At 39.5% G+C, this 144,179-nt stretch overlaps 6 protein-coding genes and 2 pseudogenes across 9 annotated transcripts in view; 4 read left to right on the top strand and 4 right to left on the bottom strand.

Moving 5' to 3' along the window:
• The first annotated feature begins 12,510 nt into the window (after nt 1-12,510).
• Nucleotides 12,511-19,396, top strand: LOC140930291 (transient receptor potential cation channel subfamily M member 3-like). Its single transcript, XM_073379975.1, has 7 exons — nt 12,511-12,558; nt 13,071-13,319; nt 14,917-15,094; nt 15,418-15,550; nt 17,753-17,964; nt 18,681-18,801; nt 19,156-19,396. Exons 1-7 carry the CDS (start codon nt 12,511-12,513, stop codon nt 19,394-19,396), a joined length of 1,182 nt encoding a protein of 393 aa, XP_073236076.1.
• An 8,189-nt stretch (nt 19,397-27,585) lies between these two features.
• Nucleotides 27,586-32,161, top strand: LOC140952019 (ADP-ribose pyrophosphatase, mitochondrial-like). Its single transcript, XM_073401420.1, has 5 exons — nt 27,586-27,658; nt 27,936-28,035; nt 29,220-29,360; nt 30,045-30,158; nt 30,658-32,161. Exons 1-5 carry the CDS (start codon nt 27,654-27,656, stop codon nt 30,772-30,774), a joined length of 477 nt encoding a protein of 158 aa, XP_073257521.1. The 5' UTR covers nt 27,586-27,653; the 3' UTR covers nt 30,775-32,161.
• A 2,027-nt stretch (nt 32,162-34,188) lies between these two features.
• On the bottom strand, nt 34,189-36,732 carry LOC140930300 (uncharacterized; annotated as a pseudogene).
• Nucleotides 36,733-61,346: 24,614 nt separating this feature from the next.
• LOC140930312 (transient receptor potential cation channel subfamily M member 3-like) lies at nt 61,347-93,494 on the top strand. The gene is made up of 25 exons (XM_073379992.1): nt 61,347-61,363; nt 61,493-61,583; nt 61,859-61,969; nt 66,922-67,086; nt 69,907-70,101; nt 70,455-70,626; nt 71,178-71,225; nt 71,773-71,968; nt 72,258-72,399; nt 74,215-74,284; nt 74,533-74,633; nt 75,583-75,723; nt 77,321-77,374; nt 77,485-77,580; nt 78,824-79,035; nt 80,091-80,319; nt 82,686-82,831; nt 83,574-83,715; nt 87,174-87,302; nt 87,902-88,150; nt 88,926-89,103; nt 89,421-89,553; nt 91,915-92,126; nt 92,846-92,966; nt 93,359-93,494. The coding sequence occupies exons 1-25, from the start codon at nt 61,347-61,349 to the stop codon at nt 93,492-93,494; spliced, it is 3,486 nt and encodes a 1,161-aa protein (XP_073236093.1).
• A 3,766-nt stretch (nt 93,495-97,260) lies between these two features.
• Nucleotides 97,261-110,109, bottom strand: LOC140938776 (homogentisate 1,2-dioxygenase-like). The gene is made up of 15 exons (XM_073388308.1): nt 110,082-110,109; nt 109,929-109,994; nt 109,192-109,280; nt 107,809-107,914; nt 106,121-106,177; nt 105,658-105,749; nt 104,384-104,418; nt 104,065-104,144; nt 103,500-103,599; nt 102,994-103,118; nt 102,031-102,135; nt 101,225-101,351; nt 99,595-99,647; nt 99,002-99,130; nt 97,261-97,921 (listed from the first exon to the last, which is right to left on the bottom strand). The coding sequence occupies exons 1-15, from the start codon at nt 110,103-110,105 to the stop codon at nt 97,766-97,768; spliced, it is 1,344 nt and encodes a 447-aa protein (XP_073244409.1). The 5' UTR covers nt 110,106-110,109; the 3' UTR covers nt 97,261-97,765.
• A 6,220-nt stretch (nt 110,110-116,329) lies between these two features.
• LOC140930317 (uncharacterized) lies at nt 116,330-120,244 on the bottom strand (annotated as a pseudogene).
• Nucleotides 120,245-132,598: 12,354 nt separating this feature from the next.
• LOC140952054 (mitochondrial import inner membrane translocase subunit Tim13-like) lies at nt 132,599-139,455 on the bottom strand. Its single transcript, XM_073401468.1, has 3 exons — nt 139,270-139,455; nt 136,420-136,488; nt 132,599-133,136 (listed from the first exon to the last, which is right to left on the bottom strand). The coding sequence occupies exons 1-3, from the start codon at nt 139,399-139,401 to the stop codon at nt 133,029-133,031; spliced, it is 309 nt and encodes a 102-aa protein (XP_073257569.1). The 5' UTR covers nt 139,402-139,455; the 3' UTR covers nt 132,599-133,028.
• Nucleotides 139,456-139,518: 63 nt separating this feature from the next.
• The window catches only part of LOC140952029 (arginyl-tRNA--protein transferase 1-like), a 20,076-nt gene continuing 15,415 nt past the window's right edge, over nt 139,519-144,179 (top strand). The window contains exons 1-4 of one of the 4 annotated variants that reach the window (XM_073401432.1): nt 139,519-139,672; nt 139,951-140,014; nt 142,976-143,038; nt 143,967-144,052. In XM_073401432.1, the coding sequence (XP_073257533.1) occupies nt 139,582-139,672; nt 139,951-140,014; nt 142,976-143,038; nt 143,967-144,052 (304 nt within the window). In that variant the 5' untranslated portion in view covers nt 139,519-139,581. The remainder of the gene's footprint in view (nt 139,673-139,950; nt 140,015-142,975; nt 143,039-143,966; nt 144,053-144,179) is intronic. The other 3 variants (XM_073401449.1, XM_073401456.1, XM_073401441.1) reach the window with 3 other exon arrangements.

Genomic DNA, 144,179 nt, shown 5'->3' on the forward strand with positions numbered 1-144,179 from the left:
CATTGATCTCATCAACTACCCAAAAAATTGGACAAAAAAACTGGATGATTGGTTATGGTGTTTTCGGAAAAGTGTCATCGATTGATCCCCAAAAAACGTATGATAACCATACAGCGTTTGATATCAAACTAACAAAAGTTGTTTACAATGTTGATCTGGATATGAACAGAAAGAAAATATTAAACATTTTTCCTGATCGGACTAAAAATAATTCAGCAGCCACTGTAAAGATGGTCAAAGATTTGGAGACAAAATTGAGCCCTCATACAACAAATAATGTGTACAGGATAGTCCTCCGTATAAGTTAACCCGAGATACAACCTCTTCCTCAGGGTCTGTCGATCAATGAGTCATAGGGGCTTCCCCTACTTCCGGTCCAAATTCTGAGAAACCAGACGGCTAATATCAGCCTTGATTAAGGAATAAACTCTCTCCCACCAATTTTCATAATATTTTAGTGTATTTTTTGACTGAGTAAGAGGAATAATCTTGTTTTCTACTCCTAAAATGTCAAATAGTTGTTTTATTATATAATTTACACTAATAAGCCGTTTTCGACGAAAATTATTGACTTGCGGTGTAACTTGGCCAATCAACCGAAATATTCTCAGAATCTCCTCTCTATTATAATAGCCAACTTGTATATTATTATTTTCTGCAATATCATTGATAACATTCAAAATATGATATTTTCTGTGATATACGGACTTTCTTTTTATTCTGTATCTATTTTCATAAAAATCCACATACTCGTCTGCTGTTAAATAATCATGTACTTGGCCATAATTTTTACAAAAGAAGTTTATCGTTTACCAGTTTCATATTTTCGCAGCAAAAATATCGCTTGGGCTTACCGGGGTCCTGGATCTGTTTATTTCAAAAGGTACAATTAATATGACTTTCCTGGATCAATAACTCGTGAACTTCTTTATCACACATTACTATATACTATATTTAGATTTTTATCTTCAAATCTAATTAAAGATTATAGATTATAAATTGATGCATTTTTATCGCTGTTTCCGCAATTGTCGAGAGTACTGGAGTATGCACGGCAAGCAGCAAACGAAGAAACAAAAAGAAGAAAATTTGAAGCGCAAATTAAAAAAGCCATTAAGGAAAAAGCCATTTAAATAAAACGGTTCCATGTGGCTCAGCAAAAAAAGGCTCGAAAGACAAGTAAACGTCTTCAGCGGTTAGCAGCTCCTACTACTTCAAAGGATTACGTAGTTATTACTGACTCTTCACAAGAAATGGAGCAAACAAATTATCTCGTGAATTATTTGTTGTTTTATATCTCGCTTCAGAATATTCTATTTTACCATTAACAATAGCATCAAAATAGAATCGTCTTTGATTTTTAGCTTTTTTATCAAGTTTATCAATTCGCTTATATAGCTGGACACCAGTTTTAATAATTTTTTTTAATAAGAGTATGACCTCAGCTTTAGAGCTATTAATTTAATATTTTATAGTGACCATATGCATAACTAGTTTTACCATCTGCAAGGGTATATCTTTTATCATCAAAGCAGGACAATGAAATCTTATTTAGTTTGTAGCTTCCAATTGTGCGCATGCTATGTAATATTTGTTTCCCATTCAATAAGTAATCTTTATAATTGTCATGTGCGATATTCTTTTTGATGACATATTTTCTGACACCATAATTTCGTATTTGGAAAAACCATGGAAAACATAAGAAAGCGCGTTGACGTGAGATTAGTGACTGATCAAAAGAAATTATCCAAACTTGCAAGCAAGCCGACGTTTGTTAACAGTAAGATCTTTAGTGAGGACCTTGTGGTGGTTCATAAGATCAAAGAAACATTGACACTCGACCGGCCAGCTTATGTGGCCGGTCGAGTGTCAATGTTTCTTGTTTGCAAGTTTGGATAATTTCTTTTGATCAGTCACTAATCTCACGTCAACGCGCTTTCTTATGTTTTCCATGGTTTTTCCAAATACGAAATTATTTCATAATTTGAAGAAGTCCTTCTCAAATGCATTCTTAGCATTCATCCTCTTTTGGGTGTTAAAATTAATGTACTGTGCGAGCCAGGGAGACTGGTCAAATTCTAATACCCTGTGTACTTTCTTCAGTTTGAGACCAAGAGACAAATAGAGTTGTAGATTTCTGTAGTGTAACACGTAATTCTTTTTACTAGATAGTGTTGGAATTAGCTTAGTGCACCTGGCCAATATTTATTCCAAACTGCTCCTAAATATTTTTGCAATAAGGAGAAAGCATTTGTTTGGTAACTTCTATTTTCTCCGCGGCTAGAGGATAATCATTATGCAGCTCATGTAATTCTTTAGGATATTCCAAATCGACTTCTAAAATCATACCCTTTTTTCTGTCTTCTGCACAAGCAGCCATATTAACTTTTTGTATTTGTTTTTCAGTCATCCACCTAAAACCACCTGTTGGTAAATATCGAGACATCGCCCATCCATAAAGGTTATTCGCATCTAGATACATAATATACTTACTTGGTTTCTCTGGATTATACCCGCTCATATATTTATTATTAGCTTCGCCGTTGCGGTTAGCAATATAAGAAATACCGCCGCGTAATCCCTTTTCTATAAACTGAAACATATCAACATCCGTCATAAGCTCTAATTTTATACCGGTCATTTTCAACATAGCGTCTCAGGATAGCCTAGGAGATGTAAAATAGTGACAGGGATCTACTTTGTAATACTGATGGTAGGTCTTACGAAAGTTCTCAAAAACATCAGCTAATAGGAGAATACCAGATTTCAGATACAGATCATGATACACGCCCAGTGTCCTCATATTAAAAGTATTCCAGACTTTTTTGGCATGTTGATATTGTGCATCAGAAATACCCTCATCTGTAAGAATACTATAAAATTCCTCTTTTGGAGGTAGTTGCTGGTCACCAAACTTCTGAAAACTGTCCATGTAATTATAAGGATACACTCCTTTCTGTTTCATCAGTGCTAATTTCTCATCTTGGAACATCTGACTGGTATACTTGAACGCATTGGTAGGTAAATTGGCGGCCAATCTCTCCAAACTACTAGCCATGAACTGAAAACTATCCAGAAATACTAAGTATTTACCCAGCATGAAAGCCATATACTTTTCCATATTATTCGGGATACAATTAATGCTCAAATTGTTACTTTTTCCGATTGATCCAATTTCTTGCATTATAAAATGGGAATCATACCCACACAGATTATGAAAAATGACTGGCACCTTGAATTTATCTGCCACAATTCTCAGCTTCAAATTACAGTCCTGGTGTGCTGATCCCCTATACTGTCCAGTGATGTGACAATGATCTCTGACTCTTACTTCAGTATCTAAATATTTCTCCCCACAAATATGGCGTTCCTCGGCAGCCTTGAATAATTCTTCCTCCTCGTCTGTCATATGGAGTGGTTTTTGGAACTCAGTAGCAATTATTTTTTGGCAATATTCTACTTCCAAGAGCATATCCAATATGCAGTAGCTAATAGATTTCTCCCCTCGATAAATTTTCACTGGTTTTGAATATTTGTCATCATAACAACAGACTACTTTATAACCATAACTACAGCCAGTGTGCTTTTGGTACTTATCAGTATAAGGTTTAACACCATCTGGTTGACATCCAGATACTTTCTCTGTAATTGCCTCAAAATCTGCATAAATTTAAAAAGGTGCTGGCATCTGCTTATGATAGTTCTGAGATTGGACCGTACTGCCCTCCTCGGGCATCCTTATTGTCTGTTCGCCATTTATTATCATGCAATTGCTCCTATGTTTTGCCAGTATCTCATCAGTGCTAAAACACTGGAGACAAAACATACAAAAATGTTTACGGTGTTGGTGTTAAGTCTTATTGTACATCATCTTATTAAAATCCTTAATAAGGACATAATGTTGCTTCTCTCCCTGTGTAATCAACAGCAGGTTCAATACTTTCTCGTTTTTATGCTTTGAGACATGAATTGGATAAAATTGCTCATTCTCATAACCAAACACGCTAATATTAATGCTATTTTGCTCTTCTATTTTACCATAATGTTTAGCAGCGACAGGGAATTCCACTCCTTGGTAGTTTAATTCCTGGACCATTTTTCTGTCAGTCTTTTTGATCCGCTGGGGATCCTTTTCTTGCGGATTCAAATATTGTATATGACAGCAGCGAAAGCATTCATTATCCTTATTTTGAAGATCGATTAGCCCCTTAGCAGAATTCTGTAATTTTACCGGTAGAGGAATATAGGAATTACCTCTCATCGGCTCATACACTACTGTATTTATATAATGATAATGTTCATTAATACTACTAACAGTCCAACCACTGCCCTCAGACAACCAAACACCAATACCGTTTAATATTTGTTGCTGTGATAATTGCAAGCTTGATAAAAAATCGTTAGGATTAATTACTATTTGCGCTCTACTATTGAAATAAGCTGGCTTATAAATATGATCATCATCCTTTCTCTTCACAAATGTTACTTTTTACTTCTCCACAAATTTGAAACCTTTTGTATTATTGAGTATAGTGTTAAATAATCTACTAATTGCTAGTCTCGTACTTTGAAGCTGCACCAAAGCATCTCTATCAGTCTTCAAACCGATCTCATATGATTTAGTGAAGCCCTTAAGAGCCTTCCGTTTTTCACCAATTTTTGTCGGTGGTACTGCTATTGGCTGCTGTTTCTTTGCTCTGGGAGCTGGAATGGGTCTATATGGTGGGATGGGATTATTCTAAAAATATCGGATTAATTGTTGTACATTCCTTCTTGGCTTTGGAATTGGAGTGCTTCTAACAGATATAGGGTGTGCTTCTTCCCTCACTCGTACTAAATTCTCGAGCTCACTATCTGTAAGCCCAGATAACTATCTTCTTATAAGTTCATTACGTCGACTCATTATATTATTACTACAGATAAAATTTTTCATATCTGCGTTTATATTCTGCATACTAAAAATAAAGCATTATTTCTTTAAGTCCCTACAAACCGGATTCCTAAGGTCAAATTCCTGGAATCCAATTCGGAAAAAATGCTGACGTCATCAAAAACCCAGGGTCAAATCCATAATATATGATATGCGCCGGTGCTGCCATGTACTATACTACTGGCGTGAAAGGTCGAGTCGCTTCGAAAGTTTGTCGCAGAGTTTATCGACATGCACTTCGTAAGTTAGATCTTCATCAATGATCATACCAAGAAGTTCATGGTTTGCGACTTGTTCAATTTCTGTGTTATCCGTTTTTACTCCCATTTTTCCTGTATCTTGGACCATGCGCTTTCGTAGACGCTTCTCCGTTACCAACAAAGCTTTAGTTTTTTTGCACATTCCTATACCTTTTGTTCTCTCTAGCCTATCTCTCTACTTCACTAAGATCCTGTGACAAAGATTGATTTAGTAATGGCAGGGTTTTCCAGTTTGAACTCAACGATAAAGTGGTGGCATCTGCATAAATGTCCATGTTGACTTTTGGACGTGGAAGGGCATATCGTTGACGGACAAAAGGAAGGGCACCGGACCTAGGATTGACCCTTGGGGCACACCTTGCTTAACCGTAGTTAGACGTAGTTTTCCCTAAGGAAATAAACTGCTTCCTCTCAAACAAGTAAGATTTGAACCAGGCAACAGAAGAAAGGGTAGCACCGTAGATAGACAACTTTTTTAGAAGAAGTTCATGATCAATGACATCAAAAGCTTTTCGGAAATCTATAAAAACCAGAACCCGTCACTTCGTCATTGTCCATGTTTTTTTAGAATCTGATCCGTGAGTCTGATCAAGGCTGTTTCAGTTGAGTGTCCTGACCTGAAGGCTGATTGCAGCTCGTATAATGATTTATTATCGCGTAAGAAAAAAGATAGAGAGCTGGCCACGTTCTTTTCGAGAATTTTCGAAAGGATAGGTAAAACCGGTATGGGGCGATAATTGTTGCTATCATTTCATGCCGCTCCTTTGTGCAGTGGTGTGACTTTAGCTATTTTCCAGTGGTTAGGAAAACTGTTTGTCGATATTGAAAGATTAAGTAATTTCCATAAAGGATTTGCAAACACCGGTGCAATTTTCTTGAAAACTTACGCTTAGGCCATCGTACCCAGAGGCCTTGTAGTTGTACAGGGGCAGCAAAGAAATGTACAAACAAGCGTAATGTACGTGCAGAGTTGTTGTTTTGTTCATTAAACCTATCGCGTTTTTGACGTTCTCCTTACCGTCGCCGTCGTAATTTCGTAAGGTCCCTATTAGGGAGCTTCAGCAACTACTACGACGACGACGACAACTTCAAAAAACAATAGGTTTAATGATCAAAACAACAGCTCTGCACCTGAATCACGCTTTTTAGTAGATTTCTTTGACGTCCACTGCACGACTACGACGTGAAACCTCCTAATTTGACGTTTTATGGAGGACGTAGACGTAAGACGACGAATTTTCCTTCCTCTTTTTGATCCTGAATAAAATCCTTAAGAATTCAACTCAAGGAAAAGTCGCCCGCATTTGACATACTGAGCGGGACCAAATAAACACGATTAAGTTTTAAAAACGCAAATTCACTTTTCAATGACGTTTTCACTGCCGTCGTCGTCGTTGCCTAAGTTCCCTATTAAAACCCACGACCACGAATTTCTCTTTCCACTTTTAAACTTTGTTTGTCCCTAAGAAAAATTCACCTAATTGAACATTTTTAGCGAGTTGGAATAATTGCAACAAAGTATGAGAATAGAGAAGTCCTTTAAACGGTGACGTTTTCGCTGCCGTCGTCGTCGTCGTTGCTAAAGCTACCCAATTATTATGTGAACGCCAAGCAGAACTTCGTTTCTGGTCTCTGTAGACTGCATGAGTCCGCTCCTGAGTATTTTTTTTGCGTCTGTATTTTATCCCATTAGATCGTATTAGGGCTTCTGCTTCCCATCACAGTACTTTCACTTGAGTTTCATCAACTACCGGAAAAACAAAAGAATCTTGGAACGGACAGTCCCATCCCCAGCTCAGACGTCCCTGAAAATGGAGCGAATGAAGGAAGTGAAAAAGGGTATGTGTGCAGAATCTCTCTTAATACAATTCAAGCACTTTGCCTATTGAGAGACGTGAATAACGTTGAGGTTGTTGTTGCTTAGTATTTGATTGGAGGAAGTTTGTAAAATTATGGGATTTGTCAAGATATTCTGAAAGAACAACATCTAAAGAACAACATCTAAGAGGCCTACTTGCCAAAGACTGGCATTTCGGGGCAAACTGTCTCTGAGATATTAGCCCAGTTATGCTCCGATGACTCCATACAAATCCCTTTAAATTTGACTCAGCTCCTAATGTGGCAAACTGAGTCAAATTTAGAAGGATTTGTATGGAGTCATCGGAGCATAACTGGGCTAATATCTCAGACACAACTTGCTCCGAAATGCTAGTTTTCGGGAAGTAGGCCTCCTAGATGTTGTTCTTTTAGAATATCTTGACAAATCCCACAATTTCACAAATTCAATTTTTACGACGTCATCACTTTAGAACTCTATTGTCTATAGAAATTTAACTTCTAAAACTATATAGCAGCAGCTTTGTAAATGTTTAAACATAAAGTTTCGATTTTCCTTTAATGAGCTTCTCAAAGATAGAACATCGTACTTTCCACTCAATTTACTGTGGAACAAATAATTTCCATTAATTCTGAACCAGAGGGTGGAAAGGAGTATTAAAGGTTCAAAGGTCACTGAATATCATTCTTAAGTCTGCGTTTACAAAAAGGAATTGTAACAGCATTATGAGTAACTATAGTTTCTGTATTAATTCTCTCTTAGAAACATTTTCTCAGTGAGTAAATTCGACCCGAATATAGTATGGCGTGAAAAAGAAAAAGGATTCCTGTGGAGGAAATTGAAGTGGTGGGAAAAATTTATAGCGTTCTACCATGCTCCAGCAACTAAATTTTGGGCCAACGTGGTGAGGGACGACTTTTTTTTGTTTGATTATTTGTTTGTCTTTGAGACTTTTAGCCAGTTTAAGATTTTAAATAAAGTCCTGGATAAGTTGTAGCATTTTTCAAAAGGTTATGTAATTTATTAGATATGAACAATTAAGTTGTCCCCGACAAACAGTACAAGGGATTAAGGAACTCGGTATGTCTAGATTTATACAAGTTATGGTGAAATATTATAAATCGACCACATCTAAGGACTTTGTAGTCCGGTGCTCGTTCTACTTAAGTTGGTAGAGCTGACAAGTCTGAAAGTCGGGAGATCGTAGTCACAACCCACGGTAGGACAACTAACAAGACACGTATTTAAGAAAAAGAGACTATCATAACATAGCGCGCATGCTTGCCCTATATATGTCCTATTGAGCCGCTATGAAGAAAATCTTTATTTACACACGCCCGTGCGTAAATAAAGATTTTGTTTATGACGATGTGTTTAGTTGTGTTTTTCGTCTCTTTTACTAAGTACCGAAAAATCGAAGGCAATGTTAAAAAAACTTTCTAGACTTCTTTTGGAATTTAGCTTCGTTCTAGCCACTCAAACTCAAACCAATAGGAAAAGCGGTGCAGATGTTTCGCAAATAATAGCGTCTGAATAATTGGTTGAAAATGTCTGCCGCTAAGACTGACGTTTGAGTGGAAAAAGACCACTAATTGGTCTGTGTCGGAAAATATCCAATTTGTATTAAGTGTCCTCCGTTTTTAACGTTTGTTTTATATCCTATACAAAACAAGTTAATTATAAAATAAGCTCAACAGCGAAAATTGTGCACTTTTGCTATCGCCGAACAATCCGACTGAAGCAGGAAAACTTCTCTTTCAATAACAAGACAAATTACACAAGAAGACATAAATTTATTACTCAAAAAAAAACTTCTGCCAAGTCTTCTCAAGAAGCCGTAATGACCAGCCATTGTTCGTAAATGAAGATAAGTTTAAAGTAGGATGACAGTCGTCTTCGCTAAAAAACGGGTGTCTTGAAAACAGACCCCTAAGACCCCCTAAGACCCCCACCCGAACGACTCTGAACTTTACTGATTAGGGTTAGGAAACTGAGTGAATCGGGTTCCATTTAAGTCATTATACTGGACAAACTGACCTGAAAGTTGATTAACTCAGTTTCTTAACCCCAATCAATAAAGTTCAGAGTCATTCGGTGGGGGGTCTTAGGGGTCTTTGTCTTCAAGACACCCCTAAAAAACAAGTTTTCTGGATTTCGCCGAGCAAAAAATAAACATATTTTTCAGCAAATCCAAACCATACTCCACGACTTCTTACAAACATGTGAGTATTTTAACTTTAGGTGGACTTTAAGACTATTTTACCTTGGTTTCTTCTTAGTTTTCATTGATCGTTAACGAATAAATAAGCAAATTTTCTTTCTCAATTTTACAGAATTTTGTAGTTGATCGAAAAGCAAACATTTTTTTTCAGCTATGGTATAAAAGAATTTGCTCATGCTTTTAACTGTGCGTATATCGAGTTATGGATGCACTTGGAAAGTTTGGAGAGCACTCAAGAAGCTAGGATTGCTCGAGGTGCAACTCTTACGCATCTTTCGTGCTCTCCAAAAAATTAAGGAGGGAAAACAATAGAAATGAGGAGGAGGTGGAGGAGGAGGAGGAGGGAATAAAAACATTGAGGAAAGAGAATAATAAAAATGAGGAGGAGGTGGAGGAGCAGGAGGAGGATTCAATAAAAACATGGAGGAGGGAAAATAATAAAATTGTGGAGGAGGGAATAAAAAAATTCAGGAGGGGAAAAATGTGTTGGTAGTTGTATATAGTCCCTATTCACCAAGCTGTATTGAAAAAAGTTGATTCTAGGGTCGATGTGGGGTCGATGTAGTGTCGACATGGGGTCGATGTGAGGTCGATGTGGGGTCGATGTAGGGCTGATGTAGGGTCGATAGGAGGTCGATGTATTTGTGGATGGAAAAGTATATAGAATTAAATATAAATATATATATATATAATAAATGAGGAGGTGGATGGGGAAGGAGGGAAAAGTAAAATTGTGAAGGGGGAGGATAAAAAAGAATGAGGAGGAGGTGGGGAAAGATTAATATTGTGGAGAGGGAGGGGAATCAAGAATGAGGAGGGAAAATAATAAAATTGTGGAGGAAGGAATAAAAAAATTGAGGAGGAAAATAAAAATGAAAAGGGAGACGGGTAGGTAAAGCATTGTCTTTCGTGCTAAAAAAGGGCTAGTTTGCCTTTGCCCTCATTAATATGCACGATTTGCCCGTCAAAAATCAGTGAACCGGAACTAGGACAATCGCGGCAGTAGGAGATAGGACTTGCATAATTATGTTACGTCTCAGTGATTTAAGTCACAGACAAGTTTGACTTTACTCCTCAGACACTATGAATTAACCAATGAAAACGTTTCTTATTTTCTGACTAACCAATCGAAAACGAAGACGTTTATCGACCTTAAAGTAACTAGAAAACCTAAACCAACTAAAAATAGCACACGACCTTATCTTAATGAGATTCCTGTGCATTTTATTCATGAGATAAAGACAAAAGGTTATGACGTTATTGGCGGTTAATGTATTCCTGCCCAAGTTAATGAAATTCCTGCGCAAAAAAGTGGAGTAAACGGTCCCTCCTATACTACTAAGTTTCTTTTAAGGAAGCCAAGCGTGCGGTTTGTCTTGGCTGTTATCTCGTCAATGTGTTGATTCCACTTGAAATCTTTTGAGAACCACACACCTAGGTATTTCGCGTGATCAACCTCCTTTAGTGGAGTGCCATGCAGGTAATAAGTATATTGGATTGGGGTTTTAGACGGCGAAATCCGGAACACCTCCCACTTAGTGTCATTAAACTCCATCCTCCAAGTTGCCTGCTATTTCTGTAGCGCTTCAAGGTCATCCTGGAGCTGTCTGCGGTGATCTTCACTTGTGATAGTCAAATAGAGAATGGTATCGTCGGCGAATAGGTGAACCCTTGATCTTATGTTCTGCTGGGGGATCGTTTATGTCTGCCAGAAAGAGAACTGGACCCATGACGGAACCTTGAGGCACACCAGAAAGGACAGCTACAAAATTAGACCTCTCGCCATCGACCACTACGCATTGTTGCCGATTTTCAAGGAAGGCTTTAATCCACTTCAGAGTCAAATTGTCAGTTGTCCAGTCGTTCTATGGTTCTTAGTTTTGCTTAATTCCGTCAATAAGTCGTTTGCACGGTGCTGGTAACTGTTGACTGCGATTCAAAGCTACTTGTTCTAAGTTAGTAAACCAGCTTTCTTAAGTGAGTCGTTGATAGTAGTCTGTAGAATATGTTATACATGTCACAGAGTCCTAGTGGGTTTGATGTTTCGTCTGTTAATGGCATGTTGCTCAGCAAGGTGATTGTTGACAGGTTTTGCAACTGATTTTGAGTTCATTGTTTTTATTGTTGTTGACTTTTCAGTTTGATTATATGTTATTCCTGGCCCTGTTCAGCTACGTTGTTCTCGTTCGTCAAGACAAAATTCCTTCCATCGCCGAAATTGTGGTTATCATCTTCGTTTGTACTTTGTGCGCTGAGGAAATCAGACAGGTAACACAATCTTGTATATAACGACCTCTAGCCTAGCTGGTGACTCTTTGACAGTTAAAAAAGAGATCACTTATGTACTACATACATTGAACTTCACCTGCTTTGAGAAGAGAGTATAATTTTGCTGATTTTAGTGCCCCGCGTTCGGTACTCGTTGGGCGCTGACAGATTTTAACACACACTTTTTTAAATTAAAGTACCGAGTGCTAGGGATCGATGGATGAATGGACGGATAGGTACTTTATTGGTATGGACATCGCAGCCAGAGGCTGCACTACGTATATACATACAAACGACAAAAACTACTAAATTATAGAGAACGCATAAATTACAATCGATTTAAGAAATTCAAAAGCTTTAACTACAAAGGATATCTAAATATACAAAAAATTTATAAACCACGAACAAAGTTTTATTTTAAAAGAACTGGTGGCTATTAGAATGAGTTCACCCGAAGGCATTGGAAATTAATAAAACAACTCTTGGCCCTACAAGTTTTAGACTTGACACCAAGTCCTGGCATGTCTGAAGGGGTTTGACCGTGTATATTGAGTAAAACTGCGGAACAATGCAGTTTGCGATTTATATGAAAGATTACTCTTTTTAACTCGTGGGGACACGCGAGCGTACCACGAGTTATTGCAGGGACAAGGATATGCAAATTAGTCACTCGCACACTCGTAGTAGACGGACATTGGGTCGAGGCTAGTCCGAATTCTTATGAGAACGTGCTCGTTCGCTGCTCAGACTCAGAGTTTTCTTTGTGGCAAATTTTCTACACCACGGTTAGAGGTCTTACCAAATTTAAGACACGCAGGAGTCTTTCAGATGAGTACGATGGTTAACTTCGGGATTGGGTTGACGAGAAGATGAGCATTTGCTCTTCGACTCCGCAAGATCACTGGGGATATACAAATTCCAGCTTGCTGGAAAGTGATCTTAAAATGAGAAAATATCATGTCATGCTATTCTTAAGAACCTGCATGAGCCGGAAATGGATGTGACTTTGACCATTAGCTTCAAAATAACAGAGGAAATCGGGGTAAGAAAACATATGTTTTGCGTCGTACTTCGCAGACGAGGTGTATCGGCTCAGTAAAGCATACAATGTATGTTCTTTCGTTCATTCATTGCCTTCAAATGCGTTTACACAGGCATTAAATAAAATACTTTTCACCAGAATGACACAATCAGTTTTAGTGGTGTAGCGGTTAGGTAAAGTCGCAACGAGGCGAAGGTGCCGGGTTCGAGTCCTGCTCATGACCTTTCTTTCTTTCTTCCTTCCTTCTTTCTTTTTTTTCCCCGTTTTTGTTTTCTGGTTTTTCTATAAATATATACCTTAATACATAACTGTTATTTAATAAAGTGCAATAAACAGTAAGAAAAGTATTGTGTTTCCAGAGAAAAGATAGTATATTAAATATATGGATAAACAATCTGAACTTCTATCATTATTCACAATTTACTGTGGGAAAACCAGAGTTGTTAACCATTTGATTATTTTCCAAACAACTTTCCCACGAGTTGACGATAGTCTTTCTTTGATTTTGGTAGATTCTTCACTCCGAATCACCAACACTGAAAAACAAATTCAAAACTTGGGCCTCCAGTTACTGGAACCGTCTCGACGGCCTCGCAGTGGTATCGTTTTTCATTGGCCTTGGACTAAGACTATATCCACCAACGCGTGATGCAGGTCATGTGGTTTACTGCTTTGATGTGGCTATGTGGATTATGCGTTTGATGCACTTTTTTTATGTTAGCAAACACATGGGACCTTACGTGGTGATGATTGGCAGGATGGTAAGGGACGACAGTTATTGAAGATCATTTAAATATTTAGCTTCAAAGTTACACGCCCGGTTACCTAGTAATTTCTCTATTTGGAGTTCAAATTTACTACATTGCATTATTTGTAGGCACGCATGATTCATATCCTTTACATAATTGTGATCGTTACAGTATACAAGTGTCACATGTTGACATAAATAGTCAAAGTAAAAAAGGAAAGTGGCCAATTGAAAGTGGGCAAAACATAACGGGGATTCAGTCCAACCTGGTTGGAATGCTTTGAGCGCAAGGCATGGTAAACTTGTCGGGCTTCATAACTACTAGATTATACAGGCCCGTAGCAAGCATAAAATGACTGGGGGGGGGGGAGGCTGAGCGAGTGGCCCACATTAACTCCCCCCCCCCTACACACACACACACACACACACACACACTTTGGACCCTCGGTTAAAGCATGTACTTCTTGGTACATGTCAGATCACTACATTTGTCTACAATACCTTTTGTTCTTGTCTCTAATTTTCCGTTTGTGTTGACTTTGACGAAATAGAGAACTTGTTTGGGATATCGTTCGTGGAAAATTTGCCAAACAATTGCTTTTGGGTTGTTCTTTGATTCGGATTGTTTCTTAGACTACACCAAGCTCTGTGTCACTAGTGCATGGTTTTACCCACGATAAAAGTGTTCCCTGCTTATTTTCGACTTGTTTGGATTTCTTTTTCGGCGGCTGTTGCGAAGACATTGCAAGACTTTCAATATAAACGCGCAAAAACCTGAATTTTACTCTAGTACAGTATATTTTACACTGGCGGACCTCTTAGGAAACCAATAAAGTTCAAGAAGTCAAGTTCGAGGATTGTCATTGGTTCATTTCGATCCGTTTTGCTTCTGACTATTTTGATGCTTAATAAGCAGATATTTTAACGCTGTTGGTTGTTTTTGGCAGAGCAAAAATACGATTTCGTTCATTTACACAATTCCAAATTGCACAGAAGAACAACAGTACATAATCTTACTATGACTGACAATACTTTGAAACTTTAGCTTCCATTGACAGCTGTCCATTTCAGTAGAAAAATTCCACTTTTGTAGCGGAATTTAATTCAAGTCTGAAAATTTCTGGGGGTGCTCGAGCCCCCCCTGCCCCTGCCCCTGCTACGGGCCTGTTATATTAAATACGACCCAGTGAACAGCGTATAGCTCTCGCATTTTAGTAACCAAATTGAACTTACAGGGTAATGAGTAAAAGCAATGCTATTTCTAGGTTATATATATTCTCATCATAAAAATGCTAACCGGCTCTGTTTGAAAGTCAAGTAACTGAATAAAAAATTACTTTTACATCAGAAATTTCACATTTTGAAAAGAAACTTGAGGCAATTAAAGAAAACACATTCAGGAAAATTTACCTTCACATTCTTTTATTTTTGAGTCATAAAAATATTTAGGAAGTGCGGGAAACACACCATTGCAGCTTTTTCGTATTTCTTTAGCAACTTTTTTATTGTTGCTGTTTGCTTATTTGCTTGATGGTGTGTAATGCGTGTCAGGGCATTGACCATTCTGGCCTTGCAAAACATTCTTTATTTAATATCTTTTGACTCCTTAGGCTGTGGATTTAATGTATTTTCTTCTGATCATGGTGGTTTTTTTCCTGGCCTATGGAATTCCTCAACAAGCTATCCTGTACCCAAACGAAGGTCCTTCCTGGTCCATGGCATCTCGGGTCTTCTTCAGACCATACTTTCAGGCCCATGGAGAACTCTTTTTGGATGCTCCAGATATAAGTAAGTATATCGTTTTGATAATCGCGGAATACCAGGTGATGGCTACCATTTTGTGAATATGTATTCGAAAATAGAAGTTTTGTCGAGCGCAATATATATAGTCCGCGGTTACAATCATACTTCCACAGAAAACTTTCGTTATTCAGCTCGTTTTTTCCTTTGCCTTAATTTGATCTTCGATAAAGATATCCTTTACGCTCGAAATGTGCTCCATTTGTGATTGGGGCTCTATGAGCCCATGGGTCTGTGGTCCCACGGTTTCTGGTTTTATGTGTATGTGGGTCTGGCTTTGGTCGATAATTGTCTCGTATATTTTATTCCAGTTGAAAACACAACGACCGTTTTTGGCACTGCAAGAAAAGATAGCTACGGGGACACAGTGGTGTCATTCATGACTGCGATTTACTTGCTTGTCGTCAACATTCTTCTGTTAAATCTTCTTATTGCTATTTTCAAGTAAGTCTCCAAGAGTAAATTGCTCTACTAAAAAGTTGCCTAGGGCTCGTTCAAATGACCATATTCCGAAATAAGAAAACATGGAATAGAGTCAGAAATATCACTTGTTTTACACTAAGAAAATCTAGAAATCTGGAAGATATTAACAAATGAGATGAAAGTGGTCTTCTAATGGTCCAAAAAGTGGGGATTGAACGGATTGGTCACAAATTTCTGCGTATTTTTATTCTAGAATTCCATATGCATACAGAAAGATCGTCATAAACAGTGGACTGATTCGTTACGCTATCACCGTACTATTATTTACATGTAGACCTAGCGTAGATAATCGAACTTTAGTTTTACAATAACTGAGTGATTTCTCGCACGCTCTTTTGCCGAGAGCTATGGTCGATAAGAGTGCAGACCATGGAAATGATGTGATGGTGGAACAATTTGGTTTTCTCTTTTCTCTCGCGCGCGAATTTTCGAGAAGCTTCAACCTAAATTTATTTCAACAACTGCCAATGTTATTGTAAAAATATCGACGACAATTTTCCATGGTCTGTTCTATAACCGACCATAGAAATGACGTCAAAATGTTCAAAAGTCAAGTGTAACCACGAGTCGCAGGCGAGTGGTTTTACTGCAAACTTTTTAACATGTTGACGTCATTTCTACAGTCGATAAGACTACAGACCATGGAAAATTGTCGTCGATTTGTTAGTTCTTAAAATGATAATAATAATCGAACGCTAGTTCTATCGACCTCAACTCTGTGCCTGTCACTGATTGAGTTCAACTAAATTCGGTAATCGAGCAAAATAGAAAAATATTACGGAACCAATCGAACTTTTTCCACGCAGGGTGTCAGAGACCTGTCCTTACGCTACGAAACTTATCGAACACAATGGAACCTAATTCGATTGTTTGTAATAGACCTTTGGGTTGCAAGTCCATCGCTCTTACCACTTGGCCACGCTGTCTCTACGATTGAAAAACTGAACGATTAGGTCCGATTGCCTTCGACGGGGATGGAGACCGTCGATTATTAGGGTGCAATCTCCGTGACACTTAAAGTTAGACTACTGTAACCGGGGCCAGTTAGACAAAGTTGACCAATTGGAATACAGGAAAATAACAATTACATTCCAAGAAAGTTGGTCCTGAGCCAATCAGCAGCTCGTAAAAAAATGGCAATAAGTTACTCAAAGCACAGAATTAAATATTGATAGCAAACGTTTATCAAGAAAAATGTTTCCCCTGACAATGTTTTTCTATTCGAAACTTTACACTTACATATTTACAGCCGGGACACATATTTGTTTGACACACGCTATTATTTTGTCATCTACCAGCAACTTTTTTTCGCTTCCATTGCCGCGCTTTGCACCCGGGCTTTGCAAAAACATCACGACCTCAAGTCAAAAATTTAACTAACCAGAATAACGTTTATGCTTTTTTGCCTCCGTCATTCACTCTAACAGACCTCTCAGGAAAGACGGGCTTTCTTCAGCGGTTTCATAGGTCACTTCTATAGGTTGTAACTGGTTGATTTCGATCCATTTTGTTTATCTCGATTATGATTGACAACTAACTTTCCCGGAAAGTATTGTCATTTTCCTGTAATCTGATTGGTCAAATTTGTCTAGGTGGCCCGGTTATAGTAGTCGCACTGTAAAGACACCTAAAAATATTGAAACGCATGAAAATCTCTTGAAAAACCTTAACTATTAATGGTGTCCAAAGCTCATTCTTAATGAGAAAATCAAATATCAATCAAATATCACTGAATTAATTGTAAAAGATAAGGTGAAAATGGCTTGAGAATCCGCAGCGTGCGCCTTTTATGCCATAATTCTTACATCATTCTTTATCTACATGTAGCTATTTAACTTTCACCCTTTACACCTGTGGAGGCGGTTGTGGTCGAGCGGTTAACACCTCGAACTCTGGATCTGGACAAGGAACTTTAATCCACTTTGTCTCTATCCCCCCGAGTGTATGAATGGGTAGCGGCGACATACTGCTGGGGGGTAACCCTGCGCTGGACTAGCATCCCGTCCAGGGGGGAGTAGCAATACTCCTAGGCATGCTTCATGCTAAGGAAACCGGGATAATATAATCTCCGGCCGTTTGAGCCTTTAGCTCCTGTGGGCCTTTACCGTTACCCTTAATTTACATATTATTATAGCTATTTAACTTTCATCCTTTGCATCTCAGTAATACGTACGAGAAAGTGCAGACCAACGCAAAACAGATCTGGAAGTTTGAGCGTTACAATCTGGTTATGGAATACAAGAAGAGACCTGTCTTAGTACCACCGTTCATTATCTTGAATCATGTGATCTACGCTATAAGATTCTTGTACCGCTGCTGTTTCAAGAAATCTAGCAATCGAAATGGAAGTCAACATGCTGCTTCTAAAATGACAAGTAAGACGTCTAGTTTTTAAAACCAAAGCAACGTTCGCCAAAACTTCCTGGTCTGAACTATTCAGATCGAAAAAGGGAGAACAGAAGGTAATTTTTAGACAACTGTGTCTTGATTCGATCCTGATATATATGAAAGAAGAATGCCCAATTACTTTATCTTAGTTTGTTTACTAACCTTCAGTGTTAGGTTTTCATGGTTTTTGATGACAGAGAAGATGGGAGATCACATTCTAATGACACACCAGTTAATCGGGTCAACATTAGATTCCATCGTCCAGAACCACATTAGACACGTCATGATTGTTACACAAAGCAGTTCATCATATTGAAGCAAGCGCACTGACTATAGTGATTAGAGTTGAGAACTGACTATAATAATGCGGTTAAACACTGACAATAGTGATTAGGGCTAAGCACTGACTCGAAATGGTTAGCTTTCATTTACTGTTAGGTCTGTCACCATAAACATGTAAAACGAAGCTGATCTCGCAGTCGAACCCACCGTGGTAAAGGTGGTGGAGACAATAGGATTCGGTGCCTCGGTGACCCGGGATCGATAGGACTTAGATTAAGAAAAGAGATTAGAAGAGCAGACATTTGAGTGACTTAAAAATTTCATGAAAGTGTAGCTAAGAGGGGAAGGTGGTTCTCAAAAATGGACTCGATTGCTGACCAGTTAATCGCCATGTAAGCAGCTGTATGTTATCTTTCTCTAGGGAATTCCTATGACAATAGCATGAAAATTTTCGAAGAGCGATGCGTGGATGAATACCTTAGAGAGAAAAACGCACTGCTTCGTGCCACCCAACAAGAACAAATCAGAGTGATAAATGATAGGTATAAACAGCCGGAATTACGCTTCTATTTACATTTTTTGTCAGTTAGATCAATCAATTCGTGACTATTTTTACAAAATTTTATTGGGAGGAGCGTGGAGCAAAAAAAAAAAACAAATGCTTTTCATTGGCTGCACTTTGATAAATTTTGAAAATATGGCTCTTGATACTAAGAATAAGTTAAGTAGCCAGTGGTGAACGATTGCTTTTTTCTTCGTTTCGTTTTGTTTATGTTTGTTTGTTTTTGTTGCTTTTTTTGTCCTTTCTCGACATATTTATTTGCTAAAAGAGTTTCAAACCTCACAAAAAATGTTCACAAGTATTTAAAAATATAACCATTATTCCGATATGATAGATATGCTTTTATCCTTTGCAAATCTGACAGCATGGGTTCAGTTTCTAGCCAGCTCCAAGATATGTGTCGATTTGTTAAGCAGCGGTTCGAGAAAGGTGATGAAGAATTCTCTAGACTGGGAAAACTCGATTCGAAATCAAGGCGTCCATCTATCGCCGACGTATTGACAGGTAAAATTATAGTGTGGGACTGTTATTGTTCTCCAGTTATAGAAAGTGTTTGTATTATATTAGGTGTATAATTAGTGTGCACAATCACTCTAAGGCCCGGCTGTCTACACTTAGCAGGATAAAATTTATAATAAACGCAACTATATTTAAATGGTTTGGCTTACCATGCACATTTATCCAGACCGAAATTATGAAACGCCCCCGTTTTCAATATAATGAACAACAGTTTCGTGGCAAGACGAGTAAGTTGGGTATATAAAGTTGTGTTTTCAAATATATGGGGCCTGGTGAACCAGGCCTTAGGTACAAAAGTGAAAAAACGGACTTTAAAGGGGAACCACAATTAATGGTAATCCATTAGTTTTCATTGTGGCCCACAAGTTTTAATTAGAATCCCAACTGGCCGGAGGAAAACCAGTTGGCTCAATATTAGGAAGCTTAAGCAACGACGACGGCAACGGCAATGATGCACGTTTCCAAAGAGTGAATTCTGGCTGTTTCATACTTCATCGCTCTTATTCCAACTCTTTTAATTTGTCAAATGTTGGCGATTTTTTTCAGAAGTTGAATTCTAAAGGACCTTGTCATTTTTCAGAAAAAGAAATAGAAAGTCGTTGTCTTGTGTTCACGTCCTCGGTAAGACGTGAAATTGGGCAGTTTCAAGTCGTAGTCGTACAGAGACGGCAAGGAAATGTACAAAAAAGCGTGATCACTTGCAAAGTTGTTGTTTTGCTAATCTAAACTTATTGCTTTTTGCGTTCGCATTGCCGTCGCCGTCGTTGTAGTCCAGTTCCGCCCCCCCCCACCCCCCCTATGTCACGCAACACAGGGAGAGAGAGAGGGTCCCTCTCTCTCCCACTCTCTCCCGGCGTTGCGTGACATAGAGAGACGGGACGGACCAGGACTACCGTCGTCGTTGCTTAAGCTCCCTATTTGCGAGCGTGACCGGGAAGATCAGCTCGGGACTGCCGAGAACAAATCCAGCTAGCTGTTAGGGTGGGGATTGAACTCGGGACCTCGGGATTGCAATTTCAGCGCTCTTATACTACTACATTAGAAATTTCTGTAATTTGATTGGCTTAGAGCAGTGGTATTTCAGCTTAATTTGAAAATTACAAACCATTTGTGGGTAGTAGTATAAACATATATAAGCATGATTTGTACCTGATATTTGGGTGTAAATGCCACTCGTGATATTTCAAAATGTGTCAATTCTCACTCGCCTAACGGCGCGTGAAATTGTGTATAACAATTTTGAAATACCACTCGTGGTATTTATGCCAAACATCACCACAAATCATGCTATTACCTATACTAACCACTCAGCCACGCTGCCTCATGAATACAGTGATGAAATTCTGAGGTCACATTTAATTTCTAATAATTTATCAGTTATTATTATCATTTTAATATTTGTCAGGTTTTCATAGTAAGATAGTCCACAACGGTTTTATCCTTGAAATATGGAATATTATAACTTAAATTCATGTTTGTTACGTGTTGTTAAGGTGGCTCGATGTAGTTTCGGGTCAATACCTCTCAAGTTTGAGCATAAACTACGTCGCCATAAAGATTTAGAAAAATTGCCACCACAGTAGAATCAGGTGAAGATGAAAATTTGTTGTGATCAAGGTTGCAATGATATCGGAGTTGTCATAGCACCGAAATGACGCTATTACCTATTTTACTTGCAGCAGTATTTCTCGGCACTGGGAACTGTTCTTCCAAAATCGTTTACGGGAGTTTTTTCTCCAGTGGCGGCCTCGATGTTCGTGAAGTTTAAGCGAAATTTTTAAGAGCGTTATTGATATATTTTGGGATAAAGGTTTTATGGTTAGAAACACCGTAAAAAATGGACAAACTTGAACATCGAGGCCGCTATTGGAGGAAAAAGCTCCCGTAAAAGATTTTGGAAGAACAGGTGGCAGTGCCGAGAAATACTGCTGCAAGTAAAATAGGTAATAGCGTCATTCCGTTGCTATGACAACTCTCATGTCGTTGCAACCCTAATCATAACAAATTTCCATCTTTATCTAACACAACTGTGGTGGCAATTTTCCAAATCTTTGTTTATTGCGACGTAGTTATGCTCAAACTTGAGAGGTATTGACCCTGAAAAACTGTATCGAGCCACCTTAAACCTTTTGGTGTTGCCACACGTGGATCTCATAATTAAAGTAATTAATATCAAGCGGTCTTCAGGTGGCTCGACTTAATTTTTACTGGGATTAATATCTCTCAAGTTTGAACATATACTACGTCGCTGGTTTAAAAAAACGGATACCGAATCGTTTTCTGATAAGGATGAAAATTTTTCATGACCAGTGTTAAATTGACATTGGAGCTATCCCCTCGAGTTTACCAGACACGTTTTCACAAAAACAAAATCGCTAGGAGGTGATATGGCATTATTAATAAGTTTCGTTTCTCATAGATATAAGCCAGTCATTTCGACTGATTAGTATTTGCCGTATTTCTAACCTTCAAAAACGCATCCCAAAATATCTTGATAACGCTCTCATAGACTTTTTCCAAAGTTTATAAACATTGGGGCAGCTCAAGTGGCGAGAAATGCGACTAGTAAAGTAGGCACAACTGTGATATCAATATAACACTAGTCATATCAAGTTTCCATCATATGATAATACGGATGTAGTTGCCGTTTTTCGATTTGTATAACATTGTTAATGGCGGTGTAGCTGATGAGGAAACTTGGGAGGAATTGTCAGAAAAGCAAGCCGAGCCACTTTAATCTTTATTATTATTGTTTTGAATTATTATTATTTTGCCATACGCACTAAACGTACATATAAAATTTAAAAAAAAAAGATGAGGCAAGGGAGCCCAAGGAAGCCAATAGGGCTTCTGTATAGGACCACTACCTTCAGAATTATGTTATGTAATTAATAATTAGAATACTGACATCGGCAATTTAACTCTATGTACGCACAATTTGTTTGGAACATAGGGAATAATCATTAAATAGGATAAAAATAGAAAAGGCTGAACGTGTAAGTGTAAGTGCAAAAACGAGAAAGAAAAGGTAAGAAAAATAATGCAAGAATAATCTCAGACATTGGTAAAGAAAGAAATAACAAACACGTTTCTTTCTTCTTCTTTTTTTTTTTTTGAAGGCTCCCTTCCTCCTGGACCGGCCTCTCAAATGCTGGATAATCAATTTATGAAGAGGGACGTGTTGATGCCTGTGCCGGAGGCCAAGGAAAGTTCTTCCTCAACTCGCCCAGGTTTGTTTGTTCTTTTGTTCTTTTTTTGGACAGTCTTGGCACAGTTTGCCGTGTCTCGTCCTCCATCTTGCATAGATGCTGGTGCATATCTATAGAAAAAACAGCAATCGTAACGTTCTTTCCAAAATTCTACGACGTTTTGAACAGATGCTTAGAAGGGATTTCATCGAATTCCAGATGTGATAGTATATACGGCAACGGCTCACGCTGATACTTCGTGAAAGCTATGGACTCGTGCGAGGGATAGGGCGGCGGGGAGGGAGAAAGGTGGAGTTTGGCAGTTGGAGTGACTATGAGGCTTAATAAACATCGGCTTTCCCTCGCGTAATACCATCGTCTTTAATTTTGTTGCTCCTAACAGAGAGACGTCTCTCTCCTCTCGCCACAAGACCAGTGAAGACCGCTAGCAAGGATAGTTCAAAGAAATCATCTGAAGAACACATAACAGATGTGCGAGCGAGGCAGTCGCCTGATCTAAAGAGTAATCAACAGGGTGCTTTCGTTCCGGACTTCCTTGTTGCTTGGCAGGTAACTAGGCATATCACACGGTAATAAACTAAGATTTACAGCCTAACGTTCACGTGTTTCCTAGGACATGATGTATGGGTAAGAAGAGTCAAAATATAACTTGCGGTCACAAAATATCGGTTCTTTGAGATGAAATAACAAATTAAAGGGTTCCCCTTGTTGCATCCAAAATTGATTTGCGAAAAACATAGCCTCATTTAGCATAGTGTAAAACTGCCTTCAGTGGTAGTAGGTAATTACTTGTTTAATACTTACGGACATGATTAGTGACCAGACAAAATGTAGGTGTATACTTTCTTTGCACTGTTGTGCAGCGTGGCCGAGTGGTCAGCGCGTCGGACTTGCAATCCGGCTATCCCGGGTTCGAGTCCCGCTCTGGCCACTTGCTGGATTTGTTCTCGGTCGTCGCGAGTTCAAATCCTCGGCCACGCTTTTAAATAGCCAACTGGCTGCCTCCTGTCAGTTGGGGTTTTAAATCCTGTTATGACGTTATATTTGAATTAATCGTTTCCTAAGTATTTACTGATTGTAAAGCGCTTTGGATCACTAAGAGAAAGGCGCTATATAAGTGTATATTATTATTGTTATTATTATTATTATTATTATTATTATTATTATTATTGTGAAGTATTTGAAATGAAAGGTTGATTAATATTTTATTATTAGGATTTTTTTAATCTTCTAGAAATATTTAACTGAAAAGTATGAAACATTATTATATTATCGATTGTGCAAAACAAAATTTGAGAGTACAGGAATTATGATATTGAACCGCCTCGTCCTCTCTCTCACGATGCACAAGGGACGGTGGAACGGTGAAAATGGGCAAGGCGCACTTCAACCCCCTTTCTGCCCCTTCCAATAATGCCTGGCGCTTGATGTCGCTTGATGTCAATCACTTGTCTCGTCTAGCGCGAGAGGGTTGGAGTAGGTTAGGATTAGGGACATGACATGAAAAGGGCATGAAAAACAAAAATTAAGAACTACTTTTTTTCTTGGATGATCCTCCTTAGTCGAAGTTTAGTCAATTTAACAGTGGCCAAATTGCAACTGATTTTTTGCACAGTTTTGTTAGTCATCATTATTGTAACCATATAATTGTAGTATGATTTTTAACAAACCCTTCATGGATAATTGAACGTTAAATCTGTTCAGTTTTTTAATTAAATAGCCTTTATATAGAAGTAAACAGGAGAGAAGCTGCTTTATTAGGTTGCTGTACAATGTTTTGGGATTCCATTAACAATAAATACTATAATTTATTCTCCAAAGGAGTCCTTCCCAGGTTACGATCCGCAATCATACACCGCACAAGGAATTCAAGCATCGCCGACCAGGGCAGACCCTGACTTTATGGAGTAAGCATCTGTTGTTTTGGAAGTCAAGTTTTTTCGTTGATTTTACTATGGTCACTTTGATGAAGATCGCGGGATTTCTCATCATGAAACAAATCTCAACGTGAATAATGAACATACATTTCTTCTGACCACAAGCGAGGTTCGACATGTAGCATGCAATCATAAATTCCCGCACCCGGGAACGAGTTTGTCGGCACCGTTGCGTGAGCTTTACTTTTTAAGTCTATTTGAAAAGCTTTCGGAAATCAACAGCTACAAGCAACATGGTGGTTTAAACTTTGAACAGAAAAATAACAACCTTAGTTTTGACGGGCATTGCTCAGTTCTTGAAAATTTCTCAACTGAGCAAAGCAATTGAAAGCTAATTAGTTCTGGAAAGGCTTTCGATCGCTGTCAATCAGCCTATGTCACAGAGGTAACTTAAAGCCGGTACGATATTAACTATGTCTTGTCTTCACTTTCAGCCCCAGTAACTCAAGTTTGGTCATCAAATTTAATTGCGACGAAAATGGGATAAACAGACGAAGCTATTGTGGGGAGATTGAAGTAGTCGATCGGTTGCCTAGGTAAAAACCTGCGCGCCAAGTTTTTTTTTATCTTACAACTTTCAGTGAGGTAGATAGGTAACGTGGTTTGTAGCACATTTTACAAAGCAAATATCGATCGGTCGATAAGGATAGGGCAAAATGAGTACAATCACAGTGATGCATTTGTCCTGCCCTTTCCCATGTGTGCAAGTTAAACGAACAGCGTTTTGCAGTGTTAAATAACGATTACATCAAAACGCAGCCTCTCATTGACAATGGCAGAAAATATCATCTCATCAATCAGTACCAAAAACAGAGCAATACACAGACGGAATGGTGTAGATGGTTGATGTCTGCGCTAGTATACTGCGGCACGTCTCTCACTTCTTTGGTTAAAGAGCAGGCTTCATTCTAGGTTCCTTCTCACCCATGGAGAGTCTGTTCTACTTAACACAACGTGTTGCACACAATCAGATTGTTGAAAAGACCCTTCTTTATTATCGGGCGAGAGTTTGCCATCACTTTTTCACTGTTGCGTGGAAGGGTAAATTGAAGGCATGATTTCTAGCTGGAGCAAGACCACTATTATAGCACATTGAAACGTATCAACGGCGGAGAATTGGAATGTATCAAAAGGGTGGGGTAGTGGTAAAAGCACTCCCCCACTACCTGCAACGCGGCCTGAGTTCGAATTCCAACTGCGCCATATTATTAAAAGCTGTGCGGTAGTTCTCTCCGAGTATTCCCCTTTTCCCATCTCCTTAAAAACCATTCCAATTTCTAACTCGATCCGGATGATAGACGAAGAACCTCATTGTGGATGTGCTAAATATACCACTAATTCGTTAATTAAAAATTGCCTAGATAACAGTCTAGAGTGAATGATTGTTCCACTTCAGAAAGAATTTTTTCGAGTTTCCGTTTTGTCGATGAAATTATACCATCAGTCATTAGGAGAAATCTTACACACAAAGTTGGTTTGAAGATCAGTGGGTTGTCTGAATTGAATCAAACCAGTTTTGATTGTATGTAAGCTTTTTCGGGTATTTCACAAGAGACGAACTGTCGCTGCTGTCGGTTACCGCAGCGCTTTGCCTAGTGCGTTGCGAGCTTAATGATCCAGGAGCACTGGGATGTAAAACTTAAAAATAAGCAAGGAACAATGCACAGTCCAAATGGAATGCAATTAGCTAAATGAAGCAGGAGTATACAATCTAAGTCATGTAACTTCAGCCTATTGAGAAGAACATGGTAAACTGTACAACCCAAAATGGCAAACTATGTTGCTGGTGGTTCCTGGGATCCAGTATAAATTACACAGCAGAATCATACTTGAAGCACTACAAAGGTCAACTTTGCAAGTATGAAACACCTGACCCCATAACTAGTCAGATAGTTACTCATCATGAAACCTAGCTTTCTCCTAAAACCCGCTTCAGTACGTTTTCCTAGTACAAATCATTAGCACAGAAGGTTGGGAAAATTGTTTTCTCCATTAGATCCTAAAAAAGATACAAACTTGTTGCACTAGATCATCTAAGCAACTGGAAGGATACTAAGATATGATCTTGCTTTCTTGGTTTCAGAAACCCAGTTGGCAGAACTGGTCTCTCGGGACGTGGTTTGTTTAGTCGATGGGGACCCAATCACGCCGCTTACCTTATCATCACAAGGTCGGGTCTTTTGTAATAAGTAGATTTAGCAAAGACAAGGGAACTGCAAATGAAAACCCTACGGCACGCAGATAGGGCTGAACGCGACTTTCGGTGCTCAATTTGCCGTCAAGTCGGTTTTTAGATCTGCGCGCACTGTCGTCGCGACGTCTTTGCTAAACCTGCTTAGTTTACAAGGGAAGATATTATATAGCTTCTTCAATGCAGGATGAAACGACTCCTGTGTTCTGATGAGCTACCCGAGCGGGTAAGACGGGCCTTTATTATATGCCTGAATCCGCGCGCGGGCAAGATGAAGCGAATCCTGCGTTCTGATTGGCTACTCGAGCGGGCGAGATGGGCCCATCTTGCCCGCTCGGAATTTTACGCGTTGGTCCTGCATGAAAAGCATCTCTTTTTGGCCATATAATAAATCCTTCATTTACCAAGCTTGTTCGGGCTTTATTTGCGTTTCTATCGACCTCGACTTCGCCTCAGTCCATAAATACTCAAAGAATGAACTCGACTAATATCCAGCCATCTTGACCTCACACTTAAAGTTTTATATCAAGAGCAAAATATTTTCTGTTTTGCAAGTTATAGATTCAGCTACTTTATGTTCTCTTAAGGTGCGTTGTTCTTTTCAGTTTCTCCGGAAACGTGTGCAATGGACCTTACTTTACGAGCCACGACTCCTGCGCTTAATGATTTTCCACCTTTTCTAATGCTGTGATCCCGAAGATGGACGTGCTTTTGCAAACTTTGCTACCACTACAACATGATTTTGATTTTATGGACATCTTTCATACATTCATCCAATTATTAAATCATCATTATTAAATTATCCATTAATTCTTTTTAATTCGTTGCTCGTTTAAATAAGTAATCCTTCTTTCCTAATAAGTAATCCTTCTTTCCTAGGTGGAGGATGGACGAAAATAAAACGATTGTGCAAAAGAAGGGCAAACAAGTTCTGGAATTTTTGGCTATTAAAAGTCTAAAGGATGAGAAATGGGCAATGGGGTAGGTCCGGGTTGAAGTATGTTCTTCATGTCCTCCTTTGATAAATGTACAAATTGAGTTACTAGAAGCTAGAGGGAACTTTGATTAGTAAGCCTAGATTTTTTCGGGTGGTAATTCTTTCTCTGACTGTGAGTCTTCAACGGAGCTCAAGGATACGAAAACGGTATATTCCTTATCTTTCCATTGCTACAAAGACAAACTGCTTTTGCTCCTTGTAAAAAGTTAAATAGTGGGATATAATTGTTTAGTACATTCCTGTTATGTTGTTTTGACACAGATGGAAGTCCAGCAAAGATGGAAACAAGCAAGGCAAGAATTATCTGGAGTTAATGCCCGTTGTAAATCCGGAGGCAAACTTGGAGTGGGAGATTCCTGGGGTGAGGTGCATCATTATGATATCTGTGGCACTAGCGCAGTGCTTCAGCAGGTCATAATAAAGTAGAGCTCGCGAGCGAAGGTTACAAAAGGTTACGCGGAAGAGGGGCTTTTAAGCATAAAAAAACGTTTGATAAAATGCAATTTAGAACGGTTTGCTTTTATCAATGATCCTGAAAATTGGATTACAAATGTAGATTAATGGTCTTAGCAATATTTGACATTTTAGAAGTTCAAATTTTCGTCGCGTGACTGATAATTGCGAATTAACGGGCAAAAATATTTGCTCTGAAATGGGGAAAGGATAATGAAAGAGCAACAAGTTCGTTCGCCCTGTATGTGTGTTTACGATATATAGGCATCGGTAAATAAAAGGAAAAGGGTCACGTGACTTGTTAATTAGTGAAATAGCTTATAGGAAAAATAACATTTCCAATCATACAAGGCGAATTTACGATTTTCACTGTTTATGTAACGTTTTGGTGGTGAAAATTCCTAAGATTAAGATTTGCTACCCTCCCCGTTTAGGAAAACGTTTTTTTGTGACGTCATTGACGAAGCAATGTCATGTGTTATTGAAATCACGTTTTATTCCTTTTTTTTTCATTCAGCCACATTTGTAGTTCACTTTTCAGGATCACTGATGGAAGCAAACCGGTTTAAATAGCATTTAACAAAATATGCATATTTCATTAGGTAGTCATGCCTTAAGTGGCCTGAGCAGCTCACAATTTGCTGTGTTTCATAAAGGAACTATGTTACGAAATTTAGAATTATTAAGACACCAAACTAAGAGAAACATAAAAATAAACCGTTAAAACACCAAAGGAAGTTTTAAGTAACAAAGCAAATACAAAAGAAGACACGGTTGGACAAAAGTGAAGAAGACCAAAACGGATTGTAATCGGGGTTTTTTAATAGTTGTTAGCCTAACATACTGTTTTTAAAAGTCATCTCTATCGTTTGTAGCTTGAAATTTAATGCTAGAAACGCATATTTGTTTGTCACGAAAATGAATTAACTAGTGATTCTTTCGCAAGCGTTAATTATGATACTGGGCGATCGAGTAAGGGCGAGTAATGGGCAATTCAAAACAAAATGGACTGGAAGAAGTTGCCATTTGTAAGCTTTAACCTCAAAGTTTGTTCTACGAAAAAGAGATTAATGGAATTTTTTCCTTTTTCAGGGTATGATCATGGTTGGGGATTCAGTGCCGGAAGCATTGACAACGTCATTGAGGAACACCGTTGTCCCATCTCTTAAACCCATGATCGCCAAAGATACTTTGGAAGGTCATCTCCATACAATAATCCAAAGTGCCAACGAGGTAGTTTTAGAAAAAATAACAATTTTTGTTTGCTATTCTTTGATGATTTGGCTGTAATGAGTCCTTTAAAAACTCAGAGGAAAGGAAGGCTTTTAATTTTGGGTTCCAATTGTGTAGGGGTTTGACTGGATGTATCAGCACCTCTTACCCATGTTAATGTTTTCTGCGGCGTTAGTGCTATACTTTTGAGCCCTAACTTGGGGTTAATTTACGATGTAAGGGTAACGGGAAGTTTCATGAGATAAGGACAAAAGGCTGTGACGTCAGCAGCGCTCCTGTATTACACCGCAAGATAATTAATTCCGCCTCAATTTATTCATGAGATATCAGACAAAAGGCCATGACGTCACAGAATTTTAAAATGTATTCCACAGGAAATTAATGAGATTCCACTGAATTTCATCGGTGCTATACTACTCGAACATTCTTTTTACTGAACAACGTCGTAACCATAGCCATCGATCATCAGCAGTTTTAATACTGCGTTTTCATAAGCTACATTACGCTGTTTTCGCTTTCAACATTGCTTACGAAATCTTGTGTCACTTTCTCGACAATCAGAAATAAAGCTTATATATGCCAATCTTGATTTCACCCGTTCGTGTAAGACTCTAGGTGTGTTGTATTAGAGTGATTAGCTCTGCCTCTGAATTCGCTCCATAAAATAAAATATCCGGATTGCAGGTTTACAAAGGATACGTGGATGACCCCAGAAATACAGACAATGCCTGGCTAGAAGCAGTGGTGCTCAACTTCCATGATGATACAAGAACAGCACTTGGCGATTTCGAGTTTGAGGTACGATGACCGTCACTAATAGATGTGAAATGAAGAGTCATAATATGAATTTAGAAAACGATATGTACAGTTCAAAAGCCCCGTGCAAACGGGCGCAACATTGTTGGCCAAAAACTCCCAAAATTGTTGGATGCTACATGTTGCGTCCGTTTGCACACCCTGTTGCATATTGTTGCATGTTATTGCGTGTTGTTATGAATTCTTGCATCCGTTTGCACGCCACCGCCCACACGGACGGGACAACTCCCAACATTGTTGGCCCAACAATGTCAGGAGTTGTTGCGTCCGTTTGCACGTAGCTTAAAGTCATCTAGACTCGAATAAAATTTGTGACAAATAAGTACGGTATAAACCGCTAAGTGCGGTGTATGTTTTGAAGGCAATGTTTGACAAAGAAGTAGACATTTCGTCCCGTGAATGTCGTGAAAATTTTTCGCAGGAAGACTATGCTGCTTAACTCTACTCATTAGAATCTGAACTGCATTTTCTTTCCTCTTAGGACAAAGTGGGTGACTGCAGTGTTAACTGGCAAGAAGTCAGCGTTCAAATCAACGTGCAACCCAAACTCTCATTTATCTTGCACAAGGTGGCCACGTTAAATAACGCATTCTTTTGAATGGAGTCCCGGGCTTAAGTCACATTTCATTTACTTCTTCCCCTGTCTGAAGTTACCTTCCGGTGACAGGGATATATTGTGTGTGTGTTGAATTTTTTTTCTTTTCATTTCTTTCTTCGTGAATATCTTATTCGTACAAAAGTCATACAATTGGGTAGTTTCTTGTTGGTGTTGTAATCACAAACTGGACCCTGGCGGGGGTACTCCTGGGAATTCTTGGTGGGGGTGTACCGCCCGGTTCTCCAGACCAGAAAGACTAAAATCTGTCACTTTCACATCCTTTTCCACACCTGGGGCCTGTTTCTCGAAAGTCCTGGTAACTTTTCGGGCCCGAAATCAAATATTCAAATCGAAATATAAAGAGTAAGAGTGCTAGTCCCGCCAAGCAAACTACTCCATTTTGTTTCATTAACTGATAGTTTCATCATGTTAGATCCAAAACTATTGAAACTTCGATCATTAATGTAAAGGCAACAGCTTACCAGGCCGGATAATTATCGGGACTTTCGAGAAACGGGCCCCTGACCCCAAAAATCCATGCCCGTTTTCAGACCTCGCCTCTAAGAAATTGCGTCATCATTACTTAGATTAGAACAGCATCAAAAAGGATTTCTTAACATCTATCTCTAATTCGCATATTTCTTTTTCTTACTTGCTCATTTGGAATTGAAACAATAAATACGTTCATACACTCTCGTAGTTCCATCGAAAACCATACCCGATTCCAGACCAAAATGGGTAAAGTTTATACCCGTTTTCAGACCAAAACTGCGCAAAAACTCTACCCGATGCGGCGGCACATATATATATAAGGGAGTCCCCCTCCCCCCTCCCCTCCCGGGAACTGAACGACACTGAACAATACCCACACCACAATAACACACAAGCGAACCGACAATGGTTTCCGCAACACTGAGAAACACTTCACAATTCTTTCAACTTCATTAGCCAATATATAAACAGAAGGATAGGTTTTAAAAGTGTGTTGAGATGAATGAATGAGCTCAATTACGGGCCTCTATTCGGCAAATGCAACCTCGTTTCTTCTGAAAATGGAGGAAATGAGGGGCAATGGCATTTTCGAATTCCATGACGTTTTGCCGATTAAGCTATATTTTTTGGAATGATTTTGCAGTGTTGCTCTCGAAAAATAGCTTTCTTGGCTTAAGTACACTTAGCGGTTGTTAGTTTTTTCCTTTTGTTAGCGTTTGGTTTTCAGTTTTAATCAAAAGGAAAACTGTTTTTCGCAGTGTGTTTCCACAACTGTTTTTTAGCCGTTTCCTGGGGTGGCCCACTTCTGAAATGCCGTCTGAATCAGCTGCTGGGCCTTTCAGTATTTCTTTACACCATGTAACTGAAAATTAGATTGAGATTTGCAGCTCTTAATTTATACCCACTGTTTTGGTTGAAACTCACATCAGAGTTACGTTGATTTTGTTTATTATAATTTCTGAGAGTGCTCGTTCTAAGCGCCTATATCGTCTAGTTAATTAAGTTTCAGTTTGATTAGTCAGCGTTGTTAGAGTGTTGTGTTGTTTTCAAGACTCTTGCCATGTTTGAAAAATGGAAGTTGAATTAAAATTGATATTCTGAGTGCCTATTCGTTTGTGACTTATTTTGTATGAAGGTCCATTTTTATAACGCAGTTGAACATACAGTGGGCCGAAACCCGAGATTCCCGCACCTACATTGTAGCCCGGGAGAGATTTCCCAAAGGGAACAATCTATCCAGTCCAAGAAGGGGGCTGTGGGGAAGTATCCTCTTTTAATCTGACCCATACCCATGACTTTACTGCGCCTGGTCTGGCAAAATTTTACTGTTGACTATAAACAGAGTTCGCTTATTCAACCCACTTCTTGTTAAGAGATGAAACACTACAACTAGTGTTTGATAAATTGAATCAAGTCATGAATATTATGCTAGACAATCCAAAGTAACCGTTTACCAACTTTTATGGTCTGAGGAAACTGCCAGAAAGCTTTCACTCGCACAGCATTTTTAGTTGCGTTGAAAGAGTGCTTCACGTTATGCTTCATATTCAACAGAGGTAGTCTCGGGCATTATCACCTTGCGTATTATCAGTTCAGCGCTCGACAGGACAGTAAATAAAGGCGGAGTGTTATTTCTCTCATATTTTCTGCTAAAAGGGAGACTAAAAAAGAAAATTACAAATTTCGAAAATAAGCTGGTTTATTTATCAGGAGGCTACCTTGGGGAAACAGAAGCTTGCGGGAGCTGAGGACCAACCCACGCACGAAATTCAGATGGAGAGGGGTGGGAAGAGACGACCTAGGGCAGCGACTGTCAGTAAAAGAACCGAGGGAGAGCTTGCTCGCAAGACCGCTTTTTCCCCCAACAGATTGCCATTATAGCTGCACTTCGATCAACATTTGAGTTTTAAAATATCCGTTGTTTATTCTCCATATAAACATATTTATGTTCCCTGATTTGTCCTAAGAGGCATTAAACCGTGTAAGAATCTTAATTCAGGTGTCACCCTGCATGCAGACATCTCCTAGTTTCGAGTATATCGCCCGGCCCCACTAACTTTATGCTGCGTAGCAGGCGCTCGGAAGTAATAAGGCAGAAAAAACGGGGCGCGCGACAAAGACACACGAGAGAAGAGTGTCTCCTTCGCGCGTTTTGTTCTTTCTTGCGCCTTTCCAAGCGCCTGCGACGTAGAATATACTAAAAGCGCCAGTCGTGTTCGGCTTCAGGCGCACTGTATGCTTTCCACGAGAACAGCATTTGTAGTGACAGGAGGCCATAACACGGGACTTTCACCTGCCATTTATTCGAGTCAAGACTCTTTACTGATGAGAATGCGTTCGACGCGAGTTTAGAGTACCACAGGATCACCAAAAAATAAGGTCGCAAACATCGGACTTTTAGTGGTTTTGGATGACCTGTAGAATTGTTTGTTTTTGTTTTAGTTTTGTTGCAGTTATTTTTGCTTTCACTCTTTCGTATGTCATACAACAGAGGCGCAACTGACAGACAGAGCAGAGTTTCTTGTTTCTACGGGGAAAGTAATCTAAGATGTCCAAAACCTGATAGGCTTATGAATAAACCGTGAGAGTTCTTTTGGGCTCCTGGCAATGGCTATAATTTCCCAACTTTCTTATTCCGTGTAAAGGAGTAGGAGGTGTCCGCATTGTAGGTAAAATGCGCTCTGGGGTAAAAAAAAAAAAAGACTTCAACCAAGCAGCCTAAGCACAAACAACGGTTACTTAGGAGCTAAGTTTGACTCAGAATTTCCTTTGTTTCTTAGCCCTAGTTATTCACAGAAGACAAATGAAATCCTGGATTAACCTGAGAACGAATTTTAACCACAAAATCTTCACTCAGGCCGCCAAACATTGTTCTTCCTCCTTCCTTCCTCCCTGAACCCTATCTTTTTTAAGTTCTCAACGCTAGCTTGCTTTATTTTCCTCATCTGGTTTCCAGTTTGGATTGAAGTGTTTCTCTAACTGCTCCCATACTTTGTAGTAATCATGGTCCACTTTCAGACATGTTTCATTTCCCCATTTTGTGATGGCCATACTGAGACTGCTTTCAAACATAAATGCCTACAACGAGAAAAAAAAATGAATAGGGAAATTCTAAAACCAGCTAAGGCTATGTTCGCAATATAGGAGATAGCTTTTGCGCCGGCGCGAAAACCATACCAGATAGGGCTTCTGTTCACACATAAGGAACGGCGATTTCGGCGCGATTTCTGTAACGGAGCGAAGCTGCGCGGCGCCGATCTCTAAGGGGGAGAGTCACATAATTTTCTTTTTATCGGATAGGTGTTCATACTATACCCAATAGCTTTGTCACGAAAAGCTTTCCAGTATAGTCTGAACATAGCTTAAGAAATGATGATAGATGTGGAAAAGATCAAGGTAAGCCACGGAGTTCTACATAACCAGATCTCGTCCTACGACCCTAAGCTGAAGTAACCATTTGACTAGAGTAAGGCCAATATGCGAGTTCTATTGGTTCCGACAAACCTGAAAATCACGCCAAAGCAGAAAATGGAAAGGAAAAGGAGAGAACGAAGAAAAAACAAAGGGTACACTTTTGGTTTTTATTACGGTTACTACGGAGACAATGATTTTTTTAATAATAAAGATTGAACACGGGCTGAATAGTGGTCTTGATTTTTAAGCTAAGGTCTGTGAGACGTTTTTTCACTATATTAGCAGAGACCTGATCTTTAAATGGTATGACAACTCGGATGGGGGCTGGAGTCGTGTCGGTTGATGGACTTTGCTGCTGGTCTACTACCTTGGAATCTACGAATTGTTTGACAGCCAGATTGAATAGGTGACTCGGGTGCTTAAGCTTTAGGAATAAAGTCTCAAGCCGATCGCATTCTTGTGAGAAGTACGACCAGTCGGAAGATATGCGGTAAGCTCGATCTAACATGGTGGTAATTAGACTGCGCTTGTACCGATTATCCACGTGGCTCTGGTAGTGGAGTAAAAGGCCCGTATTAGTTGGTTTTACGCAGACCTTGGTCTTGATTCTGGGAGCTAAGTTTAACAGTTCAACACCGATGAAAGGAAGCGAGGCATTCCGTTCAACCTCCATAGTAAACTTTGCTCATGGGTGGCAGTGGTTTAGGGTATCAAGAAAAATTTTGGCTGATGCTATATCAGGCATGATGGTAAATGTGTCATCCACATATCGTCGATAATAGGAGGGCAATTTGCCATCTTGATCGAGTTTATCTTCAATGGAGCACATAAAGCAGGGGAACCCAACGAGAATATAGTTCAAAACCACTTAAACATAGCATTGTTAAACGTATTTTAGTATTTAAACGGTAGATATAGGCATATTTTTATCCCCTAAAAATTTTTCATCTGTTCGGATTTCCTAGCTGAAAGTCTAGTGATCCGAAAATTGTAGGGATCAAAACTTACCTTTTCGAAAATTTCAGCCAGAAAAAAGGCTTCCGAAAATTCTAGATGACCTTTTTAGGGTAAAAATCCGTTAAAAATAGGCAAATATACCATTTTTTGGATGTTCGAAAATCCTAGGAGAGGCAGGCAAGCAAGAAATTTTACAACAAATGTTTCGAAAATTCTAGCTCTCAAATCGTCTTCCGAACAGATATTCTTCCGAAAATTGTCGTTGGGTGCCCCTGATAAAGACATTGCGACGCCATCTGTTTGCTCACAGAGATTTCCATTAAACTGAAAAAGTTGGTTCTTAGTGGCTGCGTGGAGTAGTTCAATTAGCTGGTCCCTGGATAGGTTCAGTTCATGGGTCTTGTTAAACCAGTCATCAGTGAAAGCTTTGTCAGCTAAAATCTGGATAGTTTCATGTAGTGGTACATTGGTAAATAAAGAGGTGACATCATAGGATACTAGAATATCGCCTCTGTTAATCTCTAGGTTTTGTACTTCGTTGACAAACTCAAATGTGTCTGTTACCGTGTAATGATTGCATGAGAGTGGTTTCAGTTTTTCATCTAGCCACTTAGCCAACGCATAGTTATAAGTATGCGTAGCGGAGAGAATTGGGCACATAGCAAGTTGTTCCTTATGCGCCTTCGGTAGGCCATATAGGTGTGCAAGTCTACAACCTTTAAGAAGGATGCAGTCAGCAATGGGCTTGGGTAGTACTTTGGATATGACAGCACTAATTTACTTTTCCCGTTGTAAAAGCGGATGATAACATTTCGCTGGCCTTCCTCTTGTTTTAGGTCTCTCTGTACCAACTGGTCTAAATTTGCTGGTGTCATTGATGGAGGCTTCAGATAGCAGGCGCAGATATTCGGATTTGTCCATTACAACAACTCCGGAACCCTTGTCTGGCTTTGTAATAACTATGTCATCTCGATTTTTCAGCTCCTCGATAGCCTTCAAAAGGGTTTCTGGAGGTTTAAGGCCCTTCTGGTTGATGAAGTCCAGTGCCACAGATCGTAGTGTCGTAGCAGTTAGCTCTTTCATGTCGTCATTTGCAAGATGGGGCTCGATATTCCAGTATGCTTTTTCAAAGGTCACCATGACATCGATAGGAGATACTTTCTGGGGAAGTGCAAACTTTAAACCTCGACAAAGGAATGATTTCTGGAAGAAAGATAGTCGGTACGAGGAGATGTTCATGATATGTTCCTCGATACCCGTTTCTCTGTATAATAACCTTGCGATCTTGCGGGTATGGGTGTCAATAACTTCTTGTTGAAATTTCCTACGAAGGGTCGTCATTACGCGTAAGATGCTGATGTAAAGCACAAGGGAGCAAGTCGCTCGGATTTCACAGTAGATGGCGTTGATCTCACATCTGAGGGCAGAACTCTCTTTGGTTCGTAACTTAAGTTCCTCAACGACGACATCTTTAACAAAGGTAGCAGACGATTTCTTCCACTTAGAGCTACTTAGATTTCCTTCCTTTGTCGACTTGTGTCCCGAAGGTCGGTGTGAGATCAAAATTTTGGCAGAGGCGTAGAAACTCAATAGATCCATCGCAATTAATTTGCTTTTTGCTTATCTGCTCGAGTCTTCGAAACAGGAAAAGCTGATTATCTCGTTTTAAAGTCTTGATCAAAAACGATTTCTTAAAACATAAGCAAGCGAATATTAACGTTAAAAGCCGACGTTTCGTTATCATGACACCATTCTCAAGGCAAAATGAATAAATAATGCGAAGATTTGATTTCTATAGTCTCTACAAATTAGCATAATAACAAAGGATCACAAGTTCTTCAAGTGAATACCGTTGCACGAATCGAGTCCGCCTACACGTTTAGGGATGGTTTGAGTTTTCTTATAAAGAGCATCTCCTCAATTAGGCAATCAAATTTGTTAGAACCTTTAGTGAGCACGTGAAATTGTTCTGAAAGGAAAGGTGGTATGTCCGAGTTATGTTCGCTAAGATAATGTTTACAAGCCAGGAAAAAGAGAAATCTTTAAATTCCTTCTTAACTTTAGGAGCCTTCAGCATCAGTTTACCTTTAGAGGGATGGGTTTAATGATTAAGAAAGAATATCCCGCAAACACACCTGAAATAAAATAACTCTCTCAGCCAGCTAAAAGACGTATATATTTACAGAATAAGAATCACTATGTATCAAGTCCGATCACAGAAGTAGAATTCTTCCAAACTACGTATACATCATGGAACCACCCCCACTACACCCCTTTGCGAAGTTATTGGTCTCTCCAGTAGCAGCAATTTAAAGGTTATGATCTCTGATGGAAAGTTTTACCATAAGGTGTTTATTTTCTTTGAGGATAGACACAGGAAAACAAACAATTACCAACAACAACAACAATAATGTATCTATTTAAAGAAATATAAAGTTTACAATACTTTATGTCCTGCAAATAGCTATAATGCTAATCTGGGCAGGACAAGACTTTAAATAAAGACGTTATTAAATTACATAAGAAAAAAGAAAAGAAAAGAAATACAAAAACATACAGAAAGAAACACCTTACATATAAATTCAAGTACAGGGGATTTTGTTATTTGAAAAAGACTAATATATAGATTTAGCCAGGGCTAAAAGCGAGGCTCCCATTAATAAATTTATAATTTAAATCCAACAATAAATTTGTATTCCACAATTCAGTTAACTTTAGAGCACATTCATGTGACTTTTGAGGGAAAGGTTACGTGATTTTAGAGAAAAATAATTTGCAAATAGCCCAAGAGTGAACCAAATGTTACATCGAGTTGATAGACTCATATGTACGCCCCAAAACTGGTAATCATCTTCGATTACATCTAAGAGCCATAATGGCTCTTGATCACCGTAGATTAATTAGGCCTGGAAAAAAAATCGGGCCAAATTTTTTGCGTTCGACAAGTTTACTTTGCAAAATCTTGCCAACAAATCTGGGTGCGTGTAAACCAACCTTTTATACCATTTATACATCACATCTGAGGTGAAACAGTACTATGAGGTACTGCTTTTATCATACAGACCTCGGACAGAAAGCAGTATTTCGCAATTTTGCAATACAAATTGCACTCATTCAATATTCAGGACGATGGAAGTACGCGTGGGCTTTTATACGTAGTGCGAGCTGTGCCGAGTGTTTGAATGAACATTAACAGAGTTACGCTCCAACATAATAAAGAATTTATTATGTTTATTTTTTATTCAATGGCTAACGCGCGGCATTTTGAGTACTCCTGTAAGCGATGTTCACTGAACGACTGAAAACAATCGGCACAGCGATTAAAATTACAAGAGAGACTACTAACAATCAATAAAAGAAATAGAATTGGGTGAAACATATACAAAGACAACAATTTTCATTCAGGAAGACAAGTATTAAAGTGTCTCTAAAAATCCTGAGTCTTCAAGCTCAAAGCTTAAGTTTGTGTTTGTTTATGCCTTTGATTGACTTCAGGCTTCAATATCTAGCTATTTCACCACGTTATTACCTATCAGGCGGCAGTCTTTCCCCTCGCATATGCAAGTTCCATTGTTTTGGATAACAGTTTTTGTAAACATTCTGCAATTATCTTTCAGTATATATTTTTTTGTAATCTGAACATGGTTATTCGATCGTCAAACTCTTGTTTCTGTTTATATACAGAGGAACCCTGCCTTGCAACCACCCCGTTTATAAGACCACCTCTTGCCTCAGCTCACCTCCCATAGTCTTTCCACCCAGACGTGAAAATCTCCGAGTCATTTTATTATTTTGAACACCTCTTTAATGCGACCACCTCCCTATTACGCATCAACGGGTTCCACTGTATTTTTTAATTTCAGTTTTCCACATTGTAGAACAAAAAACAAAAAAAAAATGAGCGTCAGCTGGACTATGGAAATTAATGTAAAGTAATAAAATTTAGGCCCCGCTTATATGAAAATATTTTTCTAGAGCAGAAGGGTCACCCGCATACCCGAGCTTTCCTGGAAGAGGCAACGTTTCACGCATTTCTTTACAAAACATGGCGAACCGTTGGGCCAAAGTCTCTCCGTAGGCACTTTACGCGCTTTCCATTCAACAAAAATTCCTGTTTGAAATTTCGCGAGTTTGGTTATCGTGCTTGTAAGCAGGATACAGATCAGTGGTCCTGGGAAAAATAATTTTGTAAAATGGAAGAGGACATTTCGGTCTGACCGGCAAATCCGATCTGTATCGGTAAAGGGCTGGCATATATATAGCCAAGGCGCGGACAATTAGAGCATGCGCGAAGGCCGGTTGGGGTCAATGTTTTTTTTTCTCTCGGCTGGGAGGGTGACTCTCCTACACGAGACAGGTTTTCTCCACATAAAAGGAAATTAAAATTCCCGGATACGAAATTGTAATAGAGAAGGAATCAGAAAAAATTTCAAAATTCTCGAAAAAATAGTATTGAAGCCCTCGTAATTTCGATCGAAAAGACCACTCAAGTTGCCCTGTGGATGACCGAACAGTTGTTATAATTATATGGCGCCGCAAAGAACTTAGTAATTGAGATAACCTAAAAGAGTTTTTAATGTATTTAGGAGGAAACTGTCGTTGGGTTCCCCTGTCAACTATCGCCTAACGCTTCCACTACTTTCTTTACCCACATAGTTTTTTTTTTAGTTTTACTCTCGGTAGGCTCTCGGTCATTTTGCCATTTTCTGAGTGTGCGCTTTGGTACCGGCCTTGAGACTGAGACTTGGTGACTCGTCAGAATTTCATGGTCAGAACTCTTGAAAACAAAGTCTCCGACCATACTTTTCTCTGGCAGTCATCAATGAAGCGGATATTGAGGCTGCATCCGCTTCTGGGCCCGTTCAATTCTCGAAAGTCCCGATAACTAACGGGCCCCTAAAGCTGTCGTTGTTCACATGCAAGATAGTTTTGCATCTAACATGATAAAACTATCCGTTAATGAAAAAAATGAGGTATTTTGCTGGCCAGAACCCGCGCTCCTCTTAATCCTTTTATTTCGATTTGAATATTTGATTTCGGGCCCGAAAAGTTATAGGGACTTTGGACAAACGCGCCCTTGGTCCGTTGTCTAAGGACGCAAGACGGAATTTACTGGAAAAATGAACTTAATGCTTTTGCCTAAACAGTGTCCTTTTAACGTGAATTTGAAGACGCCAGGGCCTAACCCACTGGTAAACACCGGTTTGATACCAGCTTTCTAACTTGCTGTATCTGCGGTATATCATCTTAGTGTCAGATTTTAAAGCTTGTTTGAGTAGCCGGGGTTGTGCTGTAAGGAGGAAATTGTATGATATACTTTGACGTATCCTTTGGTAAAGGAATGAGAGAGGAACAGGTCAGCGTTCTAGACCCCAGGTTTCCCTCTTTGTATATATTCGATACTAAAAACTGAAACTCATGCCTTAAGTCTTCTCACTTAAGGAGAGGTTTGTAGACTTGAAAATAGCGCTACCTCATCTACCACTCCACAAGGCCGCTCTGCCTGGATAGCATTTCCCCAATTACTTTGCGATATTTCTTAGTTGCGTTTGCTAATGTAAGTTTTTTAATGCTGGTTAGCCTGTGTAAGCATTTGAAAAGGGGGAGACAGGGTTTAGAGCGAATTGCGTACATAGCATCCTCGACCAAGAGTTACAGCGTAACCCTTTCCACAGATTCTTCTATCCCCTCAACGACCTTTCCATTGGAGTCTTACTAGGTAGTACCCAAGTAAGATTCAGAGCCACCCTTCACCAAAATATGTTTATGAAATAACATGATTTTTTTTATTGTGATTCTTCACTCAAAACAAAAAACGCTTCCGAGATCACTTATCGAGGTTGTCCAAAGTTTAAAACCTACTCAGTGTTCGTGTTAACTGGCAGGGTGTATGATTTTGATGTTTTCCAAATTTTGATTTTGATGTTTTCCAATTCACGCGCAGGTGTCTGAAAAACTGACCACCACTTTACACTTTTAAATCAAGTATTGGTGGCAGCCAGACTATGCAGCCTTTCAGTTGTTGTATAATTGAACAAACAACTTTGAAGACATCAAAGAAATGTACAAACAATTGTGTTTTAGACTGCTCATTCATTAAGTTCGAAGGATGGTGTTCGTGGTCACGCAACACCACTCCTTGTCTTCTCACTCTTCCTCGCTGTATGTTGTAACTGATATGATTCTATGAATTGGTAAGAACACCTTTCAAATCGCCGAAAATGTCTTAAAAACATATTTTTCTCGTGATATATTTTGTTCAACCACCTTAAGAATTTAGATCATAACGCCCATTCGGTTTGAGTGACATTTTAATAACCTGGCCCATCTCCAATGACCTCTCGTTAGAGGTCAAATTACAAAATGAGTAAGCGCCAGCAGAATTTTGGAGCTCGAGAGTAGAAAAAGTAAAAAGGGCCCAAACTATAAAGGTAAGTTAATTTCTATTGCATGTTAGCGAATTAATCATCGTACTATAGAAGTACATCATATTTCTTCTCAGGAAACGCCAATGATCCTGTAACGTTCCTAAGAGACCAGTCTAGCCTCGCCCCAGGACTTCAGGGCAGGAATCACGTGCGGTTCGTTGAGAGAGTGTAGACGGCCATTTTGGCTGTGCAGTTGTTGCAGTTGTTTCAAGACGTTATTAAAGAAGAGTTTAATCACTGTTACACTGGTGGCAGCGGTGGGATCAGAAGAAATGGCCTCGAGGGAAATTCTGGAGGATGTAATCGAGCGGCTTACCGTGCAGTTGAAACTGACGAAAGCTACTTTGAAATCGACTAGCGAAGAATTTCAGCAAACACAAAAGAACCTTGAAACCCTGGAAAAGGAACACAAACGAGTCATTCACGAAATCGGCGAGCTGAAAAAACGAGAGTCCGAGCTAATCAAAGAGAGGAACGAAGCGAAGGAATCGGCGAGGAAAGCGTTGGAGAGTCTATCGGAGTTTGAAAACAAACAGTACGTGAAACCGTCAGTGGCGGCGACGAGAGTGAAGCCTGAAAAATTCTCGGAAAGCAGCAATGACACAGATTTTCAGGCGTTCTTGGACCAGTTTGAGGCTTGTGCGAGAATGAACGGCTGGAAAGAAGAGGAAAAAGCAAATCAACTGATCCAGTGCATGAAAGAAAAAGCTCGTGTGGTAATGTCTCAACTCTCGGCGAGTGACAAGAGCTCTTACAAATGTATGGTGGAGGCTCTTCGCAAGAAAATCGACATGCGTCAGGTTCCCGAAGCCGCTAAAGCTGCGCTCAAAGCGCGACGAAGAAAGGTGGGATAAAGTTTGTTAGATTTAAGTATTGATATTAAACGCTTGTGCGGGGAGGCTTACCCGAGTTTGAGCTCGGCTAGTTTGGAGCAAGCTTGTGTAGATCATTTCACTGATGCAATTGGGGCGACACTTGCAAAGGACGTAATTCGCTCTAAACCCTCGACCCAAGATAAAGCCCTGTCAGAAGCTCTAGAACTCGAAGCATTAGAACTCAGAGCAGTCAGAATGAGAGAAAGGGTTGTGAGTGAAGTGTCAACCCACGAGAAAGAAGCTTGCCAAGTGCTAAATCCACCTCTACCAGGTTGGGCCCCAGAGCTTTCGACTATGATTGCGTCAGCCACCGCAAAGGCAGCAGCCGAAGCAGTAGTTAATGCCATCCCTTCAAGCGGCACTCGAGGAAACTACGTTCCCCCTCAGTTTGGACTCGCTAATAGCAGGGGCAGGGGGTGTTGGACATGTGGGTCAGTGTATCATTTCCAGAGAGACTGCCCGCAGGGAAACTTCCGCAGGGCGGGGGACAGGTCGTAAAACCGAGTCGCTCCCCGCCCGAAGACCAAGTACCAGTGATACGCATTAGTTCCATTCAGTCTAACGTGTTGTTACTTGACTGCAAGATGAAAGGGGTCCCTGTGACTGCCGTGGTGGACTGTGGTAGCCCAATCTGTATTTTGAGTGACAAAGTTTTTAAGTGCATTGCTTTTAACGGGGCCCTAGGGAAGGTCGGATCCAAGGTCGTGGGCGCCGAGGGCTCCCAGCTGAACATCTTGGGAACAGTGGAACTAGACATGGCCTTCAAAGGGATCAGAGCTAAACAGCTATTCTATATTTGTGACGACCTCAAGCAGAGTGCCCTTCTTGGGGTAGACTTTTTAAGGGACAATGGGTGTGTTGTCGACTTTAACAAGGGAACCCTTCGCGCTGGAAACACAGAGGTGTACTTGAGAGATGAATCAAGTTGGCAGGTGCACAGAGTCTCCCTGGTAGAAACTGTTACCATTCAGCCAGACCAAAAAGTTGATCTCATTTGCCAGGTCAATGGGGCAAATTTAGAGGGAATTCAGGGAGTCCTTGAACCCATGGATAAATTCTTTGAGAGGTTTTCAATTGCAGTGCCCAGTACTCTATCCTTGGTCATTGAAGGGTCGGTTCCAGTCCGTTTCTACAACTATTCTGGGCAGCCGGTTACAATCTACAAGGACACAAGTGTGGGGGAGTTCTGTCCAGCCGTAGAGGGTGGCCAAGCAATACCGACAGCGCGAAACTATAGGGTTGAGTCCGCCACCGATGATAGCGATGTAAGAACAGTGAATTGCAATGCACTGTCGGTCGAATCGGAGCCGAGTTGGGATATAGTTGACGAGATGAGGCAGCTATTCCCTATAAATAATGATCAGATAACGGACGATCAAAAGCTGAGCGTGTGGAAAATCATGGCCAAGCACTCTAACGCAGTATCCAGGGGACCACACGATATTGGCCACTGTACTAAGGCACAGCTTAGAATTAACACTGGGACTGCACCCCCTTCAAGACTTCCACTGCGCCGCTTTTCACCTCAGCAGGAGAAGTACATAAGAAAGGAGACCACCTAAAGAAGAAATGAGCGGGGCAGATCGGCATATGTGGGCTTTATGGGGTCAATACGATAGGTTGCTTTTGCAGAATGAGGTGTTGCACCGGCGATGGTTTGATGAAAAGACTGGACATGAAAGTCTGCAGGTGTGTGTCCCACAGCAGTTAAAGGGTGCTGTGTTGCAGGAGTTACATGACCAGTGTGGACACTTGTCAGTGCGCAAAACTACAGACAATGTGCGGAAACGCTTTTACTGGATTGGCTACACTGCGGATATTGAACTGTACTGTCGTACTTGTCACACGACAAATTTGTTCAAGTTCAGAAGGTTTGTCTGAAGCCCAAATTAAATTAGCCAAGCCAGTTCTTACATATGTTTTAGTACAATGTTTAAATAACTAATAGCTTGAGTTTCAGGAAAAACCAAGGTGTAGCACATGCCTGCAAATTAAATCGCGACTTAAGGTCTAAATTTAAACTTCGTTAACTTGAAAAAGAACCTAAACTGAAATAAAACTGTTTACCTTCCACATTATCGTTAAGTTAAGAATTAACCGCCATACTAGGGCTAAAACCTTTACAAATTGATTTATTGGGGAATATTTTACCACGCTTTCTTCCTTTTTGCGTGCGAGCGAAGTTTTGAGACCCCCTCATTTTGCCTCAAATTTGATTGTTTTCAAGTCGCCGACCATGAAAATTGATTTTGTCGATTTTCTCCAAATCCAAGCGGCCTTTTGTGAAACAAACTACACCATGTTTAGTTTGAGTTTGAGTTTGAGTTTATTATTTCCCATAATATTATACAGTACATACGGTGTGTTACAATGTAATGAATTTGGGAGGAAGACTAAAGAAACCCTTACGGGCTTTTACAAGTAGTCTCCCTGAAGGTAACAAAAGATCTATTGAAATTCATTGAAATGGTATCAGTGAAATAGATTATAATTAACGGACAGAGATACAATAACTGATCTTACACATATATTACAAATACTTCACTCTGTACTGAGTACTTATTTACAGTACTATCACTACATGGGATAGGAGAAAGGGTTGAAAGATCTACTTGAATTACTGAAATCGAGTCGGTGAAATAGGTAATTAATAGAGAGACCAATAATTACAATAATAATATAATACATTTATTAAAAATATTTCACTATGAATATATTTGAGTACTTTTTTACTCTACTATAACCACATGGGATAAGAGAAAAAGTTTTAATTTCCTTTTGAATATTTTTATAGATGCCGAGCATTTTATGTTCAGAGGTATTCTATTCCAGATATCAATTATTTTGTTTTTAGTAGAGTATTTTCCATAATTTGTTCTGCTAAAAATCTTATGTAGATGCCCTTTTGCTCTAGTATTATGGCCATGGACTTGTGCATTTCCTATACAGAAGTCGTTGAAATAAGACGGAAGTACTTTACTATTAAGGCTGAAACTGAAAGAGCCAATTAAAAAATCATTTATTTGATAAATGTTTAGAAGACTTAACTTAATAAAGAGCGGAAGAGATGGTGCTGTATACGGCGAAAAGGTTATAATTCTCAATACTTTTTTTTGTAGTTTGAACAATGTATCAAGCCTTGTGGGATAGTTATTTGCCCAAACAATATTCCCATAATGGAGATATGGGTAAATTAGGCTATTATACAACATTTTTAGATGCGTTTGATTGACGTAAAAACGAATCCTACAAAGCAGACCTGTAATTCTTAAAATCTTTTTAGTTATATAGTCAATATGGTTCTTCCATGTTAAGTGTTGATCAATTACAATTCCTAAAAATTTACTATCTTCTACTCTCTGCAATACAGTCCCATTTAATGTGAGACGCAAATCTCTTCTTAATCGTTTTTTGTTGGATTTGAAAATGATGAAATTTGTTTTTTTTATATTGAGAGTCAGTTGATTAAGTGTTAGCCATTCTTGGACTTGAGCTAATTCCGAATTTACTGTAGTTTCAAGTTCATGCATATCTTTCCCTGAACAGAACATATTTGTGTCATCTGCAAATAAGATAGTAGACAATTTAGTGGTTGAGTTAATAAGGTCATTAATATAAATTAAAAATAGTAAGGGCCCAAGAACAGATCCCTGAGGAACCCCACAAGAAATCAATCTTTCAGATGATCTTATTTGATTATATTTCACTATTTGCTTTCTATTAGAGAGGTAATCTTTTATCCATGCATGGCAACTCCCACGTATACCATAGAAATAAAGTTTACTTAAGAGAATATCATGATTTACGGTGTCAAACGCCTTTGATAAGTCAAGAAATATCCCAACAGTGAATTCATTGTTTTCAATGGCTTTTGTTATTTTATCAACAAGCTCAATTATAGCGTAATTTGTTGAAACGTTACTTCGAAATCCATATTGACAGTCATTTAATATTCCATTTTTATGTATATAGTCAATGAGTCTTTTATACATAAGCTTTTCAAGTATTTTAGAAAAACACGGAAGGACCGAGATAGGTCTATAGTTAGAATAAATATTTTCTTCAGATGCTTTATAAACAGGTGTTACTTACTAATAAGTATGTATGGACAAGATATGAGCGAAATTTAATTTTTGACCGTGGCCGCCGGTTGCTCGATATTTACAGACATTCGCTCTTAAAGTTCTGTAAGCTTATATCAAACTTGATACTCGGTCAGATCATTGTCTCAAATCTTGCAAACATGCATAAACTAAATACCCGCATAAACTACGCTCGACTTCATTAAATTAAATACAAAAAACAAACATCAAATACAATAATTACTCTGGCTTACCATTCGAGATGCAGCTCCTGAAAAGTATCAAGTAAGGCCAGTATCGCTTCAGACTTTGCAACCCTCTTACGCATCGAGCAAGGTGAAAACGAAAACGATGCCATCCGAAATCGGATTTCCGACTTTGACAAGCGACGTATTTATCAACTTAAAACCCAATAAATAAACTAGCCATTGATAACAGAAGACTCCTGATAGCAGCTGAATTTCATTTTGTATATCCAGTGGAAAAAGACAATTAAAAACATCACAAGTTGACACAAAACGCTGTCAGCTTCAGCTGTCAAAGTAAACAAGATTCAAGAAGCTGCATAAGTTTTCCGCATGAACTCACCTGTCAAATTTTGACCATTCAGGGCATAAAAAATTGGACGTAGAGCATGACCAACGCGTGAACATGGCGAGAAAAGTCAAAAGTAACTGTCTTCCCTGCCTGTAACAGCTGGCTGAATTTTCGCGTCCGAGGTCAGTTTGAAATCAAAATTTCAATTGTGCGGCACATAATCACAACATATTTCATATAAATTTAAAAAAAAATTGATCTTGAGCCTGCGATCACTTGAAAACTAGTAACTTGTCAGCGGATCACTTTAAAAAATACTTGACCTCGATGGGTCGACGTCTGAGCCAGCGATACGGCCAAGTAATACTGGTCGGCGAGTACCCTGTTTTGACAGCTGTCAATTGATCAAAACATTGATGTCCAATATGTGTGCATTAGCAGTTTTCCTGTGCTCCCAAAACTAGCTAAAAAGTATAAGATTGAACTTTGTTCGCGATCTAGTGAAACAATTCACTGGTCAGCGGACAGCTTCCAAATAAATGACGTCACCTCGATGAGTTGACACATGAGCCCGCGATATGGTCATGGGATACTGGTCAGTTGCTATCCTGTTTTGACAGATGTCAATTGACCATATTTTGAATGTCCTATATAAAAGATGTGGACTTGCCAAGACACGCCAGAGACACCCCTCCCTTCCTTTTCATAGTCTCCCCTACCCCACCCGTACAATCTGTAGACGCGTACGTACGTACGTACGTACGTTCGGTCAATCAAGTGACAACCAAACGAAAAGAGGTTGACCATATTCCATGAGTATGGGGCTCTGTCCCACGCGCTCTTCGCGCGCCTGGGAGCCCCGCTAAAATTACAACTGGAGGTATATACAACATGTCAGGTTAACCTTCACAAAATATTGTATTAAATAATTAACATTCAAATAATTATCTTCATTACCTACTACCTTCGATACTAATAACTATAATTCTTTAACCTACACAAACTGTGCGGTACGTGTTCAGGTGTTGTCCAGGTGTTGTCCAAATTATAAACATTACAACTACCAACCACTATACAGTCGACTCCTGATAACTCGAACCTTCAAACCGGGGAAATCGTTAAAAGTTCGAGTTATAGGGAGTTTGAGTTTCCGGGAGTTCGAAGCAAATAGCCGGAAGTAAGGGAAAAACCAGCTTTTACTGTAAAGTGAACATTTTTATCATATTTAATTGTAAAAATGTTAAGTGAAAATTGAAAGATACTTCTAGATTTTAAATCAGAATGTTACGTAAAAAACATAGCTTAAATAGAGCATGCGTTTTACTGTTTTGAGTAGTAAAGCTGTTTCACGTTAGATTTGCGACAAACAACATCAGCCTCCTCTAGTAAACTATATGCCTACAACACGTCAATGGAAAGGTGGAATTCCTAGAGGAACAATTTCGTAACGAAAAGCTTTCGTTTGTCCACAAAAGGGAAACTGAGTATTCTTTTGAACTTTCCCTTTTTATTTTTGTCTTTCGTCGGTGTATTTTCAAAAACTTTGATCTTGAAAACCACCGCATGGTAAGCGCACGCCAGCCTTTGCTTTTTGTTGAAAATGTATGTCCTTCACTAAGGTGTCACATCTGTTTCATCTTCCATCCCTTAAAAACTACCATAAATATGCTCACTAGACAGATTCTGATTGGTCATCAGTTTCTAAAGCCTTTTGGAACAATAGGGACAAAACTCTCTAGGGGAGTGGGGGAATTCGTACCTACTTAGACCTACCCTGAAAGAACGTACGGTAACGTCAAAACCAAATTTCCTCGCATCGATAGGTTCCCATATTTCGTTAGGAATGAGGCTCCACCGCGCGCTTTGCGAGCGGAGGCTCCACTATTATACACTGTTTTGTGGAAAATAACGAGAAAAATAAAACGCGACGCGCCCAACACAGTTTATTGAAAGGACCAGGGGGAAGGAGAAAATGTACAACTGACATTGCCCTTGGAAACCATGTATTGCGGGCGCAACCTTCAGATTAGTCCTGGAGTTTACGCTGATTTCGAAAATTAGACAAGGAGAAAACAGATAGTGAGTACGACGCAGCAGTACAGTTTCTTTTGAAACTCAAAAACCGTTTTCATCGCAATTTCTCTGGTAAAATATGCAAGAGCACCTTTATTGAGCATTATTTCTGTTTAACAAAACTTAACTTTACTTAAAATGTAAATGTAAGTCTTTTATTGTCAATTATTTTTGCATTGTTTCACTAAATCATAGACAACCCGTTTATATTGATGAAAGTTCAAGGATTCCCATGCCAAAAGGTTTGTGGTGCACGTAAAGGAGAATGGTCGATCAGAACCCTGAGCGTTAGATGACCAATTGGCTAAGGAATCAGTTATTAACGGCACCATCAAACCAGCTTGAAGTACTTCTCGTCAGGCGGTGCAGCTACGTTTCTGCTGTTATACGAAAATGGAAAGCGCTTTGTACCTACCAAATGTTTTTGAAAATAAGCAATGATCAAAGATAACGGAGTGCGTTCGAGCGATCTCCATATCAGCTGTCTCTCCTTTTCGTCTCCTTGAAGCAAGTTGGCATCATTAATGTCATTCGCCCCTGCAAAATCTGCGGGAAAGCCAGATTAATTAAATCAACGACCGTTGTCCCATACAGTCTTACTCCAATCTATTGCAGGAGTTCGTTTTGTTATATTACAATCAAACCTCTATTAAGCGGCCAACATCGGGGTAGAGACGTGACTTGCATTAAAAGTTGTATCACAATACATGCTGCACGGTGTCAAAACCTATTTTAGTAATTTTTTAAACACCTTTACAAATAGAAAAGTTCACTGCACTTCCTTTCTGTCCCTTATCCTTTTGCAGCTAAATTCTTGAAGCTTGTGTTTGTTTAGACTCGTGTGAAGGCGAGTACCGCTGAAAGAGAATGTCAAAGTAAAGGAGGTCATCTAGCTAGCATCCACAGTCAGGAAGAAAATCAAAAAATCAAACAGATGGTCGCATCAGCATCAATGACCTGGATTGGCTTGAAGAGGAGAACCGTGCAAAACAGACCGTGGATCTGGAAATATGGCACTGAGCTAGACTTCGGGGAGTGGAAGCCCGACGTTACTGACGATGAAAATTTTGTTTCCATTAGTGGAGACGATGGCTCATCAGAGGCAAAGACTAAAGATCCTAAGCTTCCTTTCGTATGCAAAGTGATGAACTCTTGTCCAGATGAGAATGAGTGAGTTTGAAGGCCAAAATACACGCTTTTCAGCAAATGTAATAAAACTCGAAAAGAAGAGGCAGAACCTGAAGTTATTGATGTGTTACATAACTGAATATCGCATCAACATACGAGAAATAGGTTTGAGTTGGGGCTGATAGACCCTTGAGGGGACAGTGATTACGTGGGCTAAACTTATTGTATGTTCAGCCCTGTAGGGTGAAATTGGTCAAATCAGGTTTCTGAGTATGGGGACGCCATATGTTTTACCTTCCAAACGATACTTACTACTCACTCACTGACTTACTGATTTACTTTATGACACTTACTCACTCACTTACTTACTTGCTTGCTTACTTAATCACTTACTTAATACGAAGGAGATGTTGAATGCCATGCCCTCCCTGTGTCTTCATAAGCTGACACTAGAGACGGTCTAGAGCTGTAAGGTTGGTTGGCCTGTTGGTTAGGGTTTTCTTTTTGTCAGATGCCTGAACCCGACTATATCCTGGTCTATCCAGTGTTGGATTCATTGTTCCTACCGTTTCCATCTCTGGTTTCTCATTTCTGAGATTATCTAGCCCTGTTTTGTTGACAACAGGCCTTACGCAGGCATCGTATTTTCGCGACCCTAGTCTTTTGGAATGTCCATGTTTGAGGAACAAATATGATGACAGTCGACAGAAATGATGATGATGATGATGATACCTTTATTAAAGTGTCAAAACTGTAATAGCGGTATATAACCACTAAGTGGGGACACTAAAATAAATTTTAAAAAAATAAATCAATTAATAAATTAATTAAAAATTAAGAAAAACTATGTACAGTATAAGCAAGTGAGAAATTCGAGAGAACTATATACAATATGTACAAATGTATCCATCACTTATATAAAAATTAAAAAAACAATAAGAAATAAAAGATTAAGAAGTGCAAAGAGAGCAGTTAGAGCAGTTATTGTCATCTAATAGCATGCTAAGATCCACTTTTCTGATGTTATATTTGAAGGAGGACAACGTGGAAGCTTTTTTCACATTACTAGGAACAGATCTCCAAACCCTTGGGCCCATATACCTGAGCGAGTGCTTTCCAAAGGAGACTGTGTTAAATCTGGGTATAGTGAAGTCATGATTGCGCAGTTCATACTTAAATATAAATATCTGGTGTTTATAAGTTTCGTCAAGAATGTGACTATAATTAAGTTATCCACTGCGCAAAAGAGCAAATTCTCCCAAAACACATTTTCTCATACCTCGAATGTGCAGAGGGCAAATGTCATACAATAAAATAGCTTTTTCCATCCCAAGCTTTTTCGGCCGCCATTTTTAAATTGCACGGACTTAACTTGTGCGTGTTTATAGCAAGGACTCATGACAACGGAGGACTCCAGTAGGCTGAAAATTTTGCAGAAGGGTTGATTTTTACAGGGTATTTTGCCGGAGGGAATAGAGTCTTAAAAGTTGATTGGGATTATAGATTTTATAATTTTTATTAAGTCACCTGAAAATCGAGAATACAATGTAATGAAATACTGTTATCGCTACCCCATTATAGTCAATCCAGTCGTGAAAATGCTACCCCATCCAGTAGCACATCCCAATTAGCCTCTTATAAGGAAGTATTACCTCGGTTATAATCAGAACCTTCCATCAGGTAAGAAGTGTGGATAGTTTTGTGGAATAATTCAAGTAATAATCATACAATTAGTTGAATGTTTTCGAGGCTGACATAGGATTTTTCTTTAATTGGTTTTAGTATTTCTGATTGAGCTATCATCAACAGGCCAGTTTGTGCTGGTCCACACAGTCACCACATTCTGTCTGTGCAGAATCGATGTGGTTGACTTGTTTGAATCCTTTCTCCAATAGCAGTGAAGCCAGTGTGCTTGCACGAACTAATATAACAGATTGTAATTCCTGTGTTTGAATTTGTCTTATTCGAGGTTAAACTCATCGTCAGTTGATGAGCTTGGGAACTGGTGCCCTAAAAGTTAGCGGGGAAGGGCCCGAGGTAATCGAGGCACTGAAAGGAGGTCTCCATGGCTACCCGGCAAGCGGGAACCACCCCAGTAGCAGCCGCTAACAGGCACCGTCACACTGAAACTAGTCCCGTGGAAATACTTACCTAACCTGATACTTACCTCTGAAGTCAAGTAGCCCTCTGGGAAGGGAGGGCGGGGCTAATGAATCCGCAAAGATTCGCTCACAAAAGCACTGATCGCAACGATCGCTAGAGAGCAAGGCTGTATGTGGTTTGCCCCTGCAAGCTCCAAAGGGGCGCCCCCACAGATCATGTGCAAACTGGGCGAGACCGCTGGCAGCATAAGCTCGAGGTTAACCTTGCCTAGATTACATTTAGCCAGATTTAAAACGTCTGATTCGCCCGGGGGCTATTGTCGGGTACGACATTAGTTCCCTAGGAGCTCTATGGTCCTCCCTGTTTTTCCTCCCCTGAAACTTTATTAACTTTATTGTCTTCAGCGACGCACATCAACCGGAAGTAGACGTTTTGCATTCTTGAACTGCGGTTTGCCCAAATTTTAGGACAGATCGTCTCTATAAGAGTAAAGACACTTTGAAATACATATTTGGTGGTGTCAAAGCATAATAAAAGAGAAAAAAATCTCACTTCCGGTTGGTGTGCGTTGCTCATTCACGCCTTTGCTTGTTATGTTCCCTAATAACTTATCATATACTTCTAAACAACATGCTCTTAAAACCGTGAAGGCTTAGTGCATATGGTTCGGTGGAACTTATCCTCGTTTGGAAGAAAAAAATTCGTTTTAGCTATGTTGGTAAACGTTTTTGATCCTGTCGTCGATGTTCGCTGATTGACTGACAGTATAGCCTTACCAGGAACCGTACGTTCCACACCGAATCTAAATTTACATCAGTTTTAGGTGATTTGAAACTCCAAGGTAGTGAGATATATAATAGAACTCTTTGACCCTGAGGTCCATATCTTAGTCCTTTCAAAGAACATTTGGTTTTAGCCTTCAGTTTACAAAGTCATGTTTACAAACATCTCAACGCAGTTACTTGAAAAAACTTGAACACTCTTTGACATCTGTTGGTTCAGCTGCCTGAATGCGAATAAAACTAAAACCTTCAGGTCAGTCTTTCTGAGTAACCTCGGCTTCAACTCGGGAGTTTTTTTATCCACTGGATATCGCAGGAGCGGATCCAGGGGGAGGGGGGAGGTGGATTGGGTGGCTACTTAACCCCCTTTAGAACAGCCACTAAAAAATATCATGCGTAGGAAAAAACGGAAATACATGGGTCACAAAAACCTTGTCAAGCCAACCAGCCTCACAAATGCAGCTGCCATCGATCGAAGTGTGGTTTGTCAGAAATTTGTGGCGCTGCACCCTAGTCGAATGACGGCGTTTTCACTTCTGGCCGACTAGGGTTAGTAAGATATTTCTATTAGCTCCTATTTCTTCTTTTTTGTGGCGTTTCAAGAGTTTGCAGTGTTACTGTTCCTTAATCGCCATGTTCTGGGACAAACCTAAGACAACTTGAAATAAATTAACGTATGTTTTGGTGGCCTGTTGTTATCAGCCACCCTCCTTAAAAAAAATCCTTGATCCGCCCCTGTATATCGCCCCTCACTTCAGTGAAAGTGCAGGTTCTCCAGTTCGAATTCGCCATTGTCTTAGAAAACAACTGGCTAGTCATTCTAGCTTTCAGTATAGCATAAACTGCCCCAGCTCCCCCAGTTATTGGCCGGTCCATCTACCTGTAAAGCAGAAATACATCTGACCGTACTATGGTGGCCCACAACTGTCACGGCAAAACCAAAAGCCTCACGGCAAAAACAAAAACATCACGGCAAAACCAAAAACCTCACGGCAAAAACAAAATACCTCACGGCAAAACCAAAAACCTCACGGCAAAAACAAAATACCTCACGGCAAAACCAAAAACCTCACGGCAAAATCAAATACTTCACAGCAAAAACAAAATAGCTTTGGTTTTGCCGTGGGTATTTGCTTTTGCCGTGAGGTATTTGGTTTTTGCTGTGAAGTATTTGGTTTCGCCGTGAGGTCTTTGGTTTTGCCGTGAGGTTTTTGGTTTTGTCGTGAAGTATTTTGTTTTTGACGTGAGGTTTTTCCGAGTTTCGGGTCTATAAATAGTAACTGCGCGCAGTTACTTCCTTGATTCCAATAAACTTTTCCGCGTTCGTACATGAGAGGCCAACTTATAAAACTCATCACCTACCTTCTATCACTTCAGTTACCGTCAGTCTCTAAGAGGAAGAAACGCTTTCTAAGACCTCTCCAATTTCCAAACCGACGTTTAAATGTACTTTGAGCGACACAAAAGTTTGACTTGTCCAATTTAAATAGTGACATCCAGCCATGGCGAAACAATCGGGACACGCCAAGGAGTACACCCGAAGTTCACATTCTAGGCAGGATGTAATTGAGGTAAAACAAAAATCCTTGTTTTTTTTTACTGTCAAACGTGGCTACAATGATTTTTGTATGAAGTTGTTGCCCTGAATGTTAGAAGTTATCAACTTAGATGGAACCGCCACTATGAGTTTTTTTAGCGACTTTGGCTCGACGCCCATGGCTGTCTATATCCTTGCGGTATTAATCAGTATGAAACATTTTCAGTGTTTAGCTCTTCATCAATTTTTAATATTAACATTAACAAAAACATTTTTTCATTAAACTGCTACTTTTTCTTAGTCTATTGATGAAACTACTTTTAAGGTGGCTCCCTACAGTTTTTCAGGGCCAATATCTCCCAAGTTTGAGCATAAACTACGTCGCCATAAACAAAGTTTTGGAAAAATTGCCACCACAGTTATATTAGATAAAGATGAAAATTTGTTATGATCAGGGTTGCATCGGCATCGGAGTTGTCATAGAACGAAATGACGCTATTACCTATTTTACTTGCAGCAGTATATCTCGGCACTGAGAACTGTTCTTCCAAAATCGTTCACGGGATCTTTTTCCTCCGATGGCGGCCTCGATGTTCGTGAAGTTTAAGCGAAATCTGTAAGAGCGTTATCGAGACATTTTGGGATGAAGTTTTTATGGTTAGAAACACAGTAACTAAAATGGACAATATTGTTGTTTGGCCGTTATCTGTAGAAAATGAAGCGCTTATTACATGCAATTTCACCTCATAGTAGTTTTAATCTTCTTAAAAACGTGTGTGAAAGATCATGGAGATAGTTGCCGCCGATTGCTAGAAAGAAGGGTTTTATTAGTATGTATCGAAGCGCTCTTGTTAGCGGTTTTGTAAACATTTTGGTCTTCTCTAACAAATTAGCGAATAATTTTTAAACCGCTCGATATATTTTTTTTAAAAACTTAAGATTCTTGAGATTAACCTTTCTTTTATATGACCTTTTAGTTTCAAGATTATTAATACATTGTAAGGCAGTAGAATAAGGTCTACAATTCGTTACTTTTTTATCGGAAGTTTCGTTATTACAACTGAAAGCCTCTGATTATTCAAGGCATTGTCTCCAAGTTTCATTTTCACGTGAACAACAGTAACTAATAATGCATTTGACATATGCAAAAATGCTAGCTATTGTTATGCGCAAAAATATGAAAGTTAGAGACAATACCCTGAATAATGAGAGGCTCACATTTGTAAACACAAAATTTCTGCCAAAATTTGGCGAATTGTAGCCCTTATTTATTAAAGTAAATTTGTTAAAGTATACCAAAATGTTCAAAACCGCTAACAAAAGCGCCTCGATACATACTAATCAATTCCTTCTTTCTAGCAATCGGCTGGAGCTATCTCCACGGTCTTTCACACACGTTTTTAAAAAGATGGAAACTACTATGAGGTGAAATTGCATGTCAAAAGCGCTTCATTTTCTACAGATGACAGCCGAACATCAAGATTATCCATTTTTTACCGTATTTCTAACCACAAAAGACACAAAATCTTTATCCCAAAATATCTCGATAACGCTCTTACAGATTTCGCTTAAACTTCACGGACATCGAGGCGGCTATGGGAGGAAAAAGCTCCTGCGAATGATTTTGGAAGAACAGTTCCCAGTGCCGAGAAATACTTGTGTAAGTAAAATAGGTAATAGCGTCATTTCGTTGTCATTTCATTTCCCAACCCTGATCATAAAAAAATTTTATCTTTATCTATTATAACTGTGGGGCTAATTTTTCGCAAACTTTGTTTATGGCGACGTAGATTATGCTCAAACTTGGGAGGTACTGGCTCTGAAAAACTGTATCGAGCCACCTTAAAGCGCTGGGTGTATAAATTACCATCTTCTTGAGATGTGTATTTCATTTAATATACATTAGGGAGTTTAAGATACGGCGACTACGGACTACGACTACGATTAAACATGCTACTGAGCATGATCAAAACCACGTGACTGTTCATTTTTCCCGCGTAGTCCTGCGGCTACGGTGAGTTGTTGAGCTGTTTCGCGTAGTCGGGACTACGGAGAACATTTTGCTCGTATTTTGCCGTCTCGGTAATTCAAGAATCTCGTCTTTTCGTAAAAAAGTTTTCAATTCACCTGCTTTAAGTGAGAGGGAAGCGAAATTTGTAAGTTGTGTCTAATTTCTTCTCAGATTTACGCTTTTAATCCACTGTTGTGACTACATTTTTATCTAGCTAAGCTCACATTCAAATAAGCTTAGCTGTTTATACGCAGAATTAAGATTGACGGCCGAGGAGAAGAGAAATCATGCAGGTAATTTTCTTTCTCTTCGCTCTTGAAAAGTTTCAATGTTTGTTCGAACTGATTAGTGTGTCTTTCTACTTGTGTAACCTTTGTTTATGCGAGTTTTTGTATCGCATTTGCTGAATGAAGATGATGTAAACATCTTCGAGACAATCGAAACTCGGCATTTTAATACTTCAAACTACACCAGATCAGTAGCGGGAGAAATCCATCTTCTAAATCTAATAAATGAGCTATTACTATTTCTGTCTATTTCTTTAATATTTGACATAAGTATTCATGGGCGAAAAAAATAAAACCTGTGTAACCAAAACTTTGTTCACCAATTTCACCCGACGTAATTGTTTCCTTCAAATATGGAAGAATTTGTTCATTGTTCTCAAGATAAGATCACATGTAAAACTGACTTGCATTTTTGTGAACTGTGATGAAAACAAGAAAATCTTTGCGTGTTGTTTCCCTCTCCACCTCTTCTCTCGTAGTTTACTGTCTGTAGTGCAATCTTAACGTTCTATATTTGCACGACTCAACCCAATGCTACAAACAAAGGATAACGCTCGTCCAGCCGTAGTTCGTAGTCCGTAGTCTTAAACTCCCTAATAGCCTGTTTACAGACCCTCTATTTCTCTTCAGAGTCCGTCGAGCAAGGGTGATAAAATATAGACCGCAAGGGATTTATTGACCGCCAGCGCAAGGGGGTAGTGGTAAGAAGAATCGCGCTCCTCGCTCGTTCTCGCGCCCTCGCTTCGCTCCCGAGTTCGCCGATGTTTTTGAAAAGAACGAAAAGAAAAATAAAGCAACTTCTGTTTACAGGCTAAATAGACATGAACGTTTTTTCTCTCTTCTCAAGGATGAGCAGCAATTGTCAGTGAATGATATTGAACTTTACCAGCTTAGGAAAAGCAAAATCGATTTTACCTCACAAGGTAAAGCCTAAACAAAGAGACGTATATCAGACGTATATCTGCATGCAACATCTAGCTGGAAAAAAGTATTAATTATGATGTTGTGCACTTTGCCAGAAATATATCTATGAACCCAGTCTTCAGGACAGGCAACCTGATTAACTTATACAAATGTTTAAAGAGATAACAGCAAGATTAAAGCACATTTATTGTTCCTTCTGTCATCCAAAGACCTTTGCATTTTGTGGCGTTTACACATTGTTTGTTGAACAAAGGTACATCAGAAGGGCCGAATGATAGTAGGCTTAAACATTCCGTTAGAGGTAATGCAATGTTATCAAAACGATGCATATAGATTAAAAATAGTTCTCCCACTTCATACTGCTTTTATCGCCAGTTGTTAATGTTTAACCACTGACTAACAGATTCTGAGAACATCAGTGGAGTGCTAAATTATGGGTGTCCTTGTGCTAAGAAAATCAGCTTTTTCTAACGCCTCTCAGTACAAGTTGTACCCTGCCAGCAGAGTCGCTTCGATCGCAGCGACTCTGCTAGCAAGGTATAGCAGTTGCTACTCTAACGAGACATTTTGAAAGGCAGCTTTTAAAGCGCACGGCACCTTTGCTCACTCTCAAACAGTCCGGAAACAATTTTTGTTAACTCCTTCATTTTTCAACGGTTGCGCCAGTTTCGGTGATCTAGTCAGGCCTGGGGTTACTTTTTCCCTCGGACTGAACAAGCTTATGCTACGATTCGAATCAAGGGATTTTGTCCTTTATGCTTCCTTTTTTTGTGACTGCTGTTACCATTGCTAAATGGACCATGATTCCTTTTTATTTGTCATTTGTTTCATACATCAAAAGTCGGTTAAAACTTCCGAAGGAGAATCACTTTAGTCGTAGTGAAACTCATTATCGGGAATGAAACACTGTGGGTCGGTTTTTTGAACGAAATCTCTTTCTTAGTGGGTTATTTTAAGAAAATATGTGCCTTTCTAGTCTACTCCATATGTTTCATGAAACTGTTCACGATAAATGCGGGAGGTTAGATAAAAGCCCTGGACAAAATGAAAATGTCTTAGAACGCGGTTTTGTTAAACTCTGTTTAAAATCCCTTAAAATGAAATAACCGGCCCTTTGAGACTTGAATCCTGAAACCATGTCCTCGAGTGACGGGAACTCAAGTAAAACCACAAACAAAAAACTCTCGTAAGGCTTATTTTAAAAACCTTAAGCAAGTAGCTAAAATACAGGGGTACAGTGGTATATGTGGACAAATATTGTGGGTTCTTTTTCTTGTATGAGAGCGTACCATTCGAAAGAGTTTGAAGAGAGTTCCACGGTCCTGAAGAGTTTGGGTAAATTTTAAATCTTTCTGTCAAGAGATTCCAAGTCTTCTTTTTCATCGAAGGAAGTGTTCTGTTAGGAAGAAAGGATTAATTCTGTATGTATATAATTTTTCAAAACTGGTTAATTTTTTTTTTTAATAAACGTTCAATGTCGAACTTAGGCTACCTGTGTTCATTTTCCCGGTGCATGTATATAGTCAAATACCGAGTTATCATGGAGAAATATTTTTCCAGAATGTATTCAAAATTTATAGTTATGAGACTTTGTTCTCATTTAATTATAACTCCTATAAAGAAAAAAAGGCAACATGCATGGTTTGGAAAGGCATATTTTGAGAAATACTTATCAAAACCTCCTGTCATTACATGGGTTTCTAGTTCAGTTGCTCCCTTCACTCCTTACTGTATGAAAATGTTCAATAACTCTGAATAACTCCCAGTACATTAAGACAAAATAACTTTCCTTTATGATTAGCCGAACGGAAGTCTAACGAACTGTAATTCCTATTCGTAATGATTCCTTGCAATATAAGACAGGTACTTCATTCAAAACCTCCTTCTCTAATCATTCGGACGTTAAATTTCACCGTTTGAGTGGAGAGAACAGTTTTTAATACTTCAAGTGAATCATTCAACTGATAGTACATGATAGTACTGAGGGCCTGTAACGATAAAAGGAACCCTTTCTTGGCTACTGCTTTTCTTCATAATTCTTTCTTTTGTTGAATGAACGTAGTTTCAGAGGCACAAAGGTTTGACTTGGTTAGTCAGTAAATGTTGTCATTTAGCCATGCATCACAGAATCACAGCGCTTCAAGGAGCTTGCTTCGCAAGTCGTACGAAGTAATCTCTTCTACTAATCAAATAAAAGTAAACCTTTGACTCACTTCACTGTTCAATTAACTGTTTTACGCACGAAAACAGGACTACAATGATTTTCTTAGTTTAGTTCAGTGTTGCCCTTATTTATGTGAAGAGACTTACAATAGAGCTGTATCGATATGCAAACGTCAGTTCTGCTAACACACTGGACATTTATTCCTAAAACAGGTCGAATCTTCATGGGTATACCAAACCTTTAAGAAGAAAAGGTGTAGTCATTATATTCCTTGTAAAGAGGAACCAAACCGGTGGGTAATTAATGATAAAAAACCATACTTTGTAGATTCTATTGTTGTTTACAAGGATTACACATGAGTCAGTTCGCTGCGGCAGAAATTTAATAGCCTTGTTGCCAAAGAGCAACAAATGGACCAAGAAAACAGACTTTCATAGGCTGCCCCATTTATGTATCAGTGGATTATTCTGAATTAGGAATAACTCTTAGGAATAGCCAAATTCAGAAAAACAATTGATATTATGCAATGATTGTTATAAATGGTCCGCACGCCATAGTATTTTTTTCGCCGATTAAAAAGCCACATACCAATTAAAAAGAACTATTAATTATACAAGGTACGATGTGAAAGTACCGCTGAAAAGGTTTGGTTTGAATAACTGAGACTCAAAAGTTAGGACCGTGTGTAATAAATAAATAGTACATTCTGGAATTACTTCTCAAAAGATTTCATTTCAATGGTACCATAGGATTATGACCAATATTCATGTCCGTAAATATGCTGAAAGAGAATAGGTGAAACATTTGACTTCTAAATGTTAAAAACAAGTTAAGCAGGCTAGAAGAAACTGAAACATAATAAGCAAAAATTTGCATTTCTAATGATATCATGATTTAACGATGATCATTTTTTAATATTTTTAGTTGCGGTTGTGGTCGTTTAAAGGCCTCCCATGATAACACAACAAAAGATGGACCAACGAATAGAGAACATGAATTAACAGAACCTGGACAGGCAAGTAGAACTGAGTTAAATGTCGCTTATACGAGGCTACCAGTCTCTCTACTCCGCAGAGGTTTCCCAAGTAAAAATATAAGCGCGCCGAGGACGATCTCTCTTTCCGCCTCCCAACGTCCCTTACGCGCTTTCTTTTTCCCTCTCTCCAGCCTCGCCGCGACACAAAGAGGACTATGCGGAGGAGGGAGGGTCACGAGTTCAATTTTAGCAATTTTTTGGGTTTACAGTCTTAGTTATGATGTGTTTCATGGGTTGTTCTAACAATCAATCAGGAAACCATCGCCGTCGAATGGAAAGAATCAGAGCACACAGAAACAGATGGACCGACGGATGCTTTCGGCGAACTTGAATTTACAGGAGCTGGACAAGCAAGTAGAGCTAAGGTAAGCCTAGACTTAATTCCATGTCTATCACGCTAACAAAAGGCAAATATAATTATGAAGGCTTTTTTTATTTCTACACTGATCATTGACTGATTCTGGACTTAAATTTATACCCTACCGTAGTAAAATGGAGGATAAGTTGTTCACTTTAAGGTTTGGGCTCGACTCTACGTCTTCCCCATATTATTTTAATGTATTTTGACATGTAACTTTAAAAAAATCATATCTCCGGTGTTATTTACAGTTCAATATCAAGCTATACCTCATTGGAAAGGGAAAAGAATACCCTTTCGAAAAAAAAATATTTTGGTCGTAGGAAACCCATAATATTCCGCCACAAAAAAATTTAAAAAGCATATTTTGCATAAAAATTTTTAAAAATTTTAAAGAATGTCATTCAGCTAGGAAACTTCTTTATTTTGGGTGATATGGTAGTAAGAAATTTTTTTCATCAATATCTAAGCAAAAAAAAACTAAAATCGTTCTAAAACATGGAGCGACTAGAAATTTTCTACAAATTTTTTTCTGCACTCGCTCATGATTATGCTAATTAGATTATCATAATTAGCATAATCCTTTGGCGTCACCTCGTGACCACATGTTTACTTCACTTAGACGCTTTGTTTCCTCGATTCCCAAAGAAATATCGAGTTGGAGACAAGCAGACATGAATTTGCTGATAGAATTCATCAAAACAAGCAAGAATTTGACGGCGAAAAGCGAAGCGAAGGCAAAACGGGAAGGAAATCGTCGCCGTTTCAAGAACATGTGGCACAGAGTTCGGCGATCGGCGATTTGCATGCACAGATTCTAAGTGTTTCCTTACTTCAATTTTCGCGTTTATTTTACTTGTTATCCTCCAAAATCTTTCAGAATAGTTTGCTTGACTTGTATTTGGTTGACATTCGTCGATACAAGCTTGCATTCTTCGCAAAACCGGCTCACAAAAATTCCCCACGACTCGCCATAAAATTCAAAATTTTCAAAAGCTCGGTGTGTCACGGTCAAAAGTCCACAGGGGCTGGAACTAGGCAGGTGATTGGCTAAATCTATTAACTTCCTTTGTGCCAAATTTGGGAGCAATCGGAAGTAACGCAATTTTTTGCGAATATCTTTCCGGTTTAGGTCTTGGGAGACCTATTTTGCCAGGGGCGGAAGACGTTAGCAACAACGTTTTTGAGTGACGGATGTCAACCGGAAGTGGACTTTTTGCATCATTGGGCAGTGGTTTGGTTGAAACTCTTGGGTAAATCGTCTTTATAAGAGAAAAGAAACTTAGCAATACAAATTTGTTAGAGTTAAGGAATGTAAAAGAGGAGAAGGCCTCACTTCCGGTTGACGTGCGTTGCTCAAAGACGGCTTTATGCACTGAGACAACTCAAGAAGTGCAAAGCTCCGTCGGCTGACATTGTTCATATCTACTGAGCTCTAATTCGCTCTATACTAGAGTACGCCTCCCCTTTCTTTGCTGACTTGCCCAAGTATCTTGCTTGCTATCTTGAGAACGTGCAAAAAGGGCCCTTTCCGTCATTTGGCCTGGTATTTCGTATGAAACAGCACTTGACAAAGCTGCATTATCCACTCTTTCTGATCGTCGGGCGGTCTCATGTATTAAATTTATAGGTACGGTTCGGCCAGGTAACCCATTATACTCACTAATACACAACAGAGTGGTACCTATATCTACCAGTGTGTGTCTAAGATCAGGGAGTTCCAGCAGGCCCATGGCCACAAGGACTGAACGTTTCTCAAATTTTGTTAGTATTAAATATTAATCTTATCAATAAAAGCGTATTAGTATATATATATCACAGCTTGTAAGGAATCCTACAATTTAATATTCCGACTGCAAAAGGGACAATAAAGCAGTGATTTTTGATTTGACTGATTTGATTTGATTTGATTCAAAAATGTCTTTGCTGAAGCTCCCTAATATATAGATTTAGCCAGGGCTAAAAGCGAAGCTCCTATTAACAAATTTATAATTTAAATCAAACAATAAACTTGTAATCCACAAATCAGTTAACTTAAGGGCACATTCATGTGACTTTTGAGGGAAAGGCTAACTGATTTTAAAGTGAAACATCTTACATCGAGTTGATAGCCTAAATATATGTACACCCAAAAAATAGCAAACATCTTCCATCACATTCAAGAGCCATAATGGCACTTGATCACAGTAGATTAGGCTTCGAAAACAAATTCTAGGAAAACAAATCAGGCCGAATTTTTTTGCGTTCGACAGGTTTACTTTACAAATTCTTGCCAACAAATCTGGGATTGTGTAAATCAACCTTTAAATACTTTTTATACATCACATCGGAGGTGAAACAGTACTATTTATCATACAGACCTCGGACAGAACGCAGTATTTCACAATTTTTCAAGACTAATTGCACTCAGTCAATATTCAGGACGATCAATCGCGGTCTTTTAGCGAAACCATTCAAAAAATTTCCAAAATCACCCATACGGCCAGCCGGTTCTCATTTCTAGTGCAAGATGCCAGTTTGGTCGGGTGTTTGAATGATCCTGCAAGCGATGTTCATGAACGATGAAAACAAACGGCACGGACAAGCGATTAAAATTGCAAGAGAAACTACTAACAATCAACAAAAGAAATATAATTCGGTGAAACATTTACAGAGACAATAATTTTCATTCACGTAGACAAGTATTAAAGTGTCTCTAAAAATCCTGAGTCTTTAAGCTTAAAGCTTAAGCTTAAGTTAATTAAGCTTAATATTCATTCAAAATATTTCCCCAATTCTGATTGGCTAAAAGCACACGCATAATTCACCATAACCAGTTACTGATGACTAAATTTGGAAGAATTTTGTGTTTAACAAGGAAATGACGTCAAAAGTGCAGCCCGTTACAGAATAAGGCACCGTTACCGAGAGGACCTGGGGACGAGCTGAGTTGTTTTGGTTGTAAAAAAAATGGCGGACATTTCACTCTTTTCAAGAGTAAGAACTACAGCTAGAACTAGGCGAAATAATAGCTAAAAGCATGGCAAAAACAGCAAGAAGACAACTCGGAGGGCAACATCTGCTATTTGGAGAATACTTGCGGAGCTGGACAAACCTAAACGTACACTATCAAAGATGAATTTAACATCGATGCAGGTAAGCATGTTTCAGCTATGTTTTTAAGCAAAGCAATTAACGAATTCGGCTTTCGTAAGATATGAAGAATTGAGCAGATCTCGGAGGGTGTTATCCACCTCGGCCGATAACACCCTCCTCGATCTGCTTAATTCTTCATGTCCTACTCAGCCTCATTCATTAACTGCTAATTATGTTTTACTTTAAGCTGGCCTTTCGGTTTTGGCTTTTTTCAAATTAAAGATGAACTCCTCGAAGCAAGAAAATCGCTCAAAGTTTCCTTTCTACAGCCAAATTTATAACTAAATATTCTTCGGAACGTTTTCTTTCTATTTGCGGTGAGAAATATATCTGAAGGCCTTTAAAGTTCTGTAAGCTTATATCAAACTTGATACTAGGTCAGATCATTGACTCAAATCTTACAAACGTGCATAAGCTTGCCGCATAAACTGTGCTCCACTTAGAGATCAAACAAACACCAAATACAATAATTACTCAGGCTTACCATTCGAGATTCAGTTCCTGAAAGCTATCAAGGAAGGTCACAGTTGCTTGAGACTTTTAAACCCTCTTACGCATTAAGCAAGGTGAAAAAGCGAAAACGATGCAATCCGGAATCGGATTAACGAATTTTGACAAGCGACGCATTTCTCAACCAAAACCTAATTAACAAACCAGCCATGAATAACAGAAGGCTCTTGATAGCAGCTGTATTTCATTTTGCACATCCAGAGAAAAAAGACAGTTAAAACATCACTGAAGTTGACACAAAACTCTGTCAGCTTCAGCTGCCAAAGTAAACAATTTTCAAGATGCTGAGTAAATTTTCCGTATGAACTCACCTGTCAATATTGACCAATCAGAGCATAAAAATTGGACGTAGAGCGTGACCAACGCGTGGCCATGGTAAGAAAAGGTCTTCCCCGCCTGAAATTTTTAAAAAAACTGGCTGAATTTTCGCTTCTGAGGTCAGTTTGAAATCAAAATCTTAATAGTGCAGGGCCTTAGTGACATAAACACAACGTATTTCAAATGAATCATTGGATTAAATAAACTTGAGCCTGCGATCATTTGAAACTGGTAATTTGTCAGCGGATAACTTCAAAAAATACTCGACCTCAATGGGACGACACTTGAGCCCGCGGTACGGTCAGGTGATACTGATCAGCGGATACCCTGTTTGACAGCTGTCAATTGATCATAACACTGATGTGCAATTAGTTTTCTCTTGGGCTCCCAAACTAGCGAGAGTAAACATTGGTTTGCCTGTGGTGATGACGGACGGTCGCTCGCTCGGTCGATGTACGGTCACGTGATTACCAATTTTTCTGGGATGGGTAGATTTACTTAGCTATGGGGCTCGCCTACGAAGCGCGGCGCGTGGAGCTCCGCTATTAAAGAGTGGAACCCCGCTCTATGGACACCCCCCTTAAAACAAACACCCACATATAAGAGTTTCTTTTTATGACTTTCATGGGTTAATACAGTGTTTAACCCTTGTACTGAAGCCCTTTAATAGAGTTTCGGCCTCACTAAATAAGTTTCACGTCCTTGGCTTTTTTGTTGAAGTCACTTCTTCCTCTTTGTCTGCTTTAGTATTTACGTCAATACAAGATTTGTCCGTGACGTTTTACTGTTGAGCCCGATAAATATGGACGACGCCATGGTATGTCCCCTTGGCGGTCTGTATTAACCAGGTTCCCGGGTGACTGTTTTTAAGGACGATCCGATATTTTTTAGTGACTGCAAATGTAACTCTGTAAAGCTTCAACAAACTCGCTTCAGATTGATGAAATCTTATGTTTGCTAGTTCTTATCATGGTTTTGTTTTTTTTTTTTCGGTAGTTCATTCGTATTTCTGATGACACTGATCCTGAGGATGTTCTGCGCCTTTTACAAAAGGAATGGAAGTTAGAATTACCCAAACTTGTCATCTCTGTTGCCGGTGGAGGAAAAAACTTTTTCATGCATCCAAAATTAAAGGATTTGTTTCGACAGGGATTGTTGAAGGTGCTTAATTGTGTAAAGTCAATCATTGACACAGAAAATCAGAAATGTCATCATAAAATAGTCTTTAGATTCAGACTGCAATTCATTTCTGAACCTAAGGCAATGTTTAAACTACAGCTAGGGTTCTATCTAGGGTATTTGAGGGGTAGAAGGTTCCCCCCCCCCCAAAAAAAAATGCCCAGCTTCCCCTCCAAAATATTGTTATCATTACAGTATATAAGTAATTATATCCGAAAAATCATCCAGAAGCGACAAGGTCGGTGCACACACTGTAACATTTCTCAAAATTGTGTCTCAAAATGCACCTGCATCTCAGCGCATATTCATTTCAAAACATTTCCGGGGGGCATGCACTCGGACCCCCCTAGGACGCTCGTTGCCTTCGGCCACTTTGGACGTCTCCCCCAAAGGATAAATCCTAGAAAGAACCCTGATAGTGGATTGATGGCGGATAGCTTTTCCTGGCGCAACGAAAAGCTATCCGCTATAGTGTGAACACAGCTTTAACGATATCAGTCCAAAAAGTGCCTGAAGTAAAAACAGAGAAAAAAGAAGAAGAGATTTCTTTTCGAAACTACCAAAAATTGAACTCTGAAATATTAGAAAAAGAAACAAATAGAAAAGGATCACTTAAGAGGATTTCTTTTGAATGAGCCATAGGATTTCATCTTAAGACTCAAAAGGTATAACTTAACGTGCTAAACAAATAGTACCAGACTCCAAAATTATAACTACAAATACATACTAGATAAGCAATACTATGTGTAAGTACTACTGAAAAAGTATCATTTGAATGGTCACTGCACAGGATCTGGTTCACAGACCCAAAGTTAGAGCTACATACTAAGTGAATAGCACCATGTGAAAGTGCTGCTAAAGAAGTTGCATTTGAACGGTAACACCATAGGGTTTCATTTAAGCAGGATAAGCTCAGTCGGTAGAGCGCTTGACTGCAGAGCGGAAGGTCGCGGGTTCAATTCCCGGAGCTGGACCAATACTCAGGGTCTTAGAATAACTGAGAAATGAAGGTACCTCCTTTGCCCTGCAGGCTGCTTGACTTTCGCGTGGCTCGGATGACCACGTAAAATGGCGGTCCTGTCTCCAATAGGAGACATAAAATATAGTGTCCCCAGTTAGCCCTTTCGTGCCAAATAGATTGACACTCAAATAAAGTGCTTTTTTTTTCTTTTTTTTTTAGAACTTCATACTAAATAAATAGTACCATGTGAAAGAACTGCTGAAGAGGTTTCATTTGAATGGTCACACCATAAGATTTTATCCACAGACTCAAAACTTAGAATTACAGTCTAAGATAATACAAACTTCATCTTATAAAATTGAACTGCTAAACTGCGGGGTGAAGAAATGAATGCAGAGATCATTACAGTAAATACGCAACTTACGTAGTTGCGAAAAGAAAGCGTAATTAAATTCAGGCTTGACCTGTGGTAGTCTTGTTTTCATATATTTTTTCACCGGGCAGTTGAATTATGGGAAACTTAATATTTTTATCATATAACCAGCTCCAGTTGGTTTTATAGCTTAATTGGTTAGAGTGCTACACCGGTAACGCATCCCGGGTTCCAATCCCGGCAAGCCTGAATTTTTTCACCGTTTCTTCTCGCAACTACATAAGTTGCGTATTTTACTGTGATGATCTTCTCTGAATTAATTTAATATACTCGAACCTCCCCTAGCCTGTTCCAGGCTCTCCGTTAGTGGGGATGACGCATAAGTAAAAGGCAAGGGAAATTGTGAGCGCGTGATCTGGGAAAAGGGGGCGATGGCGGAAAAAAGAATGAAGAGAGAGGAAGGGAGACGACCTTCTTCTCCCAAATTTCCTCTCGTTTTACTTTTGTGTTTCTCAAATTCTTTCTCAACTTCTTGGACCCGACTACCTCGGAACCTGGAACAGGCTAAACCTCCCCGAGCAACCATTCAAAATTAGAGGATTTCTTGGTCTTTTATGAATAAGGCAGAGAATTTATCGCAAACAATTTACTTTTCAAAGTTGTCACAGAAAGTTCTTCGTGTACTCTAGGTGGCGTAGTACATACAGTGGGCCAAAAAACGCCACAATATTCACCAAGTGGTCGCTTACAAGAGCTGAAAAACAATGGAAAACTATAAGACCGTCAGGCCAAAAAGTGGTCGAGGTGGCTTATAGGAGGTGATCGTTTACGAAGGTTCTAACTATAGAGCTTTCACGCGGGGAAAACTTCGGTATTTGAATAGATGCATATGGTCGCTTATGGGAGGTGGGCACTTACGTCACGAGAGGTGGTCGCATATGGAGGTTCGGCTGTAGCACAAAGAGGTTCTAGATGAAACTGAAAAACATCATTATTAAAATCATGTAAACATCCCAAGCCTTAAGTGTATGGAGCCTTAGTGCCTTTGTCCTCAGCCTAATAAGATTTTAGCCTTTAAAACGATGCTGTAAAAATTGAGCAAGTTCAAGATCATCTAGGGAATACTCTCACAATCTTTTATGTGCAGAGCCCGGATAGATTATGGCGCTTTTCGAAACTTATCGAAAGCAGCTCAATATACACGTGATTCACTCCATGACTATACAATGTCCCTTTCCTTAGCACCTGAAAGGATCAGTCTACCTTTATCGTCACAAGACACCACAGTAAAAGGGTACCCATTGAAGGTCTCCTGCTTAACATTAGAAAGAACGAATTGAAGGTTTTGAAAAAGTTCGTGACTTCGAATACATGTATCCAAAGTAAAGTAAAATAAGCGTAGAAAGGCTGCATCCATAATAACTTCTTAAACTTAACTGTTAACCTCTCTTCAAAATTTTTTGCACAGGCAGCCAAGACCACTGGTGCATGGATTATAACAGGGGGAACAAACACTGGCGTAATGCGTCACGTAGGAGAAGCAGTAAAGGGTCATACTGTAATGTCACGAGGGGCAATGCTCACAGATAAAACTTCTCAGGTGCACTTGATCGGAATCGCTCCATGGGGCATTGTGGAGCACAGGTCTGAGTTGATTGGAGAGGTAAGAAGATTAATTCTCGCAGGAACAGCGGTCGTCGGTCAACATTCGCGGGTAACGGTGCACTGTTACTCTCTGACGTCATAGATTTTGCAATGTTACCCGCTCAGAGATTTTGGCGGGAAACTGTTTTAGTATTAGATTTCATGTGACCTCGAAGTAACCAATGAGAGTGCGCGCGGTTGCGAAAACATTTGCAGCTATATAACAATTATATTTTGTGGATTCATTTCGTTTGTGGCTTGTTTTCTTGATTTTTCCTGCAAACGACCATCTCCCGTTAGCGAAAACGTTCTCCTGAACCAAAGGTGGTCAACAGAGAGTTGACAGTACACTCATTATCTTTTTAAACACAGGATGTTGTTACATATCACATGACGTCAAGCTTACAGATCCAGGGATCGTGTATCGACAACAATCATTCACATTTTTTGCTGGTGGACGATGGCACTGAAGGCAAATACGGAGGAGAGATCGCATTCCGTGCAAGACTTCAAAACTGCTTATCAAAAAAAGAGATTTCCAAAAGTAATTATCTAAGAGGTTCAGTTTTTTTTTTCTAATAGTCTTTAACGTAATCGATGTACGAGGTATTACAGCACCTAAACACCTTTATATAAACAAATTTTTGGTTCGAAAGGGTTCTTCGCTTTGCGAGAGAGGACGCTTGAATTTCCAGGCTTTTGCGTGACGCAGCATTTAGCTGACGGCCAGGAAAGCTCTTATGTGGGTTAAAAACATTACCGATTTTGGGAGATTTTCCTATCTAAACATTCCTTGTCTCAGAATAAGTATTACTTAATATTTATGAGTTCCTCAAGCGAAGAATTCAAGCATTAGTTGGAAAACTCGAAAACATACATGATGTATGTTTCTGTTAGTTTCCGGCGGCCATATAAATATAACGTTTCCATACAAAGCTTTATAAATTTGGGTAAAACGTTTTTCCGAATATCTTGCGTCTAACATATTGCACAGACCTGATTCTTGGCAAAGCCTATATTTATCTTCTTTCATTTCCCAGAATCTTGACTTTCTGTATTGAATGGTTTGCATTTTTATTTTTCATGGCATGACAGTGCAAACCGAGAATTTAGATGAAAATTCCCAGAAAAGCAAGTCAAATGGTAAGAGGTTCAGTTTTTTGTAATAGTCTTTAACGTAATCGATGTGCAACGTCACCCCAAAACGGTCGTTTGGATAGGTTTTTTATAATACCTTCGGGGTCGTTTTCTTTTTGTTCAATATAGCACTCTCTGACAAGCCCATGATAGCAATTGAGAGCTCTACCACATTCATCAATATTTGACATTCATTTTGGGATTATTGTTTTTAACTATCGTCAGCTCAATGAAACGAGGCCCATTCCCTCCTTCAAAAGTCTGTCAAGAGTTCGTGTTTTGCTGCATCGACCCACGTTACTTGTTGCCAGCTGAGGTGGATTGCTTCCTGCCATATTACAAGGGTTTTGAATACATCGTTGTAAACATCTAAGTTGCTAAAAAGGTGAATCTGTGTTTGGAATAGCTCCCCCACTGATAGGCGAATTTTGCAAAAGGAAGGAGGGAAAGGCCTGAAGTGAACGACTACTACTACTACCACTACCACTTTTTTTATATCCTTTTTTTTTTTTTTTAGAAGAATAACGTCCTTTCTCTTTTTAAAACTATTTAGATGAAAATTCTCAGCAGAACAAGTCAAATGGTATTCCTGTGGTACTGGTTGTCCTTGAGGGAGGTCCGAACGCTATTCGCACAGTGTTAGAGTCAGTTACAAGGACCCCTGCCGTGCCTGTCGTCATTGCGGATGGTAGCGGCAGAGCCGCTGATATTTTAGCGTATGCGTACTCGCTGTATAAAGCAAATGAAGGGTTCGTATTCCTTCTTATAATGTTTTTTCTTTTTATGTCCAGAAGGCATGGCAGTTGCGTTAACCGGTCATTGTTCGACTGTACATTTACTCAAACCAGATTCAGTGTGTTATCAAAATTTTTCTAAAACTTGGATATACCTTGAAATCATGCCACTAAAGATTTGGTGGCGATCATGTTTTCAGAATCTTACCACTATGAATTTCTTTGAAGGAGGAATCATCTAAAAGCTCTTGCTAAAAGGCAAAACACATTTTAACACTTTACACGGTTTTTGCTATGTTGACAGGTTTGATATGAAGCACTTTCCTGAGGTTGCAGAGCACGAGATACTTAAACTGAGAATCGAAAAAGCCTTCCCAAAGAGCTCTGAAAAGGAATGGTCTGAGTGTTACTCTAATGTACTTGAATGCGTGGAGAAAAGTCAGTATGTAAGTTGAGAAAACGAGTAATTTTAGGTTTTTTTAGCCTTTTTTGTGAATCTCAAATACATGTCATGATCTGTGCTGGGTATCTCATCCCAGATTCGTCTTACAGTATGTTGCCCAGTATCCGGCCACTTCAGTTTAACATTACAATTACTTTCCTTTCTTGATCGCACGAATTTTGAAATTTGCCCCAGAGACAACCTATTTAGTCGATCCTTAATATGACGAAAGACAGTTTATTTTTTTTCCTTTGTTTCCATCAAGAAATTAATATTTTTGCAGAGCTCCTATGTTGCCAAGTATCCGGCCACAACAATAACAACGTAGTTACAATATATACATGTAATTTCGACAGGCAAGTGACTTATAAGCTCCTCTTGCACTTGCAAAGTAGTCTAGCATTCGATTTCAAAGATATAAATCGATCTGGGAACCTAGCATCGTGAAACAAAATGACTATGGTGTGTGGGAAAAACTACGCGAGCGGCTGATCAAGGTTGGAGATGCGAAGTCTGACCAAGAGCCATAAGAGATCAGAGCTCTTCGTCTGACCTGCAGTGTTGATTTCTTCAAGTTCAGTTCCCACACTTGGGCTGCTTTTCTAGCACTAATTTCTCCTTCTTTCACACCTCTCAATCCCTTTGGGGAATTTTTCAGACCCGTTGCAACCCCATTCTACCACAGGTAGCCTAAGCTCGAAATATGAGGGTCGGCGAGCATCGGCATTGTTGCGTAACATTCAAAATATAAAGATTTGTTTGGGAAAAAACCTATCGTTTCTGTAACCTACGAAAATGAAAGGATTTCAATAAAAAAACAGCTTACCTCAACCTTTATATGGACAGAAAACCGTTTACATTAAAACCCATAAAACGGCCATACATCGGCTCGTGGACCACACAGGCGAGACGTAACACACATTTTAAGTAAGCTAAGCTGTTTTTTATTGAAATCCTTTCATTTTCGTAGGTTACAGAAACGATAGGTTCTTTTTCCCATACAAATCCTTATATTTTGAATGTTACGCAACAATGCCGATGCTCATATTTCGAGCTTGGGCTACCTGTGATTCTACCAGTCACAACTGGGGGATTTCTATGAGCATTCCGGGTACAATTTCGGCACTTCCGGTTAAAGAAAATGCAGCAACGCGAAACAAGCCGTGCACACGAAATTAGTTCGCCTCTGAATGAGTGAAGAAAATTTCCAAAGGGTTGAGTACCGAGAATTACATTATACAGATTATATTATATATCCTAAGCTTTAATTATAGTTATAGGTATGAAAAAAATCTTGTTCGGATATTATACGCAGCTAATTCACCGACTCTGCACTGCAAAGGAAATCAATACTTAGTGAATGCTTCTCAATCTGGCCTCCGTTATTCCAAACAAATTGAATTTCAAAAAGAATTAATGAATTTTCTGACAACCTGACTTCTTTAAGTATCTTTACGTTAAATACAAAACAGTTTCTTTGAAAATATAACATATTACCAACCCTTATTTGAACAGCACTAGTTTTACTGCGCAGGAAAAAGTGTCCATGCAAAGTTTACTCACCTGAACAGAACAGCGCCTTATGCAACTGTTTCTCAAGAAGTAAACCAACTTGTGTTCAGCTTCCATTCGAAATACTTCGTTTACCGAAAACTAAAAAGGGCGCTGCAAAATTGAGTCTTTTTTAAGTGGCCGGATACTGGGCAACATACTGTAGTCAAGCTTTTTCAGAGAAAGTTGACATTTAAGAGAAAAATATAACAAGAAGAATTTTGTCAGTGCCACTTGTTTACTTAGCTGTTCAACGTCCTTCCTACAGATCACAATATTCCATATGGACGACGATGGTATCGACATCGACAAGTCGATTTTAAAAGCTATTTTGAAAGGTTTGAAAGCAATTTTTAAGCAGTTATTTACAGTGTATGACAGTATGAGGCAGGCCATTTCATTTTCGTAAAGGATGCGGTAATAACAATGGCAATAATTGCTATCATGCAGTGTATTCTTTGTTCCTTTTAAATTTTAGTAAGGCCGAAACGATATTTAATTCTGCTGGACCTGGAAAATAAATTGATTAGTCATTTCATTATTGAAAGAAAAAATAGATGAGGCTATTATACGTTTGCTTTTGCAGCGCAAAGTGCTTCGCCTTCTTACCAGCTTGATTTGGCCTTGACGTGGAACCGAGCTGATATTGCTAGAACTGAGATCTTTACTAAAGACCAAAAGTGGAAGGTATGGGTGTAATCGTGCAAGTTTATATTGTTGTTGCATTACATTTTTGTACTTGACCAGGTGAGGGCCAAGTAATTACACTTGATAGGAAACCGAAAAGCACATTGGGAGGCTTAGACACAAATGTAAGCTCGGTATGAAAATTCTTGTCTCAGCGGAGCTCCGCGGAGCTCCACGGCGGAGCTCCGCGGAGCTCCACGGCGGAGCCCCATAGCTAAGGAAATGTGGTAATCTACCCATCCGAGAGAATTTGGTAATCACGTGACCATACACCGAGCGACCGACCGACCGACCGACCGTCCGTCCGCACCACAGGCATACCAATGTAAAATAACTCAATCAACAGGTATGGCAACCCAAATGCAACTCAAGGTTTTAATTGGAACGAAACCACATGGCCGCCCCGACTTTTAGAAAGAAAGAACAACAACAAAGTCGTGTATTTTTCGGCGTTATCTTTTATGTTTACACTAACGTGGATAACAGAGAAAGAGCTAGTGCGAGTTATTGAAAACAAAGGAGACGAATTTCGTAGGGAGAAAAATAGAAAATTTAAAGCAGCGGTGAGAAAATGAGAAATGCTAGCGGCCAGCAAGGTGAAAATGAGCGGCGGTGAAAAATAAAGGCGAACATGAAAGTGCGAAATACTCTCGGTGACATCTTCAATAGTGGCGTGTTATTTATCTTTAGTTACTAATTTACATATAATGGCATTTGACAGGTTTGTTTTGCCAAATATTTGCTCCGATAGCTGGACAAATTGTTAAATGCTACAGATCCATCTTCAGACTAATTCATTAAAATGGAAGCCCAGTCTTTCAGCGGGTGGAATACAAATGACGTCCAGTTTTGATGGAACAGAGTTAAATCATATCGATCTCTTAGTTAAATTAAGGTTGCATTCAGTAGTTTATCTTGATCATTTGTTTTGTGCTGGCTTATCCAACAGATGGAGACCTTGGAAGATAAGATGGAGGACGCTTTAATCAACGATCATGTGGAATTTGTAGATCTTCTTTTAGAAAAAGGTGTCTGTATGAAGAAGTTCCTGACTACAGATCGGTTAAATAACCTTTTCGAGGCAGTGACCGTAAGTACAACACATAACGACGTTCATTAATTCCAAATCATTGCTGTTCAGACATATCACTCTCCCGTTTTTACGTTACTTCTGGCCAGTGCTTATGTCAGTGGTACAGGGATGGGTTGGTGGTTGCCACTAATGGAAGTGGAATAGAGGAAACTTGGGAAGAGAAGCGTTTGAATCTGCTTTCGGAAACGCTCTATCACAACACTTCAATACAGCCGTACTATACAATAGGTCATGAAGGAGAGGACTCAGTCCGTTCTCGTCAAATGCAAAACCCTTGGTTGTGCTGCCGTTTCGTGAAGGCATATTGATACTGATATTATACACCTCCACAAATGACATAATTAGAAAAAATGCTCCTAAGAGCCTTGGACTCATAAACCTAGTCTAAATGGAAGATGCCACTTTTTCCTTAGAGGCGGATCCACGGCCACTTGCCAGTAACCAGAAGCTAGATCTATTGCAGAAAATCATATCGAGCCACTAAACGTTTCATTAGCTTGAAAAAGGGTAAAGGATCCTTCACTGTTGCTGCCATAGGGTTAACGGAAATAAAGACATAAGTTTTGACTACTGACCACTGACGAAGACCAAGAGCCTTTGTATTTTTTCACCCTTCCCTGCAGGAGTTGTTATACTTACGTCCCTTTCATTTCATCCTGCTTTTATGTAAAGCTGCGACGGAGCCGCTGTCCGGTCGAGGAGCCATTACTCGTCTTAATTTAGTAGGGACCTTAAAAAACTACGATTGCGACGGCGACAGCGACGGCAAGGTCAAAAAGCAATAGGTTTAGCATCAACTCTGCACGTGCATCACGCTTTTTTGTTCATTTCTTTGCCGTCCCTGCACGACTACGACGTAAAATGACTAAATTTAAAGTTGTTTTGAGGACGGGACAGGCAAGGCGATAAATTCTACCATCCCTTTCTGAACTCGGGCGCGGCCCCGTTTCTTCAGCTCCAACATAAATTCCCTTCTTTTAATTAACTGGGCGACTTGGGATAATCTTGAAATGGTTTGAAACTTATATGCGGAGTCCATTTTTCATGGACGTCGCCGTTGTCTGATCGTAAGGTCCCTTGTTTCACCGCTGTACCGTGGTCCTTATCTTGAGGAGAGAAGACATGTTAGCAATTATAGAGCAACTCCCTAGCTATTAGCTCTAACTTTGACAGGAGGACTATCACTATCCGCCTCACAAAGCTCAACAGAAACAACACTAAAACGGGTTTAAACAAATCAACCACAGAGTCGGTGGCTGAGTTACAAGTTTAAAACATGTAGGGGACTACTCTAAAGAATCCACTTAAACAACCACTAGCGTCCTTCCGACTAAAATGCCTTTCTTTCCAAATGTTAATTGAGTCAGGTTTGGTGAACATAAGCTGACCAAATACGGAAGAAATTACTAAATTTTATTTAAATGCAGTAGTGGGAGTAATTGAGCTCTTCTAATAATTCATCTCTAATAATTCCAAATAGTTTAGCGTTTCGTTCCGACGCAGCAACACAGCCTCTGTAAAAATTAGACCCTCTGTTATTTTAAAAATTGAATTCCCTGAACATTCCAATCGTATTTCTGTGTTTCCGCTCTAGAGGCAGGGATTACCATCGAGGGTCGTTCTTGAAGAACTCATTGGAAAAGAGAAGGTAACAGACTTAGTGTTTCAACATAGACCCTCACATATATTTAAGATTAACTCTGGCATTAATTAATATAATAAACTGTCACTTGTATAAGAGAATGCTATTCGTTGCAGATTGACGACGAAGGCTTCAACTTTTTAGATGTAATAAAAGCGTTATGGCCACATTTATGGGGTACTCACCAGGGAGACGACAACATGTGTCTTGTGGTAGGAACTCAACTCCTGCAATGATTCGTTCAATAGACAATAAAATTCAATTCTCTAAATCTTAGTGCGAATAAAGTATACGTAGGTTCTGTAATTACATAAACTGTACAATAAAATTACAAAGCGGAAACAACGAATTCCAGTCAAAGTTACGAGCCTTTCCGTAAACTCCAGGTCATTATCATAAGGTTTTTCTCCCGTCTTTCGGCCATTAAGGAGCTTAAGCAACGACGACGGCGACGTTTACGAGAATGTCAAAAAACCAGTAGGTTTAACCAAAACTTTGCACGTGCATCACGCTTTTTGATAATTGTTTGCCGTCACTGAACAACTAAGACGTGAAAGTTCCCACTTCCACGTTTTTAGGAGGGCGAAACTGCACAACATAACGACTTTCTTTTCCGTTTCCTGAATTTCTATGCGGGCTTTAGGATGCAACTTAAGAAAAAGTTACTAACACTTGACGAAGTGAGCGAGATGGAATAAGCGTGATAAATTTTGAAGCAGCGCGAATGCACTCTTAAAGTGACGTTTTCGTAGCCCTCGTCGTCATTGTTGCCTGAGCTCCTAATTTTTTCAGAGGGCGCAGGAATTTGACGGGCAGTAAAATTTCGTCACGTCGTTTACAAAGTTTGATCAGTCAGTTAGCTTTTCTTCTCGTTCCAAATATAGTACTTGAGAACTATGAATATTCACGAGCACATGTTAGAGTTACATGTTTCAAGCCCTTATGAGTTTCTAGTTTCTCTTAGCTATCTAGAGCAGCACAGGATCCCCATCCTCTGTGCAATGAAACTAAAAGCACTTTCCCCGACCCCGAGTGGGTGTTTTACTACCTCCCGAGAGAAAGGCCCCTAACCACCTCTCCCATAACCATCCCGTTACAACTAACTGCCCATGGCTCTCCAAGATGTCGTAATACTTGTAAAACTGTGCATGGAACATCCCACGCCTCTTCCTTCATAGAGACGAAACACTACCCTCAAGAGTACAACGAGAAATAATTTCAATATTTCCCGAAAAAGCCAACAAGGGAAAATCATTGTATGTTCTATTTACCGTATACTCAGTCTAAATTAAAAAAGGGCTTCAATGTTTTGCCATTTTGCAAATCATTGATATGTACGGTTCAGTTTATAACAAAGTTCAAATACTAGGATGCTTCTCAAATGAACCTTGTTTAATTTTCGAGTCTTCTAAGTTCTGTGGTAGAGAAGAAGGTAATTAATTCGCCTCTTTTTAGAAAAAACGAATAGAAGACGACCCTTACGAGGCATTGCTTCTGTGGTCCGTACTCAGCAACATGCAGAAAATGGCGCTTTTCATGTGGGAGCGAGGGGAAAAGAATCTGGCGCGTGCACTCATAGCAGGAAAGGTGTACAAGCTGATGGTGAGGTTGACACTCCGCGATGACGCAAAGGCGGATGTCACTGACGAGCTCACAGCGAATTTCGAGTAAGTGTTGCGAATATAACCTCGACATTAAGAGTCCGCTGATAACTTGTTTTACTGTATAGCTGAATCCTCCAAGGGAAAAATGAAGTGAATCCTGCGTTCCGATTAGCTATCCGAGGCTGGGTCATCTATAATAATAATAAGAAGAAGAAGAAGAAGAAGAAGAAGAAGAAGAAGAAGAAGAAATAATAATAATAATAATAATAATAATAATAATAACAATAATAATAACAACATTATTTGAGGCAGGCTCTAATGTTTTCGATCTGTAAATCTGTGTCAACAAGGTCTAGCTGTCTTCTTCTGGATCTTGAGACTCTCAAGGATAGTATCGCAGAGCGTACTATGGCGAAAGAGACTTAAGGTCTTATCTAGGAAATTGCGGTTTAGTAACTTTCTCCCTTCTTATTTGCGATCAGCTCCGCAGGTCTGTTGTGGTACTTAACACACTCATCCACCTTTGGTCGTGACAACTAAAGGAGTGAACGTTCCCTGTTTGATCTCCATTACTTTTTCCGCATACTGCCTTTTCTTCTCCTTCTCATGCTTCTTGTAGATCTGCTTAGGAGTCAAGTCTCTGTAAGAGTCTGCATTAGGGTGACACACCCGAACATCGAAGAAAATTTGCATGTGTGACCCTTCTGGGCCACCGTGGATTTCAGATCCATCTCTACATTCTTGCATGCGTAATGAACCGTGAATTCACACGCGAGTCAGTTACGAAATTTCTAACAACTCAGTTTCACTAAATTTGATGCAAATGTCTTCCAAGAATTTCAATTAATTCAAAGATTTTCAATCTGACCAAATACAGACAAGTTCTCGTAAATTATTCACTGCTCATTACGCATGCAGTAGTTCCGATTTGAATTTGACACTAGTTACGGGAACTACTAACGGATTCATTTTTCAAATAATCAATTCATTAATAGAATCTTGGGGGTACGCTTGACCTGTTTTGACTGTAAGATATTCTTTTCACTTTGGAAGCAAATAAATATCTGCCTCCGGTTAAAAGTTTCCTAGTAACTAAGAGCTGCTTGTCTCCTTGTCAGGGAGTTTAAGCGACTGTCTGTGGCCTTCTTAGATCAGTGCTTTCGAACTAATAAAGATCGCACCAAGCAATTGCTCATTTACAACTTGAGGAACTGGGGCGGGCAGAGCTGCCTATCACTCGCGTACGCCATCGAACACGAGGAATTTATGGCTCATGTTAGTTGCCAGGGTGTTCTCACCGAAATATGGACGGGATATTTGAGGACTTCACAGAATTCCAGCCTCAAGGTTAGAAATTTCCTTTTTACAACGTTCTTGACAGCGTTTACAACGGCTCAAGGTGGATAAGCTTGTTGTGTTTTTACATAGAAAGGCTAATCGCTTCCGACGCAGCGAATACAACTTGAAATGTAGCCTTCCTTTTCGTTTGGATTAAATCAATACGGAGCTTTAGCAACGGCGACGGTGACGGCAACAAGAACATAAAAAAAAAATCAATAATAAGCTTAGATAAGCAAACCAACAACACAACATCATGCTTTTTGTACACTTCTTTGACGTCACTGCTCGACTATAACGTCATATCACCTTTGTCACGTTTTACTGAGGACGTATTAAGGACCTTACGATCCGACAACGGCGACGTCTATGACAACGTCGCTGGAAAATAGACTTTGCATCCTTTCACTTTTTTTACCGATTATTCCAAGAGGCTCACTTACTTAAAAGAAGGGAATTTAGGTTGGAGCTGAGGAGAAGGGACCGCGCCCAAGTTCTGACAGAAATTGTAGAATTTACCGCCTTGCCGTTCCGGCTCCCAAGTAAACTTAAAATTTGGTCATAGTTATGCAGGAACTGCAAAGAAATGTACACTAAAAGCGTGATGCACGTGCAGAGTTGTTGTTTTACTCATTAAACCTATTGCTTTTTTGACGTTCCCGTTGCCGTAGCCTGTGTACAGACGTCCCCCCTCCCTCAGACAAAAATCGGGAGAAGAGACGTCTGTGAATCGCCTTCGTTAATCGTGTTCCGGTTACATTTGCATAAATTATTTTTTTGTTGTATTTTCCTCTGACAGTTGAAAAGGTGTTGACAGACCAACACGACTCTGGACTTTTTTAGAGCACGTACGCAGTTATTCCCTCGAATGTTCTCAACCTTTATAGCTAAGCTAGTAAGCTCTAACTAATATAAGGTGGTGTCATCTGCATAAATGTCCATAGTTGACTTTTGAACGAGGAGGGGCATATCGTTGACGAACAAACGGAAGAACACCGGACCTAGGATTGACCCTTGGGGCACACCTTGCTTTACCGTCAACTGTTTAGACGTAGTTTTCCCTAACGAAATAAACTGCTTCCTCTCAGACAAGTAAAATTTGAACCAGGCAACAGAAGAAGGGGTAGCACCGTAGATAGACAACTTTTTTAGAAGAAGTTCATGATCAATTACATCAAAAGCTTTTCGGAAATCTATAAAAACCAGAACCCGTCACTTCGTCATTGTCCATGTTTTTTAGAATCTGATCCGTGAGTCTGATCAAGGCTGTTTCAGTTGAGTGTCCTGACCTAAAGGGCTGATTGCAGCTCCTATAAAAAGTTATTATCGCGTAAGAAAACAGATAGAGAGCTGGCCACGTTCTTTTCGAGAATTTTCGAAAGTATAGGTAAAATCGATATGGGGCGATAATTGTTGATGTCATTTCGTGCTCCTCCTTTGTGCAGTGGTGTGACTTTAGCTATTTTCCAGTGGTTAGGAAAAATGTTTGTCTATATTGAAAGATTAAGTGCATAAACACCGGTGCAATTTTCTTGAGTACACGTACGCTTAGGCCATCGTACCCAGAGGCCTTGTAGTTGTGCAAGGACAGCAAAGAAATGTACAGAAAAGCGTAATGCACGCGCAGAGTTGTTGTTTTGCTCATTAAACCTACTGCTTTTTTGACGTTCTCCTGGCCGTCGCCGTCGTAGTTTCGTAAGGTCCCTATTAGGGAGCTTAAGCAACTACGACGATTACGACGACAACTTAAAAAAACAATAGGTTTAATGATCAAAACAACAGCTCTGCACGTGCATCACGCTTTTTAGTACATTTCTTTGACGTCCACTGCACGACTACGACGTGAAACCTCCAAATTTGACGTTTTATGGGGGACGTGGACATACGACGACGAATTTTCCTTCCTCTTTTTGATCCTGAATAAAATCCTTAAGAATTCAACTCAATTCAAGTCGCCCGCATTTTAAATAATGAGCGGGTCCAAATAGACACGATTAAGTTTTAAAGAGCGCAAATTCATTTTTTAGTGACGTTTTCACTGCCGTCGTCGTCGTCGTCGTCGTTGCTTAAGGTCCCTCTTAAAACACATGACGACGAATTTCTCTTTCCACTTTTAAACTTTGTTTGTTCCTAAGAAAAATTCACCTACTTGAACATTTTTAGCGAGTTGGAATAAATGCAACAAAGTATGAAAACAGAGAAGTCCTTTAAACGGTGACGTTTTCGCTGCCGTCGCCGTCGTCGTTGCTAAAGCTACCTAATTCTTATAGGAACTCCACGACAGCAGATACAAGTAGAACTTCGGTTCTGGTCTCTGTAGACTGCATGAGTTCGCTCCTGAGTATTTTTTTTGCGTCTGTATTTTATCCCATTAGATCGTATTAGGGCTTCTGATTCCCACCACAGTACTTTCACTTGAGTTTCATCAACTACCAGAAAAACAAAAGAATCTTGGAACAGACAATCCCATCTTCAGCTCAGACGTTCCTGAAAATGGAGGGAATGAAGGAAGTGAAAAAGGGTATGTGTGCAGAATCTCTCTTAAAACAATTCAAGCACTTTGCATGTTGAGAGACGTGAATAATGTTGAGGTTGTTGCTGCTTAGTATTTGATTGGAGGAAGTTTGTGAAATTATGGGATTTGTCAAGATATTCTAAAAGAACAACATCTAAGAGGCCTACTTGCCAAAAACTAGCGTTTCGGGGCAAATTGTCTTTGAGATATTAGCCCAGTGATCAATGACTCGATACAAATCCTTCTAAATTTGACTCGGTTCCTAGTGTGGCAAACTGAGTCAAATTTAGAAGGATTTGTATGGAGTCATCGGAGCATCACTGGGCTAATATCTCAGAAACAATATGCCCCGAAATGCTAGCTTTTGGCAAGTAGGCCTCTTAGATGTTGTTCTTTCAGAATATCTTGACAAATGCCACAATTTCACAAACTTAATTTTTATGACGTTATCATTTTAGAACTCTATTTTCCATAGAAATTTGACTGCTAAAACTGTATGACAGCAGCTTTATCAATGTTTAAACACAGAGTTTCCATTTTCCTTTACTTAGCTTCTCAAAGAGACAACATCGTACTTTCCAGTCAATTTACTGTGGAACAAATGTTTCCCATTAATTCCGAACCAGAGGGTGGAATGGGGTATTAAAGGTTCAAAGGTCACTGAATATCATTCTCAAGTCTGCGTTTACAAAAAGGAATTATAGCATTATTATGAGTAACTATAGCTTCTGTATTAATTGTCTCTTAGAAACATTTTCTCAGCGAGTAAATTCGACCTGAACATAGTATGGCGGGAAAAAGAAAAAGGATCCCTGTGGAGGAAATTAACGTGGAGCGAAACGTTTATAGCGTTCTACCATGCTCCAGCAACTAAATTTTGGGCCAACGTGGTGAGGGACGAGTTTTTTTGTTTGATTTTTAATAATAATAATAATAATATTTATATAGCGCCGATATCATCAGCGCTTAAAAATAAAAATATTAAAAAAAAATACTAAGACTGCATAAAGTATCTAAGACAAGATTAATAAGATTTTGGATGTCACATGGTTTACTGCATAATTAAATAACGGTGAACTAAAAATAACCTCTATCTTGGTGATCAAAATTAACCCTAGGTAGGGTTAATTTTGATCACCAAGATAGAGGTTATCTTCCTTAAGAGGATTATTGGCTGCGTAGGTCAGCAAAAAAAGTTAACTTTATAGGCTAATAAACGGGAAGATGATTTAGGCAGCTTACATGGGCTTTGAAAGTATCTAAAGAGTAGTGTTCGCCAAAGACAGAAGCAGGCGGCAAATTGTTTCACTGAATAATTGTTCTTGAAAAATAGGATAAATACTCAGAGGACAGGCTAGTTTGAAGCCTTTCCGAGTGCGAGCAACGTGTCCTGCGCGTGACAGGGCGCAGTAGGTCGTGAGAGTTAAAAATCCGACTATGCTCAAGGGTACGCCATGTAGGATCTTCAAGCATGTTGGTGACGCTAGATGTGTTGTTGTACCGGCGCAGGCACCATCGAGCCGCGCGGCGCTGTATCTTTTCCATCTTATATGAACCGTTATTCTCAACGCCTGGACGGGGGTCCCAAACACTTGAGCAGTACTCAACCTGGGGGCAGACTAAGCCTTTATAAGCTTTGGCTTTTAAAGCTGACGAATTTGGCCGTACGTTTAGTAGTATAGGGGGGACCGTTTACTCCACTTTTTTGCGCAGGAATTTCATTAACTTGCGCAGGAATGCATTAATGCCAATGACGTCATAACCCTTCGTCTTTATCGCATGAATAAAATGCGCACGAATCTCATTAAGATAAGGTCGTGTGTTAGCACGAAAGACAATTCTTTCCTACCCGTCTCCCTTTTTATTTTTATTTCTTTCCTCCTCCACAATTTTATTAATTTCCCTCCTCAATTTTTTTATTCCCTCCTCCACAATTTTATTATTTTCTCTTGATTAACCCTTCATTAACTTGCGCAGGAATGCATTAATGCCAATGACGTCATAACCTTTCGTCTTTATCGCATGAATAAAATGCGCAGGAATCTCATTAAGATAAGGTCGTGTGTTAGCAAGAAAGACAATTCTTTCCAACCCGTCTCCCTTTTTATTTTTATTCCCTTCCTCCTCCACAATTTTATTAATTTCCCTCCTCAATGTTTTTATTCCCTCCTCCACAATTTTATTATTTTCCCTCCTCAATGTTTTCATTCCCTCCTCCAAAATTTTATTATTCTCCTTCCCCATTCTTGAATTCCCTCCCTTTCCACAATATTAATCTTTCCCCACCTCCTCCTCGTACTTTTGTTAATCTCTTTGTTAATACATCGACCTTCTATCGACCCTACATCAACCCTACATCGACTGCAAATCGACGCCACATCGACCCCACATCGACCCTACATCGATCCCACATCGACCCTACATCGCCACTACATCGACCCCAGATCGGCCCTAGACTCACCTTTTTTGAACACAGCTTGGTCAATAGTGAATATATACAACCACCACCATATTTTTCCCTCTCAATTTTTTTATTCCCTCCTCTACAATTTTATTATTTTTCCTCTTCAATGTTTTTATTCCCTCCTCTACATTTTTATTAGCGACCTTAAGTTTAGGTGGACGGTGCCATAGAGGACGATGACTTTGGCCGCGGCGGCTTGGGGAGGGACGACGTTGACTTGGCGAGAGAAACAAACTTTAATTTTCAGTAGAGGGGTGACGGTCGAAGACGTTTTTTTCACTTTATTGAAGGTTCGAGAGAATGAGTTCCCTGAAAGAGATCCGAGAGATTTTGGTCTACTTTTATATGATGGTGTCATATCAGATGAGGAATTCGTTCTCTTGTACAATGAAAACTAGTTGAACACTTTGTTACTCTAAAGAGAATGTTTGTCGCTTCATTGAGCCCATTTGCGATCTACGTATCGGCCACATTTTCCCACGCTCCACAGTTCTTAGAGTAACAACGGCTGGTAATAGAGCTTACACAGTTCTGGGCTTGAAGCGGTAGGGTTCACTTACAAGAATCTCTTTAGCAAGCTGAATATCGTGAACTTTAGTCCACTCCACATTCTTAAAATAAGAACAAATTATACGATGGACAATGCGCGCGACAAACAAGCCGAGTTCCTTCATCTTATCAAGGGGTTTACTTTGTGGAATAAATGAACCTATGAACACGTAATTTTATTTTGGCCTATAACTTAAGCAGAAAAATGAACTAAATACTTCGTGAATAAAGAAAAGAGAAGAATCCGATGTCCACATGATGCGAGAGTATTAAATGTGATAATTTTATCGCTGGGAATTCTAATCCTGCAGTTGTACCATTTGGACAAGTTCAGTGAGTTATATTCGATCATAAAATAGTGTTATAACAAGTAATTGAGAAAGGTTTACCATTTGAAGTAAACTAGACATTACAGAAACAGATTAAAGCGGTATTCTGTTAAAATAAAGATATTTTGAAGACAAAAACACGAAGAGAAAACTCACGTTCTCGAGACACCGCCGCACTAAGCCTTCTCACCGTCGCGACTTGCAGTCGACGTAGGCTGGACGGCTGAGATATATGCAAATTATGCCCAAATCAGGGATGTGCTCTAGCAATTTACTGCAGATACATGTCGGGGAAATTGGTCTGTAGTTTGCCGGAGTCTCCTTATCGCCTTTCTTAAAGATGAGTATTACCAAGACTTTTTTCCAGTCCTCTGGTACTTGGTGAGGTGATAGGGACTTACTGAAGATCTTCTGAAGGACTGTTGCTATTACTGAAAGCTACTGAAGAGAGCTCCCCGAGGACCATGGTAGAAAGACCATCATGCCCAGCGGCCTTGTGTGGCTTTAGGTTATCTAATAGCTTAGCTTAGCAAAGTGAGTTGTATCACGTCAGTTGATGGTATTAAACTCTGGTTATTGACCTGATTGGTCAATTAACTCGCGATGTTATTGGTCGTCTCTCAGTTAAGCGATGATGCTTTTGGCTATGAAGACTCGTAATATCATTGGTACGTTTCGATCCGTCTTTTGTCACAGTGAAACAGTCGTTTATTGTCAGTCAAATTGTCAGTTGTCCACTTAGTTTTGCTCGATTCCGTCAATAAGTCGTTTGTAAGGTGCCGGTAACTGTTGACTGCGATTCAAAGGTGTTTGTTATAAGTTAGTAAACCAGCTTTCTAAAGTGAGTCGTTGATATGAGTAGTCTGTAGAATATGTAATACATGTCGCAGAGTCCCAGTCGATTTGATGTTTCGTCTGTTAATGGCATGGTGCTCAGCAGTGTGATTGTTGACAGGTTTTACAACTGATTTTGAGTTCATTGTTGTTATTGTTGTTGACTTTTCAGTTTGATTATATGTTATTCCTGGCCCTGTTCAGCTACGTTGTTCTTGTTCGTCAAGACAAAATTCCTTCCATCGGCGAAATTGTGCTTATCATCTTCGTTTGTACTTTGTGCGCTGAGGAAATCAGACAGGTAACACAATCTTGTATATAACGACCTCTAGCCTAGCTGTTTACTCTTTGACACTTAAAAAAGAGATCACTCTTATACTACATACATTGAACTTCACTTGCTTTAAGAAGAGAGTATAATCTTGCTGATTTTGGTGCCCCGCGTACGGTACTCGTTGGGCGCTGACAGATTTTAACACACACTTTTTTCAAGTACCGAGTACTAGAGATCGATGGATGGATGGAAGGATAGATACTTTATTGGTATGGACATCGCAGTCAGAGGCTGAATTACGTTTATACATACAAAAGACAAAAACTACTAAATTAAGACGCATAAATTACAATCGATTTAAGAAATTCAAAAGTTATAACTGTAAAGGATATCTACAAAAAATATATAAAATACGAACAAAGATTTATTTGAAAAAAAACTGGTGGCTGTTAGAATGAGTTTACCCGAAGGCATTGGGAGTTAATAGAACAACTCTTGGCCCTACAAGTTTTAAACTTGACACCAAAAGTCCTGGCATGCCTGAAAGGGTTTGACTGTGTATAATGAGTAAAATTGCGGAACAATTCGGTTTGCGATTTAAATAAAAGATTACTCTTTTTTGGTAGATTCTTCACTCCGAACCACCAACACTGAAAAACAAATTCAAAGCATGGGCCTCCAGTAACTGGAACCGTCTCGACGGCCTCGCAGTGGTATCGTTTTTCATTGGCCTTGGACTCAGACTATACCCACCAACGCGTGATGCAGGTCACGTGGTTTACTGCTTTGATGTGGCTATGTGGATTATGCGTCTGATGCACTTTTTTTATGTTAGCAAACACATGGGACCTTACGTGGTCATGATTGGCAGGATGGTAAGGGACGACAAATATTGAAGATCATTTAAATATTTAGCTTCAAAGTAACACGCCTGGTTACATAGTAATTTCTCTATTTGGAGTTCAAATTTACTACATTGCATTATTTATAAGCACGCATGATTCATATCCTTTACATAATTGTGATCTTCACAGTGTACAAGTGTCACATGTTGACATAAATAGTCAAAGTAAAAAAGGAAATTGGCCAATTGAAAGTGGGCAAAAAATAACGGGGATTCAGTCCAACCTGGTTGGAATGCTTTGAGCGCAAGGCATGGTAAACTTGTCGGGCTTTATAGCTATTAGATTATACTAACTACGACCCAGTGAACAGCGTATAGCTCTCTGATTTTAGTAACCAACTTGAACTTACAGGGTAATGAGTAAAAACAATGCTATTTCTAGGTTATATATATTCTCATCATAAAAATGCAGGGCAAGTGCTAATCGGTTCTGCTTGAATGTCAAGTAAGTGAATGAAAAATTACTTTTACGTCAGAGATTTCACATTTTGAAAAGAAACATGAGGCAATTAAAGAAAACACATTCAGAAAAATTTACCTTGATATTCTTTTATTTTTGAGTCATAAAAATATTTAGGAAGTGCGAGAAACACACTATTGCAGCTTCTTCGTATTTCTTTAGCATATTTGTTGTTGTTGCTGTTTGCTTATTTGTTTGATGGTGTTTATTCGTGTAATGCTTGTCAGGGCATTGAACATTCTAACCTTGCAAAACATTTTTTGTTTAATATCTTTTGACTCCTTAGACTCTGGATTTAATGTATTTTCTTCTGATCATGGTGGTTTTTTTCCTGGCCTATGGAATTCCTCAACAAGCTATCCTCTACCCAAACGAAGGTCCTTCCTGGTCCATGGCATCTCGGATCTTCTTCAGGCCGTACTTTCAGGCCCATGGAGAGCTCTTTTTGGATGCTCCAGATAAAAGTAAGTATTTCATTTTGATAATCGCAGAATACCAGGTGATGGCTACCATTTCGTGAACATGTATTCGAAAATAGAAGTTTTGTCGAGCGCAATAATCCGCGGTTACAATTATACTTCCACAGAAAACTTTCGTTATTCAGCTCGCTTGTTCCTTTGTCTTAATTTGATCTACGATGAAGATATCCTTTACGCTCGAAATGTGCTACACTTGTGATTGGGGCTCTATGAGCCTATGGGTCTGTAGTCCCACGGTTTCTGGGTTTATGTATATGTAGCTCTGACTGTGATAGCTAATTGTCTCGTATATTTTATTCCAGTTGAAAACACGACAACCGTTTTTGGCACTGCAAGAAAAGATAGCTACGGGGACACAGTGGTGTTGTTCATGACTGCGATTTACTTGCTTGTCGTCAACATTCTTCTGCTAAATCTTCTTATTGCTATTTTCAAGTAAGTCTCCAACAGTAAATTGCTCTATTAAAAAGTTGCCTAGGGCTCGTTCGAATGACCATATTCTGGAGTAAGAAACATGGAATACAGTCAAAAATCACTTGTTTTACAATAGTAAAATCTAGAAATCTGGAGGATATTAACAAATGAGATGAATGTGGTCCTCTAATGGTCCAAAAAGTGGGGATTGAACGGATTTGTCACAAATTTCTGCGTATTTTTATTCCAGAATTCGATATGCATACAGAGAGATCGTCATAAACAGTGGACTAATTCGTTACGCTATCACCGTACTATTATTTACATGTAGACCTAGCCCATAAAATCGAACTCTAGTTTTACAATAACTGAGTGATTTCTCGCGCGCTCTTTTGCCGAGAGCTACGGTCGATAAGATTGCAGACCATGGAAATGATGTGATGGTCGCACAATTTGTTTTTCTCTTTTCTCTCGCGCGCGAATTTTCGAGAAGCTTCAACCTAAATGGATTTCAACAACTGCCCATGTTATTGCAAAAATATCGACGACTATTTTCCATGGTCTGTTTTCTTACAGACCATAGAAATGACGTCAAAATGTTCAAAAGTTAAGTGCAACCACTAGTCGCAGGCGAGTGGTTTTACTGCAAACATTTTAACATGTTGACATCATTTCTATAGTCGATAAGAGTACAGACCATGGAAATTTATCGTGGATTTGTTAGTTCTTAAAATGATAACAATAATCGAACGCTAGTTCTATCGACCTCAACTCTGTGCCTGTCACTGATTGAGTTCAACTGAATTCGGTAATCGAACAAAATAGAACAATTACCGAACCAATCAAACTTTTTCCACGCAGGGTGTCAGAGGCCTGTCCTTACGCTACGAAGCTTAACGAACACAATGGAACTTAATTCGATTGTTTTGTAATAGACCTTTGGGTTGCAAGTCCATCGCTCTCACCACTTGGCCACGCTGTCTCCACAATTGAAAAACTGAACGATTAGGTCCGATTGCCTTCGACGGGGATGGAGACCGTCGATTATTGAGGTGCAGTCTCCATGACACTTAAAGTTAGACTACTGTAACCGGGGCCAGTTAGACAAAGTTGACCAACTGGATTACAGGAAAATAACAATTACATTCCAAGAAAGTTGGTCCTGAGCCAATCAGCAGCTCGTAAAAAAAAAATGGCAATAAGTTACTCAAAGCACAGATTTAAATATTGATAGCAAACGTTTATCAAGAAAAATGTTTCCCCAGACAATGTTTTCCTATTCGAAACTTTACACTGATATAACACCCAGGAGACATATTTGTTTGACACACGCTGTTATTTTGTCATCTACCAGCAATTTTTTTTCGCTTCCATTGCCGCGCTTTGCACCCGGGCTTTGCAAAAACATCACGAGCTCAAGTCAAAAATTTAACTAACCAGACTAACTTGTACGCTTTTTTTGCCTCCGTCATTCACTCTAACAGACTTCTCAGGAAAGACGGGCTTTCTTCAGCGGTTCCATAGGTCACTTCTATAGGTTGTAACTGGTTGCTTTCGATCCATTTTGTTTATTTCGATTATGATTGACAACTAATTTTCCCGGAACATGTTGTCATTTTCCTGTAATCTGATTGGTCAAGTTCGTCTAGGTGGCCCCTGTTATAGTAGTAGCACTGTAAAGACACCTAAAAATATTGAAACGCATGAAAATCGCTTGAAAAACCTTAACTATTAATGGTGTCCAAAGCTCATTCTTAATGAGAAAATCAACTATCAATGAAATATCACTGAATTGATTGTAAAAGATAAGGTGAAAATGGCTTGAGAGTCGGCAGCGTGCGCCGTTTATGCCATCATTCTTACATCTTTATCTACATGTAGCTATTTAACTTTCATCCTTTACACCTGTGGAGGCGGTTGTGGTCGAGCGGTTAACACCTCGAGCTCTGGATCGGGACAAGGAACTTTACTCCACTTTGTCTCTCCTCACTCAGGTGTATAAATGGGTACCGGCGACGTACTGCTGGGGGGTAACCCTGCGATGGACTAGCATCCCGTCCATAGGGGAGTAGCAATACTCCTAGGCATGCCTCATGCTAAGGAAACCGGGATAATATAGGGCGCGATCCATTCAACCAAAATTTCCGGAAATTTCGGTCCAAAACTCAATGGATCGGTTCGGTCCAACCGGAAAAGTTTCGGAAAAACAGGTCCACCTTTTGAGGTGTTTCTCTTTTCCCGGTCGGACCGGTCTGAATTTTGGTTGAATGGATCGCGCCCATAAGCTCCGGCCGTTTGAGCCTTTGGCTCCAGTGAGCCTTTGCCGTTACCCTTAATTTACATATTATTATAGCTATTTAAATTTCATCCTTTGCATCTCAGTAATACGTACGAGAAGGTGCAGGCCAACGCAAAACAGATCTGGATGTTTGAGCGTTACTACCTGGTTAAGGAATACAAGCAGAGACCTGTCTTAGTACCACCGTTCATTATCTTGAATCATGTGATCTACGTTATAAGATTCTTGTACCGCTGCTGTTTCAAGAAATCTGGCAATCGAAATGGAAATCAAGACGCTGCTTCTACAGTGACAAGTAAGACGTCTAGTTTTTAAAACCAAAGCAAAGTTCGCCAGAACTTCCTGGTCTGAACTATTCAGATCGAAAAAGGGAGAGCAGAAGGTAATTTTTAAACAATTGTGTCTTAATTTGATCCTGATATATATGAAAGAAGAATGCGCAATTACTTCATCCTTGTTTGTTTGCTAACCTTCAGTGTTAGGCTTTTATGGTTTTTGATGGCAGAAAAGATGGGAGATCACATTCTAATCACACACCAGTTAATCGGGTCAACATTAGATTCCATCGTCCAGAACCACATTAGACACGTCATGATTGTTACACAAAGCAGTTCATCGTATAGAAGCAAGCGCACTGACTATAGTGATCAGGGTTGAAAACTGACTATAATAATTAGGGTTAAACACTGACAATAATGATTAGGACTAAGCACCGACTCGAAATGGTTAACTTTCATTTACTGTTAGGTCTGTCACCATAAACATGTAAAACAAAGCTGATCTCGCAGTCGAATCCACCGTGGTAAAGGTGGTGGAGACGATAGGATTCGGTGCCTCGGTCCCAGGATCGATAGGACTTAGATTAAGAAAAGAGATTAGAAGGGCAGACGTTTGAGTGACTTAGAAATTTCTTGTAGGTGTAGCTAAGAGGGGAAGGTACGTGGTTCTGAAGAATGGAATCGAATGCTGACCGGTTAATCGCCATGTAAGCAGCTGTATTTTATCTTTCCCTAGGGAATTCGTATGACAATAGCATGAAAATTTTCGAAGAGCGATGCGTGGATGAATACCTGAGAGAGAAAAACGCACTGCTTCGTGCCACCCAAGAAGAACAAATCAGAGTGATCAATGATAGGTATAACCAGCCGGAATTATGCTTCTAGTTACATTTTTTGTCAGTTAGATCAATCAATTCGTGACTATTTTTTACAAAATTTTATTGGGAGGAGCGTGGAGCAAAAAAAAAAACAAATGCTTTTCATTGGCTGCACTTTAATAAATTTTGAAAGTATGGCTTTTGATACTAAGAATAAGTAAAGTAGCCAGTGGTGAACGATTGCTTTTTTCTTTGTTTCGTTTTGTTTATATTTGTTTGTTTGTTTGTTTTTGTTGCTTCTTTTGTCCTTTCTAGATATATTTATTTACCAAGCGAGTTTCAAACCTCACAAAAAATGCTTAAAAGTAGTTAAAAAGATAACCATTATTCCAATGTGATAGATATGCTTTTATCCTTTGCAAATCTGACAGCATGGGTTCAGTTTGTAGCCAGCTCCAAGATATGTTTCGATTTGTTAACCAGCGGTTCAAGAACGTTGATGAAGAGCTCTATAGACTGGGAAAAGTCGATCGAAATCAAGGCGTCAATCTATTGCAGACGTATTAACAGGTAAAATTGTAGTGTGGGACTGTTTTTGTTCTCCAGATATAGAAAGTGTTTGTTTTATATTAGCTGTATAATTAGTTTGCACAATCACTCTTAGGCCCGGCTGTCTACACTTCGCAGGATAAAATTTATAATAAACGCAACTATATTAAATGGTTCGGCTTACCATGCACATTTATCCAGACCCAAATTATGAAACGCCCCCGTTTTCAATATAATGAATAATGGTTTCGTAGTAAGACCAGTAAGTGGGGTATATAAAGTTGTGTTTTCAAATATATGGGGCCTGGTGAACCAGGCCTTAGGTAAGTGAAAAAACGGACTTAAAAGGGGAACCACAATTAATGGTAATCCATTAGTTTTCATTGTGCCCCACAAGTTTTAATTAGAATCCCAACTGGCCGGAGGAAAACCAGTCGGCTCAATAATAGGGAGCTAATAAGCAACGACGACGGCAACGGCTATGATGACGTTTCCAAAGAGTGAATTCTGGCTGTCTCAAACTTCATCGCTCTTATTCCATCTCTTTTAATTTGTCAAATGTCGGCGATTTTTTTCAGAAGTTGAATTCTAAAGGACTTTGTCATAGTTCAGAAAAAGAAATAGAAAGTCGTTGTCTTGTGTTCACGTCCTCGGTAAGACGTGAAATTAGGCAGTTTCAAGTCGTAGTCGTGCAGAGACGGCAAGGAAATGTACAAAAAAGCGTGATTACGTACAAAGTTGTTGTTTTGCTAATCTAAACTTATTGCTTTTTTGCCGTTGTCATTGTCGTCGTCTTCGCCGTAGTCCAGTTCCCCCCCACCCCCACCTAGGCCCAAGTCACGCAACGCCTGGAGTGAGAGAGGGTCCCTCTCTCTCCCGCTCTCTCCCTGATTTGCGTGACATAGAGAGACGGGACGGACCTGGACTACCGTTGTCGTTGCTTAAGCTCCCTATTTGCGAGCGTGACCGGGAAGATGAGCTAGGGTGGGGATTGAACTCGGAGCCTCGGGATTGCAATTTCAGCGCTCTTATACTACTACATGAGAAATTTCTGTAATTTGATTGGCTTAGAGCAGTGGTACTTCAGCTTACCGGTAATTTGAAATACCTGCATGTGAAAATTACAAACCTTTTGTGGATAGTAGTATAAACAAATAATAGGATGATTTGTACCTGATATTTGGGTGTAAATACCACTCGTGATATTTCAAAATATGTCTCAAAGAAGTAGACAGTTCGTCCCATGAATGTCGTGAAATTGTTCGCAGGAAGACCCTGCTGCTTAACTGTACTCTTTAGAATGTGAACTGCATTTTCTTCTCTCTCAGGACAAAGTGGGTGACTGCAGTGTCAACTGGCAAGAAGTCAGCGTTCAAATCAACCTGCAAGCCATTCTCTCATTTACCTTGCACAAGATGGCCACGTTAAATAACGCATTCTTTTGAATGGAGTCCCGGGCTTAAGTCACATTTCATTTACTTCTTCCCCTGTCTGAAGTTACCTAAAAGTGACCTGGATATATTGTGCGTGTGTGTTTATGTAACGTAAATAAAAAAGATTGAACAGATACTGAACAATAACCACACCACAACAACACATAAGCGAACTAACAATGGTTTCCGCAGCACTATAGCCTGCGAGCAAGCTCTCCTATTTAGGCGAGCGGAGCGAGCCTCGCGAGAACGCGCGAGCGAGGGGCCGAGGAAGCTCCTTTCCTCTGCCCCTCGCGGCTTCGCCGCTCCCTCGCGAGTTCTCGCGAGACTCGCTTCGCTCGCCCTAATAGGAGAACTTGCTGGCAGGTTAGCAACACTAAGAAACACTTCACAATTCTTTCTACTTCATTATTAATATAAAAACAGAAGGATAGGTTTTAAAAAGTGTGTTGAGATTAATGAGTGAGCTCAATTACTGGCCTCTATTCCGCGAATGCAACCTCGCTTCTTTTCTGAAAATGGGGGAAATGAGGGGCGATGACATTTTCGAATTCCATGGCGTTTTGCTTATTAAGCTATATTTTTTGGAATGATTTTGCAGTGTTGCCCTCGAAAAATAGCTTTCTTGGCTTAAGTATACTTAGCGGTTGTTAGTTTTTTCCTTTTGTTAGCGTTTGGTTTTCAGTTTTAATCGAAAGGAAAAGTGTTTTTCGCAGTGTTTCCACAACTGTTTTTGAGCCGTTTCCTGGGGTGGCCCACTTCTGAAATGCCGTCTGAATCAGTTGCTGGGCCTTTCAGTATTTCTTTACACCATGTAACTGAAAATTAGATTGAGATTTGCAGTGCTTAATTTGTACCCACTCTTTTGGTTGAAACTCACATCAGAGTTACGTTGATTTTGTTTATTATAATTTGCCATTCTGAGAGTGCTCGTTCTAAGCGCCTGTATCGTCTAGTTAATTAAGTTTCAGTTTGATTAGTCAGCGTTTATAGAGTGTTGTGTTGTTTTCAAGACTCTTGCCATGTTTGCAAAATGGAAGTTGAATTAAAATTAATCTTCTGAGTGCCTATTCGTTTCTGACTTATTTTGTATGAAGGTTCATTATTATAACGCAGAACATAGAGTGGGCCGAAAACCGAGATTCCCTTACCTACATTGTAGCCTGGGAGAGGGGATTTAAGGGGGCTGTGGGGAAGTATCCTCTTTAAATCTGACCCATACACATGACTTTACTGCACCTGGTCTGGCAAAATTTTACTATTGACTATAAACCGAGTTCACTTATTCAACCCACTTCTTGTTAAGAGATGAAACACTATAACTAGTGTTTGATAAATTGAATCAAGTCATGAATATTATGCTAGACAATCCAAAGTAACCGTTTACCAAATAAAATGGTCTGAGGAAACTGCCAGAAAACTTTCACTCGCACAGCATTTTTATTTGCGTTGAAAGAGTGCTTCACGTTATGCTTCATATTCAATAGAGGTAATCTCGGTATTATCACCTTGCGTATTATCACTTCAATCTTCGATGGGACAGTAAATAAAGGTGGAGTGTTATTTCTGTCATATTTTCTGTGAAAAGTGAGACTAAAACAGAAAATTACAAATTTCGAAAATAAGCTGGTTTATTTATCGGGAGGCTACCTTGGGGAAACAGAAGCTTGCGGGAGCTGAGGACCAAGCCAAGCAAGAAATTCAGATGGAGAGGGGTGAGAAGAGACGACCTACGGCAGCGACTGTCAGTAAAAGAACCGCGGGAGAGCTTGCTCGCAAGACCGCTGTTTACCCAACAGATTTCCATTATAAGCTGCGCTTCGAGCCAATCAACATTTGAGTTTAAAGATATCTGTTTTCTATTCTCCATATAAAGATATTTGTCTGCTGATTTGTCCTAAGAGGCATTAAACCGTGTAAGAATTTTAATTTAAGTGTCAGCCTGCATGCAGGCATCATCTAGTTCCGAGTATATCGCCCGGCCCCTGCTGACTTTATGCTGCGTAGCAGGCGCTTGGAAGTAATAAGCGAGAAAAAACGGGGCGCGCGACAAAGACACACGAGAGGAGAGTGTCTCCCTCGCGCGCCTCGTTCTTTCTTGCGCCTTTCCAAGCGCCTGCAACTTAGAATATACTTAAAGCGCCAGTCGTGTTCGGCTTCAGGCGGACTGCATGCTTTCCACGACAACAGCATTTGTAGTGACAGGAGCCCATAACCAGGGACTTTCACCTGCCATTTATTCGATTCAAGACGCTTTACTGATGAGAATGTGTTCGAAGCGAGTTTAGAGTACCACAGGATCACAAAAATAAGGTCGCAAACATCGGTTTATTAGTAGTTTTGGATGACTTTTGGAATTGTTTGTTTTTGTTTTAGTTTTGTTGCTGTTATCTTTTCTTTCACTTTTTCTTATGTCATACAACAGAGGCGCAACTGTCATACAGAGCAGAGTTTCTTATGTCTACGGGGAAAGTGATCGAAGATGTCCGAAAGCTGATAGGCTTATGAATAAGTCGTGAGAGTTCTTGTAGGCCCCTAGCAATGGCTTTAATTTCTTAACTTTCTTTTTCCGTGTAAAGGAATAGGAGGTGTCCGCATTGTAGGTAAAATGCACTCTGGGGTAAAAGAAAAAAAGACTTCAACCAAGCAGCCTAAGCACAAAGAACGGTTATTTAGGAGGCTAAGTTAAATTCAGAATTTCCTTTGTTTCTTGGCCCTAGTTATTCACAGAAGACAAATGAAATCCTGGATTAACCTGAGAACGAATTTTAACCACAAAATCTTCACTCAGGCCGCCAAACATTGTTCTTCCTCCTTCGTTCCTCCCGGAACCCTATCTTTTTTAAGTTCTCAACGCTAGCTTGCTTTATTTTCCTCATCTGGTTTCCAGTTTGGATTGAAGTGTTTCTCTAACGGCTCCCATACTTTGTAGTAATCATGGTCCACTTTCAGACATGTTTCATTTCCCCATTTTGTGATGGCCATACTGAGACTGCTTTCAAACATAAATGCCTACAACGAAAAAAAATGAATAGAGGAATTCCCAAACTACCGGTCTGCTACACAGCCGTTTTTAGTGTCGTCACGCAACGCTCCTCATTGCGTGACGACTCTAAAAACGGCTGTGTAGCAGACTATTCCCAAACCATCTAAGGCTATGTTTCCGCTATACCAGATAGCCCTTGCGCCGGCGCGCAAACCATACCTGATAAGGCTCCTGTTCACACATAAGAACAGTGATTTCGGCGCGATTTCTGTAACGGAGCGAAGCTGCGCGGCACCGATCTCTAAAGGGGAGAGTCACAGAATTTTCTTTTTATCGGATAGGTGTTCATACTACACCGAATAACTTTGTCACGAAAAGCTTTCCAGTATAGTCTGAACATAGCTTAAGAAATGATGATAGATGTGGAAAAGATCAAGGTAAGCCACGGAGTTCCACATAACCAGATCTCATCCTACGAGCCTAAGCTGAAGTAACCAGTTGACTAGAGTAAGGCCAATATGCGAGTTCTGTTGGTTCCAACAAACCTGAAAATCACTCCAAAGCAGAAAATCGAAAGGAAAAGTGAAGGAGAGAAAGAAGAAAAAACAAAGGCTACACTTTTGGTTTTTATTACGGTTACTACGGAGACAAATAGTTTTTTTAATAATAAAGAATGAATGAGGAACAGTTGTGTAGAACAAGTAGGTAACTTTTTGCAAATCCTTTCAGGTATATGTTGAGATTCAGTTTTATTCCTGGTTTAAGCTTAATTTTCCCTCGTTTTTGTGGGTATGGTAATGTCTGATAATCATTTTGTGATGTACATAGGGAAAATACAATTTAAAGCAAGGGCAAAAAAGAACCAAAGCAGAGCATATATCCATTGAAACTGTCACAACAGAACACTTTGAGTCAACAGATGTCCCGGCCATTTGACAATACATTTATTGATTTTAAACCGGCTGAAATACTGAAGTAACCACTTAACAATGGTCATGAATGCCGTCACGGCAAACATACCATTTCTTTACTCTGGTCCACTTGGTAATGTTAAAAACGCCAGGCTAGGGTTTGAATTAATTATGCACTGATCATGTTATACATACCATAGTTCCATCCGCTACTCGCTGGGGTCTCAGCTCTGCATTTGACGCCTTCTCAAAACAATCCTTATCCGGTCCATGAGGAGTCATCATGCTATGCAGACTACCACCCCCTGGGGCAAATCCCTCCTCCTAACATGACAAGAAAAAAACCGTAAATATTATAGTCTCTGAAGAATACTAGGGAATTTAAGCAACCACAACGCCGATGGCAACAGGCCGTCAAAGAAGCAATAGGTTTGATCACAAAAAGAACAACTTTGCACGTGCGTCATGCTTTTTGTTCATTTCTCACTGCTCCACTACAACGTGAAACGTTCCAATGGGACATATTGTAGAGGACGTAAACACGGATTTTTTGTTCCTTTTTTATACTTTGATGTGCCCCCTAAAAATTCAACTTCAGGAAATCTCACCTTGATTTGACCAATTACATGTAAGCCACTTGAAACAACCACCATAAATTAAAAAAGCGGTAAATTTAGCTGAGCTCAGGGGCAGGGTGTGGCTCGCTCTTCAACAAAAAGCAAAAACAAAAACAAAAACCTTCAGACTGCACATAAATAATTGGAATATAATAAATACTAGGTACTAACTTTGGCTTCGTATTTTCCATAAATCAATCCCATGAATTCACTCATACAGTTTCCTGTTCATAAATTAAAAGTAAAGGTTGAGAGACATGGTGCTTTAACTTCAATCTCTTAAACATTTTTTTATGCTGGGAAGGACACATTTCTTGCCTTGGGTAGCTCAACATTTTCCTATTTATTTCTTTATAATTTTTTTCTTTAAGGTGAAGAGGGACACACTACTCTTGCTTGGACCATACATTGTATATTGCTTTTATCAGCCTCCTTTACATTGCATCTCCTTGTATGATTCTTAATAGGGACTTTAAGATATCACGACGCCGACGACAACGAGAACGTCACAAAAGCAATTGGTCGTACAGGCAAAACAACAACTCTGCACGTGATCACGCTTTTTTGTCCATTTCTTTGCCGTCATTGCACGACTACGACGAGAAAATGCCTAATTTCACGTTTAATGGAGGACGTAAACAAGAGACGGCTAATTTTTCTTTCTCTTTCTGAACTTGAATATACTTCTTAGGAATTCAGCTCAAAAAGAGTTCGCTTCCATTTGACAAAGCAAATGAGTTGGAGTAATCGTGATAGAGATTGAAAGAACGCAAATTCACTTTTTAAGCGACGTTATTGTGGCCGTCGCCGTCGTGGTATCTTAAACTCCCTAATGATCCATTTTCTACTGCAGTTGTCTAGTGCCTCTGCACTTGTATTCCAGGGAATAGAGCGGTTTTCATTTGAGTGTCGAAAAGTAATTGGTTTTGCACTTTCTACACGATGCGATTGGCTTAAAAGATTCGCGCCACCTTTTCATCCAATCAGAAGTAAAACCAAAGCCAATTGTGACGCGCTCGCATGCATTTTCCCGCGCTTTGCGTCAGCCACATGTAATTACTTCGAGTTTTGATTGGTTCAATGTATTGTCTGTGTCCTATGTGATTGGTCAGAGTAATTACTTTGGTTTTGGTTTTACGACACTCAAACGAAAACCACTCTAGGATGCAAGATCCTTTGTAACTTCAAACAAATGCCAAACAACCTGAAGCCTTGATGAGACTTGAATTTATATGCTATTCTTGTTTGCCCCAGTTAAGTAGTTTCTTTCACAGACGTTGAGGAGAGGAATTACTGCTCTACGGTCTACAGCTATTTCTTATCCCTGAAATGCCTGTGATATTTTAAAAATCAGTGATAGACATTACCCATTTAAAGCATGCATACTTGTTGAATTGCATAGGAAGCACATGAAACAAGCCACACCAGTACTACACAAGGCTGTGCTTTAAGAAAAATTGAAAGGAAGCCCAGTGTTCTGAATCTGTGAAATCCAGGGTGCCCAGCAAAGTATTTCTGATGAAAACTAAGACTTCCTAGTCATCTAAGAGCAAAGGTAAGGTGCAGGAGCCACAGGACCTGAACCTGTGAAATCCAGGGTGCCCAGCAAAGTATTTCTGATGAAAAACTAAGACTTCCTAGTCATCTAAGAGCAAAGGTAAGGTGCAGGAGCCACAGGATGCTGTTAAAGGATGACCCTGCTACACTACATAACAAAAAAAATTTCCGTCCATTTGTAATTTTGGTCAGGTCCAGCAGAAGTCACTCTCACTGTACTTATAACCTTCAACACGTTACTTACTGTGATAGTACGGTGGCCTGAAAGTGTTCTCAGCAACACTCCATCTTGGTGGAAATATAACAAAATCTGCTATAGCAACTCCAGGCTTTAAACTGGGACAAGTCAACACAGTGAAAATTGATGGATCCTACAAAGAATAAAAGGATTTAGTTTGAGAAATGACCTGTTTGTTTCCCATCATTCGCAACTCAGATACTTTCTTCAATCCATGCTTGCGATTAAAACATGAGAAATTAATAATCATTATACCCAGGTGTGCAATTGGGTGTATGGGGAAATATAGCTGTATCCCGGGGGGAATACTCCCTACGATGGCTTATATGGGGAGGCTCCACCCGAAAGGGGTATCTTTATCAGATATGAAGCAGTAGGAATTTTACTTGTTGAGGTATATAAATGGGTACGGAAATATGTCTTTTGGGTCTGTTAAAGGGCCCAAAGGGCCGAAGAGATGAATTTTATGGATTTATAGAGTTGAGAAAACGTTCTATTTTTGTGATTGATTCCTATTTAAAAGACAGTGCATTTACAGCAGGTAAAAGGGATGCAAAGTTCTAAACAGGGTATGTGAAAGGGGTACCATTTGTCAATAGAAGGTATATGAAAGGGGTACCTTTTTCGTGAAAAATGGTTTATAAAAGGGTATTGGGGGTAGATCCCATGAAAAAAAAATTTGCTTTTACTGGTTGACAAATATTAGACCCCGTTTGGAGGAAAATTCCATGACAATGGTATGCATCATTCATGGTCAGATATCTTCTTAACTTAAGATCAAGAACAGCTAGCATCCACATGTATATACTCACACAGTGGTCAAATGAAACTGTGTTGATGACATTAAAGCAGCTTAGGTTGTACTTGTAAGGAGCATAGTTACCATGCCAAGCCACAACATCAAAAGGGGAATGACCCTAAAGAAAACAACAAGCAAAAGAAGCATGCATAAATGATTAAAGAACAAAATAATAATAATATTTGATAAGTAACAATAATAAGAGAAATGAAAAATGGGTGGAGGAGAGAGGAATAGGACACTAATGCAACGTCATTTCAAACAGAAGCAATACACTTACAGATGTGTTGTTTGGCTTTTTGAATTAATGCACTTTTATTAGGAGGTGTGGTACTTTAGAGGTTAAGAGGATTGGATCTGTAGGTCTTGGTTCAAGCCTTGCTGTCACATCATTTCCTTAGACAAGAAGTAACTTTGCTCCACTTTTTCATTCACCCAGGTGAATGAATGGGTACTGCCAACCTTCTGCTGGAAGTTTCCATGTAGTGGATTAGCATCATCTCCAGGAAGGAGTTATTGTAGTCCTAAGTGCTTCTTACCGCAAAAACCGGGATAAGTTCTGGCTGTGTGGGCCTCATGGCTCATATGCATATTTAGAATTTTTAGAAGGCCCTACTTTGGATGAACAATGCCCTACAATTTTTCAAGACAGACACAAAACTATACCCTGCTGTCAAGCAGTACCTCCTGGCTCCAGATATAAACCATTATATATATGCATCCCCTAGGGACTATAATAAACCAATTTTGACATATTAAAATTCATACACGTACTTGGCTATGAAGCTTGGGGGAATAAAACAAAAGGAATGTATTATTCATTGCTGAGCCTTAAGAAGATTCCTTTTGTTTTATTCCCCCAAGCCTCAGAGCCAAGTGTAAATTTTAAGATATTGAAATTGGTCTATTGGAATGTTTTTACTGGTATTACAACTAAGTTTAGCAACTATACAGCTGTAGTAGTTCTAAATCAAACCTGAATGGCTTTGAAGAGTTTTCCCTGGAATTTGCTGATAACTGTGAAACCAGAGGACACATCTCTGTCTTCAAACCATGCTACAGGTGTTAGGAAGTCTCGGGGGTTTGCCAGTCCATTAGCACCTGCAAAAAGTTGACAATCTGGATCTAAATCATGAAGCAGACAAGTGCTTTTTGGTGTTTGCAAGTGTGAAATACTTCAACAAAATAATGCAATAGTATTGTCCTAAATTAAACAAAACTAAACTCTGTTCAGAGTGTGAATGCCAATAACATAGATACAGGTACATGTAAATATACAGGTACAGGTACATAATGACAAAGCATGTTAAGTATCCTCTAAGATGCTCATGGCTAACTCCATTATTTTTTATCCAGACACAATTTTACATAGACAAAGCGTTTTGGACTGGTCTTCAGTGGGGCCAAAGTGGGCTGCACTGGTTCAAGCATGACTTTTCCTTTATAAAATTTCTTTCTGCGAACCTAGGGTAAGTTTTATACCTATTGGTCCACGATGAGGCAAAACAAAGTGTGCATCAAACACCTCCAGAATGTAACCTCTTGAAGGTTCACTTATCTCCACAGAAAACCTTATTCCTTGCTGAAAATGATAGAACAACTTAGGTCATTTTTGCAACTGAGAACCAAAAAATTATTTTATCAGTATCCTAAAATGCAAATATCAAGAAGACTCAGTTATGGAATTAAACATATCAATACCATTAATACCACTCATTCTGGTGTAAATACTACAAAAAATAAGAACTAAGAGTGCTCATACATGTAGACAAAATAGAAAATATTATGGTCTTCCAAAATTAGGGAATAATTATAGTTACTGTAATAAATTATTGTCAGTTATTGTAGAGTCACTGAAAAGTTGTTGCAACTACTAAGGCCTCAAAAGGGTTAAATTCTATTAAAGTTATATATATAATGAAAGAATGTTCATCATTAAACAATAAACAAATTCAAGAAATCCTTTTACTACACTTTCATGACCTCAAAGCTACACATAAATTTTAGTGAATCAAGCAAGGTGGACCTTATGAGTGTACAGTTTTACCTGGATCACACAAATTTCAGTTGGTTCTACTTCCATTTTGCCCATCTCTGTTGTGATCACCAAAGAACCCTTTTGGGGAACTGAAATACATCAAAAAAGGTCAAAATTATAAGTACAAGGAGTTTTATTAACTCTACATGATTTCAAGGGCTTATTTTCCTAGAAGTGACTTGATTAGTAGTATATTTAATGAAAACTTTGATCTCTCATAAACTTACAAGTACTCTCTCCACTGGTATTTATAAAATGTCACTGTTTTTATTATTCATAAGCTGCATTATTAAATAATACACTTGACGATAATCCAACATCTACTCACCTATAAGAAAATCACCATCAGAGTTATAAAGGCACCTGAAAGGAAATCGGAATCTAGTGAGTGCAGTTAGTTAAAAAAACTTCCAAAAGTGGGAAAAACAACAGAAAGAGTCAAAGCCAGGGGGGTGTCTTGAAAATAAAGACCCCAAAGACCGGCTAGGTCTGAGTGAATCAACTTTCAGGTCTGTCTGCTAAGTATAATGACCTAAATGGAACCTGATTCACTCAGTTTCCTAACCTAATCAATGAAATTCAGAGTTACATGGTAGGGGGTCTTAGAGCTGTAGGGGTCTTGGGGGTCTTTGTTTTCAAGACACCCAAGCTAAGGGTACTACTGAGCAAGGTACAGATACTGGCAGGAGTAATAAGTATTACCACTGGCCCATAGCAACAGAAAGTCTGCAGTTATATTCTTAGTATCTGTATAGTTATATTGACTGTGCAGGTGAGGATGTCATGACCAATGGATAGCTCATTAACAAAGGCTTTATGGAAAATTTCAATAAGGCTGACATATTTAGGCTGCCAAGTAATTATTTAAAAAAACCAAAGATTTCCTCATTGTCCAAATTAAAAGGCAAAGAATAAGTTGTCAGCAGGGGCCAATGTACTCGGTTTAAGAACACACCAGCCTTGTCCCTTTCCTCAAGGCTAGCGAGGTGCTCCATTCCCCAATTAGCTTTAATGGGAAAAAACTTGATATGTTTTTGACACTGCTGCTTTGAAAAATCAATAGAACAAAAATTAAATTATCTAATTAAATGACGAAAGACTAAAGAGACCCTGCAATTGTTATTCAGAGCACATAAGAATGAAACTTTCACACCTTTTATTCCACCAACACCCTTCAAATATATAATATTTAATGCTTGTGCACTTAAGTGTCTCACAAACAACTTACATGGTGTTTATTAAGTAAAATCTGTTGCATTCAAAGTCACAATGACAATCACTCAATCACAAGACGACACAAAGAAAATCTATAGTAATTTTATTATCTTGCCCACAAAGATACTTATGTGCAACAGGGAACCCAGACAACTTTAGCTTAATCCTTGGCTCCCAAGAGCAGCAAGACTAAAAAAAAAATTCGCTGAAAAATTCTTTATTTCATTTAATTTTTACAATACTGAAACAATAAATACTACTGTGTTATAAACTACGTACACTGCTGAAAAGCACTCACTTGAATTTTGCTGTGACATCACAGGATTTTGTTCACAGACTCAATAGTTTTTAATTTTTAAATTCAAGGATTTCAGTCAAACTACTTACTTGTCTTTCATAGATATATCACAGCAAAAAACATGAACAGCAACTCCATGCCTAGTACAAGGATCTCCAGCACCACATATTGTATGAAGACCCTAAAAAATTAGCAAAAATATTTATCATGTTGATTTAAACTAACTTGTGCATGACCTTTTCAGTTTAAAAGAGAGAGAGAGAACTGTCAGTTTTTTTACTGTTTATTTACTGTTTAGAAACTAGTAAGAGCATGAAAAATAAATTGACATAATTTCAAGTAATCATGGCATTATTGTGATCGAAACTTTTACTGTTGAGTTTTCAAAAATAATTTGCGAGCAGGAGTACAGAGTCACCTTGAATTCTCAAACTGCACTTTTGAAATATGATGAAATAATGACTTAATTACTAAAATACATGTCAGTAATAGTTTAGGAGTTAAAAAGCACTAGGAAACTGCAAAGAGCACCTTTAAAAACTATTTACATACTTGTGTGAAGTCAATTTTACTGCCATTTGCAGGAATTTCAAAAGGCTTCCAGCGCATCTAAAGTTTAGAATAAAACACAACACATGTATTGTTTTTGTTATTAGCTGAGCTGGTCCCTAAAACTGTACCATTCCTTTACAAAGCTAAATATTAAGCACATGTTCATATTCTGTTAAAAGAGGAGGTAAATTTTAAATCAAGAATTACTGCTTCAAATGCATTTTTCCTGCCACTACACTTCTCCATTTCTTGTGAAGAGCTTTTCAGCCAAATGTACATGTAATTAACACAACTGTTCTATCAACATCATTTGCAACAAACTACGAAAGACTTCACTCCAGAGTTAGTTAAGGGGGGTTGTGAAAAACACCCTTAGTGAGTATTGATAAAGTGCTGGATTACCCTTGTGGACTGCCTTACATTCTCTTGTTGAACAAGAGGTTAATTTTCACACACAACTGGAATTCATGCCAAGCTGACCTTTAACCCTTTAAGCCCCAGTATCTACATATAAATTCTCCAAACTGATCTTCATACATTTCCTTAAAGAATTAGTTGAGAGAGTTTGTTAACAGATCAAAGCATTTTCTCTTTAGTGATCATTTTATTAACTCTCATAACCATTTCTCTTGGTAAAGTAAGAATATTGTTAGGAGAAAATTGATGTTGGTCACTATTGGGACTTAACGGGTTAATATCAACACCACAAATCATTATAATATTACAGCACAAAAGAGCTAATAAATGGCTAACAAGAAACTGAGACTAGATACAATAACAATCCTGCTAGAACTACAGCGCTACTTTAATCCTAAAACAACAATATAGAGGGTGGGTGGGCGGGGCAGGTCAGGCAATGGCATATGGCAACAAAACAACTGAACTTGAAAGAACATCTGACCTGAAGACCCCCAGAACACCTAAACCCATACTCCCAGCCGTGTGTGAAAAAAACATTTTCTGTTTCATTCATTCCTCAGCCAGTGGAAAACCACACTTTTAAGATTCTCCATTTATTACATCAGTACATCACTGGTGAGACATATTTTAAAAGCATAAAGCCTTATTCCATGATTGGACACTTTTTAATTAACTAAGAGATGTATGTTGAGTGTATGTAGCTCTTAACTTTGAATAACCTAAATCTGTACAATGAAACCTTTAAAACGAGGCCTCTTTTACTGGAATTTTACATCACACCAAGTTTTTTTCTTTCTCTAGCTGTAAGTTTAAATTTTCTCTTACAAAAATGAAATTTAAATTTTTCCACGATAGTTGATGCTGGGCAATTCTTGAGAATGAAAGAATTATTAAGTTAAGTGCAATTAAACTATAAAGTAATGTAGCTTCTTGAGAGTTATTGACTTTTAGTGCAAAAGAAAGGCCATACAGTATTTCATTCCCAGGGCTCAAAAAAGCTTGAATTCCAGCTTGTCCTTTGGGTAAGCAGGTCACACATTAATGCTTGCCTGAGGCCATGTCTTGCTCATGTAAGTTAATGATTTTGTTAAGAGGATGACTTGCTGGACCATTTCCCAATGGGAAAGTACTCTTTAAAAGTTACCACCCCAGAAAGAAAATCTTATACTTGTCCCAGACAAGAACTACTGCTAACCTGATAAAATCCCACACTATAGCATAGGACCTCTGCTGAGTTTACAGTTAATAGCAAATTGCTAGCATCTGACCTGATTAGGATTAGGATCACACTCATCCCAGCTGTGAGTTAAATTTCCCTGAGGTATTTTCTCAAAAGGCTTATGAATGACGGATGGCCTGATGCGGTACAGCCAGCTAAAAAAAATTAAGATTTTCACATTGACACTCTAACCACAATGTAAGGGAAACATGCAACTTGTAAGGGGTATGTTTTGGCTGACACAGATAGGGTATTTATTGGGTAAAAAGGGGCATTACTTACAAGTGTTAACCATGTAGGATGAAGCTTGGATTCCAAATTGTGAGAGGGTTATTCAACAAGTTTTGTTTTAATAATAATAAATAATGCATTGTTGAAATACTTAAATGTTAATATTGATCCATTTGCAAAAAGCTTGTGGATCCTTTGGGTTCAAAAAATGTTGTGATTAAATTATCTTCTTTCAAATACCCCAGTTCGAGTATCTGCACAAATATTCTTCGATGGGCAGATAAGCAGATTTTCTTACCCACTCTGCTCTGAATATTGCAAATAGCAATGCAATTTCTTTTGTTTTATTCCCCTCAGCTTCAGAGCCAAGTACGAATTTTAAAACTTTGAAACTGACCTATATTTGCAAAATCATCACTGATATTATTTATAGCATTTAGGCCCTTTTTTTTCTTTCCTTTTTTTGGCCTGAGAAAAGAGCCGACATCTTTTTCATGATGCCACCACTGGTTTCCCTGCAAAATGAAGACTTGTGAACTAGCACAGAAATTCCATACTGATGACATGTCACTAATGCTCATGTCTGGGTAGTGCTTCTGGTACCCTGCGAGCAGAGGCTACATTTTCGCTGAGTGAGCTGTCATGCGAAAAGTAGCCTCTGCCGACAACCGTTCTATTTTCTATCGTGCATGCGTGAAATTTGTCACACGATTCACAAGCAAAATTAATCGTCAGGTCTGTCATCAAATGGCGCGAGTTTCGCAGGAATAAAAAACTGCAACAACTCTGATTTGCTACGCAAGACTCACACAAGACTCGTGCAATGCTCTAACCCGGTCAAGAACAGGAAAAAAAAACTGTTTTTTCAATTTATTCGTCCAGATTTCTGGACAGATTTGAATGGTTGTCGGCAGAGGCTACTTTTCGCACGCCAGCTCACACAGCGAAAATGTAGCCTCTGCTCGCAGGGTATGCTTCTGGTTAGTTGATTCAAATTTCCCATGTTGCACGATCAATCAGAAGCACTACCCAGATCTGGGTAGTGATACATGTACCTAATCACCACAGAGAACGCTGGTGCTCACACATATTTCTCAGAGTTCATTTTGTGGAGAAATGAGTGGTGGAAACGTGAAATGTCTGCCGTTTTCTCAGGTTATTTCTTTTATTTCTTCCTCATGATTTGACATGATTTTGTTACCTTCTATAATTGCATTCTGGTGGTGCTGTAAAGGCACTACCTGACAGCTGCTCAGCATACAAACCATAGGGGCATTTCTGGGGACTGTTCTAAAAAGATAAAATATAATTATTTTGTCTTATTGATAGCAATTAAGCTATTACTAACCCAGTTTTCCCTGGCCAGCCTTATTGGCAAGAATTAGTTTGAGGCAGCCTCCATCCACTGCCTATCTATCTACTGCCACAAGAGTTCTACACGAACGCTGCCGGCTAAACGGGTTGATTTTGTAACCTGCTCCTGTTCCTTCTTATCCTATATTATTTCAGCTGATGTTTTAGGTACAATATCTACACCTCAAGTAAGAAGTTGCCGATTTAGTTGGGGAGCGTCCGCGTCTACTTCGCTGACCCATTTAAACTCTCAGGCTGTTCAGAAGAAATGCCGAGACTCCTAGCTCAAAAAATTTCAATTTGTTTACCTATTTCGGCGACTTTTCCCATTCCGCTTTCAAAGTTCATATCCCAACATCAATCAGTATCGCCTCGATCTTATGAAGTAATCTTAAATACTTAGTTTTGTATCTTGTTTTAGTTTTGTAGTTTAGCCTACAGTCTTCATTTCTATATAAAATACTTTCTTTCATTCTGACCACAGGCCGTATAAGCCCCCGGCTTTGGCTTTACTGAGTTTGTACTATATGAGCGATGGAATAATAAAGTTAAAGTTAACTTAATATTTTTTGTACGCAAACTTACCTGCCCAACTGGCAGCGCATCTGGTAACGCTTCAGAAGCAAATTCGTTGCCAAAACCTGTCAAGTACTTTACGAAAATTATAAAAGGATTAAAATTTCCCCCCGACTTCAAATAACATTGAAAATACCATCAGTTCACCCATTTCGATCTAACCTTTAATTCGTCAAGTTCCGCCATTTTGAACTTTGTTTGTTCTGAGCAGGGGGGCACAAAGGGTTATGGGAGAAAGCTACGTGTCTGTTCTGTGATTGGTTACGTTAATGCACGCCCTCCTCCACACCCCCTTTTCGAAAGTTGGGGGGAGTAGACAAAGAGAACAAGCCAAGCAAACAGTTCCACGTCCGTTTTTGGCTTTTCACAATCTCTGCCGGCGACTGATTGTTTTCAGGAGCCGATGCTGTTTTGAAATAACATATATGGAGCAACATTTACAACAACTGACTGAAAGTTGGCGAAAATGATACTTTGTTTGAAAATTTCAGCTTCTAAATCACGAATGTAGCTTATCTGTGAGCTTGGCTTCTGTGACATGTGATAATTATGCTGGTACTATTTCTTAATATGATTCTAAAGAGCGGCTGGAGTACAAAAGTGGAGGGAAGGTTCAGATAAGTAATTTTAAAAAATTAGACATGCTCTATGCTCTACTGTTAAAGTAGGGCAAAATGTTCAAAAGAACATCTGTAAAAATTACTGGAGTCAACTTTAGCATCACATTTACCTTGCCTTCACTGGAGTAAAAGAGGAAAGCATAGGACGTTTATATTGTGATAGGAAATAAGGGTGTGTTTCAATGATCGTATTCCAGAATATTAAAATAATAATATGCAAAAGTTTTGTTAAAAATCTGTTCAGCCATCAGCTTTGGAACATTTGAAAACAACATTCATCTCATTATTTTATTTCAAGCAGATTTTATAATATTCGGAATGTGGTCAATTTGATCATACCCGAATTTTCTTGTACACAAAGGAGACTATTATCATGCAATGAAATTGGGGATGAACGTACCAGTGACGCGTGTAAGCAGACGTGCTGCACGATTCCCTCTCATAAACTCAAAATTTTATTAGCTTTTGCAAACTATTCAACCTATGAGACAACATCAGAGGAAGTCAAAGCAAACAAAGAAACTTCTAGAGGAAAATCGATCTCTTTTGAACGAAGTTGAAGAACTAAAAGGTCAAATTAGCTGTTTGTCAAAGGTAATAACAGTAACAAGATTGACCACAAATCCCGAACGCTCTCTATCCCTTGAGAAGAATAAATGTTAGTCGGTTCAATATTTCAGCGGACGAATATAATGACTTGGTGTTGTTTAGAACCCAGTCAAAAAACTGAGGAACGGAAACTTACATTTGAGAGGTTGAAAATGGTTGAAAAAGTGTTTAGAGATGACAACCGCCATTCAAGGTTTCAAAGATTATAACATAGTTATTAGAGGAGACTGGTTATGAAAAGCGGCAAACATCAATGATAAAAACAACAGTGCTGCAGTTTATGTTGGAAGCACCCTGAAAGTGCACAATCCTTTGTTTTCTGTTGGCAAATTGTTACGGAATAAATTAATGCAACGTTTTTATTGGTCAATACAATCAAAATGATAGGAATTCTTTTGAACGTTGTGCACTTTCAGGTCCACAAAAACATATAACAAAGGAGTCTGAAGGGTTTCATAACCATTCCACTCAATTAACTATGATTATAGCTATAGAAAAAAGCTGAAAATAAATGGAATGCGCTGGTGCATGGAGAGGGAGAATCTGCCGAACAGACAGCTGCCTTATGCCTACCTCTTTTTCTTGCACTCGGAATAAAAGATATCTCGATGACAGCTATTAATTGATATTGCCCATAGAGTTCTCGCTAGCCAAGCTTCAAACAAGCCCAACGCCATTATAAGCAAATTTACGCGACGCTTAACTAAAGACAAGGTGATGTCTAAAAGGCGCAGAGTCTCCACCTGCATCATGCTAGTAATCCCATATCTAGGGTTTGAGGATAACGTCCAAATAAGCGACTTAACGTTGTTTGACCATCTTTCACCGCGACTTCAGGAACTGCTGAACGAAGCTAAAACGTTCAAGAACGAAAATGATTTCACGTTCTGCTGGGCAAAGGGAGGTTTTTGTTTTTCTACGCAAGACGGACTCCTCTAGGATCATCAAATCCGTCCGTCTAGCGCGCTTGCGAACGATTGGTCAAAGCTGATCTTTACTTTCAACGCTCTCTATGAGAACCAAACGGAAACAAAAATGCAAAAAATCGTTGTTAAAGGAATTACCGTTCTTTGACTTTACGGGCAATTTACCTCTTTATCTTGGTCAGTTTAATAACTCACTTGCAAGTGAGCTTGCTATAGGGAAAAAAATGTCGAATGTTTACCCAGTCTTTAAGATCTTGACTTATTCGGCATGAATTCAACTCTTGATAAGAATTTAAACTGTTCCGCGTATTCGATGCCGATATTTTTTCCCACATAGCTTTAAAGTGTTTAGTTCTAGTTTGTCTAAAGAACATGGAGAATCAAGCCTTTCAATTTTCAATAACAAAAAATCTTGATAATTTACTAACTCATTACTAGACGAATAAGATTTTCATTTTAATGTTATTGGTGTCTCGGAGACCAAAATTACAAAGTCAAATGAACACTTGAGTGCCCACACCTCTGGTCTCTGGGGCGTAGGTTTTTCTATTGATAATCAGCTTTATTATTCTCTGCAGAAAAAAATATCAACTGAAGCATTTCAAGCTTTATGGGTTGAATTTTCATTCTCCAAGCAAAAGAAACATTATTTGTGGTATTATTTATCGCCAACATAATTCGCCAGATTCTTGCCTTGATTACTTAACCTATATTTGGCAAATATTAGCTTCAACAGGAAAGCGCGTGTGCCTTTTAAAACTGTCACCCAGGGTACAGTAGGCTCGATTACCAGCCGCTGTTCGGGAAAATGAGCCCGCACTCATCCCCCGAAGTCTCTCTTCGGGCAGGATCAAAGACCAGACCCGGGAGACGGTGGAAATCGAGCCTATCTACCCATCATGCTGTCATTGATATTGTTGAAGCCGTTCAGAGAAACATGGATCGACGTTTGTTCACCTGTGGTATCTTTATTGATCTTAAGAAAGCTTTCGACACTGTTTATCATAAAATAGTACTCGATAAGCTTAATTATTATGGTTTTAGAGGAGTTTATACTTTGGTGGTTTAAATCTTATTTGTCTGATCGCACTCAAACAACCTCGATTGATTCCCATATTTCTGCTAAGCTTACGTGCACGTGCGGTGTGCCACAAGTTAATTCTAAACAGACACCGCCGAATATTTTAGACCTTTTTTGCAGAACATCAAGTATACGCAGATATTCTACTCTCTCATCAACGTCTCAAAATTTTTATACCCAACAATCTAGAACTGACCTGCAAAAATATGCTCTCTAGCGTTTTGGCACAGGAGTTTGGAATGAGATACCCGTAAGAATAAAACAATTAGACATGTAAAAAATAATGCTATAATGTTCCGACGTTTCGTCGAAATCATGACGCCATTATCAGGGAATAAAAATGCGAGTTCAAAAGGAGTTAAAGTACTCTAGATTATTACTCTAGATTTGCATGAATGAAAACAGCTAAACAAAAACCTAAGCACGGATCGTGATTTAGACCCTGTTTACATGGGGTGGGGGACCCCGGTCTAGTGGGGTAGGTTTCTTTTGTTTTGTGTCCGCCAGAGCGTGAAAACAAAAGAAACCCAACCCCACTAGACCGGGGTCCCCCACTCCATGTAAACAGGCCCTAATCCGTTTCACGTTCAAAGGCGGTCTTAATTGGGCCGTCGATAAAACCCGGAACACGGAACATTCCGGAACATGCCGGAACATTCCGGAACATCCCGGAACATGAAAAAACAAAAATAACTTTCATGAAAAAAAATATAACAAAATAATAATAATAAAATAATTTTTGTGAAAATTAATAATAACGTAAAATAACAAAAAAAAAACGAAAAGTAGTGAAATAATCAAGAAAAAGAAACTGGTATCCTGAGTATAAGAAAACAATATTTTGTCGCAACAACTTAAAATTTGTTGGGCGAGTGAGGGTTCATGCAAATGACAGTAATGAGTGAAGGTTTGCTTCTAAATGTAAAATATATTAAAATGGGTCGCGAGGAGGGGGGCTTTTTAAGCTTTCCTCACACAGCCACCTCTTGTAAAGTTGTTTGCCATGAGTTAATCATTTAGCGGTTATCCATTTACGGTTCTGCAATGGTCTGAAATGTCGGTGTGGTATTTCATGTCCAGCCAAGTCGGTAAGTAGCTCATTTCAAGCCAACATATAGTCTCCTTATAAATAACCGACATTTGCTTACTTGAGGTGCTTTGCTTCACTTGAGGTTGACATGAATTACTTACAGACTAGGCGGCTCTGTGAACTTAAGATGAGTATAGGGGCTCCTGTCTTTGGGTTTTAGTGGACAATACTCGCATTCGTAGTAGTTTCTATACTGTTTACAGTCAGCATGATATTTCAGATGTCTCCTCGAGTCGCAAGAGGAGTTTGCGAGGAGACGGAGGTCACGGGTTCGAATCCCGTTGAAGCCCTGATTTGTTTGTTCGTTTTTTTTTTTCAGGCTTCTTCTTTCCAATTGCTTAAATTGGAAAATTTACTGCGATGATCATTCTTCACTTCCTTTTAACTGATAACAGTTAGAAACTACCGCTGCGCTACCACTGCCAGTGCAACTATTCCAAGGAATGTGAATCTTTAATTTAATTATCCAAGTCCAAAGTGACGAACCCCTAAGCTCTTCTTACGGTCGCAAAGCCGTAAATGGATAACCGTTAAACCGCATGGCAAACATTTACAAGAGGTGGCTGTGTGAGGAAAGCTTGAAAACCCCCTCCTCGCAACCCATTTTAATATATTTTACATTTAGAAGCAAGCCTTCACTCATTACTGTCATTTGAATGGACCCTCACTAGCCCAAAAAATTCATTGCGACAAAATATTGTTTTCTCATACTCGGAGATGATACCAGTTTCTTTTTCTTTCTTTCTTTCTTTGTTTATTTATTTTTCGTTTTTTATGTTAGGTTATGTTATGTTATTTATTTTGTTATTATAAATTTTTGCAAAAATTGTTTTCTATCTATTGTTCTTTTTATTATTTATTATTATCATTCTTATTAATATTATTAATTAATTGATTGTTTTTTCATAAAAATATATTTTAATTTTTTCATTTTCCGGGATGTTCCGGGATGTTCCATGTTCCGGGTTTTATCGCCGCCCGTCTTGAATTGTTTGATGTAAAGCACCTCATTAACGAGGCAGTCAAATTTTTGCTTGCATTTTACTGCGCTTTTCACAAACACGCGAATTGTGAAGTTCAAAAGCCAACTGACGATTGCGTTTTTCGCTGCCGTCAATCATCTTAACGGACCTCCTAGGAAACAAAACTTTACTTTAACGGGTTCAAAAGGTCATGGTTTGTGATTTGTGATTGGTGGATTTGGATCCGTTTTGTGTGTTTCTGTGTTTCAAGGTTCGTTGCTTGTGATCGTCATTATGATTGACGGCAGCGAAAAAAGCAATTGTGAAGGCGGTTTTTGAACTTTAGAGTTCGCATAACAAGCGCAGAAAAGCCCTCTAAGGGCCTGTCTACATGAAGGTGGGGGACCCCAGATAGTAGAGTTTCAAAAAGGTCCTTCGTCGGATTTCATGTGGCGCGGGACGAAGGACTTTTCGCACTTGATTGGTGCCAGTTTTACCGACCCAAAAAAGTTCGGTTCGCTTGGACCAATCAGAGTAGCTCCCATGGACCCTTGAGGATAAAGCTGTCACTCACAAGTAATAAGCGCAATGAAACGTGACTTGCGGTTCAAATTCCAGCATGAGGTCGATTGCGAAAGCGATGAAAGATGCTCTTGAGGCCGCGGGCTATTCTGAATCGCGTGACTATCAAAGAAAAACAATCAAAGCATATCTGTCGGGAAGGGATGTTTTTGTGTCTGCTCCAACCGGAGCTGGCAAGAGTCTGACTTTTGAGCTGGCTCCATACACTTTTGGTCGTTTATGTCGGAACTGCTTCCCCAGACAATAAACTCACGCTCACGATAAAGAACAGAACTGTTTTAATACTTCTAAATCTCTCTCGGTAAAGATCACTAACTCTCGCCATGTGCTTTTTTTTGCTGATACATCACTTCTTGAAAACGACATCCTATAATATCCATAATCCTAGCTCCCAGGCCCCGACGATCTTAGGGTGCGCCTGACTAGTTTACAAAGTAAAAAAAAACGCGAACGAAACATTCTTAACATCCGAGTATCAACCTACGAATTCTCACACTCTCCCTATTTGATACAAGTAATTGGGATCAAACAAGCGTAAGTTCAGTGTTCGACTGCTTCATCTTCCGCAATGCGGCGAATGTTCTCCGCTACTACAGCTGCAGCCCTCCTAACAGGCCGAAACTCCCTTGCTCTGGGATTTAGGGATGGGTCTTCCCTCACACGCTGCTCTTGATCACAGGAAAGCTCTAAAGGAAACAGATGCTGGACTGCCCGTTCAAGGTAAGACTTCCCTACCCTCAGCCTAACGGCTCGTACCACCCCATCTCGGCCTTGGAAAAGCTTGACTACTATGCCCATGTTCCATTTCCCTCGGTTACGTTCAGCATCCTGGATAAGGACGACATCTCCTAGCTTGACGTTCATCCGTTTGGATTTGTGCTTCATATTGTGTCTTTCCCTCAGGGACTTCAGATACTCCCCACTCCACCGATTCCACAAAACCTCTTTACACCGGCGTAGATACTTCACTCTCTTCCTCAAGTCAGCATCTCCTTCCTCTGTGCTTTCTTCTGGGACAAGTCTTGGTTGACCAAACATCATGGCACAGGGAGTCAAAACTGGTAGCTGCACGTCGTCTTCCACGTATAACAGAGGGCGATCATTCACAGCCACTCCTTCATCCAGCAAGACTTCCCCAAGTTCATTCCATGTAAGGCTAGCTCGACCAATACTTATGTACAATGCCCGTTTTACAACGCCCACAAGTCTGCCAAATTGTCCCCCCCACCAGGGGGCTCTGCTTAGATTGAATTGCCACCTTATTTCCTGATGAGCGTGGTAGTTCTGCAGCTGTTTATGTTTTACCACCCCTTTCAACCATTTCGCCGCGGCAACAAAAGTTCGCCCGTTAACAGAATAAATCTTCCTGGGAAGGCCTCCCCTCGGGATGAACCGTTTCAGATGCTTGATGAACTCCTCAGCTGTTTGGTTTGGCAGCAACTCCAGGTGGACAGCTCTAGTTAAGCTGCAGGCAAATAACAAAATATACGCTTTTCCTTCTTTCTTTGTCTTGAGTTTGTACCCTATCGGTCCTGCAAAGTCTAGGAAAACAACTTCGAAAGGGGTTGATCCTTCCGTCCTGTCTGTAGGCAAATTTCCAACTGCTGGGTTTGAGTAGGCGGTTACTTGGAATTTCTTGCACCCATAGCATGTTCTGATAACTCTCTTTGTAAGCTGTCTTAGCCGCGGCACCCAATATTGTTGACGAACAAAACTCATCGTGAGCCCCACTCCCGCATGAAGACTTAGCACATGTTTATCATGGACAATTCTCTCTGTTAACAAGGTATCTGGCGGTAAGTAGATAGGGTAGCTTCCCTGGATTCTCCCTCTACACACGTACAGACCCTCTTCATTCTTCTGCAAATTAAGTTTGAGCTGATCTTCATGGAACGTGTCTCTGTTTAACTTGCTGTTTTGAGCTCTTCCTACCCAGAATTTCACTTGCTTGAAAGTCTCACATGTGGTCAATGGAGCAGACAACCGGTGCTTCTTGTCTTTCTTACAGTTTTCGATAAATCTTGCTACCCATGACGTGATGCGAATCGTCTGCCAGAATCCATGTTTCTCTAAAACCTGGTGTAGGGTGTCCTCCATCTCTGTGGCCCCAGCAAACACTTCCTTTACTAGCATGGCCTCTGCTTCTGTCTCTTTACTTGGCTTAGTTTGCACCACCGCTGGCCACATTTCTGGTTCAGTCAGCCAGTTTGGTCCCTTCAGCCAGATTTCAAGACGCTCTCTAGACAGGGTGCCTCTGCTTCCCACGTCAGCTGGATTTTGCTCTGTTCCCACATACCTCCACTTTACATAGTCCTTGGCATTAATTTGTGCAACTCTATTGGACACAAATTTTTTGTAGTTCCCTTGACCAGCAATCCAATGCAAGACTACTGTACTGTCTGTCCATCCATACACAGACCTCACTAGGTAACCTTCCAAAGCACTTCTTACATTGTCTACAAGATTAGCTGCCATGTGAGCAGAAATGAGCTCCAACCTTGGCATGGTAAGCCCTTTCTTTGCTAACCGTGCCTTTGCTGCCAACAGACCCTGGTGAATACCAGATTCTTGATACACGACTGCGTACACTGCTGCTGCTGACCCTTTTCCACTTGAATCACAGAATGCATGCAGGTCTAGAGCTTGGACCGGTTCCTGAGCTACAGTTAGACTGCGTGGGAATTTCAGCTCACCAGGCCAGTTTCCCTTAAATTTCTCCCATTGTGCTTTCCGGTTTTCGGGTAAAACAGCATCCCAAGGCAGGTGTCGGTCACATGCTTCTCTGAAAACCATTTTCCCTACCAAGGTTACAGGACTTGCTACCCTAAGAGGGTCATATATTGAAGCTGGACTCCTTAGCACATCTCTCTTTGTGGCTTCATGTGAATCACCAGTAAAGGTCACAGCCAGAGTGTCCTCCACCTTATCCCAAGGGAGCCCGAGTAGTTTTGCTTCATTAGTTTTCACCCCCGACTGTTCCTTAGCATATGTCTGGCTATCTTCTGTCAACTGATTATCTGCTTCTAGTTCTGGTACATTAGAGTTCCACTTATGCAATTCGAAACCTGCCTGTTTGAAAACCCCTATTGCAGTTCCTTTCAACTCATGCACTTGATCAACTGTATCTTCTCCAGTGATGATGTCATAAACATAAAGACTCCTCATGATTTCCTCAACATGCTTTGGGTATTCAGTTCTTAAAGTTTCTAAATGTTGTTTCAAGGTACCCGCAAGAAGAAACGGCGACTGCACAAGTCCAAATAATTCCCGCGTGAACCTCAAAGTCTCAACTTGTGATGAGTTTTAATCCCTTATCCAGTGAAATCGAAGTGCGTCACGGTCTGCTTCTCGAATCCTCTCTTGCAAGAAGGCCTGCTTAATGTCTCCACACAAGGCAACTGGTTTAAGCCGGTTTCGAACCAGCACACTCCAGAGCAAATTTTGTAGAGGTGGCCCAGTCTCTAAGCAATCGTTCAATGAAGGGCCACCTTGGTTTGCCTTAGCTGATGCATCAAAGACGATACGCATTTTGGTACTCTGTGCTGTTTCTCTTATGACTGCTTTGTGCGGCAGATAACATTCTCTTTCCCCTTGAGTCTCATCGCTCACTCTCTCCACAATACCTTCTTTCAGTTGGTCTTGGATTATTTTGTCATACTCATCCAGGCGGCTGGGTACCTTCTGCAATTTCTTCACAAGGTTAGATAGTCGTACGAGATTGCCTTTCTGATTGTTAGGGAGGGGTGGATGTCCAGCTTTCCACAGTAGACCAGTCTCGTACAACCCCTCAGGATGGCGTACCAGTTGCTCTTGGAATTCGCTATACACCACCTGTTGATCGCCGGCTGGTCTGTCCTCTAGTCCCAGTACATCAAGGCTGCACAACTGCTCATAGTCTGATGAATAACTCCTAGTCAGGTACACACTGCTCAGGTTTGTCTCAGCTCCAGGGGACATTATGGTCCATCCAAACGATGTGAATTCTGCTATTGGCTCTCCTGGCTCTCCCACCCTTGGTGCTGAATTTGTCTTAATCTTGGCATATTCGCTAGCCCCCAGGATCACGTGTATAGGCAGCTCGGGCTTGATGTCGGTATCATCAATCTCCACGCCCTTGAGGTGTTGGTACTTGGCAATTGTATCCACATATCTCGGGTTCGGGATAGTTAGCAAAGTTACCTTGTCCACTTTGCTCAGGGTAGTGGGTAGGCTGAAAACTCCTTTAATGTTAGAGACTTGGACTTTGTACATTTCTATCTTCTGACTAGTACTCGTCATCATCATTTCGATTGTCTTATACTCTCTTCGATCTGGTTTTCTGTTCAGTTTGCTAATGAGTGCCGCTGATGCATAGGAGCTTCCGGCTCCCGTGTCCAATAAAGCTCTACACCTAATTCCATCCACATCTACCACAACTACAGGGTACACCACTTGACCTCCACCTGTTGCTAGCATCAGCTGGTTTGAAAGCTAATCACAAATTGAACTATGGTGTTTCCCATTACATCTCTGGCAAGTAGTAGTGCATCTACATTCCGCTGCTCTATGCCTAGCGCCAGTACAGTTAAAACACAACTTATTGTCTGACAAGTACCTCCTCCTGTCAGCTACCACTTTAATCTTGTCACAGTCAACTGATTTGTGTTCCTCAGACTTACAGTCAACACAAACCCTATGCTTTCCACCCTCTTGTTTAACTTGAAGCAATGGGTCTCTTCCCTTGTCACGTCTCCCATGGTTGCCATCCAGGGGAACTGGGTTCCTTTCACACCACTTCCTTAAGCCTTCTACTAATTGCGGGAACCCCCACTCCTGCCAGTTATCATCCAGCCTCACTAGATCAGCTCTTATGCCTGGTAGTTTATCTAGGGAAAGTCTAACATACCCTCTAATATCTTTCGCCTTACCCAGGGACTCTAAGGTTTGGATATTGGTAACCAGTTTCTCATAGAACTCATTAATTCTTGTTGGGTTTGTCTCTGTGATAACTGGCAATGCCATTATGCACCGGATGTGAGCATTAGCTACTTCACTTGGCTTTCCATATTTGGTCATGAGAATGTTCTTCGCTCGTGTGTATCCCTCACTGTTAAAGGGCAACCCATCGATGACAGCTCTAACTTTTGGTACAAGTAGTTCTTTCAAGTATGAGAATTTGGCAACTTGACCAATGTCGGATTTGTCTATTTCCGCTTCAAACTGCCCGCAAAATCTCTGCCAATCTAGATGCGTCCCCTGGAATTTCGTTATCACAAGTTTGGGTGGTTTAACTTTTGGTTTACCTGCATCACTCTCCTTCTCGACGGTTTTCGCTTCGAATTTCTTCTTGATCGCAAGTCTCGCTTTCTCCTCCTTTTCCTGAGTTTCTCTTGCTTCTCGTTCCCTTAACGTTTGTTCCAGCTCCTCTAATTCTCCGACCACTTTCTCGTACTTGCCCAACTCTGCTTCGATGCCCGAACTCCAAACTTTAATGTCATCTTCTTCGTCACCTCGTCCAATTTTAAGTTCTTGCACCATCGCTTTTACTTCGTGGCATTCTTCAACTTTGCTTTCCATCAGCTTACGATGTCTTTGAATCGGTTTCAGCAAATTGCTGCCAGCAATCTTGTGTGTGTTTTTGTTTGTCAACTGCAGTACTTTCAATTTGTTTTGGATTGCTTTCTCCTGATTTTCCACGGTTGCCGCTGGTGTTGTCATGACTGTGTCCTGGCAGGGTCGCCACTTTGTCGGAACTGCTTCTCCAGACAATAAACTCACGCTCACGATAAAGAAAAGAACTGTTTTAATACTTCTAAATCTCTCTCGGTAAAGATCACTAATTCTCGCTTTGTGCTTTTTTTGCTGATACATCACTTCTTGAAAACGACATCCTATAATATCCATAATCCTAGCTCCCAGGCCCCGGCGATCTTAGGGTGCGCCTGACTAGTTTACAAAGTAAAAAAAACGCGAACGAAACATTCTTAACATCCGAGTATCAACCTACGAATTCTCACATTTATTTAGCGAGGATTGTAACGCTATCGTGTTGGTGATTTTTCCCTTTTCTCCAGTTTCTCTTTTCAGTTTCGATTTCTCTCATGAAAGATCAGGTCTCAAACCTAAATTCCCGTGGCATTAGAGCATCGTCCATAGGAGACGATTGCTCGGAACAACAGCTAGAGCATATTTTAAATCTGAAAGAGAAAATAGTTTTTGGGAGCCCGAGGCGATCCTCAACAATTACCGACCCATTTTTCGTCACCTAAAACGAAATCACCTAAAATCATTGTTAGAGACAACTTTCGCACGTAGTAAACAAATTTGCTCCTTCGATGATATGGAGATACACACACACGTTCAATAGATTTAGTCGAAGTGGAATCAGCACATTACGCCATTGAAGTCAAGGACTCGCAATACAACCTGAAACTCCAAATGCGAGTCACGCCAAATCCCGTTTTTGGCGCGAAATGCAAATGAAAACCCTTCAAGCGAGACAAGTCGATCTCTTGCGACTTCGTCGCTCGCGGTCGGCCGCTTCGCGGCCAAAAGAGGCTTGCTCGCTCGCCAAGAGGTCGACTTGTAGCAAGTCTACCCAGATAAGTGATGTAGCATGCGGCGGGTCACCCCACCGATCATGTAAACGTGATCAATTTAAATGACAGATTATACGGACAGGCGGGTTACTCCGACTAAGCGGGTTACCTCATCTACCTGGGGTCCCCCACCTCCATGTAAACGGGTCCTAAAGCAGCTGAGAAGGTCCTCAGGGACGGCACCCGCGTGGTCTCTATTGTAGTGTTTGCGCACGGAAGATGATTTACTTTTGTGGCCATCCACGCGTGTAAAAAAGATGCCCACGCGTATAACCAACATAACTACCTGTATCACACAGGTTACATTGAAAGTGGTACACTACACACTATTGATTAACCAACATTCGTGGAAGTCCTGGCCAATTTTCTTTCTAACAAATGTGGGTTGGATTGTGATATGGAGCTTAAGACTTAGGTCTTTCAACCAAGTCTTAACAAGGTTTGCCCAATCCTGGTCCCTAAAGGGTATAACTACCCGAGTCACGTCACAACTCATCATTTCCGCCTAGGTCAGCGTTGGGCACTCACACTCCTCCGAAAATAAAACCATTTTGAGGACAAACAGTACGTATGATCAAGCATAGTTGTTAAATATCAAAAAATGAAGCTTCGTTTGTAATGGTTGTCAACATGACTTTGGATGTGGAGAAGTAGAGCAGTATTAGTACGCTTCACCTACACCTTAGTCTCAATCTGGGGTGCTTGGTTGAGAAGCTGGCATGGGTTCCGATGAAGGGAAGCATCGCATCCTTTTCAGTCTCCATTGCAACACTAACACTAACACTCCACTAACAGTAGAATGGGCCAGGTTAGAGGTGTTTAAGAAATACGTAGCTGTAGTTAGGTTACAGTGAGGGTGTCATCAACATATCTGCGGTAAAAAACAGGCAGCTTGCCTTCCGACTCTAGGTTTTCTTCCAATGATGACAGAAACACATTCGCTAGCAAAGGCCCGAGAGGGGATCCAATAGCCACACCGTCGATTTGTTGGTACAGAGCAAACATAAAAAAAAAATTCAAAAACAGTTTTAATAAGGAGATGAAAAAGGTATTACTTAACAAATTGAAAACTGAAAATGACTACAGTGAAATGGATAAAATTATATTGAATCTAAAGAAATGCTAGATATACCATCTTAAGTTTGCAATTTGTTGTATTCCTTATGTTATGTTATTTGTTATTATTTTATTTAACTTTATGTACTTTACTCCCTTTTTTCTTTAGAGGACTAAGCATACTATGTAAATGTGCTTTAATTTATAGACCGATCTGCCTCGACTAGCTATGCTATCTGCGAGTCGGTCTAAATCCTAATTTTAAATTATTTTAAAGAAATAAACTTTTTATTGTTGTTTTTGTTGTTAAGCGTTAATTGTTTCATAAAATAAACTTTCCTACACATGTACTGATAAAAGTACTAAGAGTATTAAGACCATTACACTAGAGCTCCTTATCATTACGAAAAAACCGAGTGCTCTGTGTGAAAATCTGGATGCTCATTGGCTGAAGACTAATAAAGGTAAAATTATTTCAATGTTGCTTTATTTGTTAAAAATATAACCTGTTCCAGGTGTGTCGGATAGTTGGCAGAGCACAAAGAAAAAAAGGAGCACAAAAAATGACCCCCTCTTTCATAAAAAAGGTTATTTCAATTTGTTTATTATGTTATATCTTGCAAGAGAAACTGTAGTATAGAGAGAGGTGGTTCTCTTACACGTGGCTATTTAAGCCTCAGCCCCCCTCACATCTTTATTGTGGCTAAGGCTTAAATTCTGAAATGAAGCCTTAGCCGTCGTCGGCCGTGGAACGAAAGTAATTCGCCAGGTCGCTGGCCGTGGAAGAAGTTTCCTAGAAAAAGCCCGAGGGATTTTTGCATCGGTGGCACCAAAAAGGCAGCCGAAGGGAAACATAAGGGACCCAGTACGACATCATCGACCTGCGGGGAGATCATATCGACTTGCAGGGAAATATGGTGGAGCAGCCATTTAGGTGGGCTGACCGGTCGGTCCACGGTTTGGGCAAATGGTACGCAAAAATCAGGACTGGTGAATTTTGTCCCTGAATCGTGTTTACCATTTGTACAAATCAGTTCCATTTACCGAAAGGCAACGAAGTAGGCGCAAACAATTAAACCTCTTTTTCGGGGAACAGCTTTTGCCAGTTTTCTCTGGATCGCCGGTGCTCTATGTTTGCGATTTTTCCTCGATTTTCGAGTCTATTGCGTTTGCAAGCACCGTGTTCGTTATCGTTGTGTTTCTTCCCGGCTCCCGGAGAGATTCTGGCCGCTATCAGCTTTGCTACGGTCTCGCAAAATACTTTTCTCCCTCGGACGTGGACTATTTCCGTTTTGTCCAAAAAGCCGAATACGTAAAATTCGTCCACGAACAGTGGTCAGTGGTAGGAGGTTTTTCTCCCTTGATGACCTACCAAGTAGTCCACATTCAAAATGTCGGCTGCAAGGTTACTTTCCCAACAGTTTCTTGTACAAAGTGTTTTTTAAAGACGCTTTTGTTCGAGGCCCAATGCTCGACAATGTAGCCCTAATTCGCTCTCGCTCCATCCCATATATTCAAACATATAATTGAGCTATCTATATTTTTGATCCACAGGGTGCAGAAAAAAATAGCTGAAGTTGTTGGTAGCCCTAATCGTTTTTTGTGCCCCGATAAAAGAATACATTTCGGCCGAAGCCATTGCAAAAATTCTGTTCGTTGTGACCACCTGCTCGCAGGCTGAGTTCTGATGCCCTTCGTCACGGCTGACGTTTTTGCCGCAGCCACGTTCCAAGTGTGCTGAACAGTGCCGTTGATTTTCTCCCGCCTCGAAAAACAAAACCGGTCTTGTCGCTGCAGCTGTTAATAAAAAATTCGCGATCGACTCGTGCAAAATGTTTTGAATAACCATTTGAAACGTTGATCTCATGGTCATTTCCTCCTCCATCCATTCGACGATCATTTCCTACTTCTACTCAAAACATTCGGTGGTAATTTCCTGGGTCATTTTTATCTCCTCAATCGGTTGGTGGGTCATTTCTATCACCTCCTCAATCCATTGATGGCTATTTCCATCTCCTCCGCAATCCATGAGTGTGTCATTTCCATCTACTCTTCAATGCATTCTTCGGTCATTTGCTCCTCGTCCTTAATGCATTTGTCGGTCATCTCTATCTCCTCCTCGTAGGTCATTTTTTCCTCGTCCTCAATCCATTCGTGAGTCATTTCCATCTCCTCTCTGCAACTCATTCGTCGGTCATTTGCTCCTCGTCCTCAATGCATGCGTGGATCACTTGCTCCTCGTCGTCAATGCATTCTTCTGTTATTTGCTCCTCGTCCTTAATGCATTCGTCGGTCATTTCTATCTCCTCCTCAATCATTCGTCGGTCATTTCCATCTCTTCCTCAATGCATTCGTAGGTCATTTTTTCCTCATCCTCAATCCATCGGTGGGTCATTTTTATCTCCCCCTCAATGCATTCTTCGGTCATTTGCTCCTCTTCCTCGATGCATTCGTCGATCATTCTCTCCTCGTCCTCAATGCGTTCATCCGTCATTCGCTCCTCGTCCTCGATGCATTCCTCGGTGATTTGCTCCCCGTTCTTAATGCATTCGTCGGTGATTTTCTCCTCGTCCTCAATCCATTCGTCGGTCATTTCCATCTTTTTCGCAATGCATTCGTAGGACACGTTCTCCTCGTCCTCAATCCATTGGTGGGTCATGAATTCCATCCATTCCTAAATCCATTTGTCGGTAATTTCCATCTCCCCCTCGATGCATTCGTCCGTCATTTGTTCCTCGTCCACGATGCATTTGTCGATCATTTGCTCCTCGTCCTCAATGCATTCATCCGTCATTTGCTCCTCGTCCTTGATGCATTCCACGGTGATTTGCTCCTCGTCCTCAATGCATTCGTCGGTGATTTGCTCCTCGCCCTCAATCCATTAGTCGGTCATTTCCATCTTTTTCTCAATGCGTTCGTAGGACATGTTCTCCTCGTCCTTCATCCACTCGTCGGTTATTACGTTATTCCATTTGTGAAATCTTAATATCGGACATGACAGAAAATCAACATACGCTGTCAGAACAATAATTCATTGATTCTCTCATAATGTCCGGAGATTCGTTATTAAAACTGTAAACGCGAAAGTAAATGGGTTAAAACAGGGAAATGGTGAAAGCAACAGATTTAACAAGATTCATAAAAAATGATAAGTATCGCGTGATCTCTGCGGTGGCAGATGTGGAACAAAACAAAGAAGAAAAGTCCGGCACTTGAACACAAATGTCGAAGACGTGGAAGTCTGAACAACTATTAATCCCTTGCATGACCTAATTTATGCAGGCGTGACAGTCAGTCATGTCTAAAAATATTATTGTGGTGCTAATAGTGACAAAAGGAAGTAACACACACAGGAGGTTCTTTTACTCAACTTTATTGTCGTCTAATAGTGTAACACTATTTATGGACAATTTATCTCGTTTACAACAGGAAGTCGTTTGAAATCAGTGTAATCATAATAGGTCTCGACACCGCCACTACAAACACAGACAAAGTTGTTTTCACTTAATTCCATGAAATACAAGAATCCAGTGTGTATTTTTCATCCACAGAAATACTCGATTTTATGGCTTTATTCTAGCTTTTAACGAGCTTTAAACAAATCAACTTTAACATCACTCTTTTTAGGTCTTTTAAGCTCTTCTGTGTCAGAACACTTAGAAGCACCAGGCTGTGGATCAGTTAGGCGCTGACCTACAAAATAACGCAAACTATTTAAATCTGTAATGTCCGCCCTGCTCAATACCATTACTCCAATAGTCACTCCATTCTGATGGTGGTTTAAAAGATAGTTTAATTTCGTGTTCTCTACAATATTTATCGCTTGTGAAAGCACAAGACCTTACAATAGAGTGCCTTAAATCTTCATGGCCATATCTAAATGATAAATTACCCCCAACCTGGCCAACAAAATTGATTTGCAAACTAGTGAAATTAGTATACAAATACGGGCCATTGCTTTTTGGAGGAAGCATTACAACATATGAATTCTTACGTTTCTTAACATCTTTAGCCACTGTCTGAGACCTTTCTGGCACCGAACGCGAAGTCTTCTCAAAAACCACTTCATCATCATCAGAATCCTCATGAAAAGTGCGTTTTTTGAGTTGTGACTCGGTAACCTGAGAAGGAGGACTGAAAACATGGGCAGTTGCCCGTGTGCCCTCACAAATCACACAGAGTGGGGAATGGATTTCTGAGAACCACTCAAAATCATCTGCAAGAAGTAAACTACATTTACATTATACATGTAAAAGGCATAAAATAAATTCCAAGTAAATGTACAACTTTCAATATAGACTATTTCTTACCTGGTTTGTTCATTTCTCCTTCCAAGTGGATACAGGTTCAGAATTGTACAAGTCCTTAACCGGAGACACGAACTTCCGTATGTTATATAAGTATGTGAGAAAGAATATTGTAATCGTTATTTCTCCGCTTGATCAATCACATGGAAGATCAAATGAGCCCTCCATCTTCGCTTGGATGGAGTAAACGCTCCATTCTCAACTTTGGCCCTACTTCTGTCTCCGAACATTTTAACCAATTTCAAGCCGATCACTCTATCAACGACGTCCGACGTATTCCCTTAGAGGTAATCAGTGGCAACCTTGACTCTGCCAGAAAGGCACGCGAGGCTCACCTCATTAAAAAAGCTATGACTTTAGAGCCTTCTGGTATAAATAGACGTGATGAACTCAATAATTGACATTTATCTTTTTAGTAGCCTATCATTTTCTGTTTGCTATGTATTCCAATCCCGCATATGTAACGTTCATCTTTTATCTGTATTCAGTTTTATTTTATAGCCCCCGTTGAATGTTTGTGTTGAAAACCGAAATATCGGGCAAATATAATTCACCACTTTATTATTTTTTTTTTCATTATTTTTTCTATCACTCTTCCGGCCGTAAGGATTAGTTTACTGTTTTAAGTTTAAAATTTGGTACTCAAGATTTTAGTGATCCAAGTCTACTAAAGATCCGGCGGACCCACACTGTTTGTCGTTGTGGTTTTGCCTTCACAAGTGTTTTTAAGACACAACACAGCCCACTAGTAGGCGAGGTGAAACGACAGGCGTGGCTCCTGAACAAGTCATTCAACCACGTCGTTCATCCGGTGTAAGGAAGCCGCCAGCTTGTCACGACGATTACCCGATGAACTATGTAAGAAAAAGGAGATGGCACTATATTCGATTTGTGACATTTTAATATCCGACATGACAGTAAATCAACATAGGGACTTGCGTTATGTAATGTAATGTAATGTAATGTCATGTAAATAGTAGTAATAATAGTGGAATCATCGCCTTGTTTACAATCCACTGTTAGAACAATAATTCATTGATTCTTTTGTAATGTTGGGAGATTCGTTATTAAAACTGTAAGTGACTAGTTGATTCGTCTCTCTCTCTGTATGTCGCTAATTCGGACGACATAAAACGCTACATCGATCATTTCCTCCGCGAGCAGACGCTTTTTTCGGCCCTTGTTTCGCCCGCCGAGAAAATAGCGTCTGCGATCTCCAGCTGCGAAACGATTTCCATGACGTCAGTGTTTTTTTCAATCCCGATTTCCAGGTTATTATGTTTGCGTCGCATGTATGTAGCCAGCATCACGCGCTTTTTGCAATCTGATCACGCTTGTTCTGATCATCGGTCACGTGAAACTTACGCAATGCACAGCGTTGGAGCAGGCGTTTCAACCTTCGATCGTTGTCGCCCGTACTGCTTAACCTTTGGATATTATTACAGTCGAACGTGTATATAACGGCCACCCTCGGGACTTGAGGAACTGGCCGCTTAATACTAGTCTGCTGTACGGCCGTTTTTAGTGTCGTCACGCAACGCTCCTCCTGGGGAGGAGCGTTGCGTGACGACACTAAAAACGGCTGTGTAGCAGACTAGCTTAATACAGGATCACTAAAAATACTCACTGGGCGTGGTCTAACGTCTATTTATCATACCAAAATACTTCATGCAAGGAATAAATAGGGCAGTCAACAATTCTTTCAAGCGATCAATACTTTAAACAAATTCCAGAGATAAAGTGCGTAAAAGCATTGTGCAATAAATCTGATGGCATCTGAAAAGCGTTGAGGATACTAAACGGCCGAATATCAGCTTACAGTAGCTCATATTATTTCTTTATAGTGATGATCGATCGCATTTTAAACACAATAAAATAGCGCATAAAATGACATATGGCTTATGTCCGTTCAAGGGTGACTGCTTTAAAATATAGATAAAAATAACAAAGAAAGACAAACATGAAGAAGCAATTTGACGAGTAGTCGAAATGAAAAGTTATGTGTATGTGTATTTACCGACTGAGGCCCGTTTCAAACGTCGTGCTACTGCCGTGCCGAATTTAATTGATACATAAATTCGACTTTAGCACGGCAGTAGCTCGACTTGGTTCAAACGTCGTGCTACCGCTCTGTCGAACTCAATTCATAAATTACAAATGCATTAGACTACATTTAAAAGTTTGCTGAACCGTTTCTTTATTATTCTATTTTGTTTTCGCCAACAGCCGTTCCATTCGACTGAATTAAATTCGACGTCTGAAATCAAGTCGCGCTAGTGTCGTGCTGGCCGCTTAATACAGGATCACTAAAAATACTCACTGGGCGTGGTCTAATGTCTCTTTATCATACCAAAATACCTCATGCAAGGAAAAAATAGAGCAATCAACACCCTTTCAAGCGATCAATACTTTAAACAAAGTTAAGAGATAAAGTGCGTAAAAGCATTGTGCAATAAATCTGATGGCATCTGAAAAGCGTTGAGGATACTAAACGGCCGAATATCAGCTTACAGTAGCTCATATTATTTCTTTATAGTGATGATCGATCGCATTTTAAACACAATAAAATAGCGCACAAAATGACATATGGCTTATGTCCGTTCAAGGGTGACTGCTTTAAAATACAGATAAAAATTAAATAACAAAGAAAGACAAACATGGGACTGCTACAGGGTGGCTGCGGCCGCTTTAAAATAGAGATGGTCGCCTAATACAGCGTTTGTATGAGCGAAAATTCGGGACAGAGATGGCCACCTCCCTACAGCGTTTGTATGAGCGAAAATTCGGGACTTTGAAAACTGGCCGCTTACTACAGGGCCGTTATATACAGGTTCGACTGTAATAACAAATCATAATTCGGCTCTTATTTTTGTGGAACTAACACGCGTCGGGTTTACGTGGGAATCCCGCGAGAAAACAAAAAAAAGGCGGAATATGAGGAGACGACGCGTTTGCCAAAGTATGCGATAATTTCGGGTTTGAGAAGCTTCTATTACAAGCACCATTAAGAAGCAATTTGACGAGTGGTCGAAATGAAAAGTGATGTGTATGTGAATTTACCGACTGAGGCCCGTTTTAAACGTCGTGCTACTGCCGTGCCGAACTCAATTAGGGGTGGCGAATGGTAAAATCCGAGACTAACCGAGACGCCGAGATCCTAGTTAGAAATTCGAGCCCGAGACTCTTTGGTAAAAAGTTTCAAGACTCAAAAAAGTAAAAAATGAGACTTCGAGACTTATAATAAACGCTTCCGAGATTTCGAGGACCTGACAAAATTTTCCGAGACCCACGTTTTTCGAGGTACCATTCGCCACCCCTTCAATTGATCGATAAATTCGACGGCAAGCCTTGCCGTGCTACACGGCAGTAGCTCGACTTGGTTTCAAACGTCGTGCTACCGCCGTGCCGAACTCAATTCATAAATTGCAAATGCATTACACTACCTTTAAAAGTTTGCTGAACCGTTTCTTTATTATTGTATTTTGATTTCGCCAACAGCCGTTCTATTCGACTGAATTAAATTCGACGTCTGAAATCAAGTCGTGCTAGTGTCGTGCTGCAGTCGAGCTAGCTTAGCACGACGTTTGAAACAGGCCTGATTGTGGTTAGTCTGATTCGTCTATCTTCGCTTGGAGTAAACGCAATTGACCACTCCAGAAAATACCATAACAAACCATAATGCTCTTTGTTTGTCACCCGAAAATTTTGCATAAGCATTGTCTTCAGTTTCCCTTGGGAGTTAAAATGGCCCCAAGGGAAACTTAAAACAATGCTTATGCAAAATTTTGGGGTGACAAACAAAGAGCATTATGGTATGTTATGATATTTTCTGGAGTGGGCAATATCGCTTAGTGATATCAGCTTGGCGGCGGACATAAAAGAGGTGGAAAACGGAAAATTTTCTATCGTTTACGGATCACTAGAATCATACGATGGCGAAGAATGTTGGCAAGCGAAACGTAGAAATAGTTGATGTAGTCCATGGTTGAGGCAGCTTCATTTTAAGCTGTAATTCATTCTTCTAAATCGCTATCCCTGAGAATTTCTTAACCATCCTGCAAAAAAGACTAGTAACGAGCTGGCCCCAGCGTGATACGACACTGCAGGAAAACATCACATTTACAAACAAAAGAAAACCGCTTTGTTATTCAGAACCAGAAGGCACTTTGGAATAAATTAGAGAACCTAAAACCTTTATTTAGCCACAGGAAAGAGCTCTACGCTTCAAAAGAGACCAAAGAAAATGCTCTTGGACCTTTTGCATCAGAGGGGAAATACTGCTCACCAGAAACAAAAACCACTATAAAAGCTCTTTCTTTTCACTCAAGACCTATTGTAGCATACGTGCGCATAAACATATCGTCTAATACTTGAAATGGTTATACTGCTGAAAATCAAGAGGAGAGACTTTTTTTTTAACGAGACGGCATTCCTATTTTGGTGTCACGCACCGGTGAAAAATCGGAAGTTCAAATTGCTGCATTTTCGAAATGAAACATGCTACGGGAATGGAAACTTGTACAAAGATTACTTTTTGTTTATCTTCAACCTAATGTAAATAAGAATCCGTAAAATCTCGCTATTTTGACTTTACAATTTGATGACGTCACTGCGAAAACCGTCTATAGCCATTACTTGACGGTAAAGCGTTTGCATGTCTCGAACCCTTAACCCAACAGTGACCAACATCACTTTTCAGTCACGTATTATACCCCCGCCCGGGAATTATCCATACACAATCAACAGAAATGGTCACGAGAATTCGTTAAATGATCTCCAAAGGGAAAATTCTCTCATCTAAATCTTCAAGGAAATGTATGAAGACAAGTCCGGAGAATTTTATATCGCAGATATGGTCCCTGAAAAAATTATAAATATTAAAATGTCATGTTTATTACATTCTTTTCACATTATTAAAAAAAACAGATGCAAACAAATACAATTTGCCATTAGCCCCATTAGTCCCTGGCGGCGAGGAGCTAGGAGAAACGGCTGTATTCGCAGGCTACATTAAACCTTTATTTTATGGCCTGGGATGGGATTCTTCTGTAATTTGCACCACCGGAGTTCCACTCACAATCTTGTTAATAAATCAAAACACTTGACACCACGCTGTACTTGGCAACAATGCATTGACTTGAAGTTGTGTGATAAAGGCCATTCAAAGGGAATGAAAGGTACAATGTGGAAAGAGTGATGGAGTTGTTAATGTCTTGAATTTCGCGACACTTTGTAGCAAACAGGCTGACTGGAAATAATAATAAAAAAAAACAAGTATATTGGGTGTTTTATATTTGTTTAAAAACTTCCGCCTTGACTATGCTCTTTCTGTAGTCTGGTTGTGTATGTCTTTGAAACTGTATTCCAAGCATCCATATACCTATCCATGCACATTGATAAGCATTTCTGAAAGACACAAACAAAAATAATAATAATAATTAAAAATTTACAACGCGCCTTTTCCATGCAAATATGATCAAAAATGCGTGACAAGACGTAAATGTTAAAAGAAAATAGAAGCTAAAATAAGAATAATAATTAACGCTAAGAGAAAACAACGCTTAAAATTAAATAAAGATAAAAACACTAAATATATCACACAGTAGGTTAGAAACATTACATATCAAAAACTATATAAAAAGATGCGTTTCAATTAAGTAAAGATTTAAAACGTTCAAAATTGTCCTCAAGACGGATGTGAAGGGGCATATTGTTCCATAAATTTGGGGCAGCAGATGAAAAGGCACGATCCCCTGAAGTCTTTTTCAGTTTTAAACTAGTAAGAATACTTTAATAAGATAAGACCGCTAGCTGAACGGAGATTATAGCGCGGCTGTTCTTTAATAGCAATCAAATCGATCAAGTAAGCAGGCGCATGACCGTAGAGCTTACGGCGGAATCCATTAAGTGATTGAGTAATTTTTATTTTCAGTAGACAAAAATCTTGTACCAGAATAATTTAAAGAGTATTGCTCTTCAAAGGCTATGCATGTAGTTAGTTATTTTTAATAACACCAAAGAAAATTTGTTACTGGAGCCCGAGAAAATAAATTTCAAAAGGTTCAAATTTCACAAAGCATGATTTGTACTTGTGTTTGCACAATTTCTGTGAAGTTTGAAATCAATTTTCTCTGCCAATAAGAAATTGTCTTTGGCGTTCTTACAGATAACTAATTATATCTATAGCCCTTGAAAAAAAGTAAAAAAGAATGTGAAATGGCTTAATTTATTCTGGTACAAGATTTTCGTCCAATGAAAACTAAAATTACTCACTTTCCTAATGGATTCTGTCTTAACATTTCATTCTGCTTTCCGTTTTATTACATTTGAAAGAAAAAAAAGGAAAGAAATGACAAAAGAAGCGAACACGATAAATGTACATGTACACCATAAACTGCCCCTTATAAGCCCCATCCCCCAGTTATGACCCAGCCCATCTACTTGTAAACAAAAAATACATCTGATTATAAGACCCCCCCCCCCCCTCCACCCTCCCACCACAATTAAGCCACATCAGATATGTTGAAATGAATTCGATTTATTATGATGTTTTCAAGCCTAGGATGTAAAACTAGGCAGCTTGGCAATCAAGTGTTGTAGGTAATTTGAGGCTTTCACACCCTCACTGTACCCATTTTCCCCAAAAGTAGATGGCTCGGACCTCAAACTAGCCGGTATTTTAGCTGGTTGCCGCCACTTACCAGGGCTGTCAACACCCCACGTCATCAAACATTGAGAATTGATAGGGAAGAAAGGATAGATGATGTCATATCACACGACAAAATAATGATGTCATTTGTGCCAAAAATACTTGTTGATTCCGATCGACAAATATAGTACATAAACAGTTCATATTTAGCCACATTATTGCTTAAATTACAGTGGCATACCAGAATTTATGGGGAAACGTTCCCGCAGTAGCTCAAACAATGCAAAACATTACTAGTTTGAAATTTTATGGTCGGAAAGTCGAGTCTACAAGAAATAGCAATTTTGGCGATTATCTGGGAGATGCCATACTCTAATCTGGAGACCAGGAGATACGGTCCAAAATCTGGAGTCTCCTGGATTATCCGGGAGAGTTGACAGCACTGACGTACTGAGAACTCTGTAGCCCAAACAGATATAAGCCCAATTTATAAGCCTTCCTGAGCCTCCTAAAACCCCTTACGGAGATGTTTGAGCCCCGCGGCTTATAAGTGGCAGTTTTAAGTTTCAATATTGTTTCTTGTTTGATTTGCTTTTTTTTTTACAATAAATGAAATAATGGAAAAATTTACGAATCACGTGCATGTACATGAGTAATAATTATCATTAAGATTTCCCTGTTTAAATAATTATCATGAAAATTCTACATTTTAAAGCATCTAGCCAAATAATATGGAGAGCTTAAGAAAGAATGGAAGGCACCATCTAATACTATTCTTGATTAACATTCAATCCCCCTTCAAGAGCCATAATGACTGCCTGTATTAAGTGCCCACAAGTGTATGTACATTGTGCTGTCTTAGCCTCTCTTGTACAGTATCAAGTTTTGGTTTAGCGTTTTACTCATAATGTTATTGCAATATATCAATAGTGCATGCATACAGTATTACCCCAGTACATGGCTGGAAATGGTGACTGATACGGTCCCCAAAGCTACCAACATTTTCTCCTTGGTGACGAAAAATTCTGGTTTAGTCACCACTTTGCCGACCAAATTAAATTTTCTCTACGATTTAGATTTAAATTAAAAGAGTAAGGTTAAAACAAACATTTCACCTTATCTTGCTTTGCTCTAGTCATAAAAAATGTTCCAAATCGCATAAACAAAGCCAGTTTACCTCTAAATTTAAACCCACTTCTGTCTGCGATATTTTCAAACAATCAAATCTGATGGATTGCACCATACTATGAGCTGCGTCATTTACATTATACAAACTGGTGACTAAAAATTTGGATCTGGCAACTATAATAATTATTTCTCCAGCTGGTCACCAAATGGCGACCTGAGGATTTTTTTAATTTCTAGCCCTGCAGTATCAAATCATTAAGTGCCAAGGCTACTGTATTCTCTCAGTCATCAAGGACTCCCAGTATTTGTTTAAAACTTGATATGGCAGTCCCACAGGTGACTGAATTTACAGTCTATTCTGGCCTTCTAAGGATTCCCTCCTTTTTCTTTACACACTAGTGCACCTTGCCCTTATTAACCTTCAATCTTTTCCTACTACAAAAGTTCATTCTCAGAACCAGTGTTTATTCAGGATTTGGCTTCTTATAAGGAAAGACATACACTGTAGTACTATAAGTTAAGGGACTGTGTTATGGCTGTCTAGTTCATTTTGTTGATAATACCAGTTGCGCATTCTTATTTGCTATAGAACTTGAGAAATCACTTGTAAATGATAATATCAGAGCTACGTGTAAAACAAATATGTCTCCCAGGCATTAAATAATTAAATAATGACTGTTTCAAGCAACAAAAATGAACTTTGAAAAACTATCAGCCTAACAAGTTTTCAAAAACCATATAACGTCGTGGAGAGGTGTCCATTAAGAGAGAGCTGGCTGTAATAAAGTGCATTATATTTTATTTTCAACAAAGATATTCAATTTCAACTCACTCAAAAGTCAAATTTTTGACAGCGGATTTACCTGGTAACAAACCTACTTCTAGTTATTTCAGAAAGGATTTCATTCTCACCTGCTCTGAATTGTCCAACTGTGTCCCTGGCTTGTAAATGCACTTTTTGAAGCATTTATCTGACATTTTCTGGTTAAGAGGTAAAAGGATATAAAATGGCTGTTGATACCAGATATGTACATGAATGTACTTGCTTCAAAACACAAGAGGCACCAAGATAAACTAGTCTCTAACTCTTTATGGTAAAAATAAACGGTAAAAATTTTCCACAACATTATGGACCATGTGTTGGTCATTTTTACTATCAAACTGGCCAACGAAAAGTCATCTTTTGAACCAGTTGTATTTCGTATGGGAGCCTGGTCTCCCCCTCTACCCCCCCCATCCCACCACCCCACCCCAGGAAGATGTCAGCTGTATGGCGTCACAATATTATTGACGGCTATGCTTTCAAAAAATCTCACCCTTAGCCAGCAAATTAACTTGAGAGCTGTGCATGCATCAGGGTTCGCCAATACACCAGAATTGTTCAGATGACTCCACAGAGGTTACGGAGGGAGTCTATTTGACTCCAGAAATTTTTAGTAACAAACAGGGAGCCACTTCGACTCCAGAAATTTTCGGTAACAAACACAGTTTTGTCCTTACCTTTTTCGCAACAAATACAATTTACGTTAATTGTAAATGTTGTAAACCTTAATTAAATCATCAAAATTAAAGAATTATACTGCACGACAAAACAGGAAGAGGGTAAATTATGATCAAAGTTTACTCGATGACCGCCATCATGGATTTGAGCTTTCCAGGTCAGCGGACTGCCACAGCTACTTTGTGTATCCCTCACGATAGTGTATACACGTACATGCCAGGACCACGTGCTGCAAAGTCTGAAAAAGGCTTTTTTCGTTGTGATACTTGACTCCAAATATTCCAAAATGACTCCAAAATTTGTGAAGCAGAAGTCACAGTGACTCCATTCATCAATAAAATTTGCAAACCCTGATGCATCATCAAATATGATCATCTCCATATTAAATTGCATCCCACGTGCTAAGAATAGACCTTATTCACGATACCCACCATCTTTTAATGCAATGAAGGTAATTCCAATGTTCTGCACTGTGCTTCACCTAGTGTGCATATAACATTGGGACTTCAAAGGTGGCTGTGATTTTCACCGGTCACTTAAAAAGACATAATTATGGCCCCTTTCGTAGTCCAACTGATTTTAAAGGGACACAGTCAGCTGATGCACAAATACATTAGATACTATTTCTTAGCTGATTTGCATGTCACAAGACACGCGCCTCAAACAGAATTTGAGAAGCGTATCGGGAATACTCAAAACAAACCTTGTAGAGTTGAACTAGTTACATTGAGAATTCACCGATGGATTTGTCCAGGGAAAGCCAAACATCAACGAATGCTTCTGAATTCGATCATCAGTAGAGGTGAGAAATGATACGGAGTCTGCATGAATCATTGTCGAAGGTTCAAGGTCGAGAATGTTTGATTTTCCAAACATATGCAACCTTTTCCATCTATTTTCCAAATATATATAACGATTATCTGCTTGCCAATGTTATTGATTCATTTCTTCTGTTATTTTGGTAACTGATAGCAATTTCTCTCACCCGGCACCTACACGTTTCTCACCTCTTCTGTTCATGTTCCTTTGGATACTGTTTTTGACCAAATATGATAAAATAATGTCATAGGATGAGTTAAAGCTTGCTCAAAAAGAGGTTTTCTATAACAGATTGAGGATCAAATGAAACACTAGGCAAGACTGAAGCGGATTTCTAGATGTATCCGAGGCGTACATTTGATTTCAGGTTGAGGTAAACACTTTCCAAACTGGCAAAAGTGGTGTCCAGGTCAGCACGGTCCGATAGCTGACTGTGTCCCTTTAATAGCGACCTTGATAATAATTCTACTTGGCTAAAAGGTTTTGGTCTTGAAACTCGCCCCAGTCCCCTCACACAAAATGATCATACGAAGGCGAAATAGGCCATTTGCACCAAGAGGCATGTGACATCGTTTTTTGAAAATGAAAGGTATATGATTTTGCCTTCGAAAAACGATTAGTAGGTCATATCTTAAACAAAATAATAGTGATTTGGTTTGTCAAACCCGCACCATTTTCTTAAAATGAGTAAGTTCGTAGCTGGTCACGTGACCAAAATGTGATTTTTAAAATTAGGAATTACATCTTTCAGAACACAAATTTTGCACTTAAAGTTCAAGGAAAATGTTGAAAAGATGATGTGGTAACGTTTACAGCACATCTGAGCGTAACTATCAAACGTTTAACAAGATAGAAGCAAAAAGTAGTTTTGGCCGCCATGTTGGAGGGCAAGAGTATGCCCTCCAACATGGCAGCCAATACAAATCATACTGCTTTGTTCAAAAATCAAAGTGCCATAAAATATCTCCCTTAAATGCATTTCCCCTCAAATTTCGGGTGTAAGATAATTTTTATGTGCTCTGTCAATTTTTGGCATCAGCAAGATTCCAACTCATTGTTTAAAGGAAGCATTGGTCACGTGACCTCTTAGTGCAACTGGCCTATTGTAAATGTCCTCACAGGATGACAGGAACAGGAAGCAATAACTACATAACACTTGGAAACACTGAAACTACTGTAAAACCTCGATTTCTCATTTAAGTACCATGTGACATCGCTTGCGCGTGTAATAAAGATGGCGGGTATCGTTGTTGCATTAAGCCTTGTATTTTCCGATGGATTGTGTGTAGTGCGAGCCGTACATAATGCAGCCAGTAATAAAATTAATTAAGTTGAATGAATATTATTGTCATGAATGGAAAACGCCGGTTGGGCACACATTTAAAGCTTATTTGTGCACGTGTAGTACACATGTAAACTGCCCTCCCTCGATATAAACTTACCGACAGTAACTCCTGCAACTGTGCGACTAAAAGCTGGCTTTTAACTTGGTCCATCAATTCACTTCTTTTAGCGCTATCCATTCCACCTCCTGAACTGGAAGAAGGCGACGAAGAAAAGCCAAAATCTGCCATATTTGATGGACTATTTGATGGGTATGTGGGTATGGCAGAGCGAGTCGCGCCGAGAAGCCGTGATGATGTAGGTGGCCAGCGGAGCTACTCTAACAGCTACTCACTCTTCCCAGACCTCCTCCTTTTTACTTCCGTAGCTTCACTTTCACTAAGGTCAGACAGACCACCGGTATATGTACAATGGCAAACCATAGCATTGTCGAATATTTTGGAGATTCAGGAGGCCATCGATGTGGTTATTGCAATAGCAGCGATACTAATTTTTCGCATGGTAAGCCTTCTTCCATACCCGTTGCAACGCCGTTGCTTGTAAATTGCCTGCTTGCAAACTGCAAAACTGGTCTACTTCCAGAATTGTTTATTGGTGAGAGAAAGTCTATACACCCTGGTTTCTCTCGCCAATCCAAAGAACGGAAAGTATACTCCACCTGCAGCAAACTTTGGGTTTAGTTAAGCTTCGTTGCAGCAACAGTTTAATGCTTAGCTTTATGCATGAGAGCGTATAGAAATGGTTGTATTTCCAACTTATACCTTTCATTTTTTTCTTAGGGATGTGGGCTCATACGCTAACATGCTTGGATTATCAGGATCTTATTGATCGAGGATGGAGAAGGTTTGTAATTATGTTCAGTGTTGTTTGTTTGTTTGCAGAAACTTACATAACAATTCTCTTTGTAATAAGTCTTGCTTGCCTTTGAAGGGTGCAGCTGGAATTGACTGATGCATTACAATGTAGAATTGTTATGGTAAATGACCGATCGTTTGTTGCGTCCCAGACGGGGGGGAGGGGGGCGGGGTAAAGTTTTGTAAGATGCATGATTTTAAGGGGGTCAATTTTAAAAATGCACAGAATGTGAGGGGGGTCGAAATATTAAGACACAGGACTGGCCTTCTATGTAAAAGTTGTCAAACTATATTATGATTGAAGCAAATCCATGTTTCCTTCAAAAGAACACAAAAAAAAATACACTTTGGCGGTTCTTTGTCAGCAACAAAATGTTACCCGCATAAAGCTTGGACCAGGAACCTATCAACTATTTCTCCTACCAGGAATGTAGCATGCACGTACACATGCATATACACCTATGCATACAGCCGAAATCTGGAAAAAATATATAGATTTTTTTTATTTCCTGAAAGCATTTTTATCATTAAATCAAGATAAATATTTTGCATTGTATTGGTGTTTTTGTGCTAGGATTTCCGTTATCCTTTTACTGATTATGGAGTGAAATGGAGCTTAATGTGAAGCCACAGACCTTGGTTGAGACCAAGCCAACTCCAATTCTATCCTGGAGTATATGTCACGGCAGTGCTTGACGTTAACTTTTTTGGACACTAGGCAATGGGCTAGTGAGTGAATTAAATCAGTAGCCCAGAAGGACAAGTCACTGGTCCAAAAAAAAGTACCGGGGGAGGTGGGGGTTAGTTTTCAACTCTTTACTAAACCAGTTTATAAATCAATTTTCATGAAAATTCAACTTAAGAGGCAAAAAGAGTAGACATCAACAGTGATAAAACAAATGGCTTATGTTGCTTTGTTTCTTGTCAGTCCAGAGTTCAAGAGGCAATCTGAATGTCTTGTGTCAGAAGACATGAAAATGATTACATGTAGTAACCTTAATTAATTAATTATTAATAAATTAATTAATTGATTTCAAAAACTGATAAGGCGCAAATATCTATATAAATATATTCAAATGCCTTTAGTATAAAGCATAATGCCTTTAGTATAGTAATAACCTTTAGTTTATTGGCTCAGTTATGCTGTGATCACAATAGGGCCATTTATATAAGGAAATATAAGACGTGTCCTACATACTTGTCTTAAATAAGATGCGAACTGTACCAATTATACAAGCATGTCTTATCTAAGACGAGAACAGCTTGTATAAATGGTTCGCGTCTTATTTCTGTTCTTTACTCGTTTTCATGTGAATGTTGCCCGAAGCAACGGCAATCCAGCATGGCGCGCCAAAGATTAATGCATGCGTACTATGCGTTCGTGTCTTATGAAAGACGTGAAGGTCATTTATACAAAGGTTTTCTCGTCTTAGCTAAGACGCGTCTTATCTAAGAACAGGTGTTAAGGGCTGTTCTAAAATAAGATGCGTCTTAGCTAAGCTGTGTCTTATTTCAGACGAATGTGCCATTTATAAGGAAAGTTCGCGTCTTATTTAAGACGCGTCCTATGTAAGACGCGTCTTATTTTTCCTCATATAAATGGTCCTAATGATACGCTTGACTACTGGTCAAGCACAGTTCTATAATCATAGGTGATCATTTATAAATTCCCTTCAAGTTGGTGGCAAATCTTTGAAAAACTTCTGCTAAAACTACTGATAAAGTACTTTAGAAAACATGTAGAACATTTTGTTCGCTAATCTGTTCCAGGGGCTATTAGGAGCACACTTTTACTAGCCCAGCATGAATTTTCACTAGTCCTGGGCTAGTGGACTAGCATTCGTGTTGAGCACTGCATGGGCTCTCATGACTTTGTTGACTTATCGTGTGTCAACATTCACAGCTGAGCGTAGCTTCAGCAGTATGAAGAGACTTCAAACTCCTTTACGAAGGACCATAACAGTTGAGAGATTGAGCTCTCTTGTAATTCTGCATATGAACAAAAGGACGTAATTGATATTGATGGCATTATAACAGAGTTTCCCTGTCTGAAGGGTACACATCTCACCCTTTGCTTGTAACCTCCTTTATGGCAGCACATCAACTCTGTACCTTACTAATAACATTAGGGATGGGTAAAATTTACAACTACTTACTGCATTTTCCTTCATCTTTATTTACTGAGAATGTCCTGCAGAAAATGCAGGAGATGACATTTCCGAGACCCTAAATTTAAAAATTTTCTGGGGGAACTCCCCCAGGTTTGGGGCACCTTCGGTGCACTGACTTTTCTTCTCCTTCAAAATCTCATGCTGCGCTGCTGAACCCCAGCATCTTATAGCTTATGAAATCAATGCCCAAGGCTGGAAGAAGAGACTTGAAAATTGTTATTGCCAAGTTGGGGTACAATTTTCATATGCAATTATTTTGGGGGGTTTAAGTTTTGATACACCACTCTTCTGAAAACCCCTGCCTCCCTCTGGGACGTCATAAACAATCAGTCCCTAACAAAAGGAGTCACGAAACATGCAAGCTGGATCAAGTCAAAGACAGTAATATTTAACAGACTGCAGAATTGAATCAAAGGGTTTATAACATTGCAAGTTGAGTGCAAGAAATGCAGATGTGGCATGTAAATCGTAATAATATTATTATTTTGTACTGCTCGGAAAACCATCCAAAGAATTGGAGTAGACTTACATGCAATGTCGTTAGGGGTTTAGGTTTCCAATAATTTCAGAACGTTGTTTGCATTTTTTATCTTCTAATCCACAAGTCTATGGTTTGCATCTGTTGTACCCATTCAATCTCCCTGTCACTTGATATCCAGAGTACCCTGCTCCCCCTCCCCCTGGGAGCATATTCGTGGGTGGCTTAGGGGTTAAACCCACGGGATCAGTGGCCTCTCATACCTGCATAATTTATGTATAAAACTGTTTGTCTCTTACAGGAGTGGTAAATATTTGTATAAACCAACTATGAAAAAATTATGCTGTCCAATGTACACTATCAAGTATGTGAACTTCTTTACTGTACAATTATTATTGGTAATTATTATTTGCATAACAATGTTTTTCTTACTAGCAAATTTCCAGGTTAACAAAAGTTCCTAGAGGAGACTCTTTTAACAAGAAAAAAAAACAAATCTATACGTAGTTACTATCTGGTAATTTTTCACTTCAGGTTTTTCTACTTTAGCCGCAAAGGAATAAACAGTAATGAGATTTCATTCAATTAATCAAACCAGGTCAAGTATACTTTTGCCCAAAAAATTTAAATTCAAAGTCAAAATAATTAAAAAGTTGCAAAGAGGGATGACAATTGCTAAAAAAGTTGAAAAAAAATGTTTTTCCTGAACAATAATATTATTATTGTCTAGGAGAATTTGTTTCCATAAAAGCCATCCTGACAAACAAGTAAATAATTAATTACTAATAACGATTTACGGTAGAGGTAGCACATCCACTTAGTGGTTCTTCGTCTACCATCCCTGATCCACATGTAATTGGCATTTGTAAATGTTGGTTTTGAAGAGAGGGGAAAACCTGAGTACCTGGAAAAAAAATTCTTGAAGCAAGAGCGAGAACCAACAGCATACTCAACCCAAATTGTTCATTTATCTGTGTCTGAATGCAGCATAATGAAACAAAAGATAAATGGTTTCTTGAATTCCCAAGCACAGGTGCATTTGTTGGCAGTGTCTTTAAGTGCCGGTACGAGATTATATGAAGAAAGTGTGATATGTAAAGTAGCATGCGCAAGTGTGGATTTTCAATTTAAGCGGACCTCGTGCTCGGCAGACCGGCGCTTTCCCAACTGAGCTAGCCAGGCGGCTCCACTGACTTTAAGAAAAGAAATATCTTTGATTATTAATATTATTATTTTTCTGGTTGATCATTTTATTTAATATTTATCTATTAATTTTTCTCTTTATTTCCCAGATGCAATGCTACTGCCTTCCATCCTTCCAAGTCGCAAAAGAAAGTTCTTAAAAAAATGACAAAGTTCCTTACCGTTCCTAAGACAGGTAATGATCCCAACATGAATTGTTATCTTTTTAGAGCTGTGTGAGATTTGAATTGAAAAAAAAGTAAATTTGTGAGTGAGGGTAGCAAGAAACAGAAATACCTTAATAATGAATCATAAACATGATT

Source organism: Porites lutea, chromosome 1, assembly GCF_958299795.1.
Source record: "Porites lutea chromosome 1, jaPorLute2.1, whole genome shotgun sequence".
NCBI lineage: Eukaryota > Metazoa > Cnidaria > Anthozoa > Scleractinia > Poritidae > Porites > Porites lutea.

Bases quoted from the DNA above. Each gene is read 5' to 3' on its own strand.
- LOC140930291 (XM_073379975.1), top strand. From the start codon at position 12,511: ATGGATGTGACTTTGACCATTAGCTTCAAAATAACAGAGGAAATCGGG. The intron at 12,559-13,070 runs GTAAGAAAACAT...TGATTTTGGTAG, and splicing joins AAATAACAGAGGAAATCGGG to ATTCTTCACTCCGAATCACC. The intron at 18,802-19,155 runs GTATAAACAGCC...CCGATATGATAG, and splicing joins ATCAGAGTGATAAATGATAG to ATATGCTTTTATCCTTTGCA.
- LOC140952019 (XM_073401420.1), top strand. The intron at 28,036-29,219 runs GTGAGGTGCATC...TTCCTTTTTCAG, and splicing joins TGGAGTGGGAGATTCCTGGG to GGTATGATCATGGTTGGGGA. The intron at 29,361-30,044 runs GTAGTTTTAGAA...TCCGGATTGCAG, and splicing joins TAATCCAAAGTGCCAACGAG to GTTTACAAAGGATACGTGGA.
- LOC140930312 (XM_073379992.1), top strand. The intron at 67,087-69,906 runs GTGCTTAATTGT...TTTTTTGCACAG, and splicing joins TTCGACAGGGATTGTTGAAG to GCAGCCAAGACCACTGGTGC. The intron at 71,969-72,257 runs GTTCGTATTCCT...CTATGTTGACAG, and splicing joins CTGTATAAAGCAAATGAAGG to GTTTGATATGAAGCACTTTC.
- LOC140938776 (XM_073388308.1), bottom strand. From the start codon at position 110,105: ATGGCGGAACTTGACGAATTAAAG. The intron at 104,419-105,657 runs GTAAGTAGTTTG...ATTTCCTTTCAG, and splicing joins GATATATCTATGAAAGACAA to GTGCCTTTATAACTCTGATG. The intron at 103,119-103,499 runs GTATAAAACTTA...AACTTTTTGCAG, and splicing joins GCCTCATCGTGGACCAATAG to GTGCTAATGGACTGGCAAAC.
- LOC140952054 (XM_073401468.1), bottom strand. From the start codon at position 139,401: ATGGCAGATTTTGGCTTTTCTTCGTCGCCTTCTTCCAGTTCAGGAGGT. The intron at 136,489-139,269 runs GTAAGTTTATAT...CCTCTTAACCAG, and splicing joins AGTTGCAGGAGTTACTGTCG to AAAATGTCAGATAAATGCTT. The intron at 133,137-136,419 runs GTGAGAATGAAA...TGTGTCTTTCAG, and splicing joins AGTTGGACAATTCAGAGCAG to AAATGCTTATCAATGTGCAT.